General features: G+C 47.9%; 4 protein-coding genes, 1 long non-coding RNA gene and 4 other non-coding genes across 25 annotated transcripts in view; 8 read left to right on the forward strand and 1 right to left on the reverse strand.

Moving 5' to 3' along the window:
- The window catches only part of TBRG4 (transforming growth factor beta regulator 4), an 11439-nt gene extending 4840 nt beyond the window's left edge, over positions 1 to 6599 (forward strand). For 4 of the 5 annotated variants that reach the window (XM_053609644.1, XM_053609646.1, XM_053609648.1 and 1 more), the window contains 9 exons: positions 864 to 1187; positions 1833 to 2004; positions 2264 to 2421; positions 3136 to 3246; positions 4191 to 4335; positions 4606 to 4851; positions 5058 to 5169; positions 5283 to 5397; positions 6300 to 6599. In XM_053609644.1, coding sequence (XP_053465619.1) covers positions 864 to 1187; positions 1833 to 2004; positions 2264 to 2421; positions 3136 to 3246; positions 4191 to 4335; positions 4606 to 4851; positions 5058 to 5169; positions 5283 to 5397; positions 6300 to 6401 — 1485 coding nt within the window. In that variant the 3' untranslated portion in view covers positions 6402 to 6599. Of the gene's footprint in view, positions 1 to 863; positions 1188 to 1832; positions 2005 to 2263; positions 2422 to 3135; positions 3247 to 4190; positions 4336 to 4605; positions 4852 to 5057; positions 5170 to 5282; positions 5685 to 6299 lie in introns of all 5 variants that reach the window. The other variant, XR_008383717.1, reaches the window with a different exon arrangement.
- Positions 524 to 657, forward strand: LOC128560599 (small nucleolar RNA SNORA5). The gene has a single exon (XR_008373080.1). It is a non-coding gene; the product is annotated as a small nucleolar RNA SNORA5 (small nucleolar RNA).
- Positions 1511 to 1648, forward strand: LOC128560601 (small nucleolar RNA SNORA5). The gene has a single exon (XR_008373082.1). It is a non-coding gene; the product is annotated as a small nucleolar RNA SNORA5 (small nucleolar RNA).
- On the forward strand, positions 2038 to 2171 carry LOC128560600 (small nucleolar RNA SNORA5). Its single transcript, XR_008373081.1, has one exon. It is a non-coding gene; the product is annotated as a small nucleolar RNA SNORA5 (small nucleolar RNA).
- Positions 6600 to 29442: 22843 nt separating the features above from the next.
- On the forward strand, positions 29443 to 38301 carry NACAD (NAC alpha domain containing). Of its 6 annotated transcripts, none has more exons than XM_053608926.1 (8): positions 29583 to 29831; positions 32400 to 35435; positions 35636 to 35748; positions 35830 to 35949; positions 36253 to 36399; positions 36491 to 36625; positions 36791 to 36913; positions 37028 to 38301. In XM_053608926.1, exons 1-8 carry the CDS (start codon positions 29765 to 29767, stop codon positions 37040 to 37042), a joined length of 3756 nt encoding a protein of 1251 aa, XP_053464901.1. In that variant the 5' UTR covers positions 29583 to 29764; the 3' UTR covers positions 37043 to 38301. The 6 variants fall into 6 exon arrangements, with proteins under 6 accessions (XP_053464904.1, XP_053464905.1, XP_053464901.1 ...); XM_053608927.1 differs by having other exon boundaries at positions 35830 to 35901; XM_053608924.1 differs by having other exon boundaries at positions 32400 to 33452; positions 33528 to 35435; positions 36491 to 36913.
- Positions 38302 to 38435: 134 nt separating this feature from the next.
- Positions 38436 to 101862, reverse strand: CCM2 (CCM2 scaffold protein). Of its 5 annotated transcripts, none has more exons than XM_053608933.1 (10): positions 101709 to 101862; positions 71968 to 72141; positions 51694 to 51777; positions 51069 to 51252; positions 46713 to 46849; positions 45478 to 45613; positions 41979 to 42036; positions 41224 to 41362; positions 40417 to 40555; positions 38436 to 39130 (listed from the first exon to the last, which is right to left on the reverse strand). In XM_053608933.1, exons 1-10 carry the CDS (start codon positions 101736 to 101738, stop codon positions 38850 to 38852), a joined length of 1362 nt encoding a protein of 453 aa, XP_053464908.1. In that variant the 5' UTR covers positions 101739 to 101862; the 3' UTR covers positions 38436 to 38849. The 5 variants fall into 5 exon arrangements, with proteins under 5 accessions (XP_053464908.1, XP_053464906.1, XP_053464909.1 ...); XM_053608931.1 differs by lacking the exon at positions 101709 to 101862 and adding an exon at positions 80709 to 80856; XM_053608934.1 differs by lacking the exon at positions 71968 to 72141 and having other exon boundaries at positions 101709 to 101847.
- Positions 101863 to 114618: 12756 nt separating this feature from the next.
- Positions 114619 to 118927, forward strand: LOC128560360 (uncharacterized). Its single transcript, XR_008372940.1, has 4 exons — positions 114619 to 114760; positions 115254 to 115332; positions 117824 to 118042; positions 118570 to 118927. It is a non-coding gene; the product is annotated as an uncharacterized LOC128560360 (long non-coding RNA).
- On the forward strand, positions 115915 to 116047 carry LOC128560615 (small nucleolar RNA SNORA9). Its single transcript, XR_008373093.1, has one exon. It is a non-coding gene; the product is annotated as a small nucleolar RNA SNORA9 (small nucleolar RNA).
- A 4713-nt stretch (positions 118928 to 123640) lies between the features above and the next one.
- The window catches only part of MYO1G (myosin IG), a 20536-nt gene continuing 3496 nt past the window's right edge, over positions 123641 to 140680 (forward strand). The window contains exons 1-17 of one of the 4 annotated variants that reach the window (XM_053609695.1): positions 123641 to 123865; positions 125881 to 126089; positions 126295 to 126388; positions 127314 to 127479; positions 127711 to 127764; positions 132242 to 132352; positions 132629 to 132745; positions 133333 to 133557; positions 133650 to 133795; positions 134181 to 134295; positions 134467 to 134637; positions 134845 to 134915; positions 135908 to 135982; positions 136126 to 136258; positions 136961 to 137127; positions 137472 to 137679; positions 140251 to 140474. In XM_053609695.1, coding sequence (XP_053465670.1) covers positions 123771 to 123865; positions 125881 to 126089; positions 126295 to 126388; positions 127314 to 127479; positions 127711 to 127764; positions 132242 to 132352; positions 132629 to 132745; positions 133333 to 133557; positions 133650 to 133795; positions 134181 to 134295; positions 134467 to 134637; positions 134845 to 134915; positions 135908 to 135982; positions 136126 to 136258; positions 136961 to 137127; positions 137472 to 137679; positions 140251 to 140474 — 2381 coding nt within the window. In that variant the 5' untranslated portion in view covers positions 123641 to 123770. Of the gene's footprint in view, positions 123866 to 125880; positions 126090 to 126294; positions 126389 to 127313; positions 127480 to 127710; positions 127765 to 127821; positions 129520 to 132241; positions 132353 to 132628; positions 132746 to 133332; positions 133558 to 133649; positions 133796 to 134180; positions 134296 to 134466; positions 134638 to 134844; positions 134916 to 135907; positions 135983 to 136125; positions 136259 to 136960; positions 137128 to 137471; positions 137680 to 140250; positions 140475 to 140680 lie in introns of those variants that run through there. The other 3 variants (XM_053609696.1, XM_053609697.1, XM_053609698.1) reach the window with 3 other exon arrangements.

Raw genomic sequence — 140680 nt, forward strand, 5'->3', positions numbered from 1 at the left:
ATAGATGTCATCTTTTTTACTTTTGCAGCAGTTGTGTTCCTAAGAAACTTCATGTCCCTAGAAATTGTTAGGATTGTTTTCTTGGGTTGGAGCTTTTCAGACTCAAAATAACAGTTTACTAGAGAAAAGTCAGTGTTTTTAATCATCATTGCAAGTAAAGTTAGTGATAGAACTGATCCTAGCAAACCTGGCCATCAGGTTACATCCCTCAGACTCTTTCTCTGACCTCCAGTCTTGACCTGACAGCTTTATCTGCAGCTCATGTCTGCTTGCTCACCACACAGAGCTGTAGCCAGGGCCATGTATGAAAAGGGTGTGGTCTCTGTATAATCAGCCATCTCGAGTCAAATTTTCATTAGAGACACTCAGGGAATTTCTCTTATTACCCAGGGATCTGTTCGCAAGCAATAGCAAATGACCTTGGCCACCTGGAGCAGAAATTCTCAATTTGTTTGAGGCTAGAGTAGGGTTAGAGGCATGCTTTTGGACCTCACCTTTGCCTGAAGGGAGCTGTGTAGATGCCTGCAGCTGTGTCAAATTCAGTGCCTTCCCTACCCATGGTAGGCATTGGCCTAGATGGCTGCCATAGCAACACTGTGACTCATGGGCCCTGTTCCTGTGTCCCAGGCTCAGGGATAAATTTGGTTACAGACAGCAAGTTTCTAGACCTCAAAACTGAGTGACGTTCTTCAATGAGCTCTGAGCTCTGGGGCCCTGATAGAACAGGTTGGGGAGCTAACTCTTGTCTTCTTTGAAGAGTTGTAGTAAATGCCCATTAAGAGGAAATTCACAGAGGTAGCTCCCAACTCACGGGATCAACAGGGTGCCACGTGTGACCTCACCTGTGTTCTTTCCCTGCCTAGATAACTGTGGTGTGGAATGGGACCCTCGTGAAGCTGCTACGGAGCCTGTATGCTCTGGCACTCCCCAGGGACTCCAAGATGCTGCTGTCGGTGGAGCAGGAGATCCGCTGGCGCCTGCGGAGGCTCAGTTACAAGCACCTGGTTTTCCTGGCAGAGTCCTGTGTCACCTACATGCAGGAGCAGCACTCTCAGGAGCTGCTGGCTGAGCTGCTCATGCACCTGGAGAGGCGCTGGACAGAAATTGAAGATGGCCGCACAGTGGTGGCCATCATGATGAAGGTGGGGCACCTCTCGGAGTCGCTGATGAACCGCCTGGAAGACAAGGTACAAGGCCCAAGAGCAGGTGGCACTTGGCCTCCTTCCCCAAGGCATTGGGACAAGAGCCTGGGAAGCTCAGGTATCACGTGGGGAAGAACTAGAGGACTCTGGGCAGCAGCAGGTGGTTGCTCCTTGGCCACCTTGATCAAGCACCATTTACCCACTTGCTTCTCCCAACACAAGTGCTTCCCTGATTGTACCTTTATAAAATCCCATCAAGAGTACAATCTTGAGAGGTACGCATGGCAGGCAGCCCCTAAAGTTACACAGAAGTGCTAGCCAGGCCTAAGCCAGCCCCTGCATGTCTCACTCTCTCTCAGCGTTAGCCCTGCAGTCAAGTCAAATTCAGTCCCCATATCTGTCATAGTGGGGACTGGCCCAGATGACTGCCACAGTAAACTCTGTAGCTCCTAAGCCCTGAGTCCCCTGCCCCTGGGACCCAGGGATAAGTTTGGCTATGGACATTGTGCACCAGATTCAGGGTTCCCTGGGGCAGGCAAGGCTGCAGGCCCTGCACAGATGGGCCTGTGTTTAGTCAGCTCAGGCCCAGTTGCTGTCTCGTAGGGGCTGCACTGGATGGGACCCCTGCCCCCAGCTCGTCCCTGCCACCTCAGGCCATTGAGCTGACCCCCACGCGGCTGTGGTTGACAGTGCCTAGAGTTGGTGGAGCAGTTTGGCCCCAATGAGCTGCGGAAGGTGCTGGTGACACTGGCAGCTCAGAACCGGCGGTCTGTGCCCTTGCTGCGGGCCATCTCCTACCACCTTGTGCAGAAGCCCTTCCCTCTGACAAAAGGCGTGCTCTTGGACCTGGCGTATGGCTATGGTGAGTTCTTCCAACAGAACGGCAGAGGAGAACAGCAGCTGTGTCAAATAAAGTGCATGCCCTACCTGTGGTAGGCACTGACCCAGAAGGCTGCCACAGAAACACTGTGACCCATGGGCCCTGTTCCTCTGTCCCAGGTTCAGGGATAAATTTGGTTACAGACATCAATCTTCTAGACCTCAAAGCTAAAGTAGGGTGGAGCTGGCCGGTGACCGCTGACCTTCCCCAGCTAAATCCTGTGGTCTACTCTGTCCTAAAGGCAAACTCGGCTTTCACCAGACCCAAGTGTCTCAGCGCCTGGCTGCTGACCTGCTGTCCCTCATGCCCAGCCTGACGCCTGGTGAGGTGGCCCACTGCGCCAAATCCTTCGCCTTCCTCAAGTGGCTTAACCTGCCTCTGTTTGAGGCCTTTGCCCAGGTGAGCTGAGGCTGACTCCAGGATCCAAGGCCTGGCCAACCAGCTCCACACCACTGAGGATAGCTGGGCCCTGGGGGCTCTCCATGACTGGCCCCAACTTAGAGGCACTGACTTAGGGCATCTGTTATGAACCATTGCTTTGGGGAAGCAAAGCCAGTCTAAAAATGCCCACTTGGGGGTGGCAAATACATATTTCTTATTTTTTGACTTATTTGGAAGAAGATTACTTAGTGGTGGAAAAACATTTGAGAACTCATTCCTGTTTTTTTCATCGACTGTTACAAATGTTTCCATCCATCTTCGGGTTGCTCTAACAGGCAGTGATGCAGGTAGTGAGGCTGAGAATGACTCAGACCTCTCTGCTGAACTGTTGCCACCATCCCCAAATGCAACTGTAAAGAAAGATGAGGCCTGCCCTTACATTTACATGTGATTAGTCTACATTAAGTATACTGGTTGGAGAATATTTCTAAAGCCATTGTCAGAAGGAGGCAGTTTCTAGGTGTCCCCTGTCCTTTATAGATCATTGCTATTGGGTGAGGAAGGGTCTGGCCTGTGGAAGTTGCTGTGTGCCCAGCAACATGTAGGTCCTGGGCGGAGAGTCCTGTAGTTGCCTTTGGCTACCCAGGCTTCACTCAGATTCTGATCTGGGTAGAAGGCAGCGTCCTGGTTAGACACCTCATCCTGTCCCTTTGTTGTCCCTGACCTGCCCAGCACATCCTGAAGAGAGCCCAGGACGTCATCCTGCCCCACCTGTGCAGCATGGTCCTGGCTTTTGCCCGCCTAAACTTCCATCCAGAACAAGAGGATCAGTTCTTCAGCCTGGTACAGTCCCTGGATCTCCCACTCCCCAACCTTTACCCTCTCCCTAGCCAGCTAAGGGCTCATGAGCCATCCTCTGAGGGGCAGCTCAGGCCGGGCAGGAAGGAAGCGTCTGCTATGCCTGGCACAGGACTCCTAGGTGCTAAAGCAGGATGTAAGAAGGCCTGGCATGGGAGGGGAGGGGGAACTATCTAGAGCCTGGCATCCTGGAGCTCATTGAGAACAAACAGGAAATCCTTTGTGCCATCCAGTTGACTCCCCTACCAGGCAGGGCTGGGAGAGTGCATCTCGTTTCTATTAATGCCCTGCTGAAGCTCAGAAGCTCCAGGGAGCCACTCCAGAGACCTGCTGGGAAGGCTTGGCAGAGGAAGGGCTCCATGCTAAACAGAACCAGCTTAGGGTGATAGGGCTGAGTTCCTCATGAAGATCTCCATGGTATCCTACAAAGGTGGGCTGACCAGGCTAGGCTTCAGACTCTGGGAGACTCGGACAGGGGCTTGCCTGGCTCAGTCTTAAGAACAGCCAGTAGAGGGGGGCAGGACTGTGGCTACTTTACCCCTTAGGTGCTCTGTTCTCTTAAAGGACCAGAGACACCTCTTCCCTTGTCCCATATTCCCATTGGAGACCTTATTAGAGAAGAGACTTTTGTGCCCTAGGGCCCTGCCAGTGGGCAGAGTGTAGGTAAACCTTTCAAATGCCAGCAATTAGGTAGCGCTCTTCCTTCTGTCCAGAGTGGTCTTAGGGTAAGAGGAACATTGCTGGTACCTTTAAGCCCAGGATTGTTCCAGACTTGAGCAAAGGCCAGGATTCTGCCTCTTGCTGCCCAGTAGCCACCTCTGACCTCAGTGTGACCAGGCTGAGACCACATGACAGACTATGGTCTGCTTGTGGCTATTTGCAGCCCCTGGGCAAAGCCTGCTTTCTTTACTACACCCTGTCTTTCTCAGGTGCACGAGAAGCTGGAGCCAGCACTGGCAGGCCTGGAGCCAGCCCTGCAGGTGGACCTGGTCTGGGCCCTGTGTATACTGCAGCAGGCGAGGGAAGAGGAGCTGCGAGCTGTCCTCTGCCCTGAATTTCATGCCCAGTTTCTAGGTGAGCCCCATACCCCCCATTGCTGAGGGGCTCCCTGATTGGTGCATAGAGCCAGGTGAGAAATTAGAGCAGAGATGGGAGAAGATCCGTGCTGCTCACCACCTTCACTCCTTCTCCCTTCATACTCAGTGGCCAACACACCTTCCTTCTGCTACCTCCTAACCCACAGAACTGGGCTAAGCTGGGGGTGCTGCTGCTTCCCATACGGGCCTCCCCCCATCGTCCTGACCCTTGGCGTACCCCACCCTTCCCATTCTTCTCATCCCCCAGGGGGCACATCTCAGAAGGATCAGAACACCTTTCAGAAGCTTCTCCACATCAATGCCACTGCCCAGCTGGAGCACCCTGAGTACACAGGTCCTTTCCTGCCGGCCTCAGCTGTGGCCACCAGGTCCTTAGCCCTTGACAAGACGATGACCCCCTTGCAGAAGGAGCTACAAGGGATTCTGAAGGGACTACTGGGGAGTGCCAACAAGGGCAGCTTCGAGGTGGCCACGAAATACGGCTGGGTGCTGGGTGAGGATCTTTCCCATTTGGCATGGGGCCTGATTCTTTCTGAATCCTAATAGAACGGTTCTAACCTTGCCCTTTCTGCAGCATGGACTGACCTAGAGAGCTGCAGGACATTAACTTGGGCGCGCACACACACATACACACACACACCGTCTGTCCATCCTTCCAAGGGTAGAGGTCTCTGAGGGGCATCCCACACCCTTTCTCAGATGCTGAGGTGCTGCTGGATGCTGATGGCCAGTTTCTACCCCTGAGGGACTTTGTGGCACCTCACCTTGCCCAGCCAGCTGGGAGCCAGCTGCTACCTCCTGGGGCTAAGAGGTAGGTGTGCAGGGGCCCGGGCGGCATGCTCCTGCTCTTTCTCTGCTTTTCCCTTCCCCCTTCTGAGGGGCTGGGAGAGTGGGTGCCTGTCAGCCGCCTCTTCCTCCTGCCAGGCTAGCTTTCCTGCGGTGGGAGTTCCCCAACTTCAACAGCCGAAGCAAGGACTTGCTGGGTCGCTTTGTCCTGGCCCGGCGACACATGCTGGCTGCAGGCTTCCTCGTGGTGGACGTGAGTACCTCTTGTTCATGTGGTCACTGCATGGGAGAAGCTGCTACCCACACTGGAGTGGGGATTGGGTGAAATCACAACCAGGCCTGGAGCCAAAAAGGTACAAACAGAGCCCTAGGCTGTGGCACCCAGCCCCTCTCCCAGGAGCCCAGAAAGTGAGTTTTCCAGTGGATTGTGGCTGCTTCCAGCTCCCCTATTCCCTGTGCAGCCTCCAACATAGGACCTAGTGCTTGGCCTCCATAGGTCTATCCAGAAAGGTCACCAAGCCTGTTTGTTCAGCTTTGGAGGTAAGCAGGGTTGAGCTCTGTCGCAGATGGGGTTTAAAGCTTAGGAGGGTGGTGCAGCATCCAAGCGGAGCTGCAAGGGTTGTTGCTCTGCCTCCTTGATAAGGACCTGTTCTTAGAAAGGGGAAGATGGCAGAGTACCCAAGTCCAGTGTCATGGCACAGAGCTCCCTTCTGTGGTGTGATCCAGAAGCAGAAAGACATACATCCCAGGCACACACCTGCAAAACACTGGCCAAATCCAAAAGTGTACAGCTTTCCTGAGAGGGCCTGGAGAATAAATGTGTGGCTTTATGGGCCACACCGTGTTCTGTCACATTTTCTTTGGGTTGTTGTAGGATTTTTTTAACAATACTGCTTTAAAATTCAGAAGCCCTTCTTAGGCTCTGCATAATTTTCAGACACCTCTGACACTAATGGTGCAGAATCCTCTAACCACCTACACTGCCTGCAACTCCATGGGCCCTGCCTTGAGGTCAGAGGCTGAGAGGCAGGTGTGCAGAGCTTTTGGTCACTTGTTAGTGCTGGCAGTGAGGGGTCAGTGTTAGGGCAGCGAGTGAACAGTGGCTGGAAGGGGTTTCCCCCACACACACAACCTCTGTGATCTGTTTCCTTCCAGGTCCCGTTCTATGAGTGGGTGGAACTCAAGTCTGAATGGCAGAAAGGGGCCTACCTCAAAGACAAGATGCGCAAAGCAGTGGCTGAGGTGTTGGCCAAGTGACCTGTGCCAGCAGTGTGGACTGCACGCCTAGGGGCTGACTCTGCCCAAAGGCCTAGCCATTGGTGCTGGGCAGGCAAGAGGTGTCATCCTTGAGAACAAACCTCAGTGCAGGACCTTGGCCAGAGCGGGGAGGGTGGCCAACAGCTCCAAGGGACAGCATCCTCTCATGGGTAATAAATGTTTAATTTTGGTGTTGGACACCAGGAGGCTTCCTGGGGTTTTGTCAGCCCCACCCCATCGCTCTCACTTCCCCATACAGGGTGTGGCTCTCCATGGCTCTGCCTTTATAATTTCCTGCCTGTCAGCAGAAGGGGCTGGCTTTAGGGACAGACCAAGGTCTTCAACTGCCCATCTCTCCCAGCATCTGTCTTCTTCAGGGGACCCTTCCCATCTGTCATCAGAGTGCAGGGAAGCGCCCTCCCATCTGTCATCTCACACCTAGGTAGATGGAAGGGACCCAAACAACCTGGGGTGACAAGTGATATGAGGGGACGGGTGGGCACTTGGGAGGCTCTGGGAGAGAAGAACCCACTTGGCTGATACTGCAGGCCCAGAGCTAGAGTTCATTCCTAATCTTATCACCATGTCCAGTGAATGCCTGTGCCCCCATCGCAGGAACCAGCTGCCCAGATGGGGTCCTGGAGGCCTTTGCTGCTGCTCCAGGGGCTGCTAGTGCTGGAAAGCAGCAGGGTTTCTACCTTTCACCTTAGTGGAGACTCCCATTGGCAGAACCTGACTGAAAGGGAGTTGGGCCACTGTGGGTCCCATCCAGCAGGGCTGGAGGGGAATAGCGGGGAGAGGCTCAGAATAGAGGAGCCTGCTGCCTGCTTACCACTCTAGACCATTCTCCTGCAAAGAGCAAGTCTGCGCGAAGACTGGCCACTGTCCCAAGCATTGGGGTAGCTTTGTGTCAGATGTGCTAGGAGCTGTTGGGCACAGGTCAGCACAGTCTTGTCATTTGCATAGGCTGTTGGGTTGCCACCGCTGAGTGATGCCTCACCCACTGGGTGAGGAAACAGCAGCCAGAGATGGTTCAGAAGAGGGAAGAGCATCCCAAAGTGAAGGGACAGCAAGGACAAGTGCTGGTGGTGTGGCAGCACAGGGTCTACAAGAATGAGGCAAGGAATCATAAGAACCACTGAGGAGGCTTGGTGTGTGTCTTAGGAAATAAAAGCTTGGCCTGTTCACCACTTGGGGCCCCTGACTTACATTTTGAGATAACTGCATGTTTCTGTGCAGTTGTAAGAAAACAATTGGTGATTCCCATCCAGAGTAGGATGCAGGGTCACAGCCTGGCCCTGACATGAGCAGAAGTCAAGCTGGAGAACACTCCCATCTCCACACGGTGCCCTTGCTTTGCCATTTATCTTCATACCTCCCTGTCTGTAACCACCACAAAACTTTTCTGTCATTCTAAGAATGCACACAAAGGAAATCACAGAATGCAGACTTTGGAATTGGATTTCTTCACTTCTCAAAAGTTCTCTGAGAATTTGAATTCTCATTCAATCAAATTGATTTGCCTGTAGTTCATTCCTTGTTACAGCTGGGTTGCTCTTTGTTCCATTGTGCGGCTCTAACACCCACTTAACCTGTTGGAAGACATCTGGATTCTTTCTAGTTCTTGCTATAAAGTAGCCAGAAAATCTGTGCCTAGGCTTTTGTGTAAATTTTCATTTCTCTGAGATAAATACACCCAGGAATGCAACTGCCAGGTCTTAGGGAGTTTATGTGTTGAGGATTTTTTGGAAAGTACCAAGCTTCTCTAGAGTAATTGTACCATAAAAATAAAAAAAGAAAATTGAGTGACCGTATCATTTTACATTCATATCAGCAATGTATGAAGGATCCAGGCCATCCACATCTTCAACTTTTTGTGTTGTCATTGACTTTATTTTAATAATTTTTATATACGTGTAATGCTGTTTTTTGATTTTTTTTTCTTTTTTTTTTTGAGACCAAGTCTCACTATGTCTCCCTGGGTTGAGTGCTGTCACGTCACAGCTCACAGCAACCTCCAACTCTTGGGCTTAGGCGATTCCCTTTCCTCAGCCTCCCAAGTAGCTGGGACTATAGGCTCATGCCACAAAGCCCAGCTATTTTTTTGTTGCAGTTTGGCCGGGGCTGGGAATAGAACCCACCAACCTTGGTATATGGGGCCGAGACCCTACTCACTGAGCCACAGGTGCCTCCCAGACTATTATGCCTTTTCATATAAGGCCCTGAGCATCTGCAGGTGCTGGTGGACACCTGTCTATTTAGGTATGTCGTCAATGTTGTGTGATCTTTGTGAACTATATGCCTACGTTATGTTTAGGAGTAAAGAACATCATGTTCTTATTTGTTATTCCCGTGTGTGCTGCTAGTATGTAGAAATGGGATTGATGCTTGTATGATCTTGCTGAACTTATTAGTTTTATGCATTTTTTATTCCCTTGGATTTCCTATGTAGACAGGCATTCTCTTCAAATAGGAATATTTTTTATCTCTTCCTTTCCCATCTGTATGTTTTTTTTTTTTCTTTTGGGAGACAGGGTCTCCTGTCACTAGAGCTGTAGTAGGGTGGCATTATCATAGCCCACTGTCACCTGAAACTCCTAAGCTTAGTAGTCCTACCTCAACCTCCCAAGCAGCTGGGACTATAGGTGCTCCACCACATTGGGCTAATATTTCTATTTTTTATAGAGATGGGGTCTTACTCTTCTCAGGCTGATATATGGCTTTTATTTCTTTTATTTTTAAGAGCTTTATTAAAATAACATTTACATTTCATAATTCACTTATTTCAAATATATAAATCAGTGTTTTTTAGTCTCTTCACAGATATGTGCAACCATCAACCACAATCAATTTTTGAACATTTTCATCACCTCATAAGGAAACCATGTACCCTTTAACTCTTACCGCCCTATCCCCTCACCCAGCTGTACACAACTACTAATCTTTTTGGCTCTATAGGTGTCCTACCCTGAATTTTCACATAAATGGCATCATATAGGAAGTGGCATTTTGTGACTGGCTTATTTTACTTAGCATGATGTTTTCATAGTTCATCCATGTTGTAGCATGTCTGAGTATTCATGCCCTTTTTGGCTGAATAACATTCCATTGTATGTGTGTTGGTTTCTCCCTTTTGGCTAATATGAGTAATGCTGCTGTAAATACTCATCTACAGGTTTGTGGGTGGACATTGTTTTAATTTCTCTTGGTTTTATACCTAGCAGTGAAATTGCCAGGTCTTATGGTGACTTTATGCCTAGTCATTTGACGAACCACCATCCTGTTTTCTAAAGTGGCAGCACATATTTTACTTCCCCCCCAGCAGTGTTAGAGGGTTCCCATCTCTACATCCTGAACTCCACTGTAATCTGAGTTTTATTCTAGCCATGTTTGGGGTATGAGGTGATTGATATTGGGCATAAGTTTAAACTATTTGCATGGGGTTTTTTTGTAGAAATATTTATTCAGATACTTTGTCATCTTTTAATAAGTTTGTCTTTTGTTATTGAGTTGTAAGAGCTCTTTCTATGTTCCAAATATAAATGCCTTGTCAAATATGACTATCAAATGCTTTCCCCCATTCTGTGGGCTATATTTTCACTTTCTTAATGATGTTCTTTGAAACACAAAGTTGTTTTTTTTTTTTTTTTTTGTAGAGACAGAGTCTCACTTTATGGCCCTCGGTAGAGTGCCGTGGCCTCACACAGCTCACAGCAACCTCCAACTCCTGGGCTTAAGCGATTCTCTTGCCTCAGCCTCCCGAGTAGCTGGGACTACAGGCGCCCGCCACAAAGCCCGGCTATTTTTTGGTTGCAGTTTGGCTGGGGCCGGGTTTGAACCCGCCACCCTCAGCATATGGGGCCGGCGCCTTACTGACTGAGCCACAGGCGCCGCCCAAAACACAAAGTTTTAATTTTGATAAGGCCCAACTTATGTATGTTTTATGTTCCTCGTGCTATTGGTGCCATATCTAAGAATCTTAAGGAATACATGAGGTCATGAAGTTTATTTCAGTGTTTTCTTCTAGTCTTTGCTTTATTTTCAGTTAATTCTTGTATGGGATGTCTTAGTCTGTTTTCTGCTGTTATAACAGGGTACCATAGACTGGGTAAGTTTGCTTAGCTCATGACTCTGGAAGTTGGGAAATTCAGGAGCATGGTGCCAGCATTTAGTCAGTCATCCCATGGCAGAAGGCATCTCATGGCAAGAGATAGCACCTGAGACAGAAAATAGGGCCAAGCTAATCCTTTTTTCAGGAACCTGTTCCTGAGATAACAGCATTAATCCATTCCTGAAGGCCAAGCCCTCCTGGCCTAATTACCTTTTAAAGGCTCCACCTCTTAATACTTTACAAAGGCAATTAAATTTTAAAGGGGCCATTCAAACCACAGGATTCTACCCTTGGTCCTAGTCTCAAAATGCATTCATTCCTGGCGGCGCCTGTGGCTCAAGGAGTAGGGCGCCGGTCCCATATGCCGGAGGTGGCGGGTTCAAACCCAGCCCAGGCCCCCCCCCCAAAAAAATGCATTCATTCCACACTCAAAATGCCAGAGTTTCATCTAAATCAGATATGAGTGAGACTTAGGACATGATTGATCCTGAGGCAGATTCCTCCAGTTGTGAGCCAATGAAATCAAACAAGTTATCTCCTTCCAAAATACAGATCTCTGGCTCAGCACCCGTAGCACAGTGGTTAATGGCACCAGCCACATACACTGAGGGTGGCAGGTTCAATCCCTGCCTGGGCCTGCTTACAACTGCAGCAAAAAATAGCCAGGCGTTGTAGTGGGTGCCTATAGTCCCAGCTACTCAGTAAGCTAAGACAAGAGTATCTCTTGAAACCAAGAGTTTGAGGTTGCTGTGAACTTGACACCACAGCACTCTACCCAGGGCAACATAGTGAGACTGTCTCCAAAAAAAAAAAAAAAAATACAGATATCTACTTCCAAAATACACTCATAGGATAGACATTTCCATTCCAAAAGGGAGAAGTAGACAAGGAAAGGGGTAACTAGTCCCAAGTAAGTCCAAAAACCCAACAGGCTGAGCAAAATTTTATCTTAAAGCCAAAGAATAGGCTCGGCGCCCATAGCTCAGTGTTTAGGGTGCCAGACACATGCACCAGGGCTAGTGGGTTCAAACCTGGCCCAAGCCTGCTAAACAACGACAACAACAAAATAGCGGGGCATTATGGTGGGCACCTGTAGTCCCAGCTACTTGGGAGGCTGAGGCAAGAGAATCGTTTAAGCCCAGGAGTTTGAGGTTGCTGTGAGTGCAATGCCACAGCCCTCTACCAAGGGCAACATAGTGAGACTCTCAAAAAAAAAAAAGAAGAAGCCGGAGAATAATCTTTGACTCCATATCCCAAATCCCAGTCACACTGGTGTTTGGCCCACAAAGCTTCAGGCAGCCCCACCCCTATATCTTTGCTGGGCATAGCATACTCGCTCTCTATGGGGATGTTGCACAATAGTAGCTCTGCAGTTCTTGGGGCTCATTCTCATGGGTTGACTAGTCATTACCTAGTAGGGATCCCCTGCAGTGGCTTTCCCCTGAGGCAAATTTCTGCCTGGTCCTATAGGCTATCCATGACAACCCTTGAATCCAGGTGGAGGGAGCCATGCCTCCACACTCTTGCATTCTACACACCTGCAAACTACACCATGTGGATGCCACCAAGGCTTACCACTTGTGCCCCTCAGAATGGCAACCTGAGCTCAGTTAGGCCCACTTGAGCCACAGCTAAGACAGATGAGAATGCAGGGAGCAGAGGCCAAGGCAACCTTGAGCAGTGAGCCTTTGAATTGCACCCGAAGCCCACTTCCCAAAACCATTCTGCCCTGGAACTCAACTTTTGATGGAAAGAGCTGCCTCTAAGATCTCTGAAATACCTTCTGCGGTATTTCTCCCATTCTTTTCATGATCCCTTCTGTCTATGGGTCTTATCAAACTTGGTCACACTGTTCGTTTGCTTTCTTGAACAGGCTTTTTTTCCTCTTTACATGGCCAGGATGTAAATTTTTCCACATCTTTCTGTTCTGCCTGCATGTTTCACCCTAGACAGAGTTCTCCTCATTTTTATTGTTTTGAAAAAAAATTTTTTTTGAGTCAGTCTTACTATGTTGCCCTTCGTAGAGTGCTGTGGTATCACAGCTCAGAGCAACCTCAAACTCTTGGGCTTAAATAATTCTCTTGCCTCAGCCTCCCAAGTAGCTGGGTTGATAAATATTTTCTATCTGTTTTTGTTTTGGTTACTCATCACTATACTAACAAGGGAGTTCTGCTTCTCTTTTAATTACAAATTCCATTTTTAGGTCATTTCTTTCCTACCTAAACATATGTGATTAAAAGTAGCAACACAGCAGCTCGAATGCCTTGCTGCTGAGATATTTCTTCAGGCTATATTTCACCAGATAGCCTTGTTCATTGCTCTTAAGTTCTGCCTCCCAGAAAGCCCTTGAACCTGGACACAATTCAGCCAAGTCTTTGCTGTTGTACAAGAATGACCTTTACTCGGCTTTGCAACACTTTCTTCCTAAGATCTCATCAGAATGTCCTTTATCATCCATACCTTTTTTATTTTTTAATAAAATTGTAGTAATTTTAATAAAATTTTTTTTTTATCTCAAACACCTGAACTCAAGGTATCCTCCGTCCTCCACCTCCCAGCATGCTGGGATTACAGGTATGTGCCACGGCACCTGCTCTACTTTCCCTATTTTTGTCGGCATTCTGGTCATGTCACCTTCAGTAGTCTCTAAGAAGACTGCGACTTTCCCTTAAGCTCTCTTCTTTGGAGCCCTCACCAGACCCACCCTTAATGCTCCATTCATGGCCATACAGGTTTTTTCTAGCTTACTAGAAATTCTTTCATCTTTGCTCACTACCCAGTTCCAGAACTGCTTCCACATTTTCAGGTATTTGTAATAGCCATAGCCCCACTTCTCAGCAGCAATTTTTTTATCTTAGTCTATTTTCTGCTGTTAGAATACCACAGACGTGGTGATATGATTTGAATATTTGGCCCCTCCAAATCTCATGTTGAAACTTGATCTCCAGTGTTGGAGGTGAGGCCTGGTGGCAGGTGTTTGGGTCATGGGAGTTCCCTCATAAATGGCTTGTTGCCCTCCTCAAGGTCAGTTCTCCCTCTATAGTTCACAGGAGAGCTGGTTGTTTAAAGGAATGTTGTACCCAGCCGGGTGTGGTGGCTCACCCCTGTGTTCCCAGCACTCTGGAAGGCTAAGGAGAGAGGATCTCTTGAGCTCAGGATTTCAAGACAAGCCTAAGCAAAAGTGAGACCCTCTCTCTACCAAGAATAGAAAAAATTAGCCAGGTGTCAGGGTGGGCTCCGATAGTCCCACCTACTTGGGAGGCTGAGGCAAGAGGATCACTTAAGCCCAAGAGTTTGAGGTTTCTGTGAGCTAGGCTGATGCCACAGCATTCTAACCTGGGCAACAGATTGAGACTGTCTCAAAAAAAAAAAAAAAGGAGAAAGAGAGAGACCATTGCACCCATCCTTCTCTCACTGTGTGATACGGCTGTTCCCTACTCACCTTCCACCTTCCACCAGGATTAAAGGCTTCCTGAGGCCCTCACTAGAAGCAGATGCTGGCACTGTGCTCCTTGTACAGTATGCAGAACCATGAGCCAAATAAATCTTTTTTCTTTATAAATTACCTAGGCTCAGGTATTCCCTCATAGCAACACAAAATGGACTAATGCACTGGGTAAGCTATAAAGAACAGAAGCTTATTTTGCTCATGGTTCTGGACGCTAGGAAGTCCAAGAGCATGGCTCCAGCGTCTAGCAGGGGTCATCCCATTCATCCATGGCAGAGGGCTCACATGGCAAGAGAGAAAAACTGGCTAAATTTATCCTTTATCAGGAGTCTACTTCGTGATAACTAACCCATTCCACAATAACTGCATTAATCCATTCTTGAGGGCTGAGCTTTCATGTCCTAATCACCTCTTAAAGACCCCACTGCTTAAAAAAATTTTTTTTTCAATAGATTTAGGGGGTACAAGTTGAATTCCATTACATGTTTACATTATATTACATAGTAGTAGAGTCTGAGCTTTTGGTCTACCCATCACCCAAGTAGTGTACTTTGGACCCCACAGGTAATTCTTCATCTTTTTGAGTCTCCAATGTCCATTATACCACTCTGTGAGCCCTTGTGTATCCATAGTTTAAATCCTGCTTATAATTGAGAACATGCAGCGTTTATTTTTCTGTTCCTGAGTTACTTCATGGCTAGAGTGCTGTGGCATCATCATAGCTCACAGAAACCTCAAACTGTTGGGCTCAAACAATCCTCCTGCCTCAGCCTCCCAAGTCGGTGGGACTACAGGTGCCCACCACTATGCCTGGCTAATTTTTCTATTTTTAGTAGAGAACAGGCTAATAAGAGCCCACTGCTAATACTATTACAACCACTATTAAATTTGAGCACGAGTTTAGGAGGGAATGTTCAAATCATAGCATGGCATGAGGTAAGCATTATCTTTATTCTTTTGCATATGATTTTCTAGTTGTCCTGGCACTATTGTTGAAAAGACTATTCTTTCCCCATTAAATGGTCAAAAGTCAGTTAACCATAGATGTATGTGTTTATTTTGGGGCCCTGGGTTCTATTCCATTGATTTGTTGGTATGTGTGTGTGGCCTTTTGCACCCTGCCTCTTGATTACTGTTACTTTGTGGTAAGTATTGAAATAGGGAAGTGTTCTCCACTCGGGATTGTTTTGGGTATTCTAGGTCCCTACAATTCCATTTGAATTTTAGAATCAACTCATCAATTTCTACAAAGAAGGTAGTTAGGACACTGATAGGGATTGTGTTAAATCTTGGGCTTTGCTATCACCTTAACAATTTTAAATCTGATCCATAAATATAGGATGCTTTCCCATTTATTTAACTCTTAGTTACTTTCTGCAATGTTCTGGAGTTTCCTGACTTTGAACTACTTTTACTAAATTTATTCCTAGTATTTTATTTTTATTTATTTATTTTTTTTTTTTTTTCAGTTTCTAGCTGGGGCTGGGTTTGAACCTGCCACCTCCAGCATATGGGGTTGGTGCCCTACCCCTGTGAGCCACAGGCACTGCCCTATTTTATTCTTTTTTTTTTTTTTTTCATTTTTTTTTTTTTAATGTTGGGGATTCATTGAGGGTACAATAAGCCAGTTACACTGATTGCAATTGTTAGGTAAAGTCCCTCTTGCAATCATGTCTTGCCCCCATAAAGTGTGACACACACTAAGGCCCCACACCCTCCCTCCATCCCTCTTTCTGCTTCCCCCCCCATAACCTTAATTGTCATTAATTGTCCTCATATCAAGATTGAGTACATAGGATTCATGCTTCTCCATTCTTGTGATGCTTTACTAAGAATAATGTCTTCCACTTCCATCCAGGTTAATACGAAGGATGTAAAGTCTCCATTTTTTTTAATGGCTGAATAGTATTCCATGGAATACATATACCACAGCTTGTTAATCCATTCCTGGGTTGGTGGGCATTTAGGCTGTTTCCACATTTTGGTGATTGTAAATTGAGCTGCAATAAACAGTCTAGTACAAGTGTCCTTATGATAAAAGGATTTCTTTCCTTCTGGGTAGATGCCCAGTAATGGGATTGCAGGATCAAATGGGAGGTCTAGCTTGAGTGCTTTGAGGTTTCTCCATACTTCCTTCCAGAAAGGTTGTACTAGTTTGCAGTCCCACCAGCAGTGTAAAAGTATTCCCTTCTCTCCACATCCACGCCAGCATCTGCAGTTTTGAGATTTTGTGATGTGGGCCATTCTCACTGGGGTTAGATGATATCTCAGGGTTGTTTTGATTTGCATTTCTCTAATATATAGAGATGATGAACATTTTTTCATGTGTTTGTTAGCCATTCATCTGTCATCTTTAGAGAAAGTTCTATTCATGTCTCTTGCCCATTGATATATGGGATTGTTGGCTTTTTTCATGTGGATTAATTTGAGTTCTCTATAGATCCTGGTTATCAAGCTTTTGTCTGATTGAAAATATGCAAATATCCTTTCCCATTGTGTAGGTTGTCTCTTTGCTTTGGTTATTGTGTCCTTAGCTGTACAGAAGCTTTTCAGTTTAATGAAGTCCCATTTGTTTATTTTTGTTGTTGTTGCAATTGCCATGGCAGTCTTCTTCATGAAGTCTTCCCCCAGGCCAATATCTTCCAGTGTTTTTCCTATGCTTTCTTTGAGAATTTTTATTGTTTCATGCCTTAAATTTAAGTCCTTTATCCATCTTGAATCAATTTTTGTGAGTGGGGAAAGATGTGGGTCCAGTTTCAGTCTTTTACATGTAGACATCCAGTTCTCCCAACACCATTTATTGAATAGGGAGTCTTTCCCCCAAGGTAAGTTCTTTTTTTTTTTTTTTTAAATATTTTATTTTATGTTTTTTTAAACTATTTTTTTTTGTGGGTTTTTTTTTTTGGGGGGGGGGCCAGGGCTGGGTTTGAACCCGCCTCCTCCGGCATATGGGACCGGCGCCCTACTCCTTGAGCCACAGGCGCCGCCCGCAAGGTAAGTTCTTGTTTGGTTTATCGAAGATTAGGTGGTTGTAAGATGTTAGTTTCATTTCTTGGTGTTCAATTCGATTCCAAGTGTCTATGTCTCTGTTTTTGTGCCAGTACCATGCTGTCTTGAACACTACGGCTTTGTAGTACAGACTAAAATCTGGTATGCTGATGCCCCTAGCTTTATTTTTGTTACTAAGAACTGCCTTAGCTATACGGGGTTTTTTCCGGTTCCATACAAAACGCAGAATCATTTTTTCCAAATCTTGAAAGTATGATGTAGGTACTTTGATAGGAATGGCATTGAATAGGTAGATTGCTTTGGGAAGTATAGACATTTTAACAATGTTGATTCTTCCCATCCATGAGCATGGTATGTTCTTCCATTTGTTAATATCCTCTGCTATTTCCTTTCTGAGGATTTCATAGTTTTCTTTATAGAGGTCCTTCACCTCCTTCGTTAGGTATATTCCTAGGTATTTCATTTTCTTTGAAACTATGGTGAAGGGAGTTGTGTCCTTAATTAGCTTCTCATCTTGACTGTTATTGGTGTACACAAAGGCTACTGACTTGTGGACATTGATTTTATATCCTGAAACATTACTGTATTTTTTGATGACTTCTAGGAGTCTTGTGGTTGAGTCTTTGGGGTTCTCTAAGTATAAGATCATGTCATCAGCAAAGAGGGAGAGTTTGACCTCCTCTGCTCCCATTTGGATTCCCTTTATTTCCTTGTCTTGCCTAATTGTATTGGCTAGAACTTCCAGCACTATGTTGAATAGTAAAGGTGACAGAGGACAACCTTGTCTGGTTCCAGTTTTAAGAGGAAAAGCTTTCAGTTTTACTCCATTCAGTAAAATATTGGCTGTGGGTTTGTCATAGATAGCTTCAATCAGTTTTAGAAATGTGCCACTTATGCCTATACTCTTCAGTGTTCTAATTAGAAAAGGATGCTGGATTTTATCAAATGCTTTTTCTGCATCTATTGAGAGGATCATGTGATCTTTATTTTTGCCTCTGTTAATATGGTGGATAACGTTTATGGACTTGCGTATGTTAAACCAGCCTTGCATCCCTGGGATGAAGCCTACTTGATCATGATGAATGACTTTTTTGATGATAAGCTGTAATCTATTGGCTAGGATTTTGTTGAGAATTTTTGCATCTATATTCATGAGTGAAATTAGTCTGAAATTCTCCTTTTTGTTTGGGTCTTTTCCTGGTTTTGGTATCAGGGTGATGTTTGCTTCATAGAATGTGTTGGGGAAGATTCCTTCTTCCTCAGTTTTTTGGAATAATTTCTGCAGTACAGGAATAAGCTCTTCCTTGAAGGTTTGATAGAATTCTGGAGTGAAGCCATCTGGACCAGGGCATTTTTTAGTTGGAAGCTTTTTTATTGTTTCTTTGATCTCAGTGCTTGAAATTGGTCTGTTCAGGAGGTCTATTTCTTCCTGGCTAAGTCTAGGGAGAGGGTGTGATTCCAAATATTGATCCATTTCCTTCACATTGTCCAATTTCTGGGCATAGAGTTTCTGGTAGTATTCAGAGATGATCTCTTGTATCTCTGTGGGATCAGTTGTTATTTCCCCTTTATAGTTTCTGATTGAGGTTACTAGAGATTTTACTTTTCTATTTCTAGTTAGTCAGGCCAATGGTTTATCTATTTTATTTATTTTTTTAAAAAACCAACTCCTTGTTTCATTAATTTTCTGAATGATTCTTTTGTTTTCAATTTCATTGATCTCTGATTTGATTTTGGCTATTTCTTTTCTTCTACTGGGTTTAGGCTTAGATTGTTCTTCTTTTTCCAATTCCATAAGATCTCTTGTGAGATTGTTGATGTGCTCTCTGTCTGTTTTTCCAATGTAGGCATCTAAAGCGATGAATTTTCCTCTCAAAACTGCTTTTGCAGTATCCCACAGGTTTTGGTAGCTTGTGTCTTCATTGTTGTTATGCTCAAGGAAGTTAATGATTTCCTGTTTTATTTCTTCCTGCACCCATCTGTTATTCAACAGAAGATTGTTTAATTTCCATGCCTTTGGGTGGGGTTGAGCATTTTTGTTAGAGTTGAGTTCCACCTTTAGTGCCTTATGGTCTTTGAAGATACAAGGTAAAATTTCAATTCTTTTGATTCTGTTGATATTTGTTTTGTGTCCCAGGACATTATCAATTTTGGAGAATGTTCCATGGGGTGATGAGAAGAATATATATTCTTTATATTTGGGGTGGAGTGTTCTATATGCGTCTATCAAGCATAGTTGTTCTAGGGTCTCATTTAAATCTCTTATATCTTTGTTTAATTTCTGTGTAGAGGATCTGTCCAGCTCTGTAAGAGGTGTGTTAAAGTCCCCTGTTATGATGGTATTATCAGATATCATATTGCTCAGACTGAGTAAGGTCTGCTTCAAGAATCTGGGAGCATTTAAATTGGGTGCATAAATATTTAGAATTGAAACGTCTTCTTGTTGTAGTTTTCCCTTGACCAATATAAAGTGACCATCTTTGTCTTTTTTGACTTTAGTTGCTTTAAATCCACATGTATCTGAAAATAAGATTGCAACTCCTCTTTTCTTCTGAATTCCATTTGCCTGAAAAATAGTCTTCCAACCCTTGACTCGGAGCTTTAATTTGTCTTTTGAAGCCAGGTGTGTTTCTTGCAGACAGCAAATGGATGGCTTGTGTTTTTTAATCCAGTCAGCCAATCTATGTCTCTTCAGTGGGGAATTCAAGCCATTAACATTTATTGAGATAATTGATAAGTGTGGTAGTATTCTATTCGTCTTATTTTGTGAGAGTCCATTGCTTAGTTTTATCTTTTGCATCAGTGTGGAGGTTAGGTTCTGTCCTTTAATTTCTGAGTTCTTACTTTGTTGCTGATCCATTGTGGTGGTCAGTGTGCAGAACAGGTTGAAGTATTTCCTGTGGAGCTGGTCTTGTTGTGGCGAATTTCCTCAATGTTTGTATATCCGTAAATGATTTGATTTCTCCGTCAATTTTGAAGCTTAGCTTAGCAGGGTACAGAATTCTGGGCTGAAAATTGTTCTGTTTAAGTAGATTAAAGGTAGATGACCATTGTCTTCTTGCTTGGAAAGTTTCATTAGAGAAGTCTGCGGTCACTCTGATGGATTTGCCCCTGTAGGTCAACTGGCGCTTACTCTTGGCAGCTTGCAGAATCTTTTCTTTTGTCTTGACTTTGGACAGGTTCATCACAATGTGTCTTGGAGAAGCTCGGTTAGAGTTGAGGCGACCTGGGGTCCAATATCTCTCTGAAAGCAGTGTGTCAGAATCTTTGGTGATGTTTGGGAAATTTTCTTTTATAATATTCTCTAGTATGGCTTCCATTCCTCTGGGGCCTTCTTCTTCCCCTTCTGGAATTCCTATAACTCATATGTTGGAACGCTTCATAAAGTCCCATAATTCTGACAGTGAATGTTCTGCTTTCTCTCTCTTCTTTTCTGCCTCTTTTACTGTCTGAGTTATCTCAAGAACTTTGTCTTCTACCTCTGAAATTCTTTCTTCTGCATGGTCTAACCTGTTGCTGATACTTTCCATTGCATCTTTAAGTTCCCTAATTGACTGTTTCAGTTCCTTCAGCTCTGCTATATCCTTTCTATATTCTTCATATCGTTCATCTCTGATTTGATTCTGTTTTTGGATTTCCTTTTGGTTATTTTCCACTTTATTAGCAATTTCCTTCATTGTTTCCATCATTTCTTTCATTGTTTTCAACATGTGTATTCTAAATTCCCTTTCTGTCATTCCTAACATTTCTTTACAGGTGGAATCATCTGCAGTAGCTACCTCATGGTCCCGTGGTGGGGTTGTTCTAGACTGGTTCTTCATGTTGCCTGGAGTTTTCTGCTGATTCTTCCTCATGAGTGATTTCTTTTATCTGTTTCCTTGCCCTAATTTTCCTTTCACTTCCACTTGCTCTTTAAGTTCTTGTGACTGTGGACTAAGGGTTACAGGACCAGAAGGGTGAGAAGGTTGAAGAGCAAAAAAGGGATGAAAGAAAGGACGACCGAGTGATAAGAAAAAAAAGAAAGATAGAGAAAGGAGAGGGGGTGAGTATAAGGAATATTGACAAAAAGAAGAGAGGCACAGAAAGAGGGGGACAGGGCAATATAGGTGTACAGTAGGGTACTTTGACACAACCTTAAAAAAACCCACCTTCTGGGGGTGCCCAGTTGGGTGGTTCCCTTGAGGTCAGCTGCTTTTTGCTAACCTGATCAGACACAGTACCCCACCTCCACCAAGTAGAGAGGAAAGACAAAAATGCTATAAATCAAACCAAAACAAGCAAACAGAAAACTTTACGGGCATAAAATTGGGTGAAAAACCAAATGATAGCAGTAGAAACACTAGCAAAAATGAAGTTCTAGTTATTAAAAAAGGCAGCAATGGGAAATTATAATTAAACTAGAAAAATTGAGAAAGAAAAAGTGATCTGTATGGAAAAGATTGAAATTAAAAAACAAAAGAACATCAACAATGTCAAAATAAACAAACAAACAAAAAAAAACAACCAAGCAAAAAAAAAGAAAAAAATACACAACCAAAAACAAAGCAGTTTGTATATGTTATTGAATATTGTCTGGGCAACACGTGGTCTTCTGGGGTATGAGATGTTAATCACAGTTCTGATACGACTGGAGGCTGCTGATTTCTCAAACCCCAGCAGGTAGACACCCTAAATCTCTCTTCAGCCCACTTAAAAGGCACTTTGAACTTGTAAACTTGCTGAGCAGAAGCTTTCCCAGCTTTCTCGCTGGAATCACTGCTGAAGTGGCTATCCACTTACCCAGTGTGCCAAAACTGGTCTCACTCTGCCCCTGAGGGTTAGGGCTGTAAGGCGGCTCAGACCCCACCCTTAGGCTACTTGGTTGCTGGGTTACCAGCTCCCACCCGTTTCTAGCTCTGCGACCCTGAGGGCGGAGCTTGCCGGGGCAGATCACTGACAATGGTTCCGTGTGACTCTCGGCCAAACACTATTAGCTCTGTCTGGCTCAGCAGCTCAGACTGGGGCCCTACACAATGGCCAAAGTTCTCCGCACTCCAGCTCAGGCCTTCCCCAAGGCAGTTCAACTCAGTGCCAAGTCCAAGGACATCAAAACAGTTCACAGGTAAGGCCTTTCTGGTTTGCAGTCTCGCTGCTACTGAACTTACAGTTGTGGGCGGGTTTAGACGGATTGAACACACGCGACCACTTGCCGGTTTTCCACTGTTTTAGTCCTCCTCTTGGGGTCCAGAAGTCTCTCGCTGACTCCCTGTATCCTCATAGGAGTGATGATAGGCAGTTCCCACCAGCCAGAGATGCCTGGAGTCCTATCTCCCCAGATTCACGGTGCCCAGATGCAAGGAAGCTGTTACTCGGCCGCCATCTTGCTCCGCCTCCCCTGGGTAAGTATTTCTAAAGGAAGGTGGCAGGAGACTGGAGAACACAGACAGCCTGCAGCAGCTCTGCAAACCATGAGAGGCCGGCTCCTGCAGCGGTGTTGCCAGCCGGGGTCCCGTCCACGGTGAGCACCGTGTCACTGCCCGGCATCTCGGTGCTCCGGCTGGGAACTTTCCTGTCTTCTGGGGCCCTATTTTATTCTTTTTAAATGCCATCTTGAATTGAATTATTTTCTTAATTTTGGATTTCTCATTGCAAATTTACAGAAATACAATTTAATTTTGTATATTGATATTAAATCTTGAAACCTTGCTGAATTAATTTATTATGTGTCTGTGGATCTATTTTCATATATCCTATTTGAGTTCATCGAGCTTCCTGGTATGTACTTTTTTTTCTAGTAAACTGGCAAAGTTTCAGCCATTACTGCTTCAAATATTTTTCTTCTCTTTCTTTTCTCTCCTTCTTTTCTTTTCTCTCTCATTCTGGTGTTTATTTTTCTTTTTTCTCTCCATTCTTCAGTTTTTATAATTTCTATCAATTTATCTTCAAGTTCACTAATTCTTTCTTCTATCCATTGAAACCTATGGTTCAGCCCTTCTAGTGACTTTTTTATTTCATATAGTGTACTTTTCAACTCCATAATTTCCATTGGTTATTTTTTATTTAATAATTTTTTTGGAGACAGAGTCCCACTATGTTGCCCTCAGTAGAGTGCTGTGGCATCACAGCTCACAGCAACCTCAAACTTTTGGGCTTAAGTGATTCTCTTGCTTCAGCCTCCCAAGTAGCTTGGACTACAGGTGCCCGCCACAATGCCCAGCTATTTTTATTATTGTTGTCATTGTTGTTTAGCAGGCCCAGGCCGGGTTCAAACCCACCAGTCCTGGTGCATGTGGCCAGTGCTTTAACCACTGAGCTATGGGCGCTGAGCCACCATTGGTTATTTTTATAATTTCTATCTCTATTGTGTCTATTTGACACAATGTCATTATGTACCTGTCTTCTGTAGTAGTTTCCCTTAGTTCTGTAAACATATTTATACCCTGTTTCCTCAAAAATAAGACAGTGTCTTATTTTAAGGTGTGCTCCCAAAGATGCGCTAGGTCTTATTTTCAGGGGACGTCTTATCTTTCCTGTAAGTAGGTCTTATTTTCGGAGGATGTCTTATTTTGGGGAAAACAGGGTAGTGGCTATTTTGAAAGATTTTTCTTTTTTTTTTCTTTCTTTTTTTTTTTTTATTGTTGGGGATTCATTGAGTGTACAATAAGACAGGTTACCCTGATTGCAATTGTTAGGCAAAGTCCCTCTTGCAATCATGTCTTGCTCCCATAAAGTGTGACACACACCAAGGAACCACCCCCCTCCCTCCATCCCTCTTTCTGCTTTTCCTCCCCCCACAACCTTAATTGTCATTAATTGTCCTCATATCAAAATTGAGTACATAGGATTCATGCTTCTCCATTCTTGTGATGCTTTACTAAGAATAATGTCTTCCACTTCCATCCAGGTTAATACGAAGGATGTAAAGTCTCTCTATTTTTTTTTTTTTTTTTTTTTGTAGAGACAGAGTCTCACTTTATGGCCCTCGGGTAGAGTGCCATGGCATCACACAGCTCACAGCAACCTCCATCTCCTGGGCTTAAGTGACTCTCCTGCCTCAGCCTCCCGAGCAGCTGGGACCACAGGCGCCCGCCACAACGCCCGGCTATTTTTTTTTTTTTTTGGTTGCAGTTCAGCCGGGGACGGGCTTGAACCCACCACCCTAGGTATATGGGGCCGGCGCCTTACCGACTGAGCCACAGGCGCCTTCCTAAATAGCTGAATAGTATTCCATGGTATACATATACCACAGCTTGTTAATCCATTCCTGGGTTGGTGGGCATTTAGGCTGTTTCCACATTTTGGCGATTGTAAATTGAGCTGCAATAAACAGTCTAGTACAAGTGTCCTTATGATAAAAGGATTTTTTCCTTCTGGGTAGATGCCCAGTAATGGGATTGCAGGATCAAATGTGATTGCTCTCACAAACCATTTCCATTGCCTGTTTTTTCCCCCCTGGTGTATAAGATACTTTCCTGTTTCTTTGTGTCTCTCTTAACTTTTTTGTTGAAAAGTGAATGTTTTAATAACATTGTAGCAACTTTGGGTACTGGTTTGATCCCCCCTTTCTGGGGTTTCTTATTACTATCTGCTTATTTGTTTCGTGTATAGCTGGATTATTTTAGTGAAGTCTACCCCTCTTCCCCACAGTGTTGAGCCTCTCATGTTTCTTCTCAGCAAGGGGTAGCTATGGGTAAGCCCACAGTTACCCGGGAGACTAGTAGGGCTCTCTTACTCTCTCTCCCTGATGCCCAGCTGTTAAACTGCATTAAATGCCACTACTGAACTTCACTGACTGTTCTAGTATTTTCAACAATGTTTGCATAAATTCCCCTGCAAACTAGTCCAAATTGTGGCCTCTTGGAAGGACAGTTTCTGAGGTCAATATTCAAGATTGGTATTTTCTCTAATTCCAAGAGTGCTCCCCAGTTTTCTCCTGTAAACCAGCCAACCTGTAGTCTAGACTGTATCTTCATTAGATCCATGGATCTCCTTCCAATTGCCTTTCACCATAACCTCCACTGTTCTTGAGAGTGCCCTTAGGTTTAAATTTCCTCACATTCTGTTTCAAGTGAAGTTAGTTCCTCTAGAAAGAGATCAGGGGCTATCTTTTAAAAACTTCTCCCCCAAGGCAAAAACTCAATGGCCAGCTTCTGAGTAATACACTCATTTTAGGAGCTGAGCACTCAGTGAAGAGGATGCAGCAGCCTCTCTTGGCGTATAACTACAACCTCATGAGCTGGGAGGGGGCTGTCAGGGTCCTGGTATTCTTAGCATTGCCCTGCCGAAGGTAGAGCCTCCCTTCCACAAATGAGGACCATATGGGAAAAGGAGCACCCAGGACTTAGCTTTAGCAACAGGTAGCTGGGAGCAGGATGAAAAACACTGAAATTGATTCTCTTCCCAGGAAGAAAGTCCTCTGGTTGGGAGCTAGGGGTATTGTGTTCTTGGCTGCACCATTCTGGTGTGGAGTCCACCTCCCTTTTTTAGGAGTAAATGGTATTGGTTCAAATACTACAGACTCCTGTCTTTCTTACTAAAATTTCATCGATTTCCTTGAACAGCTGTTCCTTCATTTTCTGTTTGTCCTTTGTACAATTTCCAAAAGTCTTATTTTTTAATTTTTAAATACTTCTTAACTATAATTTTTTTGTAGAGTCAGGGTCTTGTTTTGATACCCAGGCTGGTGTTGAACTCCTGGCCTCAAGAGAGCCTCCTGCCTCAGCTTCCCAAAGGGCTAGGGTTACAGGTGTGAGCTGCTGCACCTGGCCAAAGCTTTTTTTTTTTTTTTTTTTAGACAGAGTCTCACTTTGTTGCCCTTGGTAGATTGCCACTGTGTCATAGCTCACAGCAACCTCAAACTCTTTGGGCTCAAATGATCCTCTTGCCTCAGCCTCCCAAGTAGCTGGGACTACAGGCACCCACCACAATGCCCAGCTATCATTATTATTATTATTATTATCATTATTTAGAAACAGAGTCTCACTTTGTTGCCCTCAGTAGAGTGCTGTGGCATCACAGCTCACAGTAACTTCCAGCTCTTGGGCTTAGGTAATTCTCTTGCCTCAGCCTCCCAAGTAGCTGGGACTATAAGCACACGCCACATTGCCCGGCTATTTTTTGTTTGCCGGCGCCCTACTCACTGAGCCAGAGGCTCGGCCCCCCTGCTATCTTTAGAAATGTTATTGCTCGGGCTAGTCTCAAACTCCTGAGCTCAAGCAATCCACTTGCCTCAGCCTCCCAAAGTGCTAGGATTGCAGACGTGAGCCACTGTGCTTGACCCCCTGGTCAAAGTTTTAATTAAAAATAATAATTTTTACCAGTTTCACTGGGGATCTGATCAGAATTCCTCGTGTTTTTATTCCAGCTATCTACTTTTTATTTCTTTTATTGAGACAGAGCCTCACTCTGTTGCCTGGGTAGAGTGTTCTCACAGCAATGTCAAACTCTTGGGCTCAAGAGATCCTCTTGCATCAGCCTCCCAAAAAGCTGGGACTACAGGTGGCCACACAACACCTGGCTGGTTTTTCTATTTTTAGTATAGATGTTGTCATGCTCTTGCTCAAGGTGGTCTTGAACTTCTGAGCTCAAGCAATCCACCCGCCTCAGCCTCCCAGAGTGCTAGGATTACAGGCGTGAGCCACCATGGCCAGCTACTTCTTTTTCTTGCATCTTGTAGGGGTTAGAAATTCCACTGATATGTTGAAAAGAGTGAAGAGAGCAGATACTTTTGCCTTGTTCCCAGTCTTCAAAAACAGTAAGTCTCTCATCATTAAACATGTTAGCTGTGAGTTTTTTGTATTTGCTCTTTATCAAGTTTATTTTAACAGTATTTTTGTTAAAATCATGAATGATGTGGGGTATATCAAATGCTTTTTCTGGTGTCAATTGGTGTCGTAAGTTTTTCTCTTTTAACCTGTTGGTGTTGTGAATTAGGTTGATTGATTCTTGCATACCTGGAATAAATTTCCCTTGGTCATAGTGTATAATTTTTTTTTTTTTTTTTTTTTTTTGGTTTTTGGCTGGGGCTAGGTTTGAACCCGCCACCTCCAGCATATGGGACCGGCGCCCTACTCCTTGAGCCACAGGCGCCGCCCGTGTATAATTTTTTTTATACATTGTTGGATTTGATTTGCTAGTACATTACTGAAATTTTTTGTGCCTATGTTGATGAGAATGTTGTAATTATTTACCACCTGTGAAAAAGACTTGGACCCCACTTCAGGTATAAATCAGATGGTGATTTATTACACCTGCACAGGTGGGCCGCCACCCAAAGGGGCAACGGCCTGGAAAAGAAAAGCAGGTTGCTTTTTATACCTTTTTTGTGCTATGTGGCAAGCCAAGGAAAAACAGCAGAACGTGGTTCCATGGCTGAGGGGCGGGGTTACAGAGTTGGCTCAGGGGGGACTTGGCACTGGTTACAGCGAGTCAGGAGGTTGTATCGTGACAGCTGGCATGGGGACAAACTTTGGGGATGCAGTACCTGGGAAACTTTATGTAATTTATTTCAGCATTGTTTTTATTGCTAGGAGGTTGGTGTAAGTTCAGGGGGGTTACAGAACCTGGGAAATTCTGCCTGAGTGAGTTCACTATTGTCTGGCAAGGGAGCCAGGGAACTCAGAGAGAACTTCCTTGTTCTGAAAACTGTTCTCAGAATTAATGCAAGGGGGGGTTTGAGACGTGTGGGGACTCAGGCTGAGACAGTTAGGGGCCTTTAGGGGTCTTTTTGCTGGGTCGGTTATTACAAGAGATGCTGGTCTGTAGTTTTTGTTTTTGTTCTTTGAGGTTTGTGGGTATTGTTTTATGTTTTTGTTTTTGGTACTTGGTTGGTTTTGGCATCCAGATTTTTTCTTTTTTTTAAGACAGAGTTTCACTATATCACCCTCAGTAGAGCGCTATGGCGTCACAGCTCACAGCAACCTCAAACTCTTGGGCTTAAGCGATTCTCTTGCCTCAGCCTCCCAAGCAGCTGGGGCTACAAGTACCCATCGGAATGCCTGGCTGTTTTTTGGTTGTAGTTGTTATTGTTGTTTGGCAGGCCCAGGCTGGCTTCAAACCCACCAGTTCTGGTTTAGGTGGCTGGCACCTTAGCTGCTGTGCTACAGGCACCAAGCCTTTTTTTTTTTTTTTTTTTTTTTTGAGACAGAGACTCAAGCTGTCGCTCTGGGTAGAGTGCGGTGGCGTCACAGCTCACAGCAACCTCAAACAAACTCCTGGGCTTAAGTGATTCTCTTGCCTCAGCCTCAAACAGCTGGGACTACAGGCGCCTGCCACAATGCCTGGCTATCTTTTTTGTTGTTGTTACAGTTGTCGTTGTTTTCTAGCTGGCCAGGGCCAGGTTCGAACCACCAGCCTCGGTGTATGTGGCCAGTGCCCTACCCACTGGCCACAGGCTCTGCGTGGCATCTGGATATTTCTTATCTCATAAAATGATTTAGAAGTGTCCCCTCCTCTTCTGCTTTCTGAAAGAGATTGTTTAAAATTAATATTCATTTTTTTTTTTTTTTTTTTAGAGACAGAGTCTCACTTTGTCACCCTGGGTAGAGTGCTGTGGCGTCACAGCTCACAGCAACCTCAAAATCTTGGGCTTACGCGATTCTCTTGTCTCCCAAGTAGCTGGGACTACAGGGGCCCGCCACAATGCCCTGCTATTTTTTTGTTGCAGTTTGGCCGGGCCAGGTTGGAACTGGCCACCTTTGGTGTATGGGGCCGGGGCAGGCAGTCAGGTATGTGGTGCTTATCCTTGAGGCAGGTCTAGGGGGAGTCAGAGAGCAGCCTCTGGCTTCATGAGCTTGAAATTCGAACCAGCAGAAGACTGAGGACGTGGATGGCTCCATCTGTGCCTGTAATAATGGCTGCTTTGATTCCCCCATCCCACTCTGGTGATGACAATGCCTCATTCATCCGTCCCCCAGTGCCTGGCACAGGAGAGGGCGATGCTCAGTGAATCTGGGTGGTGCACCGGCCTTTGTGGAAGCAAGAGCCCATTTCAGGAAGGCCAAGACCTGCGCTTTCTCCTGGGGGATGTGACAGAAGGGGCTGCCAAGAATGGAGGCGCATTTCTTCCCTTGCCTGGAGAACTGGGGACAGGGAGATCAGATCACCGATTTTCCGGTTTCTGAGAGACCTGGAGACCCATCTTGGCCACCTTCTCCGCCAGCTCTCGCCGGCTCTATCGCCAGTTACCATGGAGACTGGAGGCGGTTGCCATGGAGACCGACGAGTGCGAAAACCAGCCAATCACTCTTGGAGCTGCACCTCCAGCTCACCTTTAGGATGGAGGCATTGGACTGGGCGGAGCCTCCTCCTCTTCCCTGGCCCTGCACCATCTTCCCAGTCAGCCAGTGGCAGTGGTAGCTGGCGGGGGCCGGGAGATGGAGGGGTGCGGGGAAGCTGTGCCGGCCGGCTCCCCGGAGCAGTACCAGCCCCCTCACCCCAGAATCCTCAACCACCACCCTAGGCTTCTTCCCAGCTGAGGGTGATGCTACCGGCCTCAAATTGGCCCCAATCCCTCTCTCGCATGGGGGGGCGGGTGCTGCGGGAAAGGCGGGGCCGGGCGCAGGTGCCTCTCTCGCCCCCTCGGACCCGCGCACCGCACCGCAGGGCGGGGTGAGGCGGAGGGGCTGCCCCCCCCACGCTCCGCAGAGCCGGGCTCCCGCGCACGCTCACTTGGGGTGCCGGGCGGGCGGGGCCGCGCTGACGTCACCCCCCCACCGCCCGGTCGAGGGGCGGTGGCCGCGCAGGCTCCGCGGGGCGGCGGCGCCGTCAGACAGAAGGACGCAGGGAGCGGAGGACCGGCGGGCGCACGGCCAGGTCATGCCCGGGGAGGCTGCCCGTGCCGAGCTGCTGCTGCCTGAGGCAGGCGGACCCGGGCCCCGCACAGGTGCCTCTTCTTCAGTCCCTCGGTCTGTTCCCTGCTCCAGCCTTGTTTCTCGCTCCATCCCTTTCTTTTAGCCTGCCCCAGCCCCTTTCCCATTCCCTTCGCCCGCCTGACTGTCCCCTCCCGTTCTTTCTGCGCCTTGCCTTTCCCTCCATCTGAACCCTGCCCTCCTCGCCGGAACCGCAGGTAAGGGCGGGTGTGCAGGGACTTCCCTCCGCGAGCCAGGAGCGACCTGGGGGCTTGTGCCCTTGGCCTCTGACGGAGGGGTCGTGGGACTTATGTCCTATCTGCGTTTTGTTGTCTGCACAGAACTGCAGACCTGGCAGGGTTGGACTGCTCTGAACCAAAGGTGGCGGCAGGGGAGGGCGTCAGATTTCGAATGTGTCCACCAGGAGTGTCCTAAACTGCACCCCAGGCCATCAAGGGCCGAGACTAGTCATGGCTCTGGAGGGAGGAAGAGGAATGGCTGGAGCCCAGGGAAGCCCTGGGGCAGGACCAGTTTGTCTGAAAAGGGCTGAGTTGAGTCTGGGAGATTGGAGGCCTTGGGGGAGGTGGCCTGTTTATCAGGGGCCCCTGAAGGAAGATGATGGGTCCACTTGGGCATGGGGAAAATCAGATCCTGGACAGCCCTACCTTGAAGGTTGGCCATGTGTGGTTTGGGTAGGGCCAAGGGCACCTTGCTGTGGGCGAGAAATCACAGTCACAGTCCACTGGGAGTGGACCAATGCTGGGGTCTAGGACCTGGCTGAGAGGTGACACAGGCTGCTGTCTCCACTCTGGGGCGGGAGGCAGTACAGGCCGGGACTCCTTAGGCCCATGGTGCTGTGCTGGTTCGACTGGTGACCTTGAATGAGTTACAAAATCTTTCCACCTTTGGTTTCCTTTCCATTACAACCTTGGCCCAGGTCTAACATTTCCCTGCCGTGGGGGCCACTCCAGGGACCAGAGCCAAGAGCCCAACTCAGGGCGCCTAGTGATGGCCCACTAGCCACACCCACTACTAGTGTTGGGTGTCAGGCATGCGTGGACTCCAAGAACCCCCTTCTCTCAAGTTACCCCAGTACCCCAGCAGTAGAACCCTTGGGTGACAAGTCCCAGCTGGTGGCCAAGGGCCTAGTTGTCTGATGGTGCTGAGGGCAGATGGGGCAGCCTGGCAAAGTGGCTATCCCCTCCTTCAGCTTCACCTCTAATCCTAGCTCTACTTTGCAGATGAGAAAGGTGAGGTTCAGAGGATGCTGTCCTTTTCACCAGTGAGTGAAGTAGAGCAGGAGTCACCACGCAGGCATCTGCATCCCTGAAAACTAGCCTCTGTGTGCTGCCCCTCCCTGGGCTGGGCTCTGGAGGCAGGTGGGCCTTAATCCAGTGCTTCAAACAGAGAGATGACCTTGGTCTTGGTTCAGGTGAAGAAGTGGATGTCACAGAGACATTGGAAATGAGGCTTGTGAGCATTTGGATCACACAGAGAAACACTTAAGAGATTATCTTGGGTGAAAACAACTAGATTCAAAACTGAATATGCAGTGTTATCTCACCTGTGATAAACGCGGGCCAGTAAGAGACCTGCAGAAAACCACAGTGGTGTTGTATGGCACAATTTCAGACAGTCTTATTCTGCCGCCCAGGTCCTTTCTAACCCATTTGAGTTATTTCCTGGTGTTCAGGGAGTCATTTATCAGCTGGAGGTATTAGCCCACAGTTACTGAGCACCTGCGGCTTCATGGTGAGGTTTTGCCTGGGGTGGGGGTGGGTTACACCAGGGACCCAGAGATGGGCCACAGGGCAGGATGGCAGTTCCCATTCCCAGGGCAGGATCCTGTCCTCACATGGGGTGACTCACATGGAGAAGACTAAGCCAGGAGCTTTTGCTGGTCCCTGCACAGTTGTCCTGTGCTCTTGCTGGACTCCACATTCACCATCCCTGTCCACCACTGCCCTTCTGGCTGGATGCTTCAACACAGTCTCAGTGGGACACTTCGTCTCTGCTCTCCAAAAACTTGGCTGCATGTGATGACTCTGGGTTCTCCTTTTGCATGGCCACAGGGATCGGGGAGGGGAGCAGGGTCAGGGGTAAAGCCTTGGTGTGACCCAAGGTGGCCTTAAATAGGCAGAAGGACAGGAGAGATGAGTCAGAGAGGTGAGACCTGCAATGTCCCAGAGCTGCATATTGTGCGTGCCTCTGCCTGCTTTATGTGGTGCACCTAGAGAGGTCTCTCCTGCCAAGCGCAGCTGAACCCCGCTGATTGTGTGGGACACAGCAAGCCAGTCTCTAAAAATGTTAGCTGCATCTTGCTGGAGTATCCCTGAGGAAAGCCTGCAGGGCAAGTCCATTTCTAACACCCAACAACACTCCCCACAAACTCCCTCTCCATAACACCACCATCCACTGCTCTCTCCTCTGTCAAAACTTCTGGAAATTCTCCCTCAGAGACTATACCACCCCTTCTCTTCTCTTTCCTGCCTTCCTTGACCAGCTCTCTTGAGCCCTTGAGAGCAGAAATCCACCTCCCCTGGCCTGGCACCTGCCTTGGAGGTGTATCAAGGGATGCTTCATGTCCTTCTCTGTCTCCACAGATCTATCCTGTGATGCAGCTGCTGCCACCATCCCGAGAGGGGACCAGCGAGAGCCCCACGTCCTGAGCCCAGGGCCCAGCCCCCTCGCCCTCACATTCCTGCCCAGCAAGCCGGGTACCCGGCCACAGCCTGAGGGAGCCAGCTGGGATGCAGGACCCCATGGGGCCCCCTCAACATGGGCAGACCCAGCTGAGGGCAGCCCGAGCTCAGTGCTCCTCCCTGAGGGTCTGCCCCCCCAAGCTTTGCCCCCCGAGGCTCCTCTTCCAGCCACCCTGGAGGCACGGATTGTGATGGGCGAGGAGACATGCCAGGCCTTCCCACAACCCAGGGCTGCCCAACCAGTGCTCAGGAACTGGGAAGGTGGTGGGCATGAGAGCCTGAATCCGCCCCCCGAGTCATGTTCTCAGGGTGATCCTTCTGTGCCTTCCCCTCCCCTAGACCCTGATTCCTACTTCACACCTCCGTCCACCCCCACCAAGACCACCTATGCCCTGCCCCATGGCCAAGGGCCCCACAGGGACACCTGGGACTCAGAGGCAGAGCTGCTGGATGATCTGCTGGACTCAACCCCGGCCTCACCCTCAGGCTCCTACATCACGGCTGATGGGGACAGCTGGGCCTCGTCACCCTCCTGTTCTCTCAGCCTGCTGGCCCCCACTGAAGGGTTGGACTTCCCCACAAGCTGGGGCCTCTCCCCCACGGGGTCTTTGATAGATGAACGAGAGCTGCACCCTGCCGAGTCCCCAGGGCCCCCATCCTCCGAGTCCAGCCTCTCAGCAGACAGCGACTCCTCCTGGGGTCAGGAGGCCCACTTCTTCGACCTAGATTTCCTGGCCAATGACCCAATGATCCCTGCAGCCCTCCTGCCCTTCCAGGGCAGCCTCATCTTCCAGGTGGAGGCAGTGGAGGTGATGCCACTATCCCCAGAGGAGGAGGAAGAGGAGGAGAAGGCTGGGGCTTCCGACTCAGCGGGGGACCTGGCCAGGGAGGGTGAGGAGGACAGCACGTCTGCCTCCTTCCTGCAGTCCCTGTCTGACCTGTCCATCATGGAGGGTATGGACGAGGCTTTTGCCTTTCGAGATGACACCTCTGGGGCTTCTTCTGACTCAGACTCGACCTCCTATGCAGGAGCAGAGGACGAGAGACTGTACAGCGGGGAGCCCCACGCACAGCCCATCACCTCGCCCCAGGACAGTGTCCAGGAGACAGAGAAGAGCAGAGGTGGTGTCAAGGGACCACAGGCTCAGGAGGTGGCTACATCCTGGGGCCCAGAGACCACTCCTCAGGTCTCAGGAGAAGAGGTCCATCTCACCCAAAGCCAGGAGTCCATCGAGGAAACATCAAAAGATGGACTCGTCATAGGCCAGGAGTCCGCTGCCACTGTTACCCCTCACACTGTGCAGGCAGCCCCAGGCCTCCAGATGGAGGCAGTAAGCAGAGTGACCCTGCAGGCTGGGGAGGAAGAAGCAGCCTCCACCACTGGACAAGCACCCATTGTCAGAGCAATGCCTCAGCACCCCCAGAAGGGCACAAGCACGCCCTTAAACCAGGAGCCTGTCACTGCAGAAATACCTTCAACCTCGCAGGAAGAAGCAAGCTTCACATTGTGCCCAGACCCTCCTCAGAACTTGAAGGAAGAAGGACGGCCAGGCCTCTCCTCAGGCCCACAGCCTGTGGCTGCAGTCACGCCTGGGTCCCAGCAGACTGAAGAGGAGCATACCTTACCCCAGAAGTGTGCTGTGGCAGAACCTCTGCCCCTACAAGAAGCAGATCCCCCCTCAGGCCAGGAGCCTGTGGCTATGGTCACCCCTCAGGCTCTGCAAGCAGAAGCAGACTGTGTTCCAGGGACAGAGCCCATGGCCTCTATGGCCCAAGAAGTAAGTGTGGCATTAGGACTGAGGCCAGCACCTGAGGAGAGGGACAGAGCCCTCCCTAGAGACCTGGAGCCTCCAGCCTTGGACCAGGCCCAACAGGATGACCCAGAACCAGCTGCAGAAGCAGAGGCCCCCTGGGCCTCACATGAAGATGCATGTCCCACCCTGGGTGTGGAGGCCCCAGGTCCTCCCAAGTCTCCCTCTGCTGCTGGGGGGGAATTAGCTGAAGGGCTTTCTGTGCCCAAGTGGGAAGCATGTCTGGAAGCCCAAGTGTACACTGGTGACGTTGCTGAGCCCCACTCAGTCCCAAATAAGGCCCTGGGGGCTGAGAACCAAAGGGAAGGAGGCCCTGTGCCACCAGCACAGGGACATGGACCTGGGGCAGCACCTCAAGATGCAGGGGAGGCTCCCAAGGCCTGTCTTGCTGCTTGCCCTGAGGTCCACCAGGCACAGCCCCTGAACCCAGCCACAGAGGGAAGGGGCCCAAGTGGCGAGGTACCTCCAGGACCCAGGCTTCCCACAACTGTGGGCACGGAGGCCAGTTTGGGCTCTTGCTCAGAGTCCCTAGCAGAGGCTGCATCCAGGCTGGACAGAGGCTGTCCTGAAGAGTGTGCCCCTGTGTCTGCACCCTCCTCCCAGCAACTGGAGCCTGTGCTGGGCCTGGGCAGTGGTGAGCTGCCCGAGGAAGTACCCAGAGCCCTCAGCCCCTCCTCTCCCCCGTCCCCAGAACACGATGCCAGGGGCCCACCCAGTGCACCCCAGGACAAGCTCCCAGGCCCTGACACCTCTACTCCTGGCGTCCTTGCCAAGGCATCCCCACCCCCACTGGAGCTCCGTTCCCCCTGCCTGTGCCAGGGCCCCCAGGAAGACTCCATGGGGGATGAGGAGCCCCCAGGCCTCCCACCACCCCAGGCAGGAGCCCCGCCAGCAGCAGCTGCTGTCTCAGGAACCTTGCAGCCTCCAGGAGCTGGGCCGAGGGTCAGCCTCTTGTCCCACTCCCTCCTCCTCAGCCCCAAGGCAGCCCCTACGGATGCCAAAGACCCGGCCTTGCGGATCTCGCCCCCTTGCCAAGTGCCTCCTCGCTCTAGGACCCGGAGCCCAGCTGGTCCTCAAGGGCTCCCAGCCTCTGAGCAGCAAGAGGACGAGGATAGCCTGGAGGAAGGTAGGGAGGAGCATGGAGGTGGGGCCCCCAGGAGTGGAGCCAGTTGGACTCCTCCCCAGGGCTGACCATCAATTGCCAAAGCCCAGACCCCATGCTCTAGCATGGAGAGGCAGCACTGCTTCCTCTGGCCCTAGTGTGGCAGGAGGGCCATGCCCTCCCACTAAAAGGGAGACCATCCTTACACCTCTCCCCTTCCCCAGACTCACCTCAGGCCCCAGGCTCAGGCCAGCACTCAGACAGCCACGGGGAGTCGTCAGCCGAGCTGGATGAGCAGGACACATCGGCACCTCAGACCACACAGTGCCCAGCCCAGGTGCCCTGTCCAGGGGAGAAGGGGGCCTCTGGGAGGGCACCATACCCTGACACATGGTGCTCAGCCCTCACCTTCTCCCAGGCCCCGACAGGCAGCAGCGAGGAGACCATTGCCAAAGCCAAGCAGAGTCGCAGTGAGAAGAAGGCCCGAAAGGTGGGCTGGTGGCCCCACCCTGGAACTCCAGGACTGGGACCATCCTTCGTAAGGGAATGTCCTTCCCAAAACCCCACATGTTCCTCAGCTAACCAAATCTCACCCATTGGGGACCTTTGGGTTAATGCCAGGTAGCCCACACACCTTTCCCAAAACGGCTGAGTCTGGAATGTCACAAGAGCCCTTACAGACTCAAACCAGCTCTCTTCTGGAGCTGGGGAAAGATTGACCACCCAGGGTCACCAGGAAGTTTTGGTAGAACTTTTCGTTGCTTTCTTGGGCACTGTGCTGGCTTCTTCGCCCAAGTTGGGCTGATGCCAGCTCAGAGCCCAGCTCTGCCCTGTATCCCAGGCGATGTCGAAGCTGGGCTTGCGGCAAATTCAAGGAGTCACAAGGATCACCATCCAGAAGTCCAAGAACATCCTCTTTGTCATCGCCAAGCCTGATGTCTTCAAGAGCCCAGCCTCAGACACTTACGTGGTCTTTGGCGAGGCCAAGGTCTGTCCTGGCCATAGCTATGGCAGATCAAGAGGAACAGGGGACAGGGAGTGTGTGGGCTTTGCTGACACAGCTGTCTCCTATGCTGCAGATAGAGGACTTGTCCCAGCAAGTGCACAAAGCTGCAGCTGAGAAGTTCAAGGTGCCCTCAGAGCCCTCAGCCCTGATCCCTGAGTCAGCACCCAGGCCCCGGGTGAGACCAGAGTGTGAAGAGGAGGAAGAGGAGGTTAGTTTCAGGGACTCCAGGACCCTTTATGGGGAGGGGTCTGCCTGGGGAGCCCTGCCTCCAGGGGAGGGATGGGGGGGCGCCGGGGTGGCTCTGCTTCTGGGGAAGGGCTCTGGCCCAGGAGCCTCAGGCAGTTCCAGCCACTCCCAGTTTCCTCCACCCCAGGTGGATGAGGCAGGGCTGGAGCTGCGTGACATCGAGCTGGTGATGGCCCAAGCCAATGTGTCCAGGGCCAAGGCTGTGCGGGCCCTGAGAGACAACCACAGTGATATCGTCAATGCCATCATGGTAAGCAAGCACTGGCCCCTCCCCTGCCCCAAGGGCCTCCCAGAGGTCCTGCTGTTTGCTCTGCCAGGGGCAGGGTTGCCTCCTCCAACATGACGCTGTCTGCAATTTCTGCAGGAACTGACCATGTAGCTGCTGACCTGAAGCTGGATCCATCCTGCCCCTTCCCCCAGCTCTGCTGCTCAATAAATTGGTGTGTCCTCTCTCTGATCTCAGTCATCTCCTCATTGCCCTCTGGTGTCCCCTTGGCCCAGCTCTGTTCCTGTCCTTGACTCTTTCTGCTGGCACAGACCAGTGACCCAGAGTGTGGGGGCCACATCTGGGCCAGGGTCTTGGAGGGACAGGCATGTGGCTTCTGTGACTCTTCACACAGAAGGCCCACAAAAGGCCATGTTTAGCCTGAGAGGGGTGGGCTGGGCACTGGGACCTCCCCTCCCACCAGAGACACACAGGGCAGGTTTTGGTAGGGGCAGGAGCCCAGAAGACTTTTTGGTTTGTCCTCAGTCTCTCCTGCTGCCTCCAGAACAGGCCAATTTGCACATCTACCTAGAGACAGCATCAGTAGCAGCCTTTCTGCCTTCCCTGGCCCAGGTCCCTCACATGAGGGAGCAGCTCTAGGACGGCCCAAGGAAGAGAGAATTCTCCTATTAAACAATGTCCTGGCCACCTCCCTGTCCTACAGCTGAGATACCACACGGACTCAACCACCTTATTCTGGAAAGCGCTTTCAGGACATTCCAAACCTTCTGGTTTAGCTTATTCACAATTGGGACATCCACGAAGCCCTTGAGGCTCTGCCTGCTCCCTCCCCAGGCTGGGCCTAATAGGACATAGCCCCCAGCCTGGACAGTAGGGGGATGTGACCGTCCAATCTCCTCAGCCTGGGGGCTTCCTGGATGTGCCCTTTGGGGGTGGGGTGGGGGGGAACCTCAGCTGAGGTGTAGATGCTCTGTAGTGGAAGGAGAGGCCCAGGACGACCTGACCCCAGATTACCTCCCCTCCCACCTCCACATCCCAGGGAAGGTTTGCAGGGACCCAAAGGGTAAAGGCAAGACTGGAGCCAACAGGACTTGAGGGGAAGAGCTCATGGGGTAGGTGTGGAGACAGGGACAGCATTAGGTCACAGGGAGGGGCGGCAGAAGAGCAAGTTGGAGACCTGGACCCTGGGCAGGACAAAGGGCACTCTGGTCCACAGAGGAGTATAGAGTTTGTTCCCAAGGAAGTTACCTGCAAGAGTGGGGAAGGAACCTTTGCCCACTGCATGGGCTATAATGATCAAGGAGTCATGCGGCTCACACGATCCCTGCCGCCCATGAAAGGCCCCAGAACACTTGCTCCTATCCCATGTCCACAAATCCAAAATCCAAGTAAGTGCTTCCCGTGGCATGAGAGCTGCTGCCTCATGCCACCCCCGAGAATACTGCATCCAGCCCCAGGCGCTACAGGGCAGATGTGGCCCAGGGACAGAGACCAAAATGGACACTACCCTGGCACCCAAGGCTTTTACCCAAATGGATCAGAAACATGCCTGGCAACCGGAGATTAAATTATTCACATTGTGGTAAACTTCTTTTTAACGTCTCTGAGAGTTACATGGAACATCATGTGCAAACTGATAGCTGTCCAGGGCCCTGGCTGACAGGAGCGGCTCTCCCTGCCGGCTCAGCCCGGCCCTCCCCAAACAGGGAGGTGGTGCAGGCTTTGGCAGAGCCCCGGTGGACGAGGCTCAGATCTTTCCACCCAGCACTGGGGTGTGTCCCTCGGCAGCTCCTGGCTCCTTCACGGTGGAGGACCTGGGCCACCTGGGGCCACCTGTGCCTGGAGCTCCTTTCCAGCCTCCAGCAGGTGGAAGGGCTGACACGCAGGTCCACTCGTTTCCTCCCAGGAAGGCCTGGGATGACTGTGCAGAAGGTGAGGGTACTCCCCTGCCTGCCGCCTGTCATGCTGAGTCCTGGTCCATGCTGCAGCCCAGTGCCTCGATGTCACTACTGATGTCCGAAATCATGCGGTCCCACTCGTCCCCCTCAGAGGGCACCGACCGGTCATCGGAGCTGCCTGCAGCCCTGTTCCCATTGGTAGTGGAGCTGGATGTGGTGCTCAGGGCTCGACGGTGCCTGCCGAAGCTGTCGGTGATGATGCCACGCCCATCCTTAACACCAATGGTCTCCAGGAAGTTCTCAAAGTGCTGGCTGTCCTTCTCAGGGATGAAGGGCCGCAGACCTACAGACACAGATACCTAGCATGGCACCTTCCAGGTGGCCTCAGCCTGCTCAGCTCTGCTCCCAGGGCTCAGAGCCCCCAGACATGGCCACAGCTGCACCTGGGTGCACAGCCTGGGTACTCCGACGGCAGGCTTACCAAGTCTGTCTACTGGCGTTGAAAGCATGTGCCCCGAAGCCCATGGGCCGTAGGCAGCTTACTGCCTCTGGCACACCCACCCTTCCTGGTCTTGAGGCCCCACCCATCACAGGTGTCCATGACCTCCTCTCATTCTCTATCAGTCCTCAGAAGTCCCCATCTCACAGATAAGAGAGCTGAGGTGCAGAGCAGTCCTTGAACCCGCCTCCTGGCACCTAGCAATGAGGGTGCAGTCTCTCAGGAAGGCCACAGCCCAGCCTAGGGTGACCACCCTGACTTAGAAGGCCATCCTCCTATGCAGGAGGCTCAGCGTATCTCTCAGAACCTCTGCCTGCCCCTGTTGCAGGTGGGCAGGCAGAGCCCTATGCCAGGAGGATACACAGGCCCTAGCATGGAAGGTGTGGGGCACTGTTCAGAAAGGCCCATGTGCAGACAGCCTGCCCCAGCCCAGCCCTTTATCCTCCCATGAGCTCACCAGGCTTGGATGAGGGTAACAAACCCACCTTCCTTGGCTTGTTAAGGGCATGGGCTCAGGACTCAGAAGCCCTCAACTAGCTACCATCAACTTGCTGTGTTCTAAGTGTCAGCAGGAGGAGAAACCACAGCCAATTCACTGTCCCCTCAAGATGTGGGGCTGACACCTGATGTCTGCCATGGAGAATCTCAGTCCAGCTGTCTGAGGTAGCCCAGACCTCCAAGCCTGCCAGCTTCTCTGATCTAATACAGTGAGCTCTTTGGAGTCTTGGCAAACGCTGATCTCTCTGCCTGCTGGGCAAAGAGGCATCTTTGCTTCTGCCCAAACTCCTACGCATCCACCAAACCCATGCCTCCCTGACTGCTCACCAGCACTCCTCCCACATCTCAGGGTTTTGTTCACTCCCAGCCCTGCTCCCACAAACACTCTGCTGCTTCCTGGAAGGACCCACCCAGCTCAGCTCAAGGGCTCCCAGGAGAGGGAAGGACGGTTGGTGGCCCACAGCAGTCCTGGAAAGACCTCTTCTGACTAGTCACAGAAGATCTTGGGACCTTGCGCCTGCACTCTGACAACCACCTCTGGTTCAAACTTCCCATCCCTGACGGAGCCCTCATCCCACCCACCCAGGGAGTCATAAGCTTTGAACTGGTCACCCTCTTAGGGTCCCACTCACCAAGCAGCAGGAACTTGCGGCTGTCCCCGTAGAGCTGCCGCAAGTTGATGCAGAACTCATGGATGGAGGCCCCATTGCGGTACTCATGCAGCCGAGTTGCAAACTGCTGGATCTCCTGTGATGACAGCTTGGTGCGCAGCTGCAAGAGAGCAAACCCAGGCACTGGGCTGGACACAGTGGGCAAGAGGGGGCAGCTCGCCCCACCCTGCTGGGCGGCTAACCCTGAGGGGAGCTCCCAAGGCAAGCACGATGGGCACAGTTGGGCAGTGGGTGCCAAGCCCGCGCCAAGCCCACTGGCCATCTCTAGCTTCACATCTGCATGGCCTGTGGGGTCAGAATGCCCATAATGCATTTTCGTCCTGTCAGGCCTGGCCTGGGAGCCACCCAGAGGAGATGCAGGCACCCAGGCAACCTACTTCCCCTGAGCTGGAATCCCAGCACCACACTTGGGTGTGCAGGTGGCAGGGGGTCCACACAGGGGTCAGCAGGGTAGGGGTGGGAAGCTGGTGACCTGGAGCCCCTGATGGTGCCTCAGGGAGCAAAACACATACAGATCGAGACAAAGCTTTCGATGACAAAACTTCAGTGGAAAGTGGCCAATGGCTTTTTGGGGTCTGCCATCCCCACCTCCTGAGCCTCAGGCATGGGCTGTGGTCCACCTCCGACAGCCAAAGCACCTCAGCCCCACCAACCTCATGGCTCTCCCAGGCTGGCTCCTAGGAAAAGCCAGTAACATGGGTGAAACTGGCCAGGTGCACTCAGTTGTCTGCCCCTGCCGCCTCTGGCCCTCCCCCCCACAGCGCCTACCGTCAGCATGTAGTCCTGCAGCAGCTCGGTGGCGCTCGCGCTCAGCTCACTCTCACTGACCGTCTTGCCATGAGATGATGGCCGAATGTAGAAGGACAATGGTGACACTCCACCCACGTCCGCAGAGTCAGGGAAGGAGCTGAAAGGGACACGGCATGTGGGCAGGTGGCTTCCCTGACCCCTCTATCCCATGCAGGTTTCGGGGAACCTAACCAGTGCCATGTGTGCACAGGACCCTGCTATGGAGCAGGGAAATGGTGACAATAATAGGGATACAAAAGGAGAGCTGGCCAGGTGCAGAGGTGTTCAGCACCGCCTGGTTCTGGGGCTCCCCAAGGGAGGGGCTCTCACAAAGGCTTTCAGGGAGAGAGGGAATGTGAGGGCCAAGGGGCAGTGCTGTTGGGGATGACATGCTGAGGGAGGCCCAGGGGGCGGTCTCCTCAGGAAGTACCTGGAGCTGGGGAAGGGAGGCAGGGGTGGCAGGAAAGGAGGGCATGGGCTGAGCTGCTGCAGAGGGGATGGGCTATAAGCACAGGGCTGGCAGGCCAGAGACCCAGAAGGTTTGCAGAGGAAAGACACTATCCAATATGCCCTTTACAAGGTCACTCTGGAGGCCACAGGAGGGCGGGTAGGGCAGGGAGAGCCCAACGGGAGGGCAAAGGCTCTAGAAGCTACCAGCAGGTTGTGACCACACAACACCAGGCAATGTGTTTGATGTTTGTTCAACCCTGGGGCTCAGGGGCACCTGTACTCACAAAGTGCTGGCTTCTGCCTCGTACGTCTCCTTAATGTCCACTTTTGTCGAAGAGTCATCTGTAAGGAAGACATAGAAAACCCAGGTGACTTTCAGATATGTGCAGGGGAGGCATTTCAAGTCCAGCCCTACTGCTGCATGTATTAGAGACAGTAGCAGGCCTGGCCTTTCAGACATCCTGCAGGCCTGCATCACTGAGCCACCCCGTAAGTGTCATGTGCTGCAAGGCAGGGCCTCTCCCTGCACATTCACAGGATCCTGCTGAGTGCACGTTCTGTTGCAGTTGGAGTCCATAGAGGGTTTGCCCATTGCCAAAGCCAGTGATAGCTGCCTTTGGGGCTATCGGCTATGTGCTAGGCAGGATCACAGGGGTGTGTCTTCTTTAACCCAGGCACCTGTCGCCCATCCTCACTTGAGCCAGGTCACACAGCAGAAGTCAGCCAGAACCAAGCAACTGACCCCCAGCCTGGACACAACTGAGGCCTTGGGACTCCTATGACCTTCAGACCAGCAAAGGATCTGGTGCAGTATAGCTATGTGGTTAACATTAAAAAGTGACAATAGGTCTCAGCAACAGACTGAGGAAACCAAACCTGAGAAAAGGGACATTTCAACACCAATACTGGCAGTGAGCAAAACCTCTGAGAGGCAGGTGAGTCTTGGGAAAAGTGTAAGACTTTAACTGGGAGCAGAAAGGAAAGGATGGGAGAAAAAAGGGATGTTTCTGGCAGTGGAAACAAGGTAAGCAGAGCAGTCAGAATAATGGCCCTTGAAGGCTGTCTATATCCTAACCTGCAGAACTTGTGAATATGTTATGTTACACAGCAAAGGGGAGTTAAGGTTGCTAACCAGCTGACCTTGAAATAGGAAGATGACCCTGGATTATCTAGGTGGGCCCAGCATGATCACCAGGGTCCTGAAACACGGAAGAGGAAGGCTGAGAGTCGGAGGAAGATGACGGTGGTCCATGCCATGGGGGTGGCCGTGCACACTAAGGAAGGTGGAGAGCAAAGCACGGGGCATCTCCAGGAGCTAGAAAGCAAGGGCAGCTTCTTCCCTGGAGCCTCCAGAAGGAACCAGCCCTGTAGATACCTCAATTTTAGCCTACTGAGACCATTTGGACCCTAACCTATACAATTGTAGAACAGATTTGTGCTGTTTAAGCTGCTAGTTGTTTTTTTTTTTTTTTTTTTTTTTGAGACAGAGCCTTAAGCTGTTGCTCTGGGTAGAGCACTGTGGCATCACAGCTCACAGCAACCTCCAGCTCCTGGGCTCAAGTGATTCTCCCACCTCCACCTCCCAAGTAGCTGGGACTACAAGCGCCCGCCACAATGCCCGGCTATTTTTTGGTTGCAGCCTTCATTGTTGTTTGGCAGGCCCAGGCTGGATGCAAACCTGCCAGCTCAGGTGTATGTGGCTGGCGCCTTAGCCGCTTGAGCCACAGGCGCTGAGCCAAGCTGCTAGTTTTAAGGATCTGTCATGACAGCAGAGAAGTAATACAGCAAGCAAAGCCCTGAGGAAGAAATAAGCAGAGATTGTGTGCACACATGTGTGACATCTGTGTGCATACACATGTGTGGCTCCCGCAGAGAAGTCTTGGGATAAGGCTGGCAGGGCGGGAAACCCACCGAAGGAGCCCCGAGTAGTGGAGTTACAACAGCTTACTTTGTGAAAACTCATTCAAGTGTATACTTATGACCTGTGTACTTTTTAGTAAAAAACTTTATTAAAGAAAAAACTTTTTTCTCCCATCCTTTCCTTTCTGCTCCCAGTTAAAGACCCCAAAGCTGGGCGCTCACACCTGTAATCCCAGCACTCTGGGAGGCCAAGGCAGGTGGATTGGTTGAGCGTAGGAGATTGAGACCAGCTTGAGCAAGAGTAAGATCCCATCTCTAAAATAGCCAGGTGTTGTGGCGGCTGCCTGTAGTCCCAGATACTTAGGAGGCTGAGGCAAGAGAATCACTTGAGCCCAAGCATTTAATGTTGCTGAGTTATAACACCACAGCACTCTATCAAGGGTGACAAAGTGAGACTCTGTCTCAAAAAAAAAAAAATGAAGAAAGAAAGAAAAGAAGAAAAAAAAAAGACCCTAGGGGAAATTCTAATGCACAAGAGCCAAAGCAACCACACTGAAATTGAATGTTAACTACAGCTCAATAAACCACCTGCTCTTCGCATAGTGTATCGCCCTGGACAAGTTGCTTACCACCAAGCCTCAACTTCCCCATCTCTAAAATGGGGATGAAGACTGTACCTACCTCACTGGGTTGTCAAGGACTAAATGAGATAGTGTGTGCCTGAGCTGGATGGAGAGGCTCATGCCTGTAATTCCAGCATTTTGGGACACTGAGGGAGAAGGATCGTCTGAGACCAGCTTGAGCAATATAACAGGACCCTATCCCTACAAAAACAAGGTAGACATGGTGGCATGAGCTCACAGTCCCAGCTACTCAGAAGGCTGAGGCAGGAGGACCGTGAGCACTCAGAAGTTTGAGATGCAGTGAGTTATGATCATATCACTGCATTCCAGACCAGGAAAAAAAAGCATGCCTGAGTGCTCGGAGACTGTGCAGGGTGTGAGGTGCCCACCACCCAGGGCTCTGGCTCGAAAACAGGGAAAAGGCACTGAGCTACTTACTGCTCTCCCACCAAGCCTGGGCTTCTCCAAGGCTCTCTACCACTTACCTTCTTGGCTGAAACGTGAGAATTAACATGGCGGGGTAGAGGACTGAGATTTATCTCCAGAAAAAGAAATTACAGGCAACAAGCTGCACTATTTCCAGTATCTTCCTTTTTTTTAAACAAACCATTAACCCCCAAAAATCAATATGTTTGAGAAATAGATGATCTTGGTGTTCAGAAGACTTGGCTCAAGTGGGCTTGTCTATTAAGTTAATTTGTACGGACTGATGGATTCCAGACGCTGCTCTATAACCAGCCTACATGTGGTATGCAGGAAGTGGCAGCTCCGAAAGCAGGTCTGGCTGTGCAGCCCTCAAACACAGCCCCTTCATTTTCCCACTCAGCACATGGGCTGCCTCCCAGGGCAGCCTGAGCAGCACCCTGCAGGCCTGGCCATGGTCTCAGAAGGAGCCCTCACACTGAGAACGGCCATGTCTGGACATACGGAGGGTCCCCAGAACCACTCAGCCGTCCCGATTCTCTCACATGCTCCACTTCTAGGAGACTTCTCCTGGCCCTGTCTTTGTTCTGAGTTAGGTGAAGTAATTTTAGCCACACGTGGTTCTATAACAAGTGTCCATGGCCACCAAACTTACACCAGGAACCCACTGAGCTGGCCCAGTATTTGTGCTGAAAACAGCTCCCTGAAGGAAAGGCAATGTTGTTGCTCTGATTAAACCCTATGGACTAGTATGAATGGTGGAGTCTGGAAACAAAGGCCACCAGCAACAGCAGTAACTGTGCTAACCATTCCTGGTGTCACTCACAGGGAGGTGAAGGCCCCCGCCCCTGCTCACTGCCCGCTCTCACCAACATACCGCTGTGCAGGGACAGGTGGTGGGTCGGGGTGGAGGCCCCATCAAATATTGCTCTGTCCAGAAAGTCGATGGTGGACTCCGTGTACACGACCTGGAAGACCTGGCCCAGCAGGCAGCAGAGCTCCTCCGCAGCGACCTGCAGCAGGGGGACAGCAGCTGCTCTGTCAGCCTGGCTAGGGCTGGGAACCATGCCTTCCCAGGAAACTTCCAGGGAAGTGTTCAATAAATATGAATGACACCCAAATCAAGCACCTCTCTGCCTTCCACTACCCACAAAGGGTGTTAAAAAGGAGACTCAGCCAACTAGAATTCCATCCAGGACCAGATGGTGGCCCCCGTGTGGCCCTGCGGATATGAGGAGACTGTGCAGGGCACAGGTGTCAGCTGCCTGCCCCACCTCCTCGTAACCTGAGCCTGACTTTACCCTCATAACTCCTACCACGCCTGGGAAAGAAGGGAGAGAAGCTTCAGAAGTATCACAGTCCACCTGGAGGCAGGGTTTTATAAGTGTGCTGTGTAAAGCAGCGGCTCTCAGCTGGAGCCAATCTGTGTCCCCCCCAGGGGGCATGTGGCACTATCTAGAATCATTTTCAGTTGTCACAGGGGAGAGGCCAGGGACGCCTCAACACCATACAATGCACAGGGCAGCCCTCCAAACAAAGAAATATACGATTGGAATGCAAACACTGACTAGAGGGCATGTTAGATGGAAGGTCACTACTATCCATTCTGCAGTGACTCCTGGAGGCCCTGTAGCTTCCGGGTGGCTGCGGGGAGCCACAAACCCACAAATGCCCAGCCGTGGCTCTTCCAGTCTGCAAGGAATCTTCAAGCACAGTCCTTAATGCCAGGCAGGACAGGTGGCCACCACCACCCACCCAGCAGGATAAGGGGAGAGTGAAGCACCACAAAGGGGAGAATGATGAGCAAACGCCCCCCGCAGTGCCAGTCTCAGAAACAGGACTGAGGGTGGGAGGGGCTGGGCTGAGTGGAACCTGGGGTAGGACCTGGGACGTGGCCACAGGTAAAAAAGAGCTGTGGGCTGGGCCGGGGTAGGGGCAGGGCCTGGGGCAGAGCTGGGTAGATGGGGAAGGACTGGCTAGGGCCAGGGCCCTGGACAGGGCTGGGCATGGGGAGGCAGGACTCGAGGGCCTGGGTGGAGCTGGGAGTGGGGGGGCTATGGGCAGGCAGGGGTGGGGCCTGGCCTGGATAAGCGTGGCCTAAGGAGGTCTCACCTTGCTCTCTGTAGCCAGGATGACCAGGCAGCATGCTTCCACTGGCCCCACTGCACTCTCTGACAGCGAGCCTGCACTGAGGCCTCTGGAACTTTCCGCACACAGACTCTGGCTGGGGGAGATACCCGGGTCCTGGGCTGAGAAGTCAACACCATCTCAGGTTAACACAGAAGGCAGGTAGGTGTGATGGACGCTGAGGCACCAGCCAGGGCTGCTCTTACAATGCTGCTCAGGGGACCTTTACCTGGCTTAGGTGACTGTCAGATGACCAGGTTGATAGCCCTGCACCAGATACACCCTCGGGCCAGGTCCCCTTCCCCTTCTTTGCCTCCCTAAACAAAGGTAGAACCAGGTGATACCTGAGCACCCAGGCACCAGAGCTTGAGTCACACTGCAGTTTCACATGGTTCAAGTTTATACATAATAGATCACAAACAAAAGCCTGAGAATCGTCTACCTCCAGAAGGTTTCCATGTGTTCCAGTCCAAGACACTCCTTTCTTACAGATGGGTAAACTGAGACATAGTGGGGAGAAAGGTTTGGGCTGAGAGTATGTGAGTGGCAGAATCTAGGTGGTCAGATCCTGGTGCCCTGTTTCTAATGCCCTGCCCACGGCCTCCCCATGTGGAGAGGTTCTCATGTGACATACAGGGTGACTTCAGGTTTTTTTGTTTGGGTTTTTTTTTTGAGACAGAGTCTCACTTTGTCGCCCTGGGTAGAGTGCCATGGCATCATGGCATCATAGTTTACAGCCAGTATGGGCTCAAGCAATTCTCTTGCCTCAGCCTTCCAAGACTTCAGGAGAGACGCCAGTGTCCAGATAGCAGGACTCCAAGAGCTAGCACATCAGTCAAACACGGGAGGACTTCCAGGCTAGAAGCAAAGCCTAGAAGTACCCCTAGTGCTGGGGTGTCAAGGGCAGGCCTGCCTCAGGGGGACAGGGAGGCAGAACTAAGAAGCTGCTGGGGAGATGGGAACTGGGCCAGTCACAGGCCAGACACAGGCAGGTATGGGGGCAGAGACCAGGGCTCCGTAAGGGACAGCTCCAGAGCCCCACAGTAAGATGGTGAGCACTACTCTGTTCCTGTGGCAGCCACTGGCCACAGCACTACCGAGCACATGGCACAAGACTAGTCAACACCGAATTGTGAGTGTAAACTACGCAGAGGGCTTCAGAGCTGACAAAACAAAACAAAATAGCTGTATGATTTTTATACTGATTATATGCTGACATGATAGTATTTTGGATATAAAAGGCTAAATCAAATATATTAATGAAACTAATTTCACTTCTCTTTACTTTTTTAACATTTATATTTATTTATTTAATTTTGAGACAGAGGCTCAAGCTGTCACCCTGAGTAGAGTGCCGTGGCATCATAGGTCACAACAATCTCAAGCGAGTCTCTTGTCTCAGTTTTTCTATTTTTAGTAGAGACAGAGTCTTGATTTTCGCTCAGGCTGGTCTCAAACTCCTGAGTTCAAGCAATCCACCCACCTCGGCCTCCCAGAGTGCTAGGATTACAGACGTGAGCCACGGTGCCCGGCCTTTTTTTAACATTTTAAAAAGTGCTAGCTCCCTGGCCCGTGCCTGTGGGGCTTCTCATGGAAGCAGGATGGGCAGCTTAAAGACACAAGTGGTGTCTTATATCACCAGAAGTGCCTTACGAGGTGCACAGATGACCCTGCTTCATCCAGCACCACCTAAGTCACCACCATGCAAGCAGCTCCTGTCACGTGGACCCTTCTTGGCAGCTGTCCCACCTGCCAGCATACCAGGGTCCAAAGTGGCATACAGATGTGCCAGCATGCAGGAGGCACTGACTGAAGGTTAGCTGTTCATCTGCCGGTCTCTGCACTGGGGACTGTGCGTCCCTAACCCTACCCACAGTGCACCTCCCTAACGCAGCCTTTCAATGAACCTAATGGATGGAGAGACACACTTGCTCCAGTACCTGCTAAAACAAGGAAGATCACTCCCGGGACACGGGGACTTAATCTCTTCCTTTTAATCAAAAGTTCTTTCAAAGACTTGAGTCTCGTTTTTCCCCTAGTTTCAGAAAGTTTCTATGGAGGTCATTCTCTCTTTTAAAAAATTGGTTATCTATTTTCTTCAGCAATTTATTCTAATGACTAAAGCTGAGAAACTGCCATGCAGCACCAGAAACAAAGGAGGCCAAGGTCCCTTCCCCACCAGCTTAAAACACCTGTGGGAACCTGGTCCGAAGCCAGGTCCTCCTCATTCCTTGTCCCTAGGGCCTCCTGTAGGGACCCAAGGGTAGTGAACAGAACGTCACCATGGCATTAGATAGTGTGACTGCAAGTAGCTACAAAGCAAACCTTCTGAAGTCAGAACCAGTTTACGCCCAGCTCTACTATTTACTAGCTATGTGACCTTTGTCAATTTACTGTCTCTGCTCTTAGTTGCTCCATCTGTAAAGTGGAAATAACTGGAATCCTTCTTGTAAGTTTGTTATAAAAATCAAATGATACATTTCATGTCAAATAATCCGTACTAATTTCGGTCATGTTAAACTGCCATTTTAGTTTTTTAATTTTATTTGTTTATCTTTTTTGAAATGGACTCTCACTCTGTCACCCCAGAACAGAGTGCTGTGGCATCACAGCTCACAGCAACCTCAAATTCTTGGGCTCGAGTGATTCTCTTGTGTCAGCCTCCCGAGTAGCTGGGACTACAGGTGCCTGCCACAACATCCAGCTATTTTTCTTTTCTTTTTTTTTTTTTTGAGACAGAGTCCCACTGTGCTGCCCTCGGTAGAGTGCCATGGCATCACAACTTACATCAACCTCACACTCTTGGGCTTAAGCGATTCTCTTGCCTCAGCCTCCTAAGTAGCTGGGACTATAGGTGCCTGCCACAATGCCCGGCTATTTTTTTGTTGCAGTTGTCATCGTTGTTTAGCTGGCCTGGGCTGGGTTTGGACCCGCCAGCCTCAGTGTATGTGGCCAACGCCGAAACGACTGTGCTACAGGCACTGAGCCACAGTTTTTCTATTTTTAGTAGAGACAGAGTCTTGCTCTTGCTCAAGCTGGTCTTAAACTCCTGAGTTCAAGCAATGCACTCAACTCGGCCTCCCAGAGTGCTAGGATTACAGGTGTGAACTACTATGCCTGGCCAAACTGCCATTTTCACAGAATAAAATGGTTAAATATTGGCAGCTTCATATTGTTCAACCTACCTTCATGCCTGGCATTAAATAGTCGATGCTCAGTGACACCATGAAGGAAAATGAGAGACAAGTGGAGCACAGAGCTGACCTCATTTTGACATGCTCGGTGACAGTGAGAGGGTGATTGTGTGTGCACAACCGTGTGTGCATGCGCATGTGTGCACATATGGTGTATGGGGGTCGAGGTTACTGCTACAAAGATGGCAAGGTAGAGCAGCAGCCACCTTCGCAAACCCCTCCGGAGCTACCTGCATGGTAGCAACCCCAGCCAGATTCCCAGGCTTTCTGTGTCACCCAGGCTGGTGACGTCACAGCTCTAAAAGTCAGCACCTGGAGTGTTCTCCAGATTCCCGATGGAAACAACTTCCCTCTGAGTTACCTAAGACACAGTGTGTGGTCCAGGCAGTCCTACTGTGTCCCCCTTACACCTGCCCCTGGCTCTCTGGAAGTGAAAGGCTTGGGGTCAACCCAGATACCAGCAGAGACCCAAGGAGCCCAGGATAGTGTCCCCCCAGCACCGCCAGCCTCAACACTCACAACAAAGAGGGTGGAGTGCAGGGAGAGTAAACCCCCGGCTCCTCCCTCATTTCCCAGGCATGGGACTGAGTACCAGGGTTGGAGGCCTCTAGAAGTTGACTGTTCAGTAAGACAAGTGCTGTGCTTATTAGCAATATAAATAAATTAAGAGAACAAGTCAGAAATAACATTCTGCTAATTCCATCTGAACGTGAAGGCAGCCAACAGCAAGGACACACTCAGAGTAACCTCCAAGACCAGGAGCTCCTGGAGGGTCTGGGTCTGCATGTGCAGCACTCAGGACGTTGGCCAAGTTGAGGTGAGGCCCCTACCTGCAGCCTTTTCTCTGGGGCTCCACCATGCATGGACAATGGGCAACTCCAGTGTACTGGGGTTGGGGGGACACAGGGGACCCACTGGGCAGAGGTACTAGACACTGCACCCCTTATTGAGCCCCCAAAGGCTGTGCTAGGAGCTGATCTCAAGCCCTCCTCTGGCTGGCCTCAAGAATCAGAAGGGCCAATTCTCAGTCATAACAAGCAGTGAGACCCAACATGAAGCTGCAAAACTGTTCCTGGAGCTTCATGAAATTCAGAGATACTCTTTAGGACAAGGGCCTGCATGACCCCTGACATCCCAGATTCCCTACCTGTCTTCAGGACGACCAGGTGTGCGGCGTCATCCCGGACATAGGAGACGGCAGCGATGTCATGGATGGGTACCCTGAGGATGATGTCCTCCCCATCACGCCAGGCCAGCTTGACATTGTAGGCAGACAGGCTGAGCACAGCATCGTGCTCCTGAGTCAAGTGTCCGGGAAGCTGGTGGGCTCTCTGGGAGGAACCACGGGCATCAGAAATGGTGGAGGTAGCTGTGGGCCAGCAGTGGGCTCTTGTCCTGGGAGCACCAGGCTGGCCCATGTCACGCATGTGAGCAGGGCTACGTGAATAAGGTGAATATGGTTTCCTTCAGCACGGTGGTGCTTACTCCAGGGATACGAATGCATGCAACCATTTGGAGGATTCTTCTGGAACTGCCTTTAGATCCAGGCTTATGGCATGTGGTTTGGAATATCTTGAGAGTGTAAACTTTACAAATAGACCCAAACCATGTGAAGCAAGTCAGGAGGATAAAGTTAATGTTCAGACTGAAGAACAGTCTTAATATCCAGAGTCAAGGGCACCCATAATGTGACGGGATTGGGTCATCCCGCACAGCCATGAAAGGAAGAGTAAGGGGACCAAGGGCTGGCGCAGGCCAAGGGACAGGGTTACCTTTGCATTGTCTATGAAATGCAGGATTTCAGTCCTACTGGAGGGATTCAGGTATCCTGGTATAGACGTTAACTGACCTAAATACTGAAAGAAAGTGAAGGAAAAAAAAACACCGTAAGAAACGGAGGTTGAGCCAACACTACCATTGCCACTGCAGAGTACAGACTGGGTGCCTCGTGCTTGGACCACCAGGCATCTCCACCCCGGCTCATATAAAAGCCCAACTCTTGGAAGTGAATGCTGGATTTTTACATAAATATTTCCTGGCTGAGGATCACCTTCACCCATTTCCTACCATTCTGTATTCAAGGTAGTCATCAAAAGTCCTGCAAAAGGCATCTCAAAGTTAGTTTTGGTAAGAATTGCACTCTGAAACAGGGATGGCTGCTGTTTTCTGGTCACTGTTGGGGTAACTGAAAACAATGGCACCACGTACAACCCCCTAAAAATAAACTTCCGTAAAATGCCAAGGTCAACACAACTGAGAAATGAGCAAAAACAGAGACATGAAGTGCTATGGCCTGGTCTGAATGTGTCCCCTAAAAACCATGTGCTGAAAACTTAATCCCCAATGTAACAGTGTATGCAGGTAGGACTTTTAAGAGATGATTAGGCCATGAGGGCTCTGCCACCTTGAGTGGATTAATGCTGCTGTTCAGGGGTGGATTTGTCATCACAGGAGTGGGCTCCTAATCAAAAGATGAGTTCAGCCCCCTTCTCTCTTTCTCTCTCCCTTCCTTTTTTCACCATAGAGGACACAACAAGAAGGTCCTCACCAGATGGAGCCCCTTGACCTTGGACTTCCCAGCCTCTAGAACTACAAGAAATAAATTTCTGCTCATTATAAATTGCCCAGTCGGTGGAAATCTGCTGTAGCAGCACAAAACAAAGACATGAAGTTTCTCTTGTTACACTTGGTCATGAGGCACTTGGCTCAGTAGGACGCTGTGAGTGGCAGCATTGTACCTGCTGGGCTCCCATCTGCATCTTACTAACTAACAATGTTTTTAATGTTTTAGCATTTTTAAATAGGCTACTGATTTCTTCCAGAGAACAGCCTTCATCTTCTTCTTTTTTTTTTTTTTGTGAAACAGAGTCCCATCCTCTGCCCTGAGCAGAGTGCAATGGCATCATAGCTCCCTACAACCTCAGACTCAGGCTGTGGGCTTCCCGCTGCCTCAGCCTGCAGAAGCTGCTGGGATTACAGGTGCTCGCTGCAGCACCTGGCTGGGTTTTTCATTTTATTAATGATTTGGGGTCTCACTCTGGCTCAGGCAAGTCTCAAACTCCTGAGTTCAAGCAATTCTCCCTCCTCAGCCTCCCACAGTGCTGGGAATAAAGACATGAGCCACCACGCCTGGCAAAACAGCCTTCTTTTTTTCTTTTTTTTTTTTTAATTTTTGTTTTGTTTTTTATTAAATCATAGCTGTGCACATTAATGCGATCATGGAGCACCATACATTGGTTTTATAGACCGTTTGACACATTTTCATCACACTGGTTAACATAGCCTTCCTGGCATTTTCTTAGTTATTGTGTTAAGACATTTACATTCTACATTTACTAAGTTTCACATATACCCTTGTAAGATGCACCGCAGAACAGCCTTCTTATTCTTGACCTTCCTCAGTCATTCACTACCTCACGTACCTAGTTTCTCTGTTAAAATAAAATAGACTTACAGTTTCAGTCCACCGTGTAAAAAGCCTGGCAGTCACCATGCCCTTTCTCACAATAAGAAGAGGGCTGACGAACTGAAAATCAATGACTATTCTTACATCCCTCAGATAACTGAGGTCACAAGGAAAAACAATGCTCCAAAATGAGTGAGGGAGACAGGTGGATGCTGAGAATCACAGCTCACCAGGAGCAGAAACTCTGAAGAGGAAAGGGGAGCTGAAAAGCACTAGACACTGCACATGGACCAGCTTGACGTAAAAACTCCTGGGAACCTAGTGACTGGGCACCCCATAGTGGCCTGAGTTTTACCTCTTAGGAGCCCCACTGGGTTCTCAGGGTGAAGACTTAAGAAAAATCCCTTCTTGCTTCTGGCAGGGGAAAGGAAAAAGAAACCATTTAAAATTATGACCAGGGCGGCGCCTGTGGCTTAGTTGGTAGGGCGCCGGCCCCATATACCGAGGGTGGCGGGTTCAAACCCGGCCCCGGCCAAACTGCAACCAAAAAATAGCCGGGCGTTGTGGCGGGCGCCTGTAGTCCCAGCTACTCGGGAGGCTGAGGCAAGAGAATCGCTTAAGCCCAGGAGTTGGAGGTTGCTGTGGGCTGTGTGAGGCCACGGCACTCTACCGAGGGCCATAAAGTGAGACTCTGTCTCTACAAAAAAAATAAATAAATAAATAAATAAATAAAATTATGACCAGAACTTTTTTTTTTTTGAGACAGTCCCACTCTGTCACCCCTGGGTAGAGTACCGTGGCATCACAGCTCACAGCAACCTCAAACTCCTTGGTTCAAACAATCCTCTTGTCTCAGCCTCCCGAGTAGCTGGGACTACAGGTGCCCACCGTGATGCCAGGCTAGTTTTTCTATTTTTAGTAGAGCTGGGGTCTCGCTCTTGCTCAGGCCGGTCTTGAACTCCTGAGTTCATGCAATCCATCCATCTCAGCCTCAGGGTGCTAGGATCACAGGTGAGCATCACTGCACCTGGCCACATTTTGTTATCCTTAACAAAGCTCCTTCCTCAAGGAAAACTATTTTACCAGAGTTTAACCACGTAGGAGAAGGGAAATACCCAATTTTTGCCTCCTCTAGCCTGCTGTCTCTCCTAAAGAAGAAAAAACAAGACAAAACTGAGAAACACTATAGAGCTCACAGCCCAGGGGCATAGGCCTGCTAACACAGAGACCAAACCGCAGGAGTGTAGACCACCCCGACCACGACCACCACCAACAGGGCTCCTCTATAATAACAGGGGATTACAACTGAAAGTTCAGGCCTTGGGGCGGCGCCTGTGGCTCAATGGGTAGGGAGCCGGCCCTATATACTGAGGGTGGCGAGTTCAAACCCGGCCCCGGCCAAACTGCAACAAAAAATAGCTGGGCGTTGTGGCAGGCACCTGTACTCCCAGCTACTTGGGAGGCTGAGGCAAGAGAATCGCCTGAGCCCAGGAGTTGGAGGTTGCTGTGAGCTGTGACACCACAGCACTCTACAATAAAGTGAGACTCTGTCTCTTAAAAAAAAAAAAAAAAGAAGAAGTTCAGGCCTTAGGCCCTATTTGGGAAGGAACCTTCAGGAAAACCCAAAAGCAATGAAAGACAAAAATAAGGACACCAAAGATTTTATCTTTTGACATTTATGGCTACAGCAAACAGTAAACACAGCCCAATTCTTAGATAAACATACAACCTTACAATAAGACCTATTTTCCTCATACCTAATGTTCCTTTTACACATTACACAGGAATGTCCCACTTTCAATAGCAAATTATAAAGCAAAAAAGTGGAGAGATAGGGCCAGCATCAGAACCAGGGTGAGATAAGGCAGAGATTTTAGAATTATCAGACTGGGAATTTAAAACAACTATGATTAATATGCTATGGGATTTATGGAAAATGTGCACATTATGCAAGAACAGATGGACAATGTAATCAGATAGGTAGAAATTCTACGCAAGAATCAATAGGAGATGCTAGAAATCAAAAACACTGTCACAGGCTTGGCGCCCGTAGCACAGTGGTTACGGCACCGGCCACATATACTGTGGATGGTGGGTTCGAACTGAGCCCAGGCCAGCTAAACAACAGTGACAACTACAACAACAACAAAAAATAGCCGGGCGTTGTGGAGGGCACCTGTAATCCCAGCTACTTGGGAGGCTGAGGCAAGAGAATTGCCTAAGCTGAAGAGTTTGAGGTTGCTGTGAGCTGTGACACTATGGCACTCTACTGAGGTTGACATAATGAGACTCTGTCTCAAAACAAAACAAACAAAAAACACTGTAACAGCAATGAAAAATGCCTGTGGTGGGCTCATTAGTAGGCTGGACTCAGCCTAAGAAAGAACCTCTGAGCTTGAGAATGTGGCAATAAACTTCCAAAACTGAAAAGAGAAAAAAGGAATGAGAGAAATGAAACAGAATATCCAGGAGCTGTGAGGGCAGTGCCTGTGGCTCAATGGGTAGGGTGCCAGCCTCATATACCGAGGGTGGTGGGTTCAAACCCGGCCCTGGCCAAACTGCAACAACAAAAAACAGCTGGGCGTTGTCCTGGGCGCCTGTAGTCCCAGCTACTCTGGAGGCTGAGGCAAGAAAATTGCCTACCAAAGATGTAACATACATATAATGAGAATACGAGAAGAAAGCAAGAAATGAATAGACTATTTGGAGCAATGATGGCTCATAATTTGTTCAAACTAATGTCAGACACCAACCCACAAATCCAGGGAAATCAGGGGACACTAAACAGGATAAAAGCAGAAAAAGAGTAGAAGACAAAAAGAAACCCAAAACAGGGCAATTAATAGAAATAATGGGCATGGTAAATATTCATATAGCTATGTTGATAATTACTTTAAGTGTAAGTGTTTTAAACACACGAATTCAGAGACAAAGACCATAAGCATGGATTTTTTTTTAAAAAATCAAGACCCAACTACAGTGGTTCTCTACCTATAAAACAACTTTAATTATAAAGACACATATAGATTAAAAGTAAAGGGATAGAGAAAGCTATGTCATACTTACACTAGTCAAAAGTAAGCTAGAGTAGCTGTATTAATTTCAGACAAAACAGACGTCAGAGTAAGAAAATAAAGGATGAGAAGGGGCATTCTATAATGATAAATGGGTCAATTCTTCAAGAACGCATAACAATCCTAAACATGCACATACCTAACAACAGAGCATCAAAGCATGTGAGGCCAAAACTGATAGAATTACAAACAGAAATTTCTGTTATTATACGGAAAGACAAATCTACTATTATAGTTTAAGATTCCAACTCTCTATATCAGAAATGGACAGATGCTGCAGGGAGAAAATCTGTAAGGACCTGGTTAAACTGAGCACCATCTATCAACTGGATCTAATGAACATCTTTAGACCACTTCATCCAACAACAGCAGAATACGCATTCTCCTCAAACTCACATCGAACATTCACCAGGACAAACCATTTACGAGCCAAAAACACACCTAACAAATTCCAAAGAATAGAAACTATACATCTGCTCTCAGACCACAACGGAATTCCTCAAAAGACCTAACCAGCCAAAATTCACACAAGGAGAGACAGACAATTGGAAATAGGCCTATGGTCTATTAAAGAATTTGAATCAGTAATTAATAATCTACCAAAACAGAGGGCTCCAGGTCCAGAGAGGTTCACTAGCAAATTTTATCAAATATTTAAGAAAGAAATTGTATCAATTCTCTGTATTTCTTCCAGAAAATAGAAATAGAGAAAATGCTTCTTAACCTATTCTATGGTGCCAGCATTACTGCGGTATCAACACCAGATAAAAATGTTACAAGAAAGGAAAACTAAGGAGGGGCGCGGTAGTTCATGCCTGTAATCCTAGCACTCTGGGTGGCCAAGGCAGGAGGGCTGCCTGAGCTTAAGAGTTTGAGCTCAACCTGAGCAAGAGCTACACACCTTCTCTAAAAATAGCTGGGTGTTGTGGCAGGCACCCAACTACTTGGGAGGCAAGAGGATTGCTTGAGCCCAAGAGTTTGAGGTTGCTGTGAGCTATGACGCCACTGCACTCTACCGAGGGCAACAAAGTGAGACTCTGTCTCAAAAAAAAAGAAAAAGAAAACTATAGACCAATTATCTCTCATGAACATAGATATAAAATTTCTAAACAAAATATTAGTAAATCAAATTCAATAATATATAAAAGGAATTACACACCATGACCAAGCTTGATTTATCCAGATGTCCAGGGCTGATTTAATTAACAAGGCCGGGCACTGTGGCTCACGGCTGTAATCCTAGCACTGTGGGAGGCTGAGGCCTGAGCTCAGTAGATTGCCTGAGCTCACGAGTTTGAGACCAGCCTGAGCCAGAGCAACACCCCATCTCTAAAAATAGCCAGGTGTAGTGGCAGGCACCTGTACTCCCAGTTACTTGAGAGACTGAGGCAAGAGAATTGCTTGAGTCCAAGAGTTTGAGGTTGCTGTGAGCTATGACGTTACAGCACTCTACCGAGGGTGGCAAAGTAAGATTCTGTCTCAAAAAAAAAAAAAAAAAAATCAATTAACGTAATCCATTACACAAACAAAAAAAATCATATGATCATATCAATAGATGCAGAAAAAGCCATTTGGCAAAATCTAATACCCACTCATGACAAAAACTCTCAGCAAAGCAAGGAAGAACATTTACAGAAAAACTATAGCCAACGTCATACTTAATGGTGAGAAACTAGATACTTCCCCCCAGGAAGTAAGGTAACAAGGTAAGGATGTCCCTTCTCACTGCTATTATTTAACGTCATACTGAAAGTCTTAACTAATGTAGTTGGACAAGGGAAGGAAATAAAAGGTATGCAGATTGGAAAGGAAGAAATAAAACTGTCTTTGTTTACAGATGACCTCTCTGACTGGGAAACCAAGGAAGGACATCACTCTGGAGATCTCCAAATCCAAGCCAGGTAAACATGGTGACATGAGCCCATCTACCTACTGCTGTCAACGCAGCCTTGTCACTAGACAAAGGAGGAAACAGACGAGTAGCTGGCAGGAGCACATTCAGGGCACGCTGGCAAATACTAGTGTCATTTGGGCTTAGTCAGATGGGTAACCTCGGAGTAAGCTGAAGTTCTGAATCTGAAGATCCCTGAACTACCAGTGGGTAGAAATGCATACTTATTCTGGAAAGTTTTCTCTAGCTCATCATTTTCTAAGACTGATGTAGAAGGGGAGGAGAAGGAATAAAACAAAAGTTTCAGGGGCAGCGCCTCTGGCTCAAAGGAGTAGGGTGCTAGCCCCATATGCCAGAGGTGGAGGGTTCAAACCCAGACCCAGCCAAAAACAAAAAAAAAAAAAAAAGGGAGAAAACAAAAGTTTCTATTGGTTTCCCCAATATCTACAGGGGTGGGAATCTCCTCTGACAATCAGAATGGTTTAGGAATAAATAAGCAGCATATCTAACAACTGGCTCACACTTAGCTTACCAACCGAGAGGTCATCTGTTGTCAATAAACATTCTAGAGTGTTTCCAGAGATCTGCTGTTAGCTGCAGCCTTTCCATCCACTTCTTATCTAATCATGTGAACCAAATGCAGATGTTTGCTTACATTTATCAGCATTATTACGTGTCATCTAGTCTCACAATTCCTGATTTCAAAACTTACTACATCAGAATAATTTTCTTGTTGTTGTTGTTGTTGCAGTTTGGCCGGGGCTGCCACCCTCGGCATATGGGGCTGGCACCCTACTCACGGAGCCACAGGCGCCACCCTTTATTTTATTTATTTGTTTATTTATTATTTTTTCTTTTTGTAGAGACAGAGTCTCACTTTATGGCCCTCGGTAGAGTGCCGTGGCCTCACACAGCTCACAGCAACCTCCAACTCCTGGGCTTAAGCAATTCCCTTGCCTCAGCCTCCCAAGTAGCTGGGACTACAAGAGCCTGCCACAACGCCCGGCTATTTTTTGGTTGCAGTTTGGCGGGGGCCGGGTTTGAACCCGCCACCCTCGGTATATGGGGCCAGCGCCCTACCGACTGAGCCACAGGTGCCGCCCTATATCAGAATAATTTTTAAAGTGCGGTATTGGCACAAAGACAGATATACAGACCAATGGAATAAAATTGAGAGTCCGAGAATAACCCCTCACATATATGGTCAAATTATTTTCAACAAGGGTATCAAAACCACTCAATGGGGAAAGGATGGTCTTTTCAACAAATGGTACCGGGAAAACTGGATATCTTCACGTGGAAGAATGAAGTTTGGACCTTTATCTAATAATATATCTGAAAAAGGACAAGAACTTAAACATAAGACCTAAAACTATAAAAGTCTTAGGAGAAAACATAGGGCAAAAGCTTCATACTAGGTTTAGCAAGAATTTCTTGGATATGACACCAAAATCACAGGCAAAAAAAGAAAAAAAAAAGCAATAAACTGGACTTCATCGAAATTTAAAACTTTTATGCATCAAAAGAGACAACTGGCTCAGCACCTGTAGCTCAAGCAGCTAAGGTGCCAGCCACATACACCAGAGCTGGGGGTTTTGAATCCAGCCTGGGCTTGCCAAACAACAATGACAACTACAACCAAAAAAAAGCCGGGCGTTGTGGCGGGTGCCTGTAGTCCCAGCTACTTGAGAAGCTGAGGCAAGAGAATTGCCTAAGGCCAAAGAGTTTGAGGTTGCTGTGAGCTGTGACGCCAGAGCACTCAACCCAGGGTGACACGGTAAGACTCTGTCTCAAAAAAAAAAAAGATACAATCAACACATTGAAAAGACAACACAAAGTGCCCACAGCTCCAGTGGTTAGGGCACTGGACACATGCTCTGGGGCTAGTGGGTTCGAATCCAGCCTGGGCCTGCTAAACAATAAAAAAAAATTAATTAATTAATAACTGGGCCTTATGGTGGGCACCTATAGTCCCAGCTACTCGGGAGGCTGAGGCAAGGGAATCACTTAAGCCCTAGAGTTGGAGGTTGCTGTGAGCTATGACATCATGGCACTCTACCAAGGGTGACAAAGTGAGACCCTATCTCAGTTAAAAAAAAAAAAAAGAAAAAGAAAAGACAACCCACAGAATGGAGAAAATAGTTCCAAGGGATTAATACCCAGACTATATATAGAACCCTACAATTCAACAAGAAAATCCCAAACTACCCAATGGGTAAATGACCTGAATAGACATTTCTCCAAAGAAGATATACAGATGGCCAATAAGCACATGAAAAGATTCTCATCACTGATTATTAAAGAAATGCAAATCGGGGCGGCGCCTGTGGCTCAGTCGGTAAGGCGTCGGCCCCATATGCCGAGGGTGACAGGTTCAAGCCTGGCCCCGGCCAAACTGCGGCCAAAAAATAGCCGGGCGTTGTGGCGGGCGCCTGTAGTCCCAGCCGCTCGGGAGGCTGAGGCAAGAGAATTGCTTAAGCCCCAGGAGTTGGAGGTTGCTGTGAGCTGTGTGAGGCCACGGCACTCTACCGAGGGCCATAAAGTGAAACTCTGTCTCTGCAAAAAAAAAAAAAGAAATGCAAATCAAAACCACAATAAGATATGCCATCACACGCACTAGGATGGCTATTTTAAAATGGGAAAATAACAAGTATTAACAAGGCTATAAGGAAGTTGGAACCCTTATGCATTGCTGATGGGAATGTAAAATAGCACAGCCACAGCAGAAAACAGTATGATGGGCTCCTGACAACATTAAAACACAAAATTAGCATAGGATCCAGAAATTCCACTTCTTTTGTACCTATACAAAAGAAATGAAAACAAGGACTTAAAAAGATATTTGCATATCCACGTTCCTAGCAGCAAAATTCCCAATCGACAAAAGGTAGAAAATGTTCATAAAGTGGATAAACAAAATGTGGTCTATGTGTAAATACGATGGAATATCATTTAGCCTTAAAAAGGAAGGAAAGTCTGACCAATTATAACATGGCAAAAACTTGAGGGCATTGTGCTACGTGAAATAAGGCAGTCACAAAAGGGCAGGTCTTATATGACTCCACTTACACTACAGCAGTCAGATCACAGGGACAGAGAGGAGTGCAGGGGTTCCCGGAGCTGGGGGCAGGGGCCATGGGGACTCATTCTCTATCAGGCACAGAGTTTTAGTTTGGGCTGATAAAAAAAGTTCTGGAGACGGGTGGTACTGATGGCTGTACAATGATGGGAATTTACCTAATGCCACTAACTGTAAACTTGAACATGGTTAAGATGCTAAATTTTATGTTATATATATTTTACCACAATAAAAAATTTATCTTATTAGCTTTATTCAATAATTTCAGGTTTTTTGCTATCCCTCTCAGCTTTCCATCATTCAAAAATGTTATTTTGTGCTTTCAGTCAAATGGGTAATAAAAACTGTTGACTAAGATGGGGGACGGACCAAATGCTTTGCTGAAACAAAAGTATTCTGATAGTTTATCTACAGAATTGTCCCCAGGGTTGGGGTGACACAATGTTACCATCACTATCTTCAACGTTATCCAAAATCTGACCACGATGCTTTAAAAAAAAAACAACTATTACCAATAAAGAAAAATTATAGCTGTAATCCTTGTCAAAATTCTGGATGGGACAAAGTTCGTCTCCTGGACAGCTCTCACAATGGCCTTGTCTGCCCTGGGTAATCACGCTGGCCAACAAGTGCCATCTAGAGCAAAGCCGCGCCACCCCACACCCACTGCAGGCTGCCCTGACGAACTAGTCAGAGCAAGTCAAGAGCACAGCTCAGAGAGAAAAGACTGCAGTAAATGGTGAGAGGGCGAGGGGACACCGCCCAGCAGTCATCAGCCCACTTAGCTCTGGCATTAGATGACCCAACCGTGCCATCCACCTAGCCCACCTCTGTGGAGCACCGCAGCCCACACACTTCATGCTGGGAACATCACCACTGCAATAGGCATCTTGTTTGGGGTTTGCGTTGGGGAGGAAGCTCTAAATAGAAACTTCTAAAAATAATTTTTGAGGCGGGGCACAGTGGCTCACACCCGTAATCCTAGCACTCTGAGCGGCTGAGGCAGGTGCATTGCTTGAGTTCAGGAGCTCGAGACCAGCCCCAGTGGTAAATCCTCAAACAGTATCATTCTCCAGTGGAAAAGCAGAGGTCAGTGCTGCTCCCAGAGACTCAATGATGCAGGGCGGGTGGTCCCCCTATCAGGCCCCACCTGGCTCCTGCAGAAACTGGATGCCTCATGACGAATAACAGTGGACTGCCACAGACTGAAAGTAAATGGAATCTTTATTCAAATCGCCAAACACATTCATGGATGCAGGGTTTGCGGCACTGCAACATTAAATGCTTCTTTCCGAAACCTATGAGGAACTGCTCACACATGTGGGATGGACAACAGTACACATTCACATTCAAGTGCTGGTCTCAGCCCAGGACTGTGCTAAGAGCATCAGCTGCAGCAGCAGGTGGCCCAGACTCACACCTGCCTGGAGCGCTGTGCAGCAGTCTGTCACTGGCTTACACCTATGGCCTCAGATAGGGTTCCCAATGCACAGCTGACAAAGGAGAAGGCCCATGTTTGGTTCCCGTACTTGGGGATGAGCCACTGCAGGACAGCCCTTCACAGCAGCAGACCTGCCAGCAGGAGGTTCTAGGGCATCATCCCTCAAGTAGACCACCCAGCTGCTCGGTAGCCCCCTGAATGCAGTAGCACGCCGTTGACCATGTGATAGGAAACGGTTCTGTGCTGAGGACGGCGCGTGCGCCAGGTGTGAGTTTGCCTCTCCTGCCCGCCCACTCTCCACTCTCAGGGAAAGTCTGATCTCTGTTATGAGATGACACATAACTTCATCTTGAATCAAGAGACTCGCTTGTGCTAAAGGAGGTTCAGCAAGAGGCACATGACGATGGAATTCCAAGGTCCTATCAAGTACCTGACCGGCCCAGAGCTGCCATTAGGCCGTGGTGGAATGGCTTCTAGCAGGCACAGCTGTGACACCAGCTGGGCAATGACACCCTAGAAGGATCCTCCCTCTCCTTCAAGATGCAGTCCATATCTACACAGTTGTCACTAAATGGGGCTGTGTCCCCAGCAGGTAGAACATTGCCTCAGGACCCACTGAAGTTTTTCTGAAAGGTTTCCAGAAATTACGACCAAGGGACTTTGGAGAAGTTGAGTCTGGATGGCATGAACTTAAGGCGAGAAACAAGTAGATGGGGACGTACAGAGCAGAGTGTAGCACACACTGTGGTTTCCCACTCAGATGCCCCTGAGTGTGGGCGCTCAGGGTGTGGGTGGATAAACCCCCACTGCGTCCGTCTTCACAGAGCACAACCCAGGCATTGATCAGGTTGGAGGTGGCCCCTGAGCCTACAATCTTCATTCATCTCTTTCCTCTGCTCTGCCCTGCCTCCTTCACTCTTCTGAGCACACCCTCAACAGATTCAGTAAAACACGATCTCCAGTTTCAAGTTCTGCTGCTAAAGACAACTACAAACAAAAAGGCAAATGACAGACTTGGGAAAAACGCACGCAGGTAACTCACAGCAAAGGGCTAACTTACCTGACACACTGAGAGCTACTAAGAACACATCAGAAAAGAAGAAACAAAAAGAAGAAATGGGCAATGGGGCGGGGCGCAGTGGCTCTTGCCTATAATCCTGGCACTCTGGGAGGCCAGAGGCAGGGGATCATTTGAGCCCAGGAGTCTGAGGTTGCAGTGAGCTGTGACAATGCCACTGCACTCTACTTGGGCCACAGAGTAAGATTCTGCCTCGGGGCAGTGGAAAGGCAGTGGATCCAGAAAGATAGTTTGAAAGACAGCCAACTCTTGACCTTTGAAAAGATATTCAACCTCACTTGTAAGTGCAAACTGTAAAATAAAACATTTTACAACTATTGGATTGGCAAAGATCAGAAAGTTTCAACAGACACGGTGTTGTTCCTTGGAGTGTGGAGAAACAAGCATGGCTGTCCCTCAGTATCTTAGGGGAAATGCTTCCAGGACACTGAGGATACCAAAATCTGCAGATAGTCTCCAGTGCGTTATCCAAAATGGGGTAGTAATTTACAGATGACCTATACTCATCCTTTCTTCTAACAGTCATGTGTCACTTGATACAGACACATTCTGAGAAAAGCATCCTTAGGCAAGTTCGTTGCTGACTGAACACTGCAGAGTGCTCTTACAGAAACCTACACACACAGCTTCCTGTGCACCAGGCTGTGTGGGGTGGCCCATGCTCCCAGGCTGCACCCCTGCCCAGCATGTCACTGCACTGCATACTGTAGGCAGCTGTGACATGATGGTAAGTTTGTGTCTAAACATATCTAAATATAGAAAAGGTAACACATCATGCTATAGCATTACAAAGGCTACATCACTAGGTGACAGCATTTTTTTTTTTTTGAGACAGAGTCTCATTTTGTTGCACTGGGTAGAATGCCCTGGAGTCATAGCTCACAGCAACCTCAAACTCTTGGGCTCAAGGGATCCTCTTGCCTCTGCCTCCTGAATAGCTGGAGACTCCAGGTGTCACCACAATGCCTGGCTGTTTTTAGAGACAAGGTCTCACTCTTCCTTAGGCTGGTCTTGAACTCCTGAACTCAAGTAATCTACCTGCCTTGGCCTTCCACAGTGGTAGGATTATAGGCATGTGCTACTGCGCCCGGCCTTTTCCAGAATGTTTTTGATCCACAGTTGGTCCAATCCACAGATGCAGAACCTACAGATATGGAGGGCTGACTGCACTCTCATGGACACCAATGGCATCCATTGACTTAAATTTCCTCCTGAAGCACAATTTAGAGATGTCTATCATATTAAAAAGTAACCTAGCCTTAAAGTATACAGAAATTCCACTTCTACAATTTATCCTATATGTACAGTAAAATGTATATAATAGTTGAAAATAAATTAAATAGGTATTAATGGATCATTGGTTATGAAACTAGGAGATGAATAATGACAGACCCAAATAAGAGAAAAAATTAAATTCAAGAAAAAATTAAATTCAAGAAAAATTAAATTAAATTCATGAGTACAATGTATGGATATAAGGGGGTGGGGGTTCAGCAGGAACCCACCCAATGGGTACAATGTATGGATATATGGCACACTCCCTGGGTGCAAACACAGGTACAACGCGGACTTAACCTTACATGTGTAAATTATATAATCTAATGGTTTGTACCATCATATTAATCTGAAATTTAAAAAATAAATCATTAGGGTGGTGCCTGTGGCTCAAGGAGTAGGGCACCAGCCCCATATATCAAAGGTATATGATCCCAGCCCCAGTCAAAAACTGCAAAAAAATAAAAAATAAAAAAAATGTAAAAAGATAAATAAATAAAAATAAAAATCATTAGTTAAATAAAATATGGTATAGATATGCAAACGAATACTGTACAGCTATTAAAATGGATGAGGCAGCTTTATATGTCCTAATGTGCACACTCACGACGTATTTTTGACTGTAAAATGCAAGACACAAACAGGGCACACCACGTAATCCCCTGGGAAACTAATCAATGTGTATGCTTGTATATGGATAGACTATCTGTGGAAAAGGACATGAGAAGCTGGCATCAAACAATTCCTTCCACAGAGGAAGCTCATGACTTCTTTTAACCTAGAATCTCTCTGTACCATTTCAACTTTGTACCAAGTACATAAATTACATATTCAACTAAATGTTTTGTTTTGTTTTGAGACACGGTCTTGCTCTATTGAGTAGGCCAGAGGGCCATGGTGTCAGCCTAGCTCTCGGCAACCTCAAACTCCTGCATTCAAGAAATCCTCCTGCCTCAGCTTCCCAAGTAGCTGGGACTGCAGGCACGCACCACAGCAACGCTCAGCTAATTTTTCTACTTTCAGTAGAGATGGGGTTGTGCTTACTAAGGCTGCTCTTCGATTCCTCAACTCAAGAGATCCTCCCGCCTCAGCCTTCCAGAGTGCTAGGATTACAGGCGTGAGTGACCATACCTGGCCTCAACTAAATATTCCTTAAATAATAATAAATCTAACCAAGAACCTTCTTGGGTTTGGTATCACGGTTGTGATTAACAACCCATTGCCTCTCCCAGGATTAAAACTGCACAGCAAGCCTGGTTTGAGTCTATTCACACAGTCACCGACAACTAAGGGGCCTCCAGGAAGCTCCACCCATGCTGCACCGCTGGGCTGGGGCAAATGTCTTCTACTTCATAAAGGTTTTGTGAAAATTAAATGAGAAATATGGATTAAAAATGTTCACAGTGCTGCTGCACACAGTAAGCATTCCAAAAACAGAAGCTAATACCAAATTCCTCTGAACTTTGTTTTATTAATGTTCACTCTAAATACAAACTACTTTCCATGAAGAACCACCCTGGCGTATATAGGATTAAATGTCTCCTCACCGCTGGATTTTGTTGTCATCATTTTTATTTTATCAGAGTAATAAATGTACAAACAAATGTAAAAGGGCAAATAGTCCAAAGAACTGCCTAACAATCTACTGTGCTAATCAGGACGACCCTATAAATCACTTCCAGGAGGCAGTCACCTGTCTTCTGGTCTTTTGGCATCTAGGGCCATTTTTCCAAGTAATGGGTTTATACAGCTATCACTTGATTTATCAATTTAAGACATTATTTATTGACTTCCAATTATATCACTGCTCCCACTTCCTCTTCCTTTTTTCTTACTATTTACATAACTTTTCACTTAATCATTACTTAGCACTTAAATCATTTTGTTATCCACATTCTACCTCACTGATGTGCCAAATAGTAGTGAAATTATAATTTTGTTCATATGCAACCTTTTCTTTATAATTAAACTTTTTTTATTCTAAGATAATTGTAAATTCACATGCTATTTCTAAGAATCAACACAGGGAAATCCATTATACCTTTTACCCAGTTACGCGCTAAGGGAATGTCTTGTGCCAAGGTAGCACATCACACCAAGTCATGGCCACTGACAGTCAAGATCAGAACGCCCATCACAGGGATCCCTCCTGCTGCCCGCACATGGGCATACCCGCTGCCCTCCACCTCCACCTCACCCTCATCAGTTCTCCATTTCGGTAACTGTGTCATTTCAAAAATATTATATGAAGGACCTCTTGGAATGGCTTTTTTCACTGAGCATAATTTTCTGGAGATCCAGCCAGGTTACCGTGTTATCAGTAGCTCACTCCTTTTCATTACTGAGCAGTCTTCCGTGGTAAGAACAGACCTCATTTTGTTTAACATTTTACCCACCAAAAGATACTGATTTGGGGGCTGTTTCCAGTTTGGGGCTATTATGAATAAAACTGCCTTGAATATTCATATGCAAGTTTTCATGTGAACATAAATTTTCATTTCCCTGGATAAATGCCTAGGAGCACAACTGCCAACTTACACAGCAAGTGGATGTTGTTTTAAAGAAACTGCCAAACTGGGTGGCGCCTGTGGCTCAAGGAGTAGGGCGCCGGTACCATATGCCAGAGGTGGCGGGTTCAAACCCAGCCCCAGCCAATAACCAAAAAAAAAAGAAAGAAAGTAACTGCCAAACCATTTTCCAGAGTGACTGTACCATTTATATTCTCACCAGCCAAAGTAGGAAGGGTCCAGTTCCTCTGAATCCTTGCTAGCATTTTATCCTCTTTTTATTTTAGCCAGTTAGGTGTGTAGTGACACCTCACTGTGCTTTCAATCTGCATTTCCCCAATAACAATATTGCACATCTTTTAATGTGCTTAATTGCCATACCCTCCTCAGTAAAACATCTCTTCCTGTCTTTGCCCATGTTCTGAAATGGGTCATTTTCTTTTCATTTTTTTTATTTTTTGTAGTTTTTGGCCAGGGCCAGGCTTGAACCTGCCACCCCCAGTATATGGGGCCGGCACCCTACTCCTTGAGCCACAGGTGCTGCCCTTCTTTTCAGATTGGATTGTTTGCTTTTTTTACTGTTGAGTTGAGAGTTCTTTATACATTCTAGGTACGAGCCCTTTGTCAGATATGTGGTTTGCAAATACTTCCTTTCAGTCTGTAGGTTACTTTTCATCTTCTTTTGCAGAGCAACGGTTTTAAGATTTGAGGAAGTCCAAATATTTTATCAGTTTTTCCTCTTATGTATTTTTAATGTTAGGGCTAAGAACTCTTCGCCTTTGCCCTACACATCTTGAAGATTTTCTGGGATTTTTTTTTCCTAGTTACAGTTTTACATTTAAGCCCATGATCTACTTTGAGTTAATTTTTGTATAGGGTGTGAGGTTTAAGGCCAGGTTCAAGCTTTCCCTACGGAGGTCCAATTGTCCCAGCACCATTTGTTGAGAAGCTGTCCTTCCTCCATCGACCTGCTTTCGCATCTTCGTCAATAATCAGCTGGGTATATTTGCATGGATCTGTTTCTCGATTCACAATTCTCCTCTGATTTCTGTGCAGATACTACACAAACTCGATTGCAGTAGCAATAAAATGTATCTATATACTATTTTAATTCTTCAGAAGCCGCTCATAATATCCTTCTACCCAAACACACAATCTGTACTTTGCTTTCTCAGAGCTTTTGCAGTTTGTTTCTTAGATGCCTGTCCTGGAACTTCACTTTTCTGTCATCCAGGGAATTATCTTTGTTCTATTCTGTGCTAGACCCCCTGAGCTCTGAACCTGTATTTTCCCTCTTTTTGGTCTGCTGTATGTTTTGATGTAGAACATCCTCTAACAACCGTGAGTTCAGCTTTTAGAGACCTGATTTTCTAGTCATCATAACAGGATCCTTTCAGTGCAGAAAGTCCATCCGTTAATTCGGCAAAATGTTCTTCCTTTATTGTTTTAATAATTTCCTCTCATTCTTTTTCTTTATACTTCTTAGTCCTACACTGGGCTCTTTCCTCCATGTTTTCTACTTATGAGCCAGATGCTGAACCTCATGGATAGATCCTCTAATTTCCTCTTTTTATCTTTTGCTAACTAATTTTGCCATTTGTTAATCTGTCTGGGAGATTTTCTTAACTTTATCTTTCAACCCTCTGTTAAATTTGTTAAGACATATAATTAACACAACACACTTTTCATTCCAAAATCTCTTCCCTTCATCTTTTCTTTATTTGAAAGCAGAATCCTTGGCTTGGTGCCCATAGCTCAGCAGTTAGGGTGCTGGCCATAATGACAACTACAACAAAAAAATTGCCAAGCATTGTGGCAGATGCCTATAGTCCCAGCTACTTGGAAGGCTGATGCAAGAGAATTGCTTAAGTCCAAGAGTTTGAGGTTGCTATGGCTCTGACACCATGGCACTCTATTGAGGGCCACATAGTGAGACTCTGTCTCAGGAAAAAAAAAAAAGAAAGAAAGCAGAATCCTGTCGTGTCATCATTAACAAAATGTCCTCGTATTATTCTGAAAAATACACGGTGGCTCAAGCCTGTAATCCTAGCACTCTGGGAGGCTGAGGCAGGTAGATTGCTTGAACTCAGGAGTTCAAGATCAGCCTGAGCAAGAGCAAGACCTCATCTCTAAAAATAATCAGGCACTGTAGTAGGCACCTGTAATCCTAGCTACTTGGGAGGCTGAGGCAAGAGAATCACTTCAGCCCAAGAGTTCGAGGTTGCTGTGAGCTGTGATGCCACAGCACTTTACCGAGGGCAACAAAGTGAGACTCTGCCTCAAAAAAAAAAAAAAAAAAAATCCTTTTATCATAAGGACACTTGTACTAGACTGTTTATTGCAGCTCAATTTACAATCGCCAAAATGTGGAAACAGCCTAAATGCCCACCAACCCAGGAATGGATTAACAAGCTGTGGTATATGTATACCATGGAATACTATTCAGCCATTAAAAAAAATGGAGACTTTACATCCTTCGTATTAACCTGGATGGAAGTGGAAGACATTATTCTTAGTAAAGCATCACAAAAATGGAGAAGCATGAATCCTATGTACTCAATCTTGATATGAGGACAATTAATGACAATTAAGGTTATGGGGGGGGAAGCAGAAAGAGGGATGGAGGGAGGAGGGTGGGGCCTTAGTGTGTGTCACACTTTATGGGGGCAAGACATGATTGCAAGAGGGACTTTACCTAACAATTGCAATCACTGTAACTGGCTTATTGTACCCTCAATGAATCCCCAACAATAAAAAAAAAAAAAAAATACATACATTTTATGGGTGGCGCCTGTGGCTCAAGAGGTAGGGCGCCAGTCCCATATGCCGGAGGTGGTGGGTTCAAACCCAGCCCTGGCCAAAAAAAAAAAAATACATACATTTTAAAATTCCTTCCTCTATTTTCTGCATTCTTGATCTTTCCTTTATGTTTATGTTTTGTGTTTCTCTTGTGTTCTATCTCTAGGCTGCAACTTTACCTCAAATGCATACTTATCCTTAGCTCCCTATCTTTGAAAAGAGGCTCTGAAAAGCTGACAGAAGCTGGGTGCCTGGCAGGAGTCCCAGCTGTCAGGATTTATTTAGGCTGGCTGAATGGTAACCCCCAGGGCTAGTATGGGCTGCTCAATTTCCACACTGAGCTTCCGAGAAGTCCCTCGTGGGAGAGGCCTGGTTGTAGGCATTCTGGAAGCCTGACTCAGGAAGGGGCACAGAATTCTCATGATTCCACTTATAGGCTTTGACTTAACTTTCTTGTGCTTCAGCCTGGGTCTTCCCCCACCCACCCCTGTGTCAGGTGTCATAATGTCCAAAGCTCTCTGCCTTCCAGTGTGGTGGTGGTAGACTAATCATCTGGCTGGGCCAAGTGAAAGTGGAAATCCTTCCTGTGGACCTTCAGACGTTCACCTATTCCTGCAACTCACAGATGGGGGATAACCTCGATGGGCCAGAGGCAAGAGAAAAGGGGAGATTCCACCCAGGAGACAAAGTCTAATATCATTCCAGCTTTTTCTGGCTTTTCTGGGATACTTCATTTCATCGGAGAAGACAGGTGAGAGGTGTGGCCAGTGCTGGCATCAACAAGGAACACATTCAGTGGCCAGCAATGAGCACATGCCACAGAAGCATGCCCCTCCTAAGCTTCCCGGACTCCTCCGAAGGGGCTCAGGTCTGGCTGTACTAGCTCCCAGGTAGCTCACTTCACCATTTTCCTTCTCCTGAGTTCATGAATCACCCACATCCACTACTGTCTCCTTCCCATTCTCTCTGATCTCGTGGGTTTACACCGTTTTATCATTTACTTTTGTTTTAGGCAAGGTACTAAAAATCAGCTCATGCACATCACAAGACTGATGCACAGTGTTCTAGGCACAGCCTTTGAGACACCACAACAGGTTTCAAACACATGGTCTGAATCAGGACCCAGGTTCTAGGCTGCGACTGTGACACTCAGAACCACCAATGACCTTGACCAAGTAACTCTCTTTATCTGCAAACTAGAGGAGACGTGAGTTTTCTTCCAGCCCTGCAACCCTGTTCTGGTGGAGCAGCACATGCTATTTGCACGGCCAGGCCATAAAGACAGAAAAGGTGGCATGCTACTGCAGAAAGAACCACAAACTGGGGTTAGAAGACAGGAATCTGGGGCTTGGGTCTTCCAGTTATTGGCTGTATCACCATAGGCAAGATAAGGGTGTCTGTGTGGCAGTGTCTCATAGACTCAGAGTGTTTGACGGACACAAACATGATCTTTGCTGTCGTTTGGCAGGCTCATCCTGTGGCCCATGACGACTTACCTTCACCTCCTTCTCAATATAGTCGCTCAGCAGTCTGTCTGGCTCGACGCGCTCAGGCAACGACAGCACCACAGTGTGCAGAGGGCGCCTCTCTGTCACCTTCTCATGGGCTTTCTTATCTCTACTCTTTTCACCTTTTAGGAATACTCGTTTAAATGGCGACACAATTCCAGGCTGCAGGCAGAAACGGCAATGATTGGAGTTCATTATTCACAAAAGCTTTGCGTTGTACCTACAGCGAACAAACAGAAGCAGCCAAAACCATCACCACGGCCCCCATGCAAAGAGGGGTTGGCAACTCCTCAGGGATGAGATGATCACAGTCCTTTTGCAGCTCACCTGCCAGGACAGGGCGACCCAGAGTCTAGACAGCACCTGAGACCCCCACAGCAGGCTCCAATCAGAACCCCCTCCTCACCAAACACTTACAGAAACAAACCAGATTGGGAGAAAGGTGCTAAGAACACACAAGCCTGAGGAACCTGAGTTCCACAGCCACCACACAAGCCGGCAAGGTGCCTGACATGCAGGGGCCTTGCTCTTCACCTATTCCTAGGACTCATAGAAGGGGATGACTTTAGCTGGCGAGAAGGCAACAGAAAGGGGGAGATTCCACCCAGAAGTCAAAACATAACATACTCCCACTCTTCTGGGATACTTCATTCCACAGAACTCTGAGATGATTGATGTGGCCAGTGCTGGCATCAACAAGGAACACGCCTCAATGGCCTAGGTTGGGCACATTCTACAGAAGCATGTTTCTTAATGGCTCACATGCTTTTTATGGGATTCCTCCCCCTCCATGGGCCCCCATGGCTCTGAAAGCTGATGGTTTGAACATCAAACACCAACAAAGATCAACAGGAGAGAAGCCATGATGAGCAGCTGCCCAGCTCCTAACTCTGATGACCTCACACCTAGCTGGCATCTAAGGAGAGTTCTAAAGGCTTAATCCTATCAGCAAAGCCAATTTAAAGAACAAGAGAGGAGGGTAACAGACAAACTCGCTTTCCTTCACAATGATTCAGTCACAAAGCAATCTCCAGTTGTGCTGACAGATCACACTGCAGGCACTGTTTCCAGTCGCCCCAAGGAACATAAACCCAAAGAGAACAATACACTGACGGGCAGCCACAGTAGAGCAACATCACAAAGTGTGCGACCTAAGTCAGAGCAAGAACATATTCCTCTTCCATTTTCTCCATTAACTCTTGACAGTAAAACTCAGGGATGAGATGATCACAGTCCTTTTGCAGCTCACCTGCCAGGACAGGGCGACCCAGAACCTAGACAGCACCTGAAACCCCCACAGCAGGCTCCAATCAGAACCCCCTCCTCACCAAACACTTACAGAAACAAACCAAATAGATCTACATACATCAATATTAAAACTTCTCATTTCCACCTCTCCCCTGCATATGGGGAAATCCAGCTATATACCAAGTCCAACATAAAATGGTGTCACAGAACTTGTGGGCCCGTGAGGACACACCATCAAACCCACCATTCTCACAAGCAGACGATGGTGGGGAAGTCAGAGCCATTTAGTAACCACGCCTGACAAAGGCAGGAGCTAGTCGCCCAGCCCCTCCCAGCCTTGCAGCTGGCCCTCTAACCTGGCTGGGGTCAACCCCGGCCCTGCACAGCCTCTCCCCATCACTTACAAACACACTCAGCTCTCCAGCATTAGAGGGAAAAGTAAATAATAAAAAAAAGCCCACCCCAAATAAAACAAAGCAAGACCCTGCTCCTCCTAACAGCTGAGGCTAAGGTTCTCTGCTCCCTAGCTTCACTTTTTTTTTTTTTTGAGACAAAGTCTCACTTTGTTGTCCTTGGTAGAGTGCCGTGGAGTCATAGCTCACAACCTCAAACTCTTGGGTGCGAACAATCCTCTTGCCTTATCCTCCCCAGTAGCTGGGATTATAGGCACCCACCACCATGCCTGGCTAGTTTTTCTATTTTTAGTAGAGATGGGGGTCTCACTCTTGCTCAGGCTAGTCTCGAACTTGTGAGCTCAAGCAATCTGTCCACCTTGGCCTTCCAGAGGGCTGGTTACAGGTGAGAGCCACTGCGCCTGGCCTTGGCTTCACTTTATATAGTCCTTGATATCTGGAGTTTGTTTCACTGATCCATTAAATCAGGAGGCTTTTTTCAGCAAAAACAAAACAAAGCAACACAACAAAATGTCTTAGTTTCCAGAAAAGCACACTATCTCACATTGTCAGTAAGCCCCCATCTCTCTGTCTTCTTCTGCCAGTAAATAACAACAGATGTTCCTCAGGTCCAAGGCCTCCCCCTGCTCTGGCATACTCTGGCCTGCACCACTTACTAAACAGTCTGGTTAGCTAAGCTCTCTTCATCTGCAAAACATGTTAATGATCCTTACAGGGTTGCCGCAGGCAGCCAATAAAATGATCCAGGTAAAGCTCTGAGTGCATATCTGATACAATGTGAGCAAGCAAAATATATGTCAACAGTTTATGACTAGTTTTAACTTGACAGTACATTATAATTCATCTCCTTCAACTGCTGTCATTATACAGATGACTTATATCAGACTGTCTCCTACATATCATGACCACAGACTAGATAATGGACTAGCACCCGAGCCTAAGCTCATAATCCATGCCTCGGACAGATGACAAGTACGTGGCCCAGACTTAGAGTCCCAGACTCAACTAAGATGCTTCCTCTCACATGGGCCAACTGGACCCATCCCTGCATCCGCCTCCTTCACCTGGAATAGTTCCCGCCCCCGACCCCCAGCCATTGACCTAGTATTTCCCCCTTGATCTGGAATGATCTACCCTAGACCTTGAATAGTTTGCCCTTGACCATGTGATCTCCTCCTTGACCTGGAATAGTATACCCTTGATAAATAGTTCTCCACGGCTAGGCACCTGTAGCACAGTGGTTATGATGCCAGCCATGTGCACCAAGGCTGGCAGGTTTGAGCCTGTCCTGGACCAGCTAAACAACAATGACAACTTCAACCAAAAAATAGCCAGGTGTCGTGGAAGTTCCCCCTAGTCCCAGCTACTTGGGGGGCTGAGGCAAGAGAATCGCTTAAGCCCAAGAGTTGGAGGATGCTGTGAGTTGTGATGCCATGGCACTTTATCAAGGGCAACATAGAGGGAATCTGCTTCAAAAAAAATAAATTAATAAAAATAAATAAATAAATAGTTCTCCAGTTCTCCACCTTAATTTGGAATTGTCCCTCTTTTTGTTATTTTTGGTTTGGTTTTTCTTTTTGCGTGCATGTGTGTGTGTGTATGTATATTTTTGGGGGGGGGAGAGGGAGAGAGGGTCTCACTATGTTGCCCAGGTTGGCCTCAAACTCCTGGACTCAAGTGATCCTCCTGCCTCAGCCTCCTGAGTAGGGGGTTCATTCTCACTAACCCCCAACAAGCTTTGAGCTCCAGGACAAGTTTAGACAAAAGGCAGTTTTGGTGTGGGGTTCACATGGGAGAACGGTGGCAAATAGTCACCTATGATCACCAGACAGCTACACCTGGTAAACTGTTAAGTGGGAAAGGACCTTCAAAATTTAGTGATCTACTTTTAGATCACTATGTAAAAATCGCCATGTAAAAATCATGTTTACATCAACTCTACCAAAAACAGACCAGACTTTGCTGACACCACTCTCTGTGCTCAGATGGCATACAAATTACCCTTCTAATGTGTTACACTGATCACTCATTTATTCTCCTATGATGTGCAAGGCCCTGCCCTGGAGGCTGCCTGTGAGCCTGGCTCTTAAGAAGCTTACATCTTCAAATTAGTCAGGGGAAAACAGCTGGCCCTAAGACCTTTCTACCTGCACCCACGAAGCTCACTCCCCCTACATAGTAACTAGCTGTGTCACGGTCAGTGACAGAGCTCTGAACTCAACCACGCAGAAAAGCAGCTCAGCGCCACCTGTTGGATCTTCCCAAAGTTACTTGTTAGCTAAACTAGTTACTAATCTACATATGGGAACAACAGGAAAAAGTCTCAGACAAGAGATTTGCCAAGATGACCTCTAACCAAGAAGCTCAAGCCAAATCAACGGGTCCACAAACCACATGAAACTTATAGACCCCAGCAACCAACATGGAGTCTGCACAGGGCTGGAGGGCAATGCAGGAACTGATCACAGATAGGGTGCTTGCACCAGGCCAGGTATCTGGAGAAGCATGGGGAGGGGGGGGGACATGCCCTTGAGGATGTCATGGTCAAGCAGAAGAAATAAGACCAGAGTATCAGGATTAAATCCATACTAAAAACAGCCAGTCATAGCTGAGAACCCACAGATGCCCTGAAGGTTCACGTTAGTGCTAAACCACCCTGTTCTTAAAGGTGCTACCCGGAGCAGCAAGAGATAAGGAGAGGTGACACACAGACATCACCCTCTGACTGCTCAGACTGGCAGAGGACAGAGCAACCCCATAGCAGCAAAGGTGTGCCCAGGTACTTTGGAGGAACCTTCCCCTTGGACTGGGGCTCCAAACCATGACAGTTTAACTCTGCAGACTACCTCGACTACCCCGTGGCCTTAGCCTTGAATAAAGCAGGCACCAAAGTCCTTTTTTTAAGGTCTCAAATAATTTTAATTGGTAGACAGGTTTTCCTAGAAAGTGGAATACTGAAACTGTTCAGTAAAGAAATGCATCCCTGCACATCTGCTTTCCTCTGCAATTCCAGCTTACTCAGCGCAGAAGGAAGGGCAGCCCTGGTGCTCACTCGGGACAACCAGTGCTTTCCCCCAGGTTGTGCTGGCCCAGCTCCCAGCTGCAGGATGTGGGCAGGAGGGGCAGCTGGCACTGTTAGGGGGGTCTCTACTACTCCAGAGACAAAACTCAACAACAGGACAGCTCGGGTTTTTGGAACTGAAGTTGCTTTAGAACATAAAAATGTAAAGGAAAATTCTGGATAAAAAATAAATTGAGGCCAGGCACAGTGGCTCACACCTGTAATCCTAGCACTTCAGGAGGCTGAGATGGGTGGATCACTTAAGCTCAGGAGTTCGAGACCAGCCTGGGCAAGAGTGAAATCTCATCTCTACTGAAAATAGAAAAATTAGTGGGGTGTTGTAGGGGGTGCCTGTAGTCCCAGCTACTCAGGAGACTGAGCCAAGAAGATTGCTCAAGCCCAAGAGTTTAAGGTTGCTGTGAGCTATGATGCCACTGTACTCTACCCAGGGTGATGGAGTGAGATTCTGACTCAAAAATAAATAAATAAATTGAGGAAAAAATTAAGAATAATTAAGAATTAGAATTCCAGGAAACCATCATCCAGTCTTTAACTCACTGGAATGTTCTATAGATTGACAAAGAGTTCAAAAGATGGTCTTAGCACACACAAGCATCCATTCTTCGTCCAATGAGTATTTTTTTTTGTAGAGACAGAGTCTCACTTTATCACCCTCAGTAGAGTGCCATGGCATCACACTGCTCACAGCAACCTCCAACTCCCGGGCTCAGGCGATTCTCCTGCCTCAGCGTCCGGAGTAGCTGGGACTACAGGCACCTGCCACAACGCCTGGCTATTTTTCTGTTGCAGTTTGGCCGGGGCTGGGTTTGAACCTGCCACCCTCGGAATATGGGGCTGGCGCCCTACCCACTGAGCCACAGGTGCCACCATCCAACGAGTATTTTATTGAGGGAGCATGTTCATCATCACCCAGTGATCTTATCAGCTGCGAATCTGAGAGACTAAAGGACCAATTCAGCCTCATAAGGAGCACCAGCCTAAGTGTGATTACTCTTCCATGAGAGGAGCCTGGCACCAAGGTGGGGTGTGGGGCCACTCCAGCCTAAGTCTTTCTTGAAGAAACTGAGGCTGTGTGGGTGGCACCTGTGGCTCAAAGGAGTAGGGCGCTGGCCCCATATGCCAGAGGTAGAAGGTTCACACCCAGCCCCAGCCAAAAACTGCAAGAAAAAAAAAAAAAAAGAGAGAAGAAACTGAGGCTGTGAGGGTTTAAGGGACTGGCCAGGGTCCCAGGCACAGAGCCAAGAGGAGAAAACATGGAGCTCTGAGTCATCGTGCAGCACTGTGCAAAGATGTCCATCCACAAAAAACATAACACTGCCTCAGAAAACTGTATAGAACTTTCTGAACTCACTCTGAAAGGATCCCTAGAGACTTATAGTATTCTTGCAATATTTTCTATCTTAAGCTTAAAACAACTCTCAAAGTTGGAAACCTAAAATGTGGTTCTTAGTTTAAAAAAAAAAAACTAAAACTAAAACTGGCGTATTTAGACCTTATGTAGTGACAGCGCCCTCTGGTGTCTACTTCGGGTCTTAGTTTTGTGAGGTGGGAGGCTTAGTCTCATCAGATCACTTGGGTGAACAGGCTCTGGAGTAATTGAGTCCACTCAACAAGTACTCAGAGACTTATAAGCTGAAGGATCTGTTCATTAATTTACAAGGAGAACAGCTCCTGCTAAAAGCAGCAGAGAAACCAGAGCATGGTACAGTGGCCTCTACTTGGGGACCAAAGTAAATAATATAGCTGGATCTACCAGCTGTTTCTCCATGCAAAATGCTAAGCTCAGTTACTCTGGAGAAAGTGCTAATTAGTCTAAAAAGTGGCCAAGAGCGCTGGCTCACGTCTGTAATCCCAGTACTCTGGGAGGTCGAGGCAGGTGGATTGCTTGAGCTCACGAGTTCAAGATCAGCCTCAGCAAAAAGCTAAAAATAGCTAGGTGTTGTGGCAGGCGCCTGTAGTTCCAGCTACTTAGGAGGTTGAGGCAAGAGAATCACTTCAGCACAAGAGTTTGAGTTGCTGTAAGCTATGACGCGACAGCACTCTAAGGGTGACAAAGTGAGACTCAAAAGAAAAAAAAAAGATGTCTAAAAAGGAAGAAAACCTAGACGCACTAAGTAGTCCCTAGCATGCCTTACTTAATCCTCACAATAAACTACAAGGTGGGTTCTATAATCACTAAAACAAGACTGCTTCTGAACAAAGATGTTTAAAGCTAAAGGCCCTGGGTGTCCTTAAGTTTAACATTCAGCAAATGTCTCATGAGTACTATGTGCCAGACACTGGGAATGTGGGAGTCACTGTTCCTACCCACAGGGGACCCCCGTCTAAAGACGGAGAGAGGCTAGGTGTGGTAGCTGATGCCCATAATCCAAGTACTTTGCGAGGCCAAGGCAAGAGGATTACTTGAGGCCAGGGGTTTGAGACCAGCCTGAGCAACACAGCAAAATCCTGTCTCTACAAAAAATAGAAAAATTAGCCAGACGTGGTGGCGTGTGCCTATAGTCTTAGCTACTCGGAAGCCTGAGGTCAGAGGATCTCTTGAGCCCCTAGGAGTTCAAGGCTGCAATGAGCTAAGATCATGCCTCAAGCCTGGGCAACAGACCAAGATCCTGTCTCATAAAAAAATAAAGAGGGAGAGAGACAAACAGCAATCACACAGCAATAATCAGGGCCCCGCAGGGATGCAGGAAAATGGCTGGAAGAGGCATCAAACTCAGTGTGGAGGTCTGAGAACACCCTTCAGAGCAGCCCTACTTGGGCAGAAACCTGGAGCTACTCTCCCATTGAGCGACACCTGCTACCTCTATAACCACGCTGACCCAGCTGTGCATGGGAGGCACTATAACCAACTCCCTTCTATAAGCTCCAGAGCACAGCTCCCTCTGTTGACAGCTGCACTGCAGCACTGCCTATCCTAATTTCAACAATCTTCCAGCCCTCCTGCAGTACCACCTGACAGATTAGCTTTTTTCTTTTGAGACAGAGTCTTACTTTGTCACCCTGGGTAGAGCGCCAAGGCATCATGTTCTTAGCTCACAGCAACCTCAAACTCTTGGGCTGAAGTGATCCTCTTGCCTCAGCCTTCTGGGTAGCTGGAATTACAGGCACCTGCCACAATGCCCAGCTAATTTTTTTCTATTTTTACTAGAGAAGGGGTCTTGCTCTGGCTCAGGCTGGTCTCAAACTCATGAACTCAAGCAATCCACCAGCACCAGCCTCCCAAAGTGAGATGAGCTGTCTTTAAAAAAAAAAAAAAAGAAAGAAAGAAAAGAAAAAATTAAGAAAAATTGAGTTCATGAAGTCTACCAATGGAAAAAAAGACCTTTCCTCAGTGCTGCAGAGGTCTAAATAATGACTGCGACACAGCCTATGTTAGTCCCCATCTCAGGGCTTGGTGCATCTCAAGGGGAACCAGATCTCCGCCCACTGCCGCCTGTTTGCTCTGGAGACAACACATAAGCAACTTAAGGCCCACAGGAGACAGCAGCACCAGGAGTGGGCCAGGGTCCACGCTAGCAGAATTGTGCATGCGGCCCCCACTCCTGGTGGGGACCTGGAGGGTGGAATTCCAGACCTGAGCCTCTCCAGCGTTGGCTGCTCCCTTTTGCTCTACCTTTTCCATACTTCATTTTTCATCTCAGTTCTTGGCTCCCAAATGACTACATCCACAAGAAAATCACTCTTCCCTGGAAGATGTAAAACCTGTGGCCTCTTATTCTTTGGGTTAGGCTGGATGAAGACAGTGGGCAGTAGCCCCACCTCGCGGGATGGCGCCTCCCTCCACGCACACTGCTTGCTGACTTGCCTCCGAAGCCACAGGGTCCCAGACCAGGGAAGGCTCCACCCCATACTCCCAAAGCAGGGTCACAAGAACTGGGCCATCCTAGCCCACATGAACAAGCCCCAGGAGGCAGCCACAAAAACCACCCAAAAGGGACCCATGTGATCATTCTAGACAGTGCTTTCCACACCAGATTTGAACCTACCTCATTCTCCATGGAATACCCTGCTGGAAATTCAGTGTGAGGAGGAGTTTCTTTCGATGGATTCTGGTTCCTGCCCCTCTGCCCATAGTTACTGTGCATTCTCTGTTCACTTCTGAACTTGTCAAAAAATACAGTCAGATGCTAGCCCTCCCTCTGAAAAAACATGCGTGAACAGGAAGACCAGAAACCACAGCTTCCTTATGCAAAGCTCACTGAGGCTGTTTACCACTTTTTAAACGTTTAAAAAGCAGTCAGCACCCTAAGACTGTTGGCAAAATCCAAACAGGCTGCATGCACAAACAGACAAAATACACTGGCTCGTTCCCGTACTACTCACAGCACGTGAGCCCTGCAGGGCTGAAATAATGCAGTCAAGGGAAGGATGTTACTCTGGGGTTGTTATTCTGCACACTGCAATGCCAAACTAAACATGCAGATAGTGAACACTGTTGCTGTGCTATTGGTGAAGACGTGTGGCCCGCAGCACTCAGCGCATGGGAGGGCCAGGAACAGGAGACACAGCTATTCCAGCCACACTGTTCCAAGGCAGCAAGACTTTTACAGGGGCAGCTGCATTTGCAGGTGCAGGGCACGCCTGGCTCTAAGGTCCACACCTATAGGTGCCTACAGCAGCTTCCAGGACTCAAGGGTTTCAGTCAGGACTTTGAAACTAAACAGTATGTGCCCCTGAGCAAGCTTGGTTTAACTTTTTTAGGGTAAATTTCCTAATCTAAAAAAGGAGAAGTTGGACTCATTGCTGATGAAGGTGCTTAGGATTCTGAAGATTCCAGAACAGCTTGCAAATAGGAACAGCTACCAAATTAAATGTTCTGGTTAATTAGAGTGACTATATACCCATAGACTAATAAACAAACACAATAATTACAATTCAATTTTATTAATAATAGGTTGAACCAAATCCAAGTGCTGATTAACAGTGTTTGGCCTATAAAAATGACAATTTCATATGGATCGATTTCATTAACTGGTAACAAAACAAAGCTTTGTATTTCTTGATTCTGAAAAGTCTTATGTATTCAGAATAATAACTTTTTGCTTCAATTATTATTCCATATGCCACAGATATAGAAATTATAGAAAGTAGGAAAAGCAGTACTGAAACCAGATGCCTTTAAATCAATATCTGGCATTAACTGTACTACCACTTTCTCTATTATTTTTTTCCTTTTTTGAGACTGAGTCTCCTTTTTTGAGACTTTGTCACCCTCAGTAGAGTGCTGTGGCATCATAGCTCACAGCAACCTCAAACTCTTGTGCTAAAGCGATTCTCTTGCTTTAGCCTCCCAAGTAGCTGAGACAACAGGAACCTGCCACAACACCCAGCTATTTTTAGAGATGGGGTCTCAATCTGGCTCAGGCTGGTCTTGAACCTGTTAGCTCAGGCAATCCACCCATGTCAGCCTCCCAGAGTGCTAGGATTACAAATGACAGCCACCTCTCCCAACCCCACTTTCTCTCTTTAAAACCCAGAGCAGAGTCACAAGCTCAGATTCTTCCTTCCTTTCTTTCTTTCGAGGCAGAGTTTCACTCTGTCACGCTGGGTAGAGTGCTATGGCATCGTAGCTCACAGCAACCTCAAACTCTTGGGCTCAAGCGATCTTCCTGCCTCAGCCTCCCAAGTAGCTAGGACCACAGACGCCTACAACACCCAGCTAATTTTTTAGTAGAGACAGGGACTCACTGTTGCTCAGGCTGATCTCCAACTCCTAAATTCAAGTGATCCACCTGCCTCAGCCTCCCAGAGTGCGAGGATTACAGGCGTGAGCCACCACGCCTGGCCTCGCCTTTCTAAAAGCTGCCTCTGCAGAACAGAACCAGGTGACCCTGACTGCACAACAGGTTTGAGGGGGAAAAAAACAAACCAGGAGTGAGACATAGAAAGAGATGCTACTGGTACTCTGCAGAGCAGCCCCCGCCCATTTTGGATTCTGGTAGGGAAAACAGGGCAGGGTGAGGTAGCCTTCAGGGAAAACAGACCTGACTAAAAAGGAAACTCACATGCCCTGGACCCTAGTCAATGCCATCCTTCCTTTACAATGATCCCTACGATCAATGTGAGAGAAAGGCCAATGACCAACGGCAGAGAAACAGACGCAGGAACCTAAATTTAGCTGGTACAGAGACACTTGAGCAGAACTGCAGCCATGAAACAAGACTAGGCAGCTACAAAAAAAGAGAACAAGCAAGGTACCTTTGAAATTACAAATATGGGCTCAGCGCCTGTGGCTCAAACGGCTAAAGCACCAGCCACATACACCTGAGCTGGCAGGTTCAAACCCAGCCCAGGCCAGCCAAATGACAATGATGGCTGCAACCAAAAAATAGCCGGGCGTTGTGGGGGGCGCCTGTAGTCCCAGCTACTTGGGAGGCTAAGGCAGGAGAATCACTTGAGCCCAGGAGTTGGAGGTTGCTGTGAGCTGTGATGCCACGGTACTCTACCCAGGGCATCACCTTGAGGCTGTCTCAAAAAAAAAAAAAAGAAATTGGGGCAGTGCCTGTGGCTCAGAGGAGTAGAGCACTGGCCCCATATGCTGGAGGTGGCAGGTTCACACCCAGCCCTGGCCAAAAACTGCACAAGAAAAAAAAAAAAGAAATTACACCAAAATAAAAAGTTCACTAAAATAATAAAGTGGACATTGCTGAAAGCCCAATGAGGGATACAGAGGACAGAGTCATGGGGTTGGCCGACGCCTGCCTACTGCTGACAGCCCACAGCTGCAAATGTTTTTTTTTGTTTTTTTAAGAGACAGAGTCTCACTTTATCGCCCTCGGCAGAGTGTCATGGCGTCACAGCAACCTTCAGTTCTTGAGCTTAAGTGATTCTCTTGCCTCAGCCTCCCCAACAGCTGGGACTACAGGCACCTGCCACAACGCCTGGCTATTTTTTTTGGCCAGCAGCGGGTTCAAACCTACCCTCCTCTGTATATGGGGCCAGCACCGCCCAATTGCAAATGTTTTTCACATTGAATGTTTGCCATCAATATGGTAAGAGGGAGCATCACCTTTGAACCCTAGAAAGGCAAAATGTTAGGCACTCCTCCCCTGAAGAATTCCATTCTCAGTAGAACTACATTACAACAAATTATAGGCAAGGCACAGTGGCTCACACCTGGTATGTAATCCCAACACTTTGGGAAGGCAAGGCAGGAGGATCACTTGAGCCCAGGAGTTCAAGACCAGCCTGGGTAACAGAGTGAGACACTGTCTCCACAAAAAATACAAAAATTAGCTGGAAATGGTGGCAGGCACCTGTAGTGTCAACTACACAGGAGGCTGAGGTAAGAGAATCATCTGAGCCCAAGCCTTTGAGGTTGACGTGAGTTATGATGATGCCACAATACTCTAGAGCAGGCAACAGAATGAGCCTCAGTCTCAAAAAAAAAAAAAAAAAACACCTATAGGCCCAGCTACTCGGGAGGCTGAGGCAAGAGAATCACTTAAGCCCAGGAGTTGGAGGTTGCTGTGAGCTGTGTGAGGCCACGGCACTCTATCGAGGGCCATAAAGTGAGACTCTGTCTCTACAAAAAAAAAAAGTACTTATTATGCTTTGAATTCAATCAGTAAAAATGTTGTGGACATTTGCTTTATCTCTTATTATACAAGGACTTAATGGCCTCAAATTTGCCGCTTGGCCCACAAAGCCTGAAAAACCATTTACTATCTAGCCCTTGCATGAAGTTTGCCAACCCTATCTTAGAACATAAGGCAAAAAAATAAAAGCTAGAAAATATGAGAGACACATAAAGGTCACAGAAGCCGGGTCTATAAAGTCTAGCAGTCCCTTCAGAGGAGAATAAGAACAGAGCCCAAAGAGGGACACAAGTATGACAAGAAACCCATGAAAGACTCAACTCTATGGACAGAAAAGAAAAAAAACAGGAACAAGTAGGCTAAATGTAAAAGAGACAAATCCTAAACACACTTATCCTCATAAAACTGCAAAATTTCAAATGAATTCTAAAAGTTTCCAATGTGGAAAAATAAAAAGATTTGTTTTTTGTAAAAAACAAAAAACAACAACCCCTCCTCCCCCGAATCAGATCAGCATTAGATGTGTCATGACAGAAGGCAATGTGGTAATCTAGAAGTTAATTTAAAGCCAACTGTCAGTTTGAAGGTAAAATAGTTGTTCTCACATCTACAGTGCCTTGAGATCTTTACATCCTAAAAAATCTTTTGGAATGGGCGGCGCCTGTGGCTCAAGGAGTAGGGTGCCGGTCCCATATGCTGGAGGTGGTGGGTTCAGGCCCAGCCCTGGCCAAAAAAAAAAAATCTTTTGGAAAAATATATTGGAGGACATACTCCTCACAAAAGAAAAAAGGATCCAAAAGAGAAAAAGGTGTGGACTCCAAGAAACAGAAGAACCAACCAAAGAGACAGAGAAAAGAAATCTCAGGGTAACAATGACAGTTGTACAGAAAGCGAACAAAAGAAAATCTTAGAACAGATTCCATTGCATAAACCACATGACGGAGAGCCGAGAAGTTCTTGATGATAAAAACGTATGTGTCTCTTTTTTTAAGCTTCCACAAAGCAGCAGAACATAAGTCTTTTTTTTTAGACAGTCTCTCCTTTTGTCGCCTTCGGTAGAGTGCCGTAGCATAACAGCCCACAGCACTCTTGGGCTTCAGCGATTCTCTTGCCTCAGCCTCCTGAGTAGCTGGGACTACAGGTGCCCACCACAACGCCCAGCTACTTTTAGAGATACTTTTAGGTCTTGCTCTGGCTCAGGCTGGTCTTGAACTCGTGAGCTCAGGCAATCCAAGTGCTGGGTTTACAGGTGTGAGCCACTGAGCCTGGCCCGAAACATAAGTCTTTTGAAACAAAAAAGATGTGAGGCTCGGTTGCTCACATCTGTAATCCTAGCACTCTGGGAGGCCAAGATGGGTGGACTGCTTCAGTTCAGGAGTTTAAGACCAGCCTCAACAAGAGTGAGACACCAGCTCTACCAAAAATAGAAAAATCAGTCAGGAGTGGTGGCATGCACCAGTAGTCCCAGCTATTTGAGAGGGTGAGGCAGGAGGCCTGCGTGATCCCTGGAATTTTTAGGTTGCAGTGAGCTATGATGACACCACTGCACTCTGGCCAGAATAACAGAGTGAAACTCTGTAAAAAGGAGAAGAGAAGAAAGGAGAAGGAAGGAGAGGAGAGGGGAGAGAAGTGAAGGGAGGGGAAGAGGAAGGGAGGGGAGGGGAGGACAACTGAGCTGGGTGGGCCAGGCAGTGGTTCATGCCTGTAATCCTAGAACTCTGAGAGGCAGAGGTGGGAGGATTGCTTGAGGTCAGGAGTTGAGACCAGCCTGAGCAAGAGTGAGATCCCATCTCTACTAAAAATAGAAAAAATAAGCCAGGTGCAGCAGCTACTGAGGAGGCTGTGGCAGGCAGATCACTTCAGCTCAGGAGTTTGAGGCCGCAGTGAGCTATGATGACACCACTGCACTGTAGCCTAGGTGACGGAGTAAGACTGTTTAAAAAAAAAAGAGGCAAGAAAAATTTATAAGAAACTCAAAGAGAAAACAAAAGGCTGGTATATATATATATGTACGTATGTATATATTATATAAAATATATATAATGGTCAATATGTAATATATATTTTATATATTATATAAATACATATTATACATATAATTTTTCTCATGTCCCCATGTGAAACATACTAAAATGCAGCCTGATTCTGAACACCAGACAGAAGACAGACCAACAGTTTATATTTGACCTTGCTGGTTGACATTCTCCTTCCAAAGTACAATTTTGTGGCAATAAATTAGTATCACCACACTACTTAAAAGAGGCTAAAATCAAGTCCTGGCTGTGCCAGCTGCTAGTGGACTTTTATTGCTTCCAGGTGTCTTCAGGGAAGACAGCTAGGAAATGAATGATAACTTTAATTCAAAATGAATTGGATAGAATTTTCTCCTTAAGTTCTTTAGGTGATTCTCTTGCCTCCCGAGTAGCTGGGACTACAGGCACCTGCCACAATACCCGGCTATTTTTTTGTTGCAGTTTGGCCGGGGCTGGGTTTGAACCCACCACCCTCTGTATATGGGGCCGGTGCCCTACCCACTGAGCCACAGGCACCACCCTATCTTTTTAATTATTATACAAAAAATGATTGCTACTTGGCTCAGTGCCCCTAGCACAGTGGTTACGGCGCCAGCCACATACACCAAAAGTGGCGGGTTCAAACCTGGCCCGGGCCAGGTAAACAACAATGACAACTGCAACAAAAAAATAGCCAGGCGTTGTAGTGGGCACCTGTGGTCCCAGCTGCTTAAGAGGCTGAGGCAGGAGAATTGCTTAAGCCCAAGAGTTTGAGGTTGCTGTGAGCAGCACTCTACCCAGGGCAACATAGTGAGACTCTGTCTCAAAAAAAAAAAAAAAAAAAAAACATTGCTACTTGATTGATTTCAGGAGCCACTAAGGAGTCATGACACACACTTTGCAAAACTGTACAATACTCTGCCGGAAGATGTCATGGGCTCTTTAGTGCACCAGCCCTGCAAGGGGAAGACAAGAACAGCTACTCCTCTCTGCCCCTGCCCCTCTCCCTGACTCTTGCTCCCTCTCCTCCTCTCCCTCACTCTATAAACCAGACTTCCACTGGCAGGCCCTGGGCACAGGGAGGGGCTGCTGGTGCACTGCTTGAACCTATCCACCTATCCCCCCATCCTCTGCCCTCTGACACAGTAGTCAATGCTCTTGGCCTCAAGGGCACTAAGACCCCTTCACCAGTCAGGAAGGAGATTTGGACAGGTAGTGACAGCTCACCAGAAAGCTCTTTACCTGGGGTGCTAAGCAAGTACTTGAAATAAAAGATACCAAGGAGTAAGAAAGAAATCAATGTGAAAGACTACTAATAGTTGTTTCATGTGAATAGGACTTTTTTTTCTTATTATGTATTTGCCTTTTTTTCTTTTGAGACAAAGTGTCACTTTGTCGCCCTTGGTAGAGTGCCGTGGCATCACAACTCACAGCAACCTCAAACTCCTGGGCTCAAGTGATCCTCCTGCCTCAGCCTCTCAAGTAGCTGGGGCTAGAGGCGCCTGCCACAACACCCAGCTGTTTTTTAGAGATGGGGTCTCACTCTTATTCAGGCTGGTCTTGAACTCCTGAGCTCAAGCAATCCTCTTGCCTTGGCATCCCAGAGTGCTAAGATTACAGGCATGAGTCACTGCACCCAGCATTATATTTTGTTATTTTTATCTGAAATGTAAATGTTTTTAGTAAAAAAAAAAAAAACTTTAGGCTCGGCGCCCGTAGCACAGTGGTTCCAACATCAGCCACATACACTGAGGCTGGTGGGTTTGAACCTGGGCCAGGTCAGCTAAACAACAACTGCAACAAAAAAATAGCTGGGCATTGTGGCGGGTACCTATAGTCCCAGCTACATGGGAGCCTGAGGTAAGAGAATGGCTTAAGCCCAAAAGTTTGAGGTTGCTGTGACCTGTGACACCATGGCACTCTACTCAGGGCAACATAGTAAGACTCTGTCTTAAAAAAAAAAAAAAAAGAAGGGGGGGGGGCTTTGGTGTGTGTCACACTTTATGGGGGCAAGACATGATTGCAAGAGGGACTTTACCTAACAATTGCAATCAGTGTAACCTGGCTTATTGTACCCTCAATGAATCCCCAACAATAAAAAAAAAAAAAAGAAAATCCTGTCTCTAAAAATAATAATAATAATAATAAAACTGATGTCTAGAAAAAAAAAAAAAGAAAAAAAATTTAAGTTCATTTTGGAAAACATCCAAAATTTTTCGCAAATACCACTTTCATCTATCATATTAGGAAATAGTCACCAGTTTGACAATGTGTTAGATTGGCGGGGATATGTGAAAACGAGCACTCTTATCATAAATTGCTGCTAATAATAAAAATGAATACTACTACAGATAACAATTTGCTAATTCTACTAAAATTACAAATGCTCATATGCTTTCCAAGCAACTGTGTTCTCGGGATTAATCCTATACAGCTGCATTATACACACACAAAAGGTTAGAAGGCTAATTGCTTCATTATTTGTTACAGCAAAAGAACAACTTTTTTTTTCTTGAAGGGAGAGGAGGGGAGTAACAACTCCATAAGCCGCTGCTAGTCAGATAAATTATAGTGACCCATAGATAAATGCCATGCTATCCTAAAGAGAAATGAAAAAACGGTCATATATCCCCATAAAGAAAGATCTAAAAAAAATACTGTCTAGAAAAAATAAACTAAAAAGAGAAGTAGATGGTATTAGAATAACCCTCTCACAAGGTGAAATTATGAACTCGAGATAAAATATGAGAAACAACCTTCTGAAGGCACTGGAGACAGATAAATCAGAAGTAAAAAGGAAAACCAGGAAATTTACTTGACCCTTGAAAGAAAGGATCGTCCCTGGGTAAGAGGCATCTTTACTCTGCTTTATTCCTGGGAGTACTTCCCAGTCCAAGAGGTGAGGCAGATAAAAAGCTGCAATTTTATTGGCCCGAGGGGTTAAAGAAGGATTTGAGACATCCAGAGTACCCACCCCCTTTTTGGGACCCACAAAAAGAGGAACCCAAAGCCTGAGTTTAAGCTCCTCTAAAATCTCTGGCTGACCCCTGAGCTGTACAAGTAAGGGTGAGATTCCACAGAATACAGAAAGGACACAATAGAGCTTGGAGGTTGAAAGAGCTGAGCTGTGATTTCAGCTCTCCCCAGCTGTAGGACAGGTAAGAGTTTGGAGTCCAAGTCCTGCTAAGTTACAAGAGCTTAATAAACACCACAGGCTGTCCATCTGAAACCCCACAAGGGCCACATCTTAAGATTTAAAAGTACACCCAGGACTAAGGGACATTCCTCAGGAGTCAAGACAAAGATCAAAACTGATCTACCCAAACCAAGGATAAAATCAAGCCTCCAAAATTCAAAACAATCCACCACTAACTTAACTACCTGCTTTAACAAAACTCAACACTGTTCAAAAGTTAGAATCCCTATAATGTATCATCTACAATGTCCACAATGTCTAACATATAATAAAAAATTACCACACATGTAAAGAAAAATGACAATCTGGCTGCAAGTCAAGAGAAAAACCAGTCAACAAAATGTCCCAGGTGTTGGAATTAGCAGGCAAGAACTACAAAAGAACTTTGATAATTACGTTAAAGAGTCTATAAAAAAGGTTATGAGCAGAGCCTCAATGACAAGCAGAACCATATCAAACAGTCTGATGCTTGGGTATCTGAAAGCCCAGAAAGAGAAAGAGAGACTATGGGAAAGTGAAACTATCTGAAAAAATACTGGCAAAATATTTTCCAAATTTCACCCCAAAGTATAACCTATAGATAAAGAAAACTCAGTGAGTCCCAAGCATTATAAATACAATAAATCCACACCTAAACACATCATGAACAAATTGCTGAAAACCAAGAATAAAGAAAAAATCCTAAACACTGTTAAAGGGAAAAAAAAAAAAAGACATTCAATACAATAAAAGTAGCAGATAACTTCTCAAGAGAAAAATGGTAGCAAGAAAATACTGTACTTCTCTGAAAATTAGCTGTGCACTGTAGCAGGCACCTGTAGTCTCAGGTACTTAGGAGGCTGAGGCAAGAGAATCACTTGAGCCCAAGAGTTTGAGGTTGTTGTGAGTTATGACACCACAGCACTCTACCAGGGTGACAAAGTGAAACTCTGTCTCAAAAAAAAAAAAAAAAAAAGAAAAGAAAAAGATAAAGAAAAGAATGTACCTGTATTTTTAAAATGCTGAAAGAAAATCAGAAAACAGTCGACCTAGAATTCCATACCCAGTAAAATTATTCTTCAAAAATGAAGATAAAATAAAGACATTTTCAGATAATAAAAGCTGAAAGAAAGGGTCGAGCCTATGCCGTCGACCTAGAATTCCATACTCAATAAAATTATTCTTCAAAAATGAAGATGAAATAAAGACATTTTCAGATAATAAAAGCTGAAAGAAAGCGTCGAGCCTATGCCGTGAAACAATTTTAAGGAAGGTCTTCGGGCAAAGGTAAATGATTCCAGATGGAAATTTAACCTAGAGGAAATAAAAGTGCTGAAAATTATCAACACAGCGATTTCATACATGATTGATTTTCTTTTTCTTTCTTCAGTTTTTAAAAGAGTAAACTTGTGACTTTCCTTTAGTTCCTGACAAAAGGTTGAGGGGTGGGGAGTAGTGGGGGTCAACAAGCCATGCTGGAGAGCACAATGTCCAGGGCCCAGCTTTGGGTCAGCAAGCATGTCGAAGCCAAGAAAGGAGAAAGAAACACATCCAAGCTGAGGTTTCTTTCTTTTTTCCTTTTGAGACAGGGTCTTGCTTTGTCACTCAGGCTAGAGTGCAGTAGCTCACTGCAACCTCAAACTCCTGGTCTCAAGAGCGCCTCCCACCTTGGCCTCCCAAAGTGCTGAGCCAGGGACTTGGCCAAGACCTGAGCTTTCTAACTGGCCTTGATCCTGCTTCTTCCCATCCCACCTTCCCCTTCATCAGGGCTGAGCTTTGGCCAGTGATGGCAAGAAACCAGTTGTCAGATCTGGGCTGGCACACGTGGTGGGGGAACAGCAGAGGCTTCTCCACCAAATTTGGCTCAGCACACAAGGTGTGGGGGAAACAGGTAGCTGACGCCCAGATTGAAACCCTGCATTCGGCAGGGTCCAGGAAGGACATGTCCAGTGTGTAACTGTCCTTTTCCTTCCTTTTCTTCCCCTTTCCTCCTTCCTTTCCTCAAGTCCAAGGTGTTAGCCAGTGAATTCAGGAAGGAGATTCCTGGGTTCAGCTTTAGGGTGCAGGCCCAGCAGCAGGCTGAAGGGAGGGAATGGTGGTATGTTTCAGTGGAGTTTAGATGGGATGCTTAAGAGTATTTACCTACAGGGAGACTAAGCAAAAAGGCAAATAAACCAAAGGTAATAGGAACTAGGTTTCTCTCTGCTGGAGAAGCAAGCGTAAATATGGAAAAGGGAGAAGACTAGGATAAATTCTGTAGTAATGCCTGATGGTTCACAACTGTAATCCTAGCACCCTGGAGGCTAACAATTTTAAGGAAGGTCTTCGGGCTCAGGCTAACAGGTTCCTGAGCTCACAGGTTCGAGACCTAGCACCCTGGAGGCTAAGGTTCACCCTCAGGCTAACCTGAGCTCACAGGTTCGAGACCAGCCTGAACTAGAGCGAGATCTCATCTCTAAAAATAGATGGGCACTGTGGCCAGTGCCTGCAGTCCCAGCTACTCAAGAGGCTGAGTTAGGACACCACGGCACTCTGTCAAGGATGACAAAGTGAGACTGCCTCAAAAAGAAAATTCTGTGATAAGGGACTGAAATTAGAAGTATCAGTGTGAATTCTAGTTTTTTTTTTTTTTTTTGTAGAGACAGAGTCTCACTGTACCGCCCTCGGGTAGAGTGCCGTGGCGTCACACGGCTCACAGCAACCTCTAACTCTTGGGCTTCCGCAATTCTCCTGCCTCAGGCTCCCGAGCAGCTGGGACTACAGGCGCCCGCCACAACGCCCGGCTATTTTTTTTGTTGCAGTTTGGCCGGGGCTGGGTTACCCGCCACCCTCAGCATATGGGGCCGGCGCCCTACTCACTGAGCCACAGGCACCGCCCCTGAATTCTAGTTTTTAATATAAATGAAAAAGATGGGTGATGTGAAAAATTCCCTAACTCTGTCTGCTAAGAGGACCTAGAAATAAAACTACCCTAGTAGCAATGAGAACCCCCACTGACCACATCTTGGTTTCTAAATATCATTTCAACTAAAAGCAAACAGGGCTCCTTAGACAAATGTGTGGTTCCAGGCAAAAAAAAATAAGATTAGCGTAAAACATCTTGTTTTAGGAAATGTAAGGAAGTATTAAAAGGAGATAGAGACCTGTCAAAAAGATGCTGGATACAACAACATGGATTTTTTTTTTTGAGACAGGGTCTCACTCCACCTGGGCTGGAGTGCAGTGGCATCATTATAGCTCACAGCAACCTCAAACACCTGGGCTCAGTTGGGCACGGTGGCTCGCACCTGTAGTCCTAGCACTCTGGGAGGCCGAGGCAGGTGGATCTCTTGAGCTCAGGAGTATGAAACCAGCCTGAGCAAGAGTGAGACCCCATCTCTACTAAAAATAGAAAAATCGTCTAGGTGTGATGGTGGGCACCTATAGTCCCAGCTACTTGGTAGGCTAATGCAGGAGGATCACATGAGCCCAGGAATTTGAGGTTGCAGTGAGCTATGAAGACTCCACTGCACTCTAGCCTTGGTGACAGAGTGAGACTGTCAAAAAAAAGAAAAAAGTTATAATGATCTTAAATAGAACTTCAAAATACATAAAAGTAAACAAAGGGAGAAACAAATCTAAAATAATAACTCTAGGCTCAGTGCCTGTAGCTCCGTAGCCAGGGCGCCCAGCCACATACACCAGAGCTGGCGGGTTCGAATCCAGCCCAGGCCTGCCTAACAACAATGGCAACTCCAAACAAACAAACAAACAAAACAAAAATAGATGGGTGTTGTGACAAGTGCCTGTAGTCCCAGCTACTTGGGAGGCTGAGGCAAGAGAATCACTTAAGCCCAAGAGCTTGAGGTTGCCGTGAGCTGTGACGTCACAGCACTTTACCCAGAGCGACATAGTGAGACTCTGTCTCAAAAAAAACCAAAAACAATAATAATAATAACTCTAGAATTTAACACCCCTTCTCTCAATAACTGACAGAATTAACAGACAAACAATTCAGTAGGGAACAGTTTGGCAATATCTTATAAAGTTAAATATATAGTTACTATATAACTCAGCAATTCCGTTATTAGTTATTTACCCAAGACAAATGAAAACATGACTACACAACGACTTGTTCACAAATGTTCACAGCAGCTTTTTCATCATACAAAACTGGAAAGAACCTAAATGCCCAACAATTAGTAAACGGACAAACAAATCCTGGCACATACATACAGTAGAATGCACTCAGCAGTCATCGATACATATAACAATACAGACGAATCTCAAAAACGTTATGCTGAGGAAAGCAATCCTTACACAAAAGAATATGCTGTGGGCTCAGCGCCTGTGGCTCAAGTGGCTAAGGAGTCAGCCACATACACCTGAGCTGGCGGGTTCGAATCCAGCCCGGGCACACTGAACAACAATGACGGCTGCAACCAAAAAATAGCCGGGCGTTGCAGCAGGCGCCTGTAGTCCCTGCTACTTGGGAGGTGGAGGCAGAATTGCTTGAGCCCAGGAGTTGGAGGTTGCTTTGAGCTGTGATGCCACAGCACTCTACCCAGGGCAACAGCTTGAGGTTCTGTCTCAAAAAAAAAGAATACGCTGTGTACCATATGAATCCATCTGTATGATGTTCAAGAACAAACTATGGTGGAAAAAAATCAAAGCAGTAGTTCCTTGGGGGAGGTCTTCCTAAGGGACATCAGGGAACTTTCTCATGGATAGTAATGTTCTATTTCTTGGTAGAGGTTTGGATTACATAAATGTATGCATTTGCCAATATTTAGGTAATATACATTTAATATGTGTCTATTATATCACTGTATATAAATTTTACGTCAAGAGAAAATACTGAACCTAGTTAATGACCCCATGCTGACATATTTAGATCAAAACGAAGTGATGCATGAAATTTATTGTGGAATACAACAAAAAATAAGATGGGTTGATGCAGTTAGAGCAGCGGTTCTCAACCCACAGGAACTGTATTAAAGGGCCACGGCAATACTCAGAACCACTGAGTTAGAGGGATGAAACGAATACAGCAAATGTTAGGAACAGAATCTAGATGGTGCGTGAGCAAGTATTCACTTCAAAACTCTTACAACTTTGGTGTATTCAAAAATTTTCAAATAAAATGCTAGGGGTGGGGGAAACGGATAGGAACAAGCAGAGACAGAGGTTACACACCCCTTTTTTAAGGAAGGGTGCTGAAGATGGACAATACTTGGTGAGAAGCGCCTTAGAAAGGCCGGCATGCAGGCTGTGGGCTTTGGTTATTGTCTACATCCAAGAACATAAATGTAGGAGCTATTTAGAGTGACGCATCTAACGGCAATAATAAGACAGCTAGACATTATCAGACATAGACATTTTCTGACATGTGACACAGAGTCAACATGGCACATAATTGACACTTAGACCTGACCAAGGTATCTTTCCCACGTAAACCAACAATGTAGTCAGTATCCACACTGGAACAGAATTTTTGAAAAAACTTGCATGGAATTTTAAACTACAGAATGGATGTAAAGATTTAGATATAAATAATAAAGTTCAGAAAAAAATTTTTTTGAAAGATATAAAGATTTCTTTTTCTTCTCAAACATACAGGTAACAATATACGTGAAACAGTGTCTCCCACTCCACTTACATTTCTGCAGATTAGGCTGACCAGGTTTCTCACTTTCCACCTCCCGGGGGTTACAAGATATACCATCTTAAACTGCAAACAAAAGCCCAAATTCCAACTTCCTATTATGCTTCTTAAAGGGTATTATTTTCATTGCACACATCTAATGCCTACGATCAAATGCCCTAATTCTTAACACAATCTGCACAAAAAAATGTTACTGTTTGGACACACTTGGGGGAGGGAAAAAAAGGTCACATTTTTGGCACTGGCTCAGAGTTAAGAAAACACTTTCCTATTTCAATGAAAACAAACACCCAGTAGTCCAATTGACAATCTAAATGTAAACTCCCTCACACCTGTGTAATCACTTGAACAGCAGCTGCTGTTCTGAGAAGGCAAGGACACGGTGGTTAAGTGTGCTAATAAAGACCCACTGTCCACAAGGAGGATATATGTAAGCACGCAGCACATATGGCTGGGCTCACTCCTCCTGACACAGATGCCACAGCACAAAGCCTGTCCCAGGTGCACTGTGATGTCTCTTGCTGTGCCAGGTCCCAAGACACAATCTGCACACTCCCAACCACAAAGAGTGAGCCTGGATTTATGGTCCGCGCGGGGTGCCATGAGGGTTATCCTGTCACTCTGAGCAGCTCTTCTGTATCTAGGGTAACAGTGCACACGTGGTTTTGGAACCCACCCAAGACCACTACACTCCAATCTACAAACATACTGACTTCTGGAGTTTTCTTCAAAATGATCTGGCAAATCAAGTCTACTTGAGTTGCCAGGACTCAATACCACAGATTGAGTGGCTTCAACACTAGAAACTTGTTCCCAAAGTCTACAGGCTGGAAGTTCAAGATCAAGGTGTGGGCAGGGTTGGTTTCTCCTGATGCCTCCCTCCTTGGCTTGTACATGGCCAACCATCTTCTCCCTGTGTCCGCACATGGTCATGTTTCTGTGTGTTGGTGTCCTCATCTTTTTTTAAAAGGGCACCAGCAAGACTGGATTAGGGCCCATCCAAATGACTTCATTTTACTTTAAACACCTCTTTAAAAACCTCATCTCAATGGCGAGGCACGCAGCTCAGTGGGTAGGGCACTGGCCACATACATCAACACCGGTGGGTTCGAACTCAGCCTGGGCCAGCTAAAACACCAATGACAACTGCAACAAAAAAATAGCCGGGTGTTGTGGTGGGCACCTGTACTCCCAGCTACTTGAGAGGGTGAGCCAAGAGACTCGCTTAAGCCCAAGAGTTTGAGGATGCTGTGAGCTGTGACGCCACAGCACTCTACCAAGGGTGACATAATAAGACTCTGTCTCAAAAAAATAAAAAGAAAAGAAAACAGGCTTGGCCCTGGTAGCTCAAGTGGCTAAGGCACCAGCCACATACACCTGAGCTGGCAGGTTCAAATCCAGCCCAGGCCTGCCAGACAACAATGACTACTACAACCAAAAAATAGCCAGGCATTGTAGTGGGCACCTGTGGTCCCAGCTACTTGGGAGGCTGAGGAAAGAGAATTGCTTAAGCCCAGGAGTTGGAGGTTGCTGTGAGTTGTGATGCCACAGCACTCTACCCAGGGCGACAGCTTAAGGTTCTATCTCAAAAAAAAAAAAAAAAACCCTACCTAGGCATGGTGGCTATAGTCCCAGCTATTTGGGAGGCTGAGGCAGGTAGATTGCTTAAGCCCAGGAGTTCAAGGCTGCAGTGAACTATGATTGCACCACTGCACTCCAGCCTGGGAGGCAAGAGTGAGATCCATTTGTAAATAAATAAATAAAAACTCCACCTCCAAATATAGCCATGTCATGAGGTCCTGAGGGTTGGGGTTTCAGCACATGAATTTGGGAGGACACTATTCAACCCATATAGGCAGGAAACAGGGACAAGGACCGTGAAACTGTCCACACATGGATGGCATTTTAAACTGTCCACACATGGATGGCATTTTAAATTGAGCATTTTAATCTTCATTACATGAGTTTCTGCATGTTTGTACTTGAAGTTTTTGTAATAGAAAGGTTTTCCTGATCACTCTTTTTGAAGCCCACCTCTGTCCTCACTTCCACTACTCAGTTCTGAAGCCAAAGTCTTGTCTACACATCCTGGACTTCTAGGCATCTGGGACTGGTACAATCATGCCAACAAATAGTAGATTAATGGACAAATGAATGGATGAATGTCAGACAGCTCCAGCAACTCCCAGTGCACACAGGACCAACACCAAACACCCTGGGCCCAAAGCCCTCCCAGCGCCACAGGACTGTCTCCATTTCTTCTCTGCTTCTGAACTTTGGAACATGGTCCCAGCCTCCTCTGGAATTGCCTGACGCCTGCCCGTGTCTCTTCTGACACACTCTAGCAATCTGCCCCCTCTTATTCTCTGATTTGAGGTGGGAGCAGCTTACTTTCCAAAGTACAATGCTCCTAATTACTGTGCTAAGAATGTAACAGGCACTTGAGTAAATAAAAAGGATGGTTTCAATGCTGAACAGTTACGTCTACAGGACTTAATCACACCTGTGTACTTACATTGCAGAATGACGAGATGGGGCAGCATGTTGCCCTAAACTAAGAAACTGGAAGGTCAATGGTACCTGTCTTCATGGGGCAGAATGCTGCCACCCTTCTCATCTGCAGAGCGGCCCTTGCTGCAGTTTTATTGCTAACAGAAATGTTTTCTATTACACTATCTTCCTCTGAAAGGCTGCTCAGAGCAGTAACAAAGCTGGGAGATTCTGATGGGCTTTCTGAATCTAAATTATCACAGACTCTATCTGTTGAAATTAATATATGCTACTACGTAAATAGTAACTCTCCAAGCCAGAAGAGGTCCAGGCCTCAATTGTTGGTCATTTTGGCCTCATCTGCTGGCTGCTTGACTTAAGGTCTCTGCCAGGCTCCTTCTGCCTGGCCTTCCTGCCTCCCCACCCTGGGTCACCAAGTTGCCACCAAAGAATCAGTGTAACAACTACCCATTAGGAGAGATAAAACAAGGTACAGCAGGTCCCATTCACCTTTTTAAGCTATGTTATGTATGGCTGGTGATAATTATAGAATCAATTTAGTAGGTCATGACCAGCAGTTTAATTGGGAGGGAAGGGATAAAAACAGACCAGAATAAAAAATTCAGAGTGTTGCTTATATCAAGTACCATTCCTTTGAACTTTCATTTCAGTTACATAGACATTTACACACAGGAACACACACTTGTATCTGCACAGGTCAGCATGGGGAAGGTATGGCTTCCTAGGGCTACTGTGAATAAATTTTAACCCTTTCTGATTCTAGTTGGACTTCATCTAACACAGTGATTTTTTCTTATTTATAAACAAAAATAAGCAAAAACACTTTCATTATTTTATGTACCTTAAAATACATAATAAAATCATTAGGCGAGTTCACATTTGTTTCTCTCTTAAGTATATGATAACTGCAAGTAATTTACCAACCTCTTTCCCACCCAAAATAAATAAGAGCTGGAGAGTATGCAGGGGGCAGAAAAATTGGATTGGAAAGGGTTAAAAGAAACTGGTCCAACCCAAATTCCCAATTCCTTACAGACACAGGGCCAGGGGTGACTTGGCAACTACATGAGCTGATGGCTCAGAGCCCATAACCAAGGGAATCTTTTCTTCCCCATTTCTTATTATGGAAATTCTCAAAACTACACAAAAGTGGACAGAATAATGTATACCTATTACCAACACATTTCAGTTATCTCCTCTCCTGTTTTCCTTCTAATCTGAGTTAACCAAATCCCAGAAATCGTACTATTTCACCTATAATACCTCATAGGTGTTTATCAGATCAGAATTTATAATACAATTATTATATCCAACAAAATTAATAGTAATTCCTTATTTAATATCCAGTCCTACATTTCCAGGGAATCTTACAAACTTTTTTTTAATTTTAACAATCCAAATAAATTACATCAATGCAAAAATATTTAACTTTGTTCAGGATGAAATAACAGCCACCTGGTAGGGAGACCTAAGACCAGAGGCAGAAGCTGGGATTCACAACAGGGTTAAGTACTATGATCCTTGTCTGAGTTCAGTATAAAAATGCACACACACAAGTGTACACCTACATTTCTTACAAAAAGGAATTACATTTTTGACAGAATAGTGACACAAGGCACAGAACACAGGTCTATTTTACAGACAGGAGCCTTATTCTCCAAACCCCAAATCAGGACTTAAGAGTCTGAGAAGTACCACTCTGTGGACATCAGAGCAGAACAGCTCCCAAATGATTACTTCTACTCCCCCAACCTCAGAGCTCTAGTAGCCTGCTGACTTCTCTGTCAAGGCACTCACCCCTCACATGTACCCAGAACTGATCCATCTCCCGACTGGCTCCTCAAGGTCACTGGCCCTTCCTCTATCTCCATCACCCAGAGAGGGTAATGGGACACACAGGGGCTCAATGAACATCTGTTACATGAACTATGGCCTACTCAAGGAAACTCCAGGTGTACAGTGACCATTACTACACCTGGCACCACTTTCCATTAAATCCACTTCAGTCCATCAGTTCTCTGGCGGCTCACTTATTCCTGTGTCCTGAGGAAAAACTGGCCATGATAGAAACATTGTTTGACAAGACACCAATACAAGTGTCTGAAGCCTAAAAAAGGCCTATCAATCTACAGTTTTAAAGCTTTTAAATCTGCATTTTTGGAAAGAGTTTATAAAGGAGCTAACTTTGAAACTTAAATGTCCAAACCGTACTTTCTTAAAACATAAGTCATTTTTTTTTTTTAAAACCACATACACAATTTATTAAATGAGGTCATTACTTCTTAAGTCGTACTTTCTTAAGTCATCATTTCTCCTGTGTAGGCTTGAATTTGTGATTAAGTTTAAAACAGGTATCGCTGGTTAATTTATCATGAGAATAATTTAAGTTCCAAAGTTCTTAAGCAGGAGACCTCATGCTAAATGGGGGAAAGAGTAGAAATGTTCTGCCAGCTTGTGATTGCAGAGTACAGGAGGTAAAGTCATGACCTGGATAGGAATCCATGCCCCAAAGCTCACTCTGGCCTGTCTACAGGAAACAAGCAAGGCAAGAGGCAGAATACAGAAAAAGCACAAAACTCCCAGCTTAGGCAACTACAGTTGATTATCTCCTCTAATAGAGATAATAAAATTAATCACTGACCTTGTCTATGCCTAAATTTTTTCATTGACCCCAACAGTAAAACTATCGATACTTTTACTGGTTTTTCCCTTTTATTCCAAAAGCTCAGGAATATTTTACTTCTTCTTTGGTTCTCTCAATATTGTTGAATGTTTCATGTTTCTACCAAAGCTGATAGAAGAAATTCAGTCAATTCCACCCTTGCCTGTTACACTTAGGTGGTGGGCCAGGTGCCCATGTAAGTGGGCCATACTGAGGAGGTCACCAGTCCCCAGAGTTCTTGGCTTCCAGCATTCCACAGAACAGGTGGCTCAATGCCAGCAAAACTCACCATCAGCCCCACTCAGGCCTGATGGTCCCTGTTAAGCAGTCAGTGGGTTAGCACCTCTCCTTTCCAGCTAACTCCTTTTAGACAGCTTGGCTCTCCCCTTTTCTGTGCAGCAACCCCCTCTAGTCTAACAACAGCAGGCTGAATAACTTTCTTGAGTTGTTTTCTAACTTTAAACCATTTTTGTAGACAACCGCAAATACTGCACTTAAATTAGACATGCATGTTCCTAACATAAAATAATAAGTTGAGAAAGTAGAGAAAATAGCACCACATAACTCTCTGAAGGCCACCTGGCTACATTTGATTTCAAATAGGACTTTTTAAAAATGGGGCACCTTGTAATCAAAGGTGATGAGTAGTCCTCAATTAAAGGACATTCCTCCTCAGAGGGCCTGGCAGTAACATCATAGCTTGGACTTATCAAGGTCTTAAACTTGTGCATGCAAATCCGCACACGAACACTTATCAAAAAGAAAATGATAGCCAAGACATGAACATTATAAAGCATTTATTTGAAAACGATACATTTTATTAAAACTCATTTTCCACTTTAATGGTACCTTATTCCATCGTTTTTCCTTAAAATGTTCTTTACCAACTACTCTAGCCTGTAATTAAAGCCACATTTTTGAAACTACATAAACGAAAGAGCCTCTTGAACAATGTCCTAAATCCCACTGCCAAGTGTAACGTCACTGAAATCACTCAATGATTTTAGGTACCAGTTATACTCGACGAGTGAAGCGAAGCCCATCTTTGCTTTTACTTGATATCCAAGAACGAAGTCAAGGGAGCAGCAAACGTCTCCACGTTTAGCGCACAGCCCACTGGCTCCAGTTCCAGCCCCGGACACCTTTCTGGCCCCTGGCTGGGCCCACTTCCTCTGTAGCCCCGGGTCCCGAAGAGCGGGGAAGGCCATCTGGGGCCGAAGTCGAGGCGAGCCGCGGCCAGTGCCCAAGGAAAGGCGCGGCGCTTCCTGCGCGTCCGGCCGCGCAGGCCCACCTGATCATTGTCCGGGGTCTCGCCTCGCCCCGCCCTACCCGCGCCCAGCTCCCGAGAGACCCCCAACCAGGTCCACCCCATCCCGGGCCGCCCAGGGCCCCACACCCAGCCGCCCACCGACACCCGCAGCAGGACGCGCCCACGCACGCTCACCTTCTTGCCCTTCTTGCCCTCCTCCTCCATGTCGCCGCGTGCAACCCCCGCGGCCCTCCCGGCCCGCCCCGGGAGCCCCGCCGCCAGCAGCCGCTACATGCTCGCCCCAAGCCCGCTACCCCCGCGTTCCTAGCGCCGCCCGCCCTCCGGGCCCCGCAGGCTCCGCCCCGGCCGCGCCCCGCACCCCCACTTCCGGACTCGAACGATGCGGCCCCGCCCCGAGAAGGCCCCGCCCCCACCCTGGGCCCGCCCACAGTAGCGGCGAAGCCGCGCTTCCGGGGCCGAGGGCGCTGAGCCGGCCTGGTAGTTAGACCCTCCCCACTCGGAGAGGAGTGCGGCCGCTGGACCCGATCTCTGAGTAGGCCTCGCCCACAGACCGCAGGTCCCGCCTCAGGGGCGGCCGACAACGCGCGTGCCTTGCCCCGCCCGCAGCCAGCCCCACGCCCTTCAGGCGGGCCGGACGCGCCCCCCCGCCCCTGCCCCACGGGCCCACCTCCTCAGAGCCGCGGGGACGCGCGCGTGAGCGGCTCCAACTTTTTTTTTTTTTTAATAATGATGGAATTCTTATTTTTTATTTTTTTGCAGTTTTTGACCGGGGCCAGGTTTGAACCTGTCACCTCTGGTATATGGAGCCGGCGCCCTACTCACTGAGCCACAAGCGCCACCCGGCTCCAACTTTTCAATTCTGGCGCCAGGTTTCGGGCTGCGGAACTCCCAGCCTGCCTAGTTCTCTGGGGGGCCGGGCTCCAGCCCCTAAAGAGGGGGGCGGGGCCTGCAGGAAGAAGTGGGGCGGGAGGGAGGACCCGGCGGGCGGGAACGGGGCGGGGCAACGAAGGCGGGGGCGCGAGATGGGCGGGGTATCCCGCCGGGTGGGCCGGGCCCCGTTTCCTTTCTTTTCCTCTTGTGTCTTCTTTCATCCTCAGTCACTTCTCGAAAACCTTCTTTAAGACTTCTTCTCTTATCTAATGCCTGCTTTCCTAGGACAGACACATCGGGAAGGTAGAAAAGCAACAGTATGAGTGTTCAGGCCCTATCAGAATAAAACTGTGCAACCTTAGCAGTCATCTAGTATAATTGCCAGAGTTTATAAAGTTTTTAAAGTTTGGGATATCGCGAGGTTTGTCAATGTATTGTTTCTCAGCTCCACATTCGCTTCTCATTTCCTGTTCTGAAAACATGAAGCTGGCGGGTTCAAACCCAGCCCCAGCCAAACTGCAACAAAAAAATAGCCGGGCGTTGTGGCAGGCGCCTGTAGTCCCAGCTACGCGGGAGGCTGAGGCAAGAGAATCGCCTAAGCCCAGGAGCTGGAGGTTGCTGTGAGCCGTGTGATGTCACAGCACTCTACCCGAGGGCGGTACAGTGAGACTCTGTCTCTACAGAAAAAGAAAAAAAACATGAAGCTGGGCACTTTAAGGATCCTTTTCCAGCAGGCACGGTGTTAAGCGTTGTCCGTCAAAGGTGTGGGAGAGAAGGTGCTGAGGAAGGAGCTGTTGCCCAAGGCCAGGTTCATCTGCCCCAGAGAAGCCAATATTCAGAGACAGAAGGGTTTACAGCAGAGGAAGAGTTTATTCTGTATAGCGCTAAACAGGGAAACCAGAGGAATTTCTCAAATCTGTCTTCCGAGAATTGGGGAGACGGGGTTTTTAAAAACAGATTGGGTAGGTAGAAGATTAAGCAGTCAGGGTCTGCTAATTGGCTGGTTTCAGGGTGGAATGGTCAGTCCTTGGGTGAGGGCCTGTCTAGGTGGGTCAGTTACTGGAACGCAGGACCGTGGTTGGGGATGGTGAGGGTCTAAGACTAGTTGAGTCAGTTGCTTGGTTTGGGTAGTTCAGTTACTGAAAGGCAAGAGCATGAAGATACGTCAAAAACTACTGCTAGGTTCCGTACAGGTGATATTCAAAGAATCTTTTTTTTTTTTTTTTGTAGAGACAGTCTCACTTTACCACCTTCAGTAGAGTGCCATGATGTCACAGGACTCACAGCAACCTCCAGCTCTCGGGCTTCAGCGATTCTCCTGCCTCAGCCTCCCGAGCAGCTGGGACTGATATTCTAAGAATCTTTATAACCAACAACCATGCATGACTTCAGGATGAAGAAGCAATCAGATAGAACAGTGATTATTATCAAGCAAATGAAGGGACAGTGGCTGATTATTCTTTTAGTTAGGCCTGTTCCTTCTAGAGTTTGGGGAGCCTTAACTCTAGCTTTCACCTTGTACCCTTCATCAATTCTTAAGGGTAATTTTAGGACTTCTCTGACTGACTCTAGTAGGCTGTCCTGGCAGGCACCTGCTTGAATGAGAGGTCTCCCCAGTGCCCATGTCCTACATTAAGGGTAGCTTTTCAAGTTTTAAGTTCTCTGCAATTTGGGCAGCTTCCTCAGCACCCAACTCTGGTAGGGCATGGCTGCCAGTGGCACCCAGCAACCCCAAGGCAGTTTTATGCCCAAGGACTTCTGCAAGACACCTCCTATGAGTAGCCCTACCTAGCACCCTAGAAGGTGGATTTTGTTCACCAGGTTCTGCCAGCACATCTTTTGCCATTCAGTGAGGCTTGTCTATGCCCAGTGGGGTCAGAAAGAAGGTGATCTCTTTCCTCCCCATTATAGAAGGTTACAGCCAACAGCTCTATAACAAAAGATAGATTAACAAGAGAAAAGCATAACAAATTTATTATGTGCACACACATGCTTAGGAATAACAGGGATTACAGGTACATGCCTCCACACCTGGTTTATTCTTTTTTTTTTTTTGGCAGTTTGTGGCTGGGGCTGGGTTTGAACCCATTACCTCTAGCACATGGGGCCGGCGCTCTACTCCTTTGAGCCACAGGCGCCGCCACCTGGTTTATTCTTGTCTTCTTTAATCCCTTGTTACCCTAATCTCATGTTATATTAATAATTCTTTATAGGCTGGGCATGGTGGCTCATGCCTATAATCCTAACACTCTGGGTGACTGAGTGAAGATACGTCAAAAACTACTGCTAGGTTCCATACAGGTGATATTCAAAGAATCTTTTTTTTTTTTTTTTTGTAGAGACAGTCTCACTTTACCACCTTCAGGCAGGTAGATTGCCTGAGCTCAGGAGTTCCAGACCAGTGTGAACAAGAGCAAGACCCTGTCTCTACTAAAAATAGAAAAACTAGTGGGATTACAAATACAGCCCTTTTGGAGAGAAGTATGGAGAATCCTCAAAGATCTAAACATAGACCTTCCATTTGACCTTGCAATCCCATTACAAAGTATCTACCCAGAAGAACAAAAATCTTTTTACCACGAAGACATTTGCACTAGAATGTTTATTGTGGCTCAATTCATAATTGCCAAGTCGTGGAAGCAACCTAAGTGCCCATCAACCTATCATTGGATCAACAAACTGGTATATGTATACCATGGAATATTATTCAGCCATTAAGAAAGATGGAAACTTTACATCCTTTACATTTACCTTGATGGAGTTGAATACATTATTCTTAGTAAAGTATCACAAGAATGGAAAAATAAATATCTAATATACTGCATACTAATATGAAATCATACATAAACAATTACATGTTCCGAAGAACAATAAAACACTACCATAGTCTAGTTCAGGGATAGAGGGAAGCAGGAGAGGGGAGGAGGAGGATATATGGCATAAGGAGGGAGGGCATGAGCTGGGATCTCACCTAATGTGCTCATTGTCAGGGTGTACAACACATCCCCTGGGTGAGGGGCTCTTCCACAAATGGGACTTTATCCTGGCAGTGAGAACAATGTAACCTAAATATTGTACCTTCATTTTAATTTGAATAAAGTTAAGAAAGAAAAAAGAAAAACTAGCTGGTATAACCCAGTTACAACCTAAGAATAGTGGGAAGGGGGAAAGGGAGGGGAGGGAGGGGGGAGGGGGTAGAGGGAAGGGGATTGGTGGGATTACACCAGCAGTGCATCTTACAAGGGTATATGTGAAACTTGGTAAACGGTCTGTGAAGCTAGTAAATGATGCCCCATGAATATATCAATGTACACAGCTATGATTTAATAAAAAAAAAAAAAAAAGAAAAGAAAAACTAGCTGGATGTTGTGGCACATGCACATAGTCCCAACTACTCAGGAGGCTGAGGCATGAGGATCACTTAAACCTAAGAGTTTGAGGTTGCTGTGAGCTATGACACCACAGCCCTCTCCCCAGAGCAACAGAGTAAGACTCTTTATATTGACATTAAACTTTTCCCATATAATTTTTCTGTCTCCTGATTAGGACCTATTTGATCGTGACACCAAATAGTTGGTCTCTAATACTCCCCAAAGACATAGGGTATTTCAGTCGCTTTGGCAGATAGAGAACGGGTATGAAAATGCCCTTTCAATCTGCCTTCTGCAAAAATCCAGCTTGCCGTGTTCATACACAAAAATGATGCAGTACATTTGGTTGTCCTTATTCTCTCACCATTCACAGAACTAAGACCTAATATTTAAGGTCTGGCCAGATGCAGTGGCTCACACCTGTAATCCTAGCACTCTAGGAAGCCAAGGCAAGTGGATTGCTTGAGCTCCTGAGTTCCAGGCAAGTCTGAGCAAGAGCAAGACCCTGTCTCTAAAAAAGAATAGCCAGGCATTGTGGTGGGTGCCTAAAATCCCAGCTACTTGGGAGGCTGAGGCAAGAGGATAGCTTGAGCCCAAGAGTTTGAGGTTGCTGTGAGCAGAAAGTGAGACTCTGTCTCAAAAAAAAAAAAAAAAGTAAGGTCTTCCACAATCCTTCATTAACATACCTCTCCACATTTATCACTCCGTAAGGCAGTAAGTAACCAACTAAAACTTTCCTGAACATGCCCCTGGATCCACAGCCCCTGGATCTGCTGACTTCCTCACGCTGCTCCTGCCCACGGGTTCATGCTTTAAGTAAAAATCCACCTGCTAATGATCAGATGATGAAAACTATAGAAATAAAGACAACAAAATGAGAAAAGCACAGGCTTTAACAAGGCAGTCTGCCACCATCCCTTCCATTTGGTAGAGACTCAAAGGCAGACAGAGGAGTGGGTATGTGTAGCAGAAAAAGGGAAGTTTCCGGAATGCCTGATTCATGGGATTAGAGGGTGCTGGCCAGGGGAAGCTGAAGGTGGGACATCACAAGTGATTGCATATTTGGCTTTCTCTGGTTAGTCCTAAGCTAGAAGCAGGGACAAAAACTAAGGAAGTGGCTATTTATTTTTTATTGGCAAATAAAATTTATACATGTTGGCTCAGCACCCATGGCACAGTGGTTATGGTGCCAGCCTCATACACCGAAGCTGATGGGTTTGAACCCAGCCCCGGCCAGTTAAACAACAATGACAACTGCAACAACAACAAAAAATAAATAGCCTGGCATTGTGGCGGGCACCCATAGTCCCAGCTACTTGGGAGGCTGAGGCAAGAGAATCGCTTGAGCCCAAGAGTTTGAGGTTGCTGTCAGCTGCGACGTCACAGCACTTTACTGAGGGCGACATGGTAGGACTCTGTCTCAAAAAAAAATTATATATATTAATGGGGTACACGTGATATTTTGATACATGTGGACAATATGTAGTAATCAAATCAGGGTATTTAGGATATCCATCATCAATATTTATCATTTCTTTATGTTGGGAACATTTCAGATCTTACACATTTCCTCCTAGTAGGTGTACATAGTAGGGTTTATAGTAACCCTTCTTTGCTATCAAACATTAGAACTTATTCCTACTATCTAGGTGTTTTGTAGTACACACTAGCAAACCTCTCTTCATCCCCCAACACCCGCACACCTTCCTCCACTTCTGGTTTCTATTATTCCTACTATCTCTATTTCTCTACTTCCATGAGATCAACTTTTGTAGTTCCCACATGTAGATGAGAACATGTGATATTTGTTTTTCTGTGCCTGGCTTATTCCACTGAACATAATGACCTCCAGTTTCATTTATGTTGCTGCAAGTGACAAGATTTCATTCTTTTTATTTTTATTTATTTATTTATTTTTAGAGACAGAGTTTCACCTTTTCACCCTCGGTAGAGTGCTGTGGCGTCACAGCTTACAGCAACCTCCAGCTCTTGGGCTTAGGTGATTCTCTTGCCTCAGCCTCCCAAGTAGCTGGGACTACAGGCAAGGATTTCATTCTTTTTTATTAGCCAAATAATAGTCCATTGTGTATATACAAGAGTCGTCCAGAAAGTATCCAGCCACTGTTGATACTGTTTTTTAAATTACATGGCTGGATACTTTCTGAACAGCCCACATAGACTACATTTTCTTAATCTAGTCATCCACTGACAGACATTTAGGTTGATCCTATATCTTTGCTATTGTGAATAATGCTGCAATAAACATAGAGGTGTAGGTATCCTTTTGAAATAAACATTTCTTTTCCTTTGTATAAATACCCAGTCATGGGATTTCTGGGTCCTGTGGTAGTTCTATTTTTAGTTTTGGGGGAACCTCCATGCTATTTTCCATACAAATTTACTAATCTACATTCCAGCGATAGTATAGTTTGGTTTTTTTTTTTTCTCCATATCCTTGCTAGCATTTTTTATTTACTTATTTATTTTTGCAGTTTTTGGCTGGGGCAGGGTTTGAACCCGCCACCCCCGGCATATGAGGCCAGTACCCTACTCCTTTGAGCCACAGGCGCTGCCCACATTTGCTTTTTTTCATCTCTCTCACAATAACTATTCTGACTGTGGTGAGGTGGTATCTCCTTATGTTTTTGACTTGATTTTCCAGTGATGTTGAATATTTTTCCATATACTTGTTGGCCACTTGTATATCTTCTGAGAAATGTCTATTCATGTGCCTTGCCCACTTTTTAAAAATTTTACATGTATTTTTTGAGACAGAGTTTAGTTCTGTCACCTTGGGTAGAGCGCTGTGACATCGTAGCTCACAGCAATCTCAAACTCTTGGGCTCAAGCGATCCTCTTCCCTCAGCTTCCTGTGTAGCTGGGACTACAGGCACCCTCCACCATGTCCAGCTAGTTTTATTTTTTGAGTACAAACTGGGTCTCGCTTTGATCAGGCTGGTCTTGAACTCCTGGGCTCAGGCGATCCACTCACCTCAGCCTGCCAGAGTGCTAGGATTAAAGGCATGAGCCACTGCACTCAGCCCTTTCCCCACTTTTAAATGGTATTGTTTTTTGTCATTGTTTGCATTCCTTATATATTCTGATTTTCTTTTTTCTTTTTAAATCAGGATCATCATATTCAATTTCCTTCTATATTCTGGGTATTAGTCCCTTGTTGAATAGTTTGCAAATATCTTCTCCCATTCCATAGGTTATCTCTTCTTTTGTTTCCCTTGCTGTGCAGAAGCTCTTTAGATTAACATAGTCCTGCTTATTTATGCTTTAGTTGCCTGTGCTTTTGAAGTGTTAGCCATAAAATCTTTGTCTAGACCAATGACCTGAAGCATTTTCCCTATCTTTTCTTCCAGTAGCTTTATAGTTTGGGGTCTTGATATTTAAGTCTTTGATCAATTTTGAGTTGATTTTTGTGTATGGTAAGAGATAGGGTGCCAGTTATTTAATCAAGTCCTCACCATTTGGGGTTAGGGGTATTGTTTAGCTTCCTCTTTTGTCACTAAAGATAGCACCTGGCTTTCTGCAAATCTGACTGGGCTGGTTTCCTGGGCTGGTTACTGCAGATATAATGGGTTGGTTTCCTAAGCAGGTTGCTTGCTGCAGGATGTGGTTCAGAGTTCTAGTTGTATAAAATGGTCCAACCATTTTCTGTCTGTATATTCAATCTCTCATAACAGATAACAGTAAAACCAGTTGCAACGATAAGATAAAACACTATGTCTTGGTTCCTGTGGCTCAGAGGCTAGGGCCCAGCCACATACACTGGAACTGGCGGTTTCCTATCCAGCCCGGGCCTGCCAAACAGCAATGACAATTGCAATAAACAATAGCTGGATTTTGTGGCGGGTGCCTGTAGTCCCAGCTACTTGGGAGGCTGAGGCAAGAGAATCACTTAAGCCCAAGAGTTTAAGGTTGCTGTGAGCTGTGATGCCACGGCATTATACCAAGGGTGACATAGGGACACTTCGTCTCAAAAAAAAAAACATAAAATATTATTTCTCCCAAGGTCACACCTTGGTTGTAAAGTGTCCTGATAGTCTCCTACTTTTGAGTGATTACTGCTTTCTTACCAATAACCTCCCTAGCCTGACATGTGGCTCCCAGGTCTTGAACAAAAATAACCAATGACTGAAATGCCCAAACTTCAAGAAAGGAACAATCTTGAGCTAATACTCACTTCTCCTCTCCCGCTCAGTTCTTTGGGGCCAGTCCAAACCTTGTAAAACACCCTTCCTACTCCTTCATAATGAATGTGAGCCCACCTTCCTGAGAGGTGCTTTCCCTGGTCACAGCAGGTTAATAAACTCAATTTTTTTGACTCATGGGGAATGTAATGATTGAGCTTTATCACGCACACCCCCTACAGAATCACTTCTTCCATTTAACTGTTCGATGAAATTTTTCTCTTCTTCAGTTCCCAAAACACTTTATTTATGTAACTCTAGTTGGCCAAGTTTAGAACATATCCTCTACCAGGCTGTAAGTCCTTGCGAAGGCAGGGACTACATGAGATACCTCCTTCTATCTGAGGAACTCTAATGAGGGAAATGATGCACACTAAGCCAGCCTGAGGTGGCACATTCCACAGCTTCCTACAGATGTTTCCCATGTAGACCCTGGGGTTTTCAGAAGACCCCTAAACTCTGACAGTTTCCCCTTAATTGGCCTATTCAAAGACACGCCCCCAGATTCAAATGTCTTTGTTAGATTCCAGCTAGTTTTTTTTTGTTGTTGGATTGCTTGTTTTTGGAGATGGGGTCTTGCTCTGTCACCCAGGCTAGTACAGTGGTAAGATCACAGCTCACTCACCACACTGTAGCCTTGAACTCCTGGGCTCAAGTGATCCTCCTGCTTCAGTCTGCAGAGTTTCTGAGACTACAGGTACACACAATGACACTTGCCTAATTTTTAATTTATTGTAGAGTCTCAGCAATCCTCTTGCCTTGCCCTGTGCACCAGAATTGGTGGTACAGTGATGAGCATAGCTAACTTCCTCCCACCTTGGCCTCCTGAACTGCTGTAATTACAGGTATGAGCCCCCATGCCTGGCCTAATTGTTTGTTTTTTGAGAGAGAGTCTTGCTATGTCACCCTATGTAGAGTGCTGTGGCGTCACAGCTCACAGCAACCTCAAACTATTGGGTTTAAGCCATTCCTTGTCTCAGCCTCCCAAGTAGCTGGGACTATAGGCACCTGCCACAACACCCGGCTATTTGTTGTTGTTGTTGCAGTTGTCATCATTGTTTCAGCTGGCCCAGGCTGGGCTCCAACCCCCAGCCTCAGTGTACGTGCCCACCCACTGACAGGCACTGCTTTTTTTTTTTTTTTAATTAATCTTTTGACTGTCCCTGAGGCTAACTGCAGTTTTTTCTTTTTTGTCCCTCTGATCTGTCTGTCTTTGACAGTTTATCAACTGTCTGAGAACTGGTTTGTAAATAACTAATTAGATGTCTTTGAGTGATTCCTTTACATACACCATACAACACTTCACACTGCAGGGCATGTGATAAATGCATGTTGACTTAATTAGTGAAGGAAAGACCCTTTAGAGATGATTAGAGTGAATGCTCAGTGAACTCATTTTATTAAAATATATGTATATATTTTATATATATATATATATATATATTTTTTTTTTTTTTTTAAGAGACAAGGTCTCACTCTCTCACCCTGGAGTGCAGTGGTGAAATCATAGCTCACTGCACCCTCCCAAAATTCCTGCCTCCGCTTTCCCGATAGCTGGGGCTACTGGTGCAGAACACCATTCCTGGCCAATTTTTCTTTTCTTATAGTAATGAAGTCTCACTATACTGCCCAGGTTGGCCTTGAAGTCATGGCCTCAAGCAATTCTCCCACCTCACCCTCCCAAAGTGTAGGGATTATAGGTATGAGCCATCGCGCCTGGCCTTAGTGAATTTTAATATCCTCCAGTTACTGGGTTTATAAATTAAGAAGGACAAAACCAACTCCAGATCATGATGAAATGATGTGCAGCCCCCAAAAAAAGCAACCTTGCAAGCCCCACTTAGATATCACCATTGGCTATAACTGTCTATTCTTCCACAGCCAATTTGCCAATTTTCTTTTCAGGCATGTATGTGTAGACCAGAATATGCCACCCCAAAATATTACTGTAGGACACCAGAATAGCCCACTCCAAAGAATGCCTCATTGGCATAGAAATTATTTTGAGCTGATAACTTTAAGGAACAGAAGGGAAATTTACATATTTAAAAGAAAGAATATCTCCCTCCTTTTTTAAATTATTATTTCTTAGAGACATCGATTTACTTAACAGATCATTTGAATCTGGGTATATGTCTGTATGTGTGCAGTAGTTGTCTCTAATTAACAGACTTCTTATCTTAAGACATTCCAAGCCTTTAGACCAGACTTATCTCACAGCACCCTTGAACCATAGTTAAACTTCTGCAGTATACTTAAATTATGGCGACCAAAAGAAAAGTTAAGGCCGGGTATGGTGACGTACACCTATAATACTAGCACTCTGGGAAGCAGAGGCAGGTGCATTGCTTGCGCTCAGTTCAAAGACACCACTCTTGTTCAAGCAAGAGTGAGACGCCATCTCTACTAAAAGTAGAAAAACTAGCTGGGCACTGTATTGGGTAACTGTAGTCCCAGCTGCTCAGGAGGCTGAGAAAAGGGTATCGCTTGAGCCCAAGTTTGAGGTTGCTGTGAGATGACATCACAGCACTTTACCCAGGGGGACAGCTGAGACTGTCTCAGGAAAAAACAAAAAAGGAATATACTATTGTGCTTTAACTGTCTTTCAAAAATAATTTAATTAAAGATCTTTAAAATTTTTCAAAGTACACCTAAGTTCCTTTCATGGTGCACCAATGTGTCCCAGCCCAACAGTTGAAAATCACCGTTTTTTTTGAGACAGAGTCTCACTATGTTGCCCTCAGTAAAGTACCATGGCATCACAGCTCATAGGAACCCCAAACTCTTGGGATTAAATGATGCTGTTGCCTCAGCCTCCCAAGTAGCTGGGACTACAGGCACCCACCACAACACCTGGCTAATTTTTGGTTGTAGTTGTCATTATTGTTTGGCAGGCCCAGGCTGGATTCAAACCCTCCAGCTCTGGTGTATGCGGCTGGTGCCTTAGCCACTTGAGCTACAGGCCCTGAGCCTGTTCTGCTTTTCTTTACTAACAGAATCAAGTTCTTGCCTTTCTAGCCTGATAGTCAAGACCGGTAGGCCAGGTATTCTCATGCCTGCAATATCAGCACTTTGGGTGGCAGAGGCAGGAGGACTGCTTGAGGCGAGAAATTCAAGACCAACCTGAGCAACATACTAAGACCCTGTCTACACCCACACACACACACACCAAAAAAATATATATATATAGAAAAATTAGTCAGGCTTGGTGGCTTTGGCCTGTAGTCCCACGTACTCCAAAGCTAAAGCAAGAGGATCCCTTGAATCCAGGGGTCTGAAGTTGCAGTGAGCTCTGATGACACCACTGCACTCTTCCCCAGGAGAGAGTGAGCCCCTGCCTCAAAAACAAAACAAAAAGACCCTTGGAGTAGTCCTTCTCTTTTTCTCCTCATCCACAATCCTGTAATACTTAGCTGTGTCTCCAACAAAGCATTATCTTCCCAATCTTAGTACCTTCCAATGTGCTTTCCTCTGCTTGTGTGGGAAATGTAGAAACAAAATCTCCTCCTAACCCAGAAAACCTCATCACAAAGGCAGAAGAGAAAGAAAATGTAATGATTAAGTATTAAATCAGATTGATACACATCACAAACAACCCCCGGATCACAAAGACAGAAACTCTTCTATTCAGCTACATAGATATAATTCTACAATCCATTACACTTTGTAGTCAAGTGACAAGTTAGATCCTGGTTCCTCCCAGGCACTGGAAGAATGGGTTTCATAACTCTTGAAAATTACGTTTCAAAGAACCAACATTCCTGAGTTTGAGTCTGGTCACAGGCCATAAAAAAAGACTTGAATACATTTGAAAAGGAAAGAAAGAAATTAGAAATTGTGTGTGTGTGTAGACAGTCTTCCTCTGTTGCCCAGCCTGGAGTGCAGAGGCATCATCACGGCTCACTGCAAGCTTAAACTCCAGGGCTCAAGTGACTCTCGCCTCAGACCCCTGAGTAGCTGGGTCTACAGGCTTATGCCTCCATAATTTTTTCCTATTTTTAGTAGAGACGGGGGTCTCGCTCTTGCTAAGGCTAGTTTTCAACTCCCGAGCTCAGGCAATCCTCCAGTTGCGGCCGCCCAGAGTGCTACCATTACAGCGTGAGCCACCACACCCGACCAAGAGAAAAGAAAATTCCGAAAAAATTCCAGAGGAAAACATTCTGGACGCGCTCAACTGTCCTCACACAAGTAGAGAAGACCGGGGGTGGGGAGTTTTCAAGCCCCTGTGTTTAGTTTGTATTTGCCCCGCCAACTGCATCTTCTTTCCCATGTCCTAGGCCCACAGGCGGGATCCTATTCGCTCCCAAGGCCCCAGATCCACGTCGTCCTCGGATCTCACCCCGCACGGTTGGTGCAGCTGCACCCGGAAGGCCCCAGCACTCAGGGGCTCCGCACGTCCCTCCCAGCCAGGGCCTCAAGGTTCCGTCTTGCTCCGGGGTAGATTGCGTAACTCCAGCTTCCTGGTCACTAAAGGGGTGGGGGTGAAAAAGGGCGGTTGAGAGACGCCACTGAGGGTACACACAGGCGTCTGCAGCGTACAGACACGCCACCTGGCCTGGGTCTCCAGGACCCAGCTCCCAGCTCACACCCCAAGCCACGCCTTCTTGGCGTCGCCGACGTCATCTGCTCCCGACTCGATCATGTGATTTGCGCACGGCTTCCGGGCGGGGCTGCGAGATGAGGCTAAGGCTCGCGGTAGCTGTTCTCCATACTCGCTGTTGCTGTGACATTGTTGTCTTTGTCATCCGCTTCAATCCCAATTTTCGCCACCTTTTCTTAAGCCCAGGTAGGGGCCAGGGTGCTCGGGACTCGGGGGCAGGCGGGTCGGGAAGCCGGATCGCAGTGACTGGGGGCGCTGGCTACGCTCACAGTCCGAGCCTTCCTTACACGTGCTGCTTCCTTGTAAGGTCCTGTTGAGCGCGTTCAGAACGTTTTTCTCAGAGGAGACGCGGGGGCTATAGGACTCCTCACGCCGTGCTTCTGAGTGTCTCTTTCAGAAGAGAAGTGGGGCTTCTTCGTGACCTGGAGGGACCCCAAAAGGCAGGGTGGGACATGTGACCTCGATGGACAGCAATAGGAGGGATGGGGACTTGTAACCTTAAGGGACCCCACTAGAAGAGATGGGACTTGACACCTGAAGGAATCTCACCAGGAGCCTTGAGATCGTGGGTAGACCTGCCTCAAGGTGTTGTAGAGGTAGCTCATGCAGGCTGAGGGTCTAAAGCTAGGTGGTGGTTCAGAAGTGCAAGCAGAAGCTGACTGTATTTGTCCCCTTTTAGGTGGGAGTCATGGCCGAGGTGATGGTTCTTCAAAATGGGATAGCTTATTGTCACAGAAGCTCTTCTGTAAGATACGCTGGTAAGACAAGTTTCAGGACCCCCAGCTCTGCATTCCCACGTGCTCCCAAGGCCCCAGGTCCACATTGTCCTCCTCTCACCCCGCCCTGGGTTTGTGCTGCTGCACCGGGAAGGCCCCAGCACCCAGCGGCTCAGCATGCCCCTCCCAGCCAGGCCCTCAGGGCCTTGCTCTACCCTTCTTAGGCCCGCATTTTTCAACTGTTAGTTCCTAGGAAAAAAAAATCTTTGTGGAATCTAATTTATGTGCCCTGACTTACACCCTAGTCCAGAAGTCTGAACTACACTACAAAAGTTAACTTTTGTATAACTACTTGATATGGCTATTTGTGGTAGTAATGAAGCACCCCGCTAGAATTGTAGTGCCGCAGAGTAATGTGGAAGTTTAGCTTGTACATTTACCCCTTGTGAGACACCTTCCCTTACTCCCTCAGCCAGAAAGGCTCTTTCTCTGAGAGTTATCTGTAGCAGTAGGCTCCTGGAACCAAGCTCAACGTGACTAATTGAATTCCATGGTCTATTTTCCCTTCAGTCTCCCGCTGAGAGTGGACTTTGGGATTCCGAGGGTGTGGAATTTGGGTGAATGTTGCAAGCCTCCAGCGTGCCTGGGTCTGTGGTAACCCTGTGCATTCCTACAGTGCTTGCTAGAACAGCTCTGAAATGGTTTGAGGCCTTGCCCTGCTCCATCCAGAGCAAGGTTATAGAAATTTCAGACAATCAACTTGCCCCCTTCTGGATCTGATATACTGGACATTGTATAGATGTACACTGTGTAATGTGGCAGCCCCTTGGCATAAATTACATTTAAAATTCAGTTTTGGCTGGGCATGGTACCTAGCACTCTTGGGGGGCCAATGCAGGAGAATTGCCTAATCTTAGGTGTTCAAGACCAGCCTGAGCAAGAGCAAGACCTCATTAGCTGAGCATTGTGGCAGGCACCTGTAGTCCCAGCTACTTGGGAGGCTGAGGCAGGAGGATCAATTCAGCCCAGTAGTTTGAAGTTGCTGTGAGCTAGGCTAATGCCTCAGAGTGAAACTCTTTCTCCCAATAAATAAAATAAAATTCAGTTTTTCAGACACACTAGCCACATTTCTGGTGCCCCACATGTGGTCACCTTATTTGGATTGTGCAGATTGAAGAACTTTTCTGTCTGCAGAAGTTATTTTGGATAGTTCTGATGTAAAAGATGAGGAGTGTTATTGAGTATTTACTATGCTCCAGGCTCACTACAGATTTTAATTTTTTATTATAGTTTCAAAGCAAAGTCAGAGGGATGATAAAAGTAGGAGTTGAACCAAAATAGAAAGGAATAACAGCCCTGAGAGACTGATGGGATGCGATATTTACAATTAGAAGGGAAAGCAAAAAAGAAGCAAAGTTCTGCAGGCGGACTGACTGCCCCCAGAGCTAATGAGGGGTGAGGTCAGTGCCCCTGATCTTATTCGTGGGAGAGGAGAGCACCGATGGTTGAACACCTCTTTTGTGCCAGACCTCTTAATTCTTCACCTAGTTTAAATTTTACAGACATTTCACCATAAGGTAGTATTAGATTCAATACAAATGAAGAGCCCAAGGTCAGGATTGTGTGTCCAGGGTTGCCTAACCAGAAACTGGTAGATATAGTTTGACCAGGCCTCTCTAATCCTGCATCCTGTAGCATGCCATTCCTGGAAGCCTAAGTAGCATCTACACAGAAGCAGTTGGGAAATTTGAGTTGGAGGGAAATGGGTGCAGTAAGGGATAGGCTATTATAGGAGGGTTGTTGTCAACTTATTCATAGCATGAAAGACATAGCTCCTGTGTTCTCTGGGTGATGGGTCACCTTCTTTCTTGAAGGTAGAGGCTTCCAGAGACCTTTGGTCCAGGACCAATTAGAAAACATGTGGCGGCTGCTGTTGGGAAGTGCTTTTCCATGAGTCCTACGTTTCTCCAGTCTTGTCAGTAAGGCACTGGTTGCCTTTTTCCATATTATCTTTCAAAGGATGATTGTGCAGCAGACACCTTGGAATGTAAGAGGCAGTGCTTTCATCCAGAGCAGAGAGCAGACATTCTTGTTCTCTTTCTTTTTTTTGAGACAGTCTCACTTTGTCTCCCTCAGTAGAGTGCTGTGGCATCATAGCTCATGGCAACCTCAAAGTTTTGGGCTCCAGTGATTCTCTTGCCTCAGCCTCCCAAATAGCTGGGACTACAGGCACCCACCACAATGCCTGGCTATTTTTAGAGATGGGGTCTTGCTCTTGCTCAGGCTGGTCTCAAACCAGTGAGTTCAGGCAGTCCAACCGCCTCGCCTCCCAGAGTGCTAGGATTACATGCGTGAGCCACTTGGGCCATTCCTCTAACAGCTTTCTGCGTGTGCAGGTGCCTTCCATCCCTCTTTGCATTTCCATGTAGGAACTGGGGCTTGAGAGGCTGGTAGAAAATACAGCTGCTCTTGCTGTGAATTGAGTCATCAGTTGTTCCTTGTCTCTAATCAAGGAGTTCTGTGTTTTTATCAGTGTCCATGAACCTGGCAAATGACCTTGTTAGCTGCAGAGGGGGCAGCTCAGATCTTCCCAGTTCCTGACAGTCACCTTCACCCAGCGGTTCCCAGCACATGGCATGAAGGTGTCTACCATCCCTCCGTATTTCAGCATTCCCAGGATATCAGCTAGAGGAAAACTATGAGATGTTTTCTCCAGTGGCCGCCAGGTTGTTCCATAGAAGCTGTGCCAGTGGTAAGTGTGCAAGTGTGCAGGAAGGGTCTCACCTGGAAAGTCACCTCACTTCAGTTTTATTTGTTAATTTTTCTTAAGTCACCTGGTCAAGAAGAAGTTCAAAGGCTATCAACTTACTCTGATCCTCCCATATTATAAGTCACAGAAACTACTTATAAAGTGATTGAGTCATAGAATGGTTAATTGTCTTCAAGCTCACAAGACTATTTTAGGACAAAGAGTTGTTTAGTGTCTGGATTCATGTGCCCTGATTCTTGGGATTGGTATTTGACTGCCTATGTGGTTTGTGTTTGACCTACCGTCTCCTAGAATCTTGTAAGGTCTATGGTGTGGCAAGCTGAAAGGGGCCACACTAAGGTTGGTCAGTGGCCTCTCAGCTCAGTGGGATTGGATTTAGGATTCCAGAAGCTAGGTTCAGTTTCATCCCTTGTGGCAGTACAAATTAATAACAATCTCTAGTTATGTGAATTATGTTACTTAATTTTTCACAATGCGCCTCTGTGGTGTTTCTAATTTCATTTTTACAGATAAGAATGTGGATACCGAGTACGAGGCTTGTCCGTGTTGATACACATAATGAGGAGTGAAGCAAAATTTAAACCCAAGTCTTTGCACCTTAATTGAGCAGGTTTGAAGCCTCATGTGCCTCCCTCCAAGGAGGAGTCAGGAATTTTCTGGTTCTTGGCCTCCTGATGGGAGGTGGTATGAGTCACTCAGACTTGGGCTACGGATCTGACGGACATTCTCTGACCCCCAGTTTGGGTGCCACATTCTCTGCACCTGGAATGAAGAGCCTTGCTGTACATCAGGATCAGACCTGGGCCCTTCTGGCATTTCTTGAATGGAAAACAAGGGATATTTAATAAATAATGGTTTTAAATGTGATTCAGTCTGGCCTCTTCTTTCCATGTGCTACATGCAAAAATAAGGAAGACTCTGCCCCTTAGTTGTCAGCTAAGGTAACCCAGGTATTTGTCCATTATCAATGCTTATGGCTCGTGGATGGCCACGTCGAACTTGGTGATAACCTCATGTGCATGCGCCTCCTCTTTCAACTTCTGATGGCATATGGTGGTGATGTTTACCACAGAGCCAAGAGCCAACCAGCTGAAATCTGCAACAGAGCAATGGACACAAAAGCGCTGTTACCAGAATCTTTATCTAGACCTGGAATGGGTTCCAGTAATGTTCGCCCATTGGCTCGATAACCCTTGTCTCTTCAAATACTCTCAGGTATTCAAGTATTGAAACTAAATGACGGGCGGCGCCTGTGGCTCAGTGAGTAGGGCGCTGGCCCCATATGCTGAGGGTGGCGGGTTCAAACCCAGCCCCGGCCAAACTGCAACAAAAAAATAGCTGGGCGTTGTGGCGGGTGCCTGTAGTCCCCAGCTGCTTGGGAGGCTGAGGCAAGAGAATCGCTTAAGCCCAGGAGTTGGAGGTTGCTGTGAGCCGTGTGACGCCACGGCACTCTACCCGAGGGCAGTACAGTGAGACTCTGTCTCTACAAAAAAAAAAAAAAAAAAAGAAACTAAATGACAGGAAGTGGTAGCCTTAGTATGTGCAGTCTGCCCCAGATAACCTCCGTTTTCATTTGAAAAGTAACAGTCACAGTACACCATTGCACCTGTATGACTAGTTTCTTTAGATCAGCGGTTCTCACCCTGTGGGTCGCGACCCACAGGAACTATATTAAAGGGGCGCGGCATTAGGAACGTTGAGAACCACTGATCCTAGATCAATGTTGGTGACGTTGTCATGGAATGTTGGAAGTAAGCAAGGCCAAGGCACAGTGGCTCACTCTGTAATCCTAGTGCTCTGGGAGGCGGAAGTGGCAGGATCACTGGAGCTCAAGAGTTGAAGACCAGCCTGAGCAAGAAGAGTAAGACCCCATCTCTTACTAGAAAAATCAGCTGGTGTAGTAATCCCAGCTACTTTGGAGGCTGAGGCAGAAGGGTCACTTGAGCCCAGGAGTTTGAGGTTGCTGTGAACTATAATGATGCCATGGTGCTCTATCCATAGTGACATAGACTGTCTCCTCCCTCCCCACAAAAAAAGATACTGGTTTTGCACCCGTAGCTCAGTGGTTAAGGCGTTGGCCACATGCACTCACATGCTGGTGGGTTTGAACCCAGCCCAGGCCTGCTAAACAACAACGACAACAGCAGCAGAAATAGCCAGGCGTTGTGGCAGGCTCCTGTCATCCCAGCTACCTGGGATGCTGAGGCAAGAGAATCACTTAAGCCCAAGAGTGGCTTGCTGTAAGCTATGATGCCCTGGCACTCTACTGAGGGCATGAGACTGTCTCAAAAATAAAAAAGATACCAAGTGACTTACATTCAGTTTACTACTGACGAGTGAATGAAAAAGTACAAAGAGGTGCCAACTCCCCAGGTCTGTCCCATACACCAAAAAAGGATGACACCATGACAAGATCCTGCAACCAGAAGTGTATAGCATCTCCCGCTGAAGAGCCAAGGCTAGACTGCTGTGAGCAGATCTAGTCGCAGCCGTCCCCCAAAGGGTGTGGTCAGGAAGCCTCACATTTCCTCTGAACTCAAGTGATAGCAGCTCCGGATAGCCCTCTGGGAGGCAGGGGAAGGGTATGGGCCTTGGCAGCTCCTCACCAGCCTTCACTCAGTCCCAGGAGGCTTGGGTGAGCTGTGTGGTCTACATGGGTACATGCATTTCTAGTGCACCTTGGAGCCATTCCCTTATAGTTAGCCCAACGGTATATCCTTAGATGAGGCAAAAATAAATTTTCAATACAAATCTTAAGTTTCAGTACAGTTATATAGAATGAGCTGGGAAAACTGAGAAGGGACAGTTTCCAGGGATTAGGGATTTGCTGCAAAAAGGTCAGCAACAGCACAGCAAGCCTGGGGTTTGAAGGGAGATAGCGGGGTTGGGGCCCTAGTTGGAGGAGGCATCCTGGAACCAGTGAGACGAAGGTGCAGATGAGATAAGTGAAACTGCCACCAGGACCAGGAACAATTTGCTCTGCCCAGCTGGTGGTGGCTCCTCACTGTTGTCCCTCCACCTGCTCTGTGCCCCTGGAAACCAGGCTGAAATTGGTCTTTCCCTGGGGTCTGAGGAGAAGGGTCAAAAATTTAGTGCTGGAAGGGCCCAGGGGTCTGGCCAGACACAAGAGGGAACTTCCTTTGGTGTGATGTCATCTTTGAATCTTGGTTTATAATATATATATATGTATTTGTTGTTGCTATTGTTGAGACATAATCTCACTATCTTGCCTGCCCTTGATAGAGTGCTATGGCATCACAGCTCACAGCATCCTCAAACTCTTGGGCTTAAGAGCCTTTCTTGCCTCAGCCTCCCAAGTAGCTGGGACTACAGGCACCCACCACAATGCCCAGCTATTTTTTGTTACAGTTGTTGTTTAGCTAGCCTGGGCCAAGTTCAAACCCGCCACCCTCGGTGTATGTGGCTGGTGCCGTAACCACTGTGCTACGGGCGCCAAGCTTCAATAGATATAAAATGAGAGTAACATCAACTCCTTCGTGGATGATGAGAATCAGATGATAAAATCATACAAACATGGGAGGAGGCCTAGTCATAAGTTATGCCCAGGGCCACACAGCAACCAGCCTGTGAAGTGAGGCCCAATAAACTCTGTCCACGGGCCAAAGTTCTGAGCTATGAATGGTCTTGACATTTTGAAGTGGTTAGGGGGGAAAAACCCAAAAGAACACACATACTATTTTGTGACAGATGAAAATTTCATAAAGTTAAGATTTCAGTGTCCCTATTGGGACAGCCACACTGGTTTCATTGGTTCCTTTAAATTATAACAGAAACCCCACTAGTCTGCTCAACTTCTCTGGGGTTGGGGAAGTGAAACTATGAAGAGGGAGATGAGCCTACAAGAATCTGGGTGAACATAGGTTTGGGAAATCCTTCAAAAGCCCCAGCCCAGGAACCTGGGGTTAGGGACAGTGCCTCACTTGTCAGAGCTTAGAAAGATTACACTTGACCTGGCCTAGTGAGGGTGGAGCTGGAGCCCCATTTCTGGGGTTGTATTTGACAAAGGGCCCCTCATCACTAGATGATACATGACCAGGTTTTATCATGTACTGGGTAAGCATTTTGAATTTTATCAGGACTGCATTAATTTTCAGAGAAAATAATAACCTTAACTTCATTTCAAACACTATTTCAACGTTTAAAAAAGAGGTGTTTGCAGGATAACAATAGTTGAACTAGTGTTTGTGAGTACAAGGAATCTCAAAGGTGGGAGGTGAGTGACTCAAGTTTGGAAAAACTAGAATCTGCCCTCCAATTGCCTGTGTGAGAAAGAGAACTGCCCCTAGTCAGCTTGAAGGATGAGAGACTGCCCTTTCCCAGTCTCCCTAGAGAATGAGAGAGAACTATACTAATCTGTCCTGGGATGAGAAAGCTCTTTCCTCAGTCTGCTTTGGAGGACAAGAGAGCTGCCTCCATCTGCCCAGAGTATGAGAAAACTGCCTGTTTCCCCAGTGGGCTGGCTACACCATGCCAGGGGTACTGTGTTGGGAGAGAAACTCGAGCTAGTGCCTAAAAGTGCTACCTAATCTACAAAGCGTGACAACAGGCACCAGGCACATGCTGAGGATGGAGATGGGGCCTGTGCCTGGCTCTCACTACTATCCACAAAGGGATTGCTGGATGAAGGTACAAGGCAGAAGACCTTAGAGGCACAGGCATCCCCCACAGGCTGGCCTCACCCGGATGACACTCTAGGGGCCTCTGTCTCTCTAGGTGTCTGGAGTTGGGTATTGCAGTATAAGTCCTGAGCCCTGGCCCTTGGTAGGATCAGACAGGAAGCTTTCCTCATTTACACCCCAGTGAGGTCTACACACACTTCAGAGAAGTGGTTCCCTGCTCCAGAGGCCTGGCCATTAGGATCTTTTTTTCATTTTTATATTAAGGTACGATGTACATGCATAGTACAATTCATTTAGTGTTTAGTTCTGAGTTGACAGATACATACAGCAAGAGTAGCCAAGACCATGTCAAGAAATCTCTGTCTTTTTTTTTTTTTTTTTGAGACAAAGTCTTATTTTGTTGCCCTCAGTAGAGTGCTATGACATCATAGCTCACAGTAACCTCAAACTCTTGGGCTCAACCGATTCTCTTGCCTCAGCCTCCAAAGTAGCTGGAATTACAGGCATGCACCACAACGCCTGGCTACTTTCAGAGACAGGGTCTCGCTCTTGCTCAGGTTGGTCTCAAACCTGTGAGCTCAGGCAATTCACCTACCTCTGCCTCTCTGAGTGCTGGGATTACAGGCATGAGCCACCACGCCCAGCCAAGAACTCTCTCTCTTTAAAATCCCACAGGTGACTCTAACATGCTGCCAGAGTTGAAAACCAACCCACAGACCCTTGTCTACCACCTACGAGTGGGCAGGAGCTTCCAAAGGAGACCAGCAAGGAACCCTCCAGAGCCAGAGGACCCAGCGTCTGGCGCCTTGGCCCTGGGGTGCAAACCGGTCAGACTGTTAGGGCAGCCTGTGGGGCACAGGGACAGGAAGCAGGGCTCAGAGCACCTCGTGGGGGAGGGAGCAGCAAGCGGGGAAGGCAACCCCTCCCAGGGCCAGAACCCACTTCCTACTTTACTACAGCACTGGAGGAGACTGGCAGAGGTTGGGACTCCCTTGAACTCCCTTCCCCGCCCTTCTGCCTGCAGCACAGGGAGGTGAGGCAACCTGGCCTGGGTGATTCCAGCTGGCGGGATGGAAGACGGCGAAGGTCCTGAGTATGGCAAACCCGACTTTGTGCTTTTGGACCAAGTGACTATGGAAGACTTCATGAGGAACCTGCAGCTCAGGTAGGCCCAGGGCAGGGGGTGCTGGACTCCCCTCCTCCAAGGTTCCTCACCCAGACACACTGGATGAAAATGAGCACCTCCAAGCAGTGCCCCAGGGAGACAGGGGTAGACCAGGAAGCCCCATCCTTGACAGGTCTGCCTAGTCAGTGCTGGAGCTGTCACCCCTGCCTCTCACATGGCCCAGGTGACTTTTGCCCCTTCTTTCCTGTCCAACAGGGCCAAGTGTGACCCCACTTGGACACATAGGCACTGGGCACTGGGGCCAGGGCTGGACCCTCCTTCCAGCACCTTCCCGCCAGTTGCTTCTGTTCCCTCATGGGGTCTGGCTGGAGCCCAGGACTCTGAGGTGAAGCAGGCAGGCCCCACCCTAGAGTCCAAAGCATCCCATGGGGTTGACATGATGCTCAGGTGGGATGCATGGGTGTCACAGGACACAGCCGGTAGAAGTGACCAGAGCCTAATTTGCTATCAGGAAAGGTGGGGAGAGGGCAGGAGGAGCCCAAGAGGTGGGGACCTGGCACGTCAGGGTGGCTGTGTGGACAGCTGGGCTTCACGCTCTGATTCTCAGGGAGTTCAGGAAGCTTCCCAGGGATATCTTGGGGTCCAGGAGCCCCCCTAAGCTCAGATAGCAAGAGGCTGTGAGCCTGACCCAAGGAGAGGAGGGCTGGAAGGGAAGTGAGCTAAGCACTCTGTGTGTCCTTCCACCTCATCCCCGTAAAAATGAACTTAGGAAGGCCTAGCTCGAGGGCTCACGCCTGTAATCCTAGCACTTTGAGAGGCCGAGGTGGGTGGATAGATTGAGCTCAGGAGTACGAGACCAGCCGGGCTCCTCCTGCCCTCTCCCCACCTTCCTGAGAGCATATTAGGCTGTCAAGTGAAAGCAAGGGTAAGAGCCCTGTCTCTACCAAAACTAGAAAAAATGAGCTGGCTGTGGTGGCATGTGCCTGTTGTCCCAGCTACTCAGGAAGCTGAGGTAGGAGGATCGCTTGAGCCCAGAAATCTGAGGCTGCAGTGAATAACAATGATGCCACTGCATTCCTGGGCAACAGAGTGATACCCTGTCTCAAAAAACAAGCAGTAAAAACAACAACAACAAAAAAAGCTTATGAGAGTCGCTGTCGTCTGCATTTTGATGATGAAGATGGTGAGAGCCCTGAGCTCTGAGAAGTGGGGGACTGGCCCCCAAGCCACACAGCTTATAAGAGGGTGAGTCTAAGCTCAGAACACCCATGTCAGAGGTAATGAAGGAAAAAGAATCCCAGGATGGTACCACTGGGGGACATGATGGGTCCCGCACACCAAGGAGAGGTAGGGTCAGAGGATTAGGCCAGCCAGCACTCTCAGAGGCAAAAAGGTCAAGAAATGGGTGGACATAGGCCCACTGGTGACCCAGTTTTTGAAGGGAAGGGTCACCCCTCCATTGGCCAGGTTTTTTAGAAAGTCTAAGGATGTGCCGGGGAGGGCCGGCAACCACATTCATAAAGACAGTGACAGCTAGTGTGGGCACTGTTGCCCCACCCTCTCTCTGTCATGTGGGTGGAGCTGGGCGGGGTCCCCTTCTGCCCATTCCGCCCAGGCCTTGAAACAGGAAACAGCACAAGGCCCCTCCCTCCTCTCCCAGCCCAGCCCTTTCCCTCAACCCTGGTTCCTTACCTACCCTGTGGGGCCCACCCCAGGAGCCGGCACTACCTCTGCCTCACAGTGTGGTCTTGGGCAAGTCTGTCCCCTTCACAAAATAGGTGGTCATGATTTTTGTGACCTCAGGACCCTCATGGAGAGCAGCGTGGACCCCAAACTCTACATTGCAGTGGGGACAGGCTCTGAGTGGCTCAGCTCATCCAGGATGGCACCAGGGCGACTGGGGGAGACAACCGCCCCTTTCTCCCTTCTCCACTCTCAGCCCCTCCAGTGGGAGCACTGGCTGACTGGGACCAGGGCTCAATGTGGTCTGTGCCCAGAGGCCCATGTGACCCTTGATGCCTGTGAATGCTAAGGCCTGGCCCTGCCGTGTTCAGGTTCGAGAAGGGCCGCATCTATACCTACATCGGAGAGGTGCTAGTATCCGTGAACCCCTACCAGGAGCTGCCCCTATATGGGCCCGAGGCCATCACCAAGTACCAGGGCCGTGAGCTCTACGAGCGGCCTCCCCATCTCTATGCCGTGGCCAATGCTGCCTACAAGGCGATGAAGCGCCGGTCCAGGGACACCTGCATTGTCATTTCAGGTACCTGCCCCTGAAGCCAGGTACCCTAGCCTTAGCATCCTCTTTCATAAACATGAGCGGGGGGTGGGGGGGAATTAGAGTATCTCCTGTGCCCTGTGTGGCTCCAGGACTCTATCACACCAGTCCCATGGGTACAGGCTGGCACAAGGAGCTGGTATAAGGAGCGTGGCCTGTTTGTTTCTGTTGACTACTATCTTTCTGGCAGGGGAGAGTGGGGCTGGGAAGACAGAAGCCAGTAAGCACATCATGCAGTACATCGCCGCAGTCACCAACCCGAGCCAGAGGGCCGAGGTGGAGAGGTGAGCCGCAAGGTGCAGCTGTGGCCTCAGCACAGCTAGGATTGCGGTGTGGTGGGAAGGGCCTGGCACTGGGAAGCCAAGAGACGGAACTGGAGCCTAGCTCAGGCCAAGTTCAGTGGGCTTGTCCATCAGGAAGGTTCCAGGTAACTCCAACACCCACTGAGGTAAGACAAGTTGATCTAAACTAAGTACCTCTCAAGTAAGGTGGGTGAGACCCAGTTAAGGGACACAGGCTGCCAGCTGGGAGGAGACAGCAGTGAAGGTAGGGTACGGGGAAGTACAGTAGAGGGACACCTGAAACACCACACTGACAGGGCAGTGGCACCACTCAGGTTATCCCATGGAAGCCTGGAGAACCTGGCAGGCTCCAGTCAGGATGGCCAAGCATACCAGGTGGGCTTGTAGTGACAACAGGAAGCCAGGGCTGGCCTGTTCACCGGCTGCTCTCCCCCGGAGGCCTTGAAGAAGCTGCTTCCTGTGTCAGAGCCCATTTCTTCCTGTTGAAATGTGACACGGTGGGGTTCAGAGGGGGCAAGCAATGTCAGTTCCCAAGTACACATGGCTGGCACCACTGTCCAGCCCTGCTTTAGAGGACCAGGGCCAAGTGGTCAGACCTGCTCCCCAGGCTGCAGCTGAGGCCTGGGCAGAGATGAGGTGACTGTGGGAAACAAAGACCTGGGCTCAGTGCTGTCCAGACCCTGTTGTGCACAAGCCAGCCTGCCAGGTTCATTTCCCAGCATCTCAGAGGTGTGACCATCACACGGCCCCAGATGCAGCATTGGGTGAGGCTGGGTCTTTGGCTCGCTCTCTGCCAGCTCTTTTATTCATCTCGAGATGCTGTGATTTCTGTGAGGAAGACTCAGGCAGGGACCCTATTCTCCAGATGGGAGGTCTTTGCCTGAACCCTGGCTCCTCCACTTCATAGGGTCAAAGATGTACTGCTCAAGTCCACCTGTGTGCTGGAGGCCTTTGGCAATGCCCGCACCAACCGCAACCACAATTCCAGCCGCTTTGGAAAGTACATGGACATCAACTTTGACTTCAAGGGGGACCCAATTGGGGGACACATCCACAGCTACCTGCTGGAGAAGGTGGGCAGGTGGGCTGAGGAGACCCCATGGGGAACTCTGGCTGAGACCAATCTCAGGTCTGGGGACCCTGATGCTGCAGGTTAGGAAGGCTGGGCTCTCCCTGTGACCCTTTGAAGTGTCCAGAGCCCTCTGACCCCTAGCCTGTCCTACATCTGGGAAAGCTCATATAAGGTCCTGAGGGGCAGACTTGAGGACTCCCAGGCCTGAGTCCAGCTGCTTGTCTCTCCTTAGTCACGGGTCCTCAAGCAGCACGTGGGTGAAAGAAACTTCCACGCCTTCTACCAGGTGAGCCACTGAAGGAAGGAAGAGGAAGGAAAATACAGGGTGGGGGGAGGGAGGGCAGTAGGCTGGGCCAACTTGTGACCTTCCCTCCTATCCCAGTTCTCCCACTCTGCCCCACTCCCCCTCACTAGCCTATGGTTCTCATTCCCTGCCACACACCCCATCACCTCACATCCCACAAACAAGAAGAGGTGAGCTCCTTGAGAGCAAAAGGATGCTTCTCCATCTGAGATACTTGCAGACGAGAGCTCTCTGGGACCTACGCAGTGACTCCTAGCTCTAAGCTCCCCACCGAGGTAGGAGTTTCTTGGGACCCAGGCTCTGTGTCAAGTTCAACACTGAAGCACAGCTTCCTGCAACAAGAAGTGTCTACAGAATATGAACTCCCACCGAAGTGGAGTTCCCTGGACACTGACAGTGTCTCCATTGACCTGAGCACTCCTTTGGGATAAGAACTTCCTTGGAACGGGCAATGATTTTGTGAACTCTGAGCTCCCCACAGAGGTGGGAGCTCCCTGGAAACAAACTGTATCACTGCAGTCTTAGAGCTTGACACTGACTTACAGTTCCCTGGAACACTGGCAGACTATGGGCTGCCAACAGAAGTGGAAACTCCCTGGGAAACAGCAATGTCTCTAGGGACTCAGGTCTCCCCACAGAGTTAGGAGATCCTGCAACATGGACAGTGTCTCAGCTTTACAATGTCACCAACTCTCAGCTCTACAATGATGCAGGAGCTCTCTGGGACACAGGCAGAGCCTCTAAAGACTCGGATCTTCCTCTGAAATGGAGCTCTCTTGGACACAAGTACTGCCTCCATAAAATCTGGGCTCCCTTCCGAGGTAAGAGCTCCTTGAAACATGGGCAGTATCTTGTGGACTCTGAATTCTCCATGAGATAGGAGCTCACTTGTGACAGACTCAGAGCTCCCATGAAGTGGTGCTAACTAGGTCACAGGCAGTACCTACTCTCTCTGTGCTCCCCATGGAGGGAGCTCTATGGGAGGAGGGCACTGTCACCAAGACTCTGAACTCCCTTACAAGGTGGGAGCTCCCTGGAGCTCTATGAAAAACTATGAAAAACTATGGAGCTCCAGCTCCAGCTCCCTGGAGCACAGTAGTGTTCTTAGGGACTCTTAGTTCTCTGCTGAGGTGGGAGTTCACTGGGACACAGACAGTGTCTCCATAGACTGTGAGCTCCACACAAGTACAAGTCTCTGGAACTTGGGCAATGTGTTCCAGTACTCTGTGCTCCCCACAAGATGGGAACTCACTGGATTGTGGGCAGGGTCTCCATGAACTATGAATTCCCCACTGAGGTGGGAGCTCCCTGGGACACAGGAAGTTTTCTGACAGATTTTGAGCTCCATTTCACTCTGGGATACCCGTAGTGTTTCTATGGACTCTGAGCTCCCTGCTATGGTAAGAGCTTCCCAGCACTCCGGCATTGTCTCCAGTAACCCTGGGCTATCCACTGAGGTGGAAGCTCACTGAGACATGGGCAGTGGCTTGATAGACTCTAAACTGTCCTTAAGGTAAGAGCTCCCTGAGACATGAGCAGTGTCTCCATAGACTGTGGACTGTCCATAACATGGGAGCTCCCTGGGAATCAGGCAGGGTCTCCACAAACTGAACTCCACACTGAGATGGGAAATTCCTGGGACACAGAATGTTTTCACAGACTCGGAGCCTCCCTGCTGAGGTAGGAGGCTCCCTGGGACATGGATGGTGTTCCACTGACTCTGAGCTCCCCTCAGAGGTAAGTGCTTCCTGAGACTCAGGTGAAAGCTCTCTGGGACACAGGCAATGCCTCTATGGACTCTGAGCTCCCCACTGGTGGGAGCTTCTTAGAACACAGGAAGTATCAACACAGCCTCTGGGCTTCCCCTGAAGTGGAGCCCCCTGGGACTCCCATGGGATCTCCACAAACTATTATCGCTTCACTGATGTGGGAGCTTATGGGACATGGACAGTATCTCCATGGACGCTGGAGCTCTCCATGAGTTGGGAGTTTCCTGGGATGTGATCAAGGTCTCCATGAAATGTGAGCTCCCCACTGAGGTGGGAATTCTCTGGGACACATGGAGTTTTTCATAGACTCTGAGCTTCCATGAAATGGAGCTCCTTGGCACAGACAATGTCTTTTAAGGACTCTGAGCTCCCCACTGTGGTGAGGGCTCCCTCAATCCCATCAATATTTCTATGGACTCTGACCTCTGGCTGAGGTGGGAGCATTTTTGACAAGGGCAGTGTCTACACAGACTCTGAGCTTAGCTCTGAAGTAGGAAGTCCCTGAGATTCAGGCAGTGTCTCTATAGACTCTGAGCCACTAGGACATAGGCAATGTCCCCCTGGAATCTGAACTCCCACTGGTGGTAGGTCCTTAGGACACCGGAAGTTTTTCCACAGGCTCTCAGCTCCCAGTGAAGTGCATGCAGCTCTCTGGGACTCCTGAAGGATTTCCACAGACTCTGAAGTGGGAGGTTTTGGGTCATGGGCAGTGACTCCCTGAGCTCCTCGTGGGACAAGGGCTATGTCTCCACAGATTCTTAGCTTTTCAGGGGTTGGGATCTTGTGTCTAAGGCAATGTCTACATGGAATCTGAGCTCCCTGCTGAGGTGGGAGGCTATGGGCCACAGACAGTGTCTCTGCAGGTTTTGAGTCCCCATGAGATGGGAACTCACCTGATTGCAGGCAGGGTCTCCATGAACTATGAACTCCCCACTGAGGTGGGTGCTCCCTGAGACACAGAGTTTTTTGACGGAGTTTGGGCTCTCCTGGAATAGAGCACTCTGGGACCTCCCACAGTATTCTATGGTCTCTGAGCTCCCCACTGTGTTGAGATGACACGGCAGTATCTCTACAGACTCTGAGCTCCGCATATAGGTGAGAGCTGCCTGTGACTCTGGCATTGTCTCCAGTGACCCTGCGCTCTCCACAGAGGTGGGATCTCACTGGGACATGGGCAGTACCTTTATGGACTCTGAGCTGTTCTTGAGGCTTGAGCGGCATCTCCTTAGACTCTGAGCTCTCCATGAGATGGGAGCCCCCTGGGATTCAGGCAGGGTCTCCACAAACTGTGAAGTCCCCACTGAGGTGGGAGACTCCTGGAACATGGGCAGTTTTCCATGGACTCTGAGCTCCCCACTTAGGTGGGAATTCTCTGGGATACATGGAGTTTTTTTCACAGACTCTGAGCTTCCATGTAATGGAGCTACTTGATACAGACAATGTCTTTAAAGATGCTGAGCTCCCCACTGAGGTGGGAGCTTCCTAGAACAGGGACAGTGTCTTCATAGATGGGAACTCCCTGGACAATAAGCAGTGTCTTCATGGACTCCAGGCTGCCCACTCAGGTGGGAGCACTCTTGGAGACAGGCAAGGTCTCTACCAACTCTGAGCTCCCTCGGAGGTAAGAGCTTCCTTGGACAGGGGCCATATCTCCACAGACTCCACTGAAGCAGAGGTACAGGAAATATGGGTGTTATCTTTTCAAACTCTGATCTCTCCACTGAGGTGGGAGCTCCCTGAGGCAAAAACAATGTAACCAAGAACTCTGAACTTCCTCTGAGGTGAGAGCTACCTGGGACACAAGGGTTGTCTCCAGAGACTCTGAAGTTCCATGAAGTTGAGTTTGTGGAGACTCCTTGGCCCATAGGTAGTGTCTACACTCTGAGTTCCCACTGAAGGGGAGCTGCCTTGGACTCCTGCGGGATATCCTCAGACTCTGTCTTCCCTGCTGGCATGGGATGTTTTAGGTTTTGCATTGAATCTCCATGGAGTCTGAGCTCCACAGGAGTTGAGATCTCCCTTTGCCTAGAGCAGTGTCTGCAGGGAATCTGAGCACTCCGGTCAGGTGGGAGGTCTCTGGGACATACCCAGTGTCTCCACCGACTGAGCTCCCTCCTGAGGTAAGGGCTTCCTGAGATGGGGCGGTATATCTTCTGACTCTAATGCCCACACTAAGGTGAGTGCTTACTGGGGCAGGGACAGGATCTCTATGGACTAAAATGACATGGAGCTCCTTGGAGCATGGCAGTTCCTCCAGGAACTCTGTGCTCCCACTGCAGTGGCGCTCCATAAGACTGCCAGGATCTCCATACTCTTACCTCCCCTTCCCAGATGGGGGAAATCTGGGGACACGGGCATTGTCTCCATGGACTCTGAGCTCTCCATGAGGTGGGGTCTCCTTGGGTCTGGAGCAACGTCTCCACAGAATCTGAGCTCCCCACTGAGATGAAGTCTGGGAACAGGGGCAGTGTCTTCCTAGCAGATTCTTTGCTCCCACTGACGCAGTGGTCTCTGACCACTGACTTGGGAGCTCGCTGGCTCACAAAGTGTTCACACAATGTCTGGTCGGGCCCTGGTTTGTTCGGTTGAGGCTAGGAGGAAGCTTGTATCTGTTCTTCTGCCTCTGGAGGGATTGGGAGTGGGGGCTCCTGGGAGCTTATTCGTCTAACCAAGGGATCTCCATCCTCTAGTTGCTGAGGGGCAGTGAGGACAAGGAGCTGCATGAACTGCACTTGGAAAGAAACCCTGCCTTGTACAATTTCACACGCCAGGGAGCTGGACTCAGCACGGGTATACACAGCGTGAGTGTGAGAAGCACAGATGCCTCAAACTGGGCTTAGTTTCAGGGTCCTGAGTATGCTGACAGGGAGTGGGCAGCGGTCAGCGGTCAGCACAGGCCAGGCTGATGTGAGCTGTGCAGGTGAGTGGGGTGGGTGCTCAGGCTGCGGGAAAGTGGCTCAGGGAGGGGATAGTGCATAGGGATGAGCAAGTGCCTGGGGCAGTCAAATCGAGGTTAAGGGAAGGCAGGTGTCCTGGGCCCAGAGTGGCTTGGGATAGTGAACCCCTTCTCCCCCCAGGCCTCGGACAGTGACGAGAGGAACCACCGGGCAGTAACCGAAGCCATGAGGGTCATCGGCTTCAGTTCTGAAGAAATAGGGTCTGTGTATCGCATCCTGGCTGCCATATTGCACCTGGTGAGCCTGGCTCGGAGGGCCCAGGAGGGGAAACTCCACAGGGATTTCCTGGCTGGGAGTCCCTGGCAGGGAGGAGCCGACTGGTTCCAGATATCCCAGCGATGTGGCTGAGCTGACTCCCTCCCCCAAGGAAGCTGAGTTGCTGGGGCGTGTGTGTGTCAGTATCTAGTGGAGAGTCTGTTGTTAGGGCCAGGGCTGCTGGACACAGTAAAAGCCACGTATTGTGCAGACTGGGCCCAGGACACCTGCCTTCCCTTAAGTGCAGCGTGGATGACCTTGTGGCATGTCACCCAGAGGCTCTCGGCTGCAATTCTCTAAGTGGCACAAGGAGTCAGCAGTGCAGAGCTTCTGTGGCTACTGGGAGGATGCAATGGGGTCCTTCACACATTGGATACAAGACCTTGGCAAAAGCTCTGCGTGCCCCTGCCCTCCTCTTTTCTGGCTGTGTCTGTGCCCACGGTGGTCAGCCAGGAGCTGGGCCCTGCCATGTCCCTGTCCCCTGTCTCCCTTCCTCCTCACTGTCCAAAGACATCTAGACTCCTTTTGGCCATGGAGCTTAGACTGTTCATGGTTCCCCCCATCACCAGGGAAACATTGAGTTTGTGGAGATAGAGGAAAGTGGGATGCAGAAGGGTGGCCTGGTGGTGGCTCAGGCGGCGCTGGTGGACCATGTGGCTGAGCTGACAGCCACACCTCGGGACCTTGTGCTCCGCACCCTGCTGGCTCGCACTGTGGCCTCTGGAGGCAGGGAGGTCATAGAGAAGGGCCACACTGCAGCTGAGGCCAGCTATGCCCGGGACGCCTGTGCTAAGGTACTCCTGGGTAGGCAGGGGGAGGGAAACCCAGGAGGTCTTGGCAGGGGGCAGGCCCAAGGCAACAAGAAGCAACATGCTCCTGTCCCCAGGCTGTGTACCAGCGGCTGTTTGAATGGGTAGTGGACAAGATCAACAGCATCATGGAAGCCCGAGACCGGGACCCTCGGCGTGATGGCAAGGACACAGTCATCGGCGTGCTGGACATCTACGGCTTTGAGGTGTTCCCTGTTAACAGGTGGGACCCCATCTCCGACCTTCAGCTCCTATGGCCACTTAGTCCCAGGGAGCTTCCTGGGGTTGGGAAGCAGGAATGACTGATTTTGTCCCGGCTGGTCCCTGGGCCCAAGATTAACACCCCCAAGCCTGCCTCAGCTATACCCCCAGCCTTTAGTATTCTGATGGAAGGCAAAATTATTGGGCTTGCTTCACTGGGCTTTGACCCAAGTCTACCCACTGTGCCTGCTGGAGGTGGGCACAGGGTGCCTAATCCATAGGGACGCCATACAACAGCCTGGCACCAGACTCCTCAGTGAGCACCAGGGGAGATTTGGGGGGAGGCCTATCCATTAACACTTGCTCCACAAAGAGCAAGAGCCCCTCTGAAAGGCCACCCCCGCCAGCTTCGAGCAGTTCTGCATCAACTACTGCAACGAGAAGCTGCAGCAGCTCTTCATCCAGCTCATCCTGAAGCAGGAGCAGGAAGAGTACGAGCGTGAGGGCATCACCTGGCAGAGTGTGAGCGCCGTGCCGGCCGGGGGGGACTCAGCAGGCGGGGCGCCCAGGGGCGTCGGGAGCCCATGGGAGGAGAGGCCCCTGGGCTGGCTGGCAGGTGCTAAACGAGGGGTGGCAGAGGGGAGGTGGCTGGGAGGTCCTCAGCAGCTGCCTTGCTGGCTGCCCCCACCCCAGGTGGAGTACTTCAATAATGCCACCATCGTGGACCTTGTGGAGCGGCCCCACCGGGGCATCCTGGCTGTGCTGGACGAGGCCTGCAGTGCTGCGGGCACCATTACCGACCGCATCTTCCTGCAGTCCCTGGACACACACCACCGCCACCACCCACACTACACCAGCCGCCAGGTGCCCGCGTCTGTCCCAGTGCTGGCACAGTGGGCTGGTGGGATCTATTCCACAGGCAGCATGCTGCCTATGCCTGGTGGGGCTTAGGCAGGGACCCAGCTTTACTGTAATTGCCTCACTGTGGTGGTCTCTTCTGCCCCAGTGGGATAGAGGCAGACCCCCCACATACACACACCTCTGTGACTTGGCCTTGGCCTATCCCCACAGCTCTGCCCCACAGACAAGACCATGGAGTTTGGCCGAGACTTTCGGATCAAGCACTATGCAGGAGATGTCACGTAAGGGCACCCCTCCTCCCCACATCCTGGGCCTTCCCATGGGGCCTTATTGCATGTGTCACAGGGCAGGAGTGTTCCAGGGGAATGTCCGGAAGATGGGACATCATTAGCCCTTCTGCCACCCCCATCCCTTTAAGACACTGACAATCCGCCCATCACCAGATTCACAACTAAAGAGCAGCAATCAGGGTTTGAGGATAGTGGTTCTCAGCCTGGGCTGCGTTCATCTGCAGGCTTCTAACAAACACCCACATTTCATGTCTGGGCCTTCGCATGTCAGCATCTGCTGGGGGAGCTAGAGGTTGGCATGGTGGGGGTAGAAGAGGCAGAGGAGGCCCAGATTCTGCATTTCTAACAAGTTTCCAGGTGACACCTTGCTGTGTCCTACAGCCATGCTCTGGGTACAAAGGTCAGAGATTGTCATGATGATTATTAATTTATTTGAGGTGACTCAAAGAGAGGTACAAGTGTCTGATATGAACTTCTCAAGGAGAGGTAATAAGAGTAGACAATGAAGACAGAGCACCCAGATGTCAAAACTGTTCCCCAAAATCAGAACCTTTGCAGCAGCTGTGGAGAGCCTCAGATTAAAATAGACCCAAGTCTCAGGAGTTCTTGGTCATAATTGTAGTCTCTGATATTCATCAAAACTCAGCAGGCACTGTTCAAGCAATTAAATGACGTACAAAGAGATGGAATGGCGCACTCAAGGTCACACAGCAAGCGTGCATATGGTAGACCTGGGACTCAGTGCTAGGACATTTGGCTTTAGAGATGGGGTCTTAACTACTCAACTCATCTTCCAGGAGAAAAATTTCTCCTGAGGGAGGGAGTCTTAGGTGATGAAAGAGAAAGGAGGTGTAATGGGGAAGAAGGAGAGGCGCCAGGCCTAGAACAGAGCAGGGGAGGAGATAGGGGACCTCCTGGGGGTTGTCGGTGCTCTAAGAGGCCCAGCTCCTGCCCTAACGCCCCGCCCTTCCCGGCCCTGGCAGGTACTCCGTGGAGGGCTTCATTGACAAGAACAGAGACTTCCTCTTCCAGGACTTCAAGAGGTTGCTGTACAACAGGTGAGTGTAGCTAGTTAAGTGTGTGGGTGCAGAGGCTAGGACCCTGACCTGGCAGGTGGACAGCCTGAGGTTCAAAGCTAAGGTGGGGGTGGGTAAGGCTGCTCTCCCTAGAGGGTGGCTAGGCATGACACTTGTGTCTGCAGCATGGACCCCACCCTGCGGGCAATGTGGCCAGAGGGGCAGCAGAACATCACAGAGGTGACCAAGCGCCCCCTGACAGCTGGAACACTCTTCAAGAACTCCATGGTGGCTCTGGTGGAAAACCTGGCCTCTAAGGTACGTTCCACCCCACCCCTACTCCTGCCCTTCTGGATTCTTCTCTCTGGGCCCTGAGTACCAAGTAGGGCCCCTGACCACCTCTGCACATCATGAGGGCTGGTAGAGTAGGGTCTCGACCTGTCTGTATGAGTCACATCTGCTCCAGCTTGGGGACCCTGACCACTGTACAAGTTAGATGTGGGGGCTCAGGAGCTGGGCTGAGGCAGGATCAATCATCGAGGACTTCACCGAATTCGAACCCAGCCTTGCTCTCACCTCATTGTCTCTCGAGCAGGAAGGGGTCACGGGGAGACCCTGCTGGGAGCATGGCTTAGCCAAGCCAAGCTCCTGCCAAGAGCTGGGGACTCTTCTGGCAGCAGGTATCAAAGGGACAGCTAGCTATCTTGGGGAGCTTTGGGCCCAAAGACAGCAGGGGACCTGGGTCTAGGGGACGTGGCAGGACAACAATAGAATCCAGAAACATCAGCCCCTCTCAGAAGGAGAAAGCAAGGAGAGAGACGAGGCCCCCTCCTGCTCCCTGGGCTGGAGACTGGCTCTGGGCCCAGCCTCCTTGCTGGCCCCTGCTCTAGCACTTCAGGCTTCCAGGGCCCTGTTCTGCTGTGATTTCCCTTGTCCCTGACTCTCATCCTGGCCTAGGATCTTGGCTTGGGGCAGGATCCACAGGACTAAGGCCCCCTCCAATCCCTTCTGTGCCCACAGGAACCCTTCTACGTCCGCTGTATTAAGCCCAATGAGGACAAGGTGGCAGGGAGGCTGGACGAGGACCACTGTCGCCATCAGGTCGCATATCTGGGCCTGTTGGAGAATGTGAGGGTTCGCAGGGCTGGCTTTGCTTCCCGCCAGCCCTATTCTCGGTTCCTGCTCAGGTACTGGCACCAACGCCCGTCACTCCGTGGGCTGGAGTCCCTGGGTGGAACCCAAGGAGTAGGAGCAGAGGGTTCCTAAACAGTGCCTCACAAAATATCAACACAAGCAATGCTGGCGTGCAGCTGGCCTCAGAACACTGCAGTGTCTGTGAGGATGTGTAGGAGGACACTGTGTGGGGAAACACACATGAACACAGGTGTCACAGGCACTCCAGGGACATACCTGGAGGATTTCAGCCCCAGGACTCTCAGCACCAGCTCCATCTCCCAAGGGTGGGGTGGGCAGAGCGGCTCTTGCTCCCGCCCCTTGGCCTCATCCTCACTGCCCTCTCCTGTGGTGACAGGTACAAGATGACCTGTGAGTACACATGGCCCAACCACCTGCTGGGCTCTGACAAGGCAGCTGTGAGTGCTCTCCTGGAGCAGCACGGGCTGCAGGGGGATGTGGCCTTTGGCCATAGCAAACTGTTCATCCGTTCACCCCGGACACTGGTCACACTGGAGCAGAGCAGAGCCCGTCTCATCCCCATCATTGTGCTGCTGTTGCAGAAGGTGCGGGGGGTGGGGACACCCCACGGAGGAGATGCATGTGCTCTGGGGACCACAAGTGCACTTACGAGTTCCACAGGAGTCTCTGCTTGATGGAGACAGGCCAGGATTGAAACTGACTTGAGCAAAAAGTACAGACACAGCTGAGGTACAATAGTTCTGTGGCTGCCAGCTTCAGGAGCAATAGGACCCAGTGCTCAAAATAAGGTTTTCAGGTCTCCTTCCCTCACACCCTCTCCTTCCTTTTTTCTTCATTCCCTCTTTCCCTCCTTCTTTCCTTTGAACTACTTATTAGGAAGGAAAAATCTATCTAGGATGGTGTTGGTTGCCCAGCTTCCACCATGTCACCTCATGGATGGCATGATTTTATGTAGAGGCCAACACCTTTATCCCAACAAGTCAGTGCAGCCATAATCATTTTAGTGTGTATTTCCAAAGGATAAGGATTCTTTCCTTTCTCACCGTAACTTTAATTTTGGAACAATTCAAGCCTATGGAAAAGTTAAAGAACTAGTACTGTGAGTACATAAGCTCTTCACGTGGCTTGCTGCAAGGGTGCTCCCTCCATCCCACCCTCCCTCTATTTCTGTTTCTTTGGTGGTGTTCTCTCTCACCCCCCCCATCTTTCTATCTCTCTCTCTGTCTCTCTCCATACACACACATTTGTATATGTATCTATTTATATTTTCTCCTGAACTATATAAAGTCATGACACCTCTCAATACTTCAGCAGGTATATTCCAAGAACAAGGACATTCTCCTTTGTAACCATGGTAACATTAGCACATTCAAGAAACTTAACCCTGATAAAATAATAACCTACATATCTGAATACCATATTTTGTCATTTATATTGCACACCTTTTGCCCAAATTTTTGAGGAAAAAATAAGGATGTGAATTATACACAGATAGTACTAATCCCATATCTATATCAGTGTTTTTTTTTTGTGATTTTTGGCCAGGGCTGGGTTTGAACCCGCCACCTCTGGCATATGGGACCGGCGCCCTACTCCTTGAGCCACAGGCGCCGCCTATATCAGTGTTTTAAATTTTCATTTATGCTTATGCATTAAAAATGTAATTCTAGAAAGCAATAACAATACCGATGTGCAAAACGTACCCTAGAATATGGTAATGGGTTTTGTTGAATTTACCACAGACTTGCAACAAAAGCATTTTTGGACAAGGAATAGCAACATATTTCTCTTCATACTCTTCAGGCAGGGGCTAGCAATCTAGCTGATATTTTTATAAAATTCCTTTATAATACAAACAAGTGCCTAAATATAGACAAACAAAAATTTGAATTAAAAAATTAAAACAAGGGACAGCTCCTGTGGCTCAAAGGAGTAGGGCGCCGGCGCCATATGCCAGAGGTGGCGGGTTCAAACCCAGCCCCGGCCAGAAAAACTGCAAAAAAAAAAATATATATATATATATTAAAACAAAATTTCTCGAAAAAATGTGGGTGCACATTATACATGGCAAAAAATGGTATCTAATGTGTAGCCCATATTCAAATGTCTTCAGCAGTCCCATTATTACCCATCACATCTTCTAACATCTAAAATCTAATCAGTGATCACACCCTGCGTTTTTTGTTACCTCTGTCATTTCCTCTAAGACACAGGGGTTGTATAGCACCGCTGTCCTGTTTGGAAACCTCAAACTATTTATGGTTTTCAATTCCCAGTCTGTACTCAGATTTCCCCAGTTGTCTCCTGATGGTACTGTTGTACTCAGGGTCCATACACTGTGATCCATTGCTGTACTGCTGAAGTCTGTTTAAATCTGTGGATCCTTGAACTGCTTTCTTTCTTTTTTTTTTTTTGAGACAAAGTCTCAAGCTGTTGCCCTGGATAGAGTGCTGTAGGATCATAGCTCACAGCAACCTCCAACTTGGGCTCAAGTGATCCTCTTGCCTCAGTTTTTTTTCTATTTTTCGTAGAGATGGGGTCTCGATTTTGCTCAGGCTGGTCTTGAACTTGTGAGCTCAAACAATCCACCCACCTTGGCCTCCCACAGTGCTAGGATTAGAGGCATGAGCTACTGCACTCAGCCAGCCCTGAACTGCTTTCCTTGCAGGGTTTCCAGTCTGGGTTTTGATGGTCCCATTCTTGGGGTATCTCTCTGTCTTGGGATATCCTGGGAGTTGGAGGCTAAGTCTACACCAGGTCAGATTCCAGGTGAACTCATTCAGTTGCCCTTGTAAGCAGGAAGAAACCCCCTGCATCTGTCCTCATCTCTCTTCTCATGTGAGCTTTCTCCCTGGGGGGAATTGGGGGTCCCCGTCAGTGCCAGTTCCCAGCTTTAAAAGCCTGGAACAGGCAAGCAACTCTTTTCTGAGAGTCTACAGAGCCGTGAGTAGGGCTCCCCTAGTGTAGCTGGCCACATGCCCATCCAGGAATCAACCACCAGCCAGATGGACTTGGCTCCTAGAGCCAGGGATTGGGCCAGTCTCCTTGCAGACATGCAAGGGTGTGCTCCATGAAGGCTTAGGATCAGGATTGGGTTAGGAGACTGGGGCCTGGCTGGGCTTGACTGTGTATCCCATTGCTCCCGGCCCAACTAGGCTTGGCGGGGCACCTTGGCAAGGTGGCGCTGCAGGCGGCTAAGAGCTGTATATACCATCATGCGCTGGTTCCGGAGGCACAAGGTGCGTGCTCACCTGGCTGAGCTGCAGCGGAGATTCCATGCTGCACGGCAGCCCCCACTCTATGGCCGTGACCTTGTGTGGCCACCACCACCTACTGTGCTACAGCCTTTCCAGGACACCTGCCAAGCGCTCTTCTGCAGGTATTCCCCTAGCTGGCCACACTTTCCAGTGCATCCACTGCACACCTCACTGGTCATCTGGCCCCATAGTGCTCAGCTGGGAGATACAGCGGCCCCCTTGATAGGTGGGAAGACTGTCCACATTAGCTGACTATCTCAAAGTTGGTAGCAAAGCCATCCTGAGAACTGTGCTGGGCATTTGAGGTCTAGAGCCACAGCCTGCAGGG

Source organism: Nycticebus coucang, chromosome 11 (assembly GCF_027406575.1).
Source record: "Nycticebus coucang isolate mNycCou1 chromosome 11, mNycCou1.pri, whole genome shotgun sequence".
NCBI lineage: Eukaryota > Metazoa > Chordata > Mammalia > Primates > Lorisidae > Nycticebus > Nycticebus coucang.

Coding starts and splice junctions, on each gene's coding strand:
- NACAD (XM_053608929.1), top strand. CDS start 29,765: ATGCCCGGGGAGGCTGCCCGTGCCGAGCTGCTGCTGCCTGAGGCAGGC. Junction 29,832..32,399: donor CGGACCCGGGCCCCGCACAG/GTGCCTCTTCTT, acceptor CTGTCTCCACAG/ATCTATCCTGTGATGCAGCT. Junction 35,436..35,635: donor CGAGGATAGCCTGGAGGAAG/GTAGGGAGGAGC, acceptor CCCCTTCCCCAG/ACTCACCTCAGGCCCCAGGC.
- CCM2 (XM_053608931.1), bottom strand. CDS start 80,807: ATGCACAGTAACTATGGGCAGAGGGGCAGGAACCAGAATCCATCGAAA. Junction 46,850..51,068: donor CCTGGTCGTCCTGAAGACAG/GTAGGGAATCTG, acceptor TTGACTTCTCAG/CCCAGGACCCGGGTATCTCC. Junction 42,037..45,477: donor CCACCTGTCCCTGCACAGCG/GTATGTTGGTGA, acceptor TCTTCCTTACAG/ATGACTCTTCGACAAAAGTG.